Source organism: Aethalodelphis obliquidens, unplaced genomic scaffold (genome assembly GCF_003676395.1).
Source record: "Aethalodelphis obliquidens isolate GAN/ISIS:26980383/991018 unplaced genomic scaffold, ASM367639v1 scaffold11, whole genome shotgun sequence".
In the NCBI taxonomy this organism is placed as follows: domain Eukaryota; kingdom Metazoa; phylum Chordata; class Mammalia; order Artiodactyla; family Delphinidae; genus Aethalodelphis; species Aethalodelphis obliquidens.
In genome coordinates this window covers 39848362-39992540 of record NW_020837955.1, presented here as the reverse complement: position 1 = coordinate 39992540, position 144179 = coordinate 39848362, and the positions used below count along the sequence as shown (strand labels likewise).

Below are 144179 nucleotides of genomic sequence, written 5' to 3'. Positions count from 1 at the left end.
ACGAACAGCAGCTTGCTGGAAGTTTCCAAATCCACCAGAGACTCCCCATTTCTGTCAATTAGCGGAGTGGGTGGGAAGCAGAAGGAAAACAACAACAACAAAGAAACCTGGAGTTCATTCTAGAAATTTCTATATTCTTATGAGAAAAATGAAAGTCATGTGGACCCGGTGGCACTATTATCTTTTCTCCCTTTGGGAGTGAAAGAGAGCTGTAGGGAAGCTGTCTCTACGGATGTCATAAAAGAGCTGTCTGTGTCTATTGGATCTTGGTTACACCAGCAATACTCCTGTGAAATGAGGGACCGGGTATCCCGAACACAGCAGTAGCCACTGTTTGGCAGAACAGCTTCCAGCCATATCCAAAGAACTGAGAGATTTGGAAGCAAACATGCCCAGTTACAATGTTAAGAGCAGGCGTGGTGGAGAATGGCAGGTGTGATGCCAAAGAAAATGAAATGGCAGAGAAGATGCCCAGAAATTCTCAAGGGATAAACCAGAGAAGTAGTTAGGGCACAAGAGGTGGGCGTGCTGAGGCCTATATTGGAAGCACAGAATATGAAATGCCAAACAGACCGGGTTTGCACAGGCAGGTGGCCCCTGATGTCTCAGGGGTCGGGGTGGGGCCTTGGTGGGACGGGACTTGTACCCTGAATGTGAAAAGCCGAGGTCTCCTCCGGGGAGGCTGATCTGGTGAGCAAGGGGGAGTTTCCTCAGCAGGAGGGCGTAGCTGTGTCTGGAGCTCCAAGGAAGGGGAGGGGAGGGAGAGAGAGCAGGTGCGTCCTCGCGCTCACAATAGGTCACCGTATTTCCTCCTTCCTCCGCTTTATATGTACATACATTCTGGGGGCTCTGGTCCAGTCTGGCCCCAGCTCTTATGGGGATCCTGGCCTCAAGAGATGCCAGGTGAACACTGTGGTTTGGGTCGCACCCCTGGAGAAGCAGCACATGTCATTCAGCCCAGTTCAGCAAACATGTCATCAGCTCTTAAACTGACGGGCAGCTGCCACTTCTCAGCTTCTGCCGTGTGCCAGGCACTTGTGCTGAGAGTTTCCCGTGCAGGAAGCAATTCCATCAATTCTCATTTCACAGATGGAAAATGGGCTCTGAGAGGTTAAGTTTGCTAAAGTCAGAGTTGGGGTCAGGTCCTCCAATGTCAGAGTCCATTGCTCATTGCTTTATCTCCCCAAGCACACGATTTGGGGTTGGGGGGGGTACAAAGATGGAGGCTGTTGCCCCCAGGAGGTTACGGTACACTGAGGACCACAGCGCAATGTGGAAGAGTGCCCTGGAAACACAGAAGGACAACTGGTTTGTTTTTTCTGGGGGTGAAAGCTTCTAGAGGGAAATAGTTTGAGCTGAGCCTTAAATGATAAGACAGATTTCCACTGAGTTGGAAGGGACTTACTTCTATGTTTAGAGAACTTAAGAAAGATATTACCACCTTGACATGGGTATGATATGGTTGGGAAGAGATTTAAGCATAAGCATATGTGAATATTATCTGTGAAGCCGAGAGAGAATCCCGGAACGCCGCTGTCGGGAGTCCTGCTGGCTTTATGTGGGGCTTAGCGATATAGTAGCAAGATATATATATTTTTTAAGAACACTTGCTTTGTGCTCAGTCTGCATAGGAGTCCTGACTCCACTTATTGGGGTTGATCTGGGGTGACCCCGCTTTGATCAAGCCCACTAAAGACACCAGGCTCCAGCTCAGAGAGCGTGAGGGAATCGTCTTCTCTGAGTTCCTGGGGCCAAGGAAGCGCTGGGAATGAGAAAACGATGCAGTGGTGATGCCAGCCACCGGGAGGGGGCCGCAGAGCTCAGGCTCCATGGCCTCTTGGAAGGTGAAATTGGCAAGGAGGCAGCGGCTCACCCACTGAGCATCACGACCACCCAAGAGAATCATCATAAAGTTACCCATCAAAGGCAGATAGAGCCAGAGGTCAGGTTAGAGACAAGGAGGCTGGGATGGAATGACAACATACAATGTATGTGTTTTTAAATATTTTCTTGATTGATTTTGTTGGTTTTCCCTTCCCCCCAAAACCAACTTTTGATTTTGTTGTTTTTTTCTGTTACTGTGTTTTTTTCTGTTCTTTCATTGATTTCTACTCTTAATTTGCTTTTTGTCATCCATATTAATATATGTACCTGTACTTTATATATTTTCACTGACGGATAGTTAACTATTGCACAATGGATTTATAAATTCTCCTGTCAAAGAACATTTTCGTTGTTTCCAGGTTTTTTTTGCCATTAAAAACAATGATGCTGGGGCTTCCCTGGTGGCGCAGTAGTTGAGAGTCCGCCTGCCGATGCAGGGGACGCGGGTTTGTGCCCCGGTCCGGGGGGGATCCCACATGCCGCGGAGCGGCTGGGCCCGTGAGCCATGGCCGCTGAGCCTGCGCGTCTGGAGCCTGTGCTCCGCAACGGGAGAGGCCACAGCGGTGAGAGGCCCGCGTACGGCGAAAAAAAAAAAAAAAAACAATGATGCTACGGACAGTCTTATAGACCCCAGTGCAGATGAGGAAGAGTTTCTTTTACTTACATACCATCTTTCACTAATTCTAAGATGTATTTTTATATTTTAATATATCTGAAATCAGAATGTGTATTAAAATTAGTGGCATCTTAGGATATAAATTAGCAGCTTTTTTTCAGTTTCTTGGTGATGCATAAAGTAATTGTACATCTTATAGTCAATGAACTGTTAGATGTTGATGAAATACTGTAAATAAGAGCAAAATTGCTCAGCCTCACCTTTACTGGGTTATTTTTCAAGTATCAGTTTATGCTCAGCAGCCGTGCACGGGAATTGCTGTTACCTCACAGCTTTACTGATATCTAATATTGTTGATTTTTGGCCAGTCAGATAGATGTGACATGGTCTCTTGCTGTGATTTTCTTTTCCTTCCTCTATTTACTAATGAGGTTGAATATCTTTTCAGCTGCCCAGTGACCATTTCTCTTCTGAGCAGTGCCCGTTCTGTCCTGGCCTGTTTCTTCCATTGGTTACTAGTATTTCTCAAATTAATTTACAGGAGTTTTTAAAATTAGTTTTGATGCTAATAACCCTTTCATTGTCTGTTATATGGGTTCCAAATATCTTTTTCTAATTTGTAGTCTGTTTTCTCTCTTTATCACATCTATTGATGGTCAGAAATTCTTGAATGAAAAAGACTTGAATTTATTTAGTAGTGTTTGCTTTGGGAACATTTTAAAGATATCCTTTCCTACCCAGAATCATAAGGATATGAACTATTTTATCCCTTAAAGGTCTTTAAGTTTCATCATTCATATTTAGGTTTTTAGATGCTCTGGAGTTGATTTGTGGGTGTGGTAAGAAGTATGGAACTGATTTGGTTTTTGAAGTAATAACTAATTCTCCCAGCATCAGTTTTTATATTTTGTTTTTATCCAAACCACCTCATTATTTTTCACATTTTCATATATGTAAGGGTCTCCTTCTGGGTTCTTTATTATTTTCCATTAGTCTGTTTCTACTTATTCCTGTAGCAGTGCACTATCATTTTTCTACATCTTTAAAGTAACTTGATATCTGACAGGGCAAATACCTCTCCCCTGCCTATTTGTGTATCTTTCTCCAAATAGTAGCCTTATTGATTTTCCTCTCTAACTAGGTTTGACATATCGCCTCACACTCACAAAGAGACTGCCGTCATCCGGACGTCTCAGAAAACCCCACAGTAAGCTGGGAATCAACCACTGGGTCATGCTAGAGGCCTTACTTCCCAGGTGGTGGGAATGTTCTTTAGAAGGACTCGAGAGTCTAACCTGCTTGATGAGGTCAGAATTGCTGAACCTGTTTTGCAGATGAGCAAACAAAGAGAAGGTCAGTGACTCGGTAGTTGACACGGCTGGTCCATGGCGGAGCCGGCCTTGAGTGCAGGTCAGCTTCCTGTGTTTCCAACGCAGAACTGCTGACCTGCAAACACAGCAGCGTCTCCCGTGATTCCTCAACCTCATGGGCCGCAGTGGACTTTGCTCCCACTCCCCAGAAGAGTTCTCAAGGCCAGCAGTTTTACTCTTCATTCAATTTCATGTTCAGTCCCACCCAGCCCCACTGGACCGGCTTTTCTAGCTGCAAGAGCTGCTCTGCTCACTCTTTCTTCCCAAGCACACTTCTCATTTACTTCTTTATCCTATTTTTGGTTTTAATGATCTGTTCCTAGGTTTCTAACTCCCTCTCCCAGATTGGTAAGTGTGTATTATCCCTCCTTTTCCCTGGACACCTGGAAGTGCTAAATCTTGGTGTTCGCACCTTTTTTCACCTTCTTGAGCCACTGCCAGTGGCTTCTGCCCTTTCATGTCTCTGTGCAAGTATAGAAGAAAGGCCACGCTGGGGCACTGGCAGAAGAGCTGTAATTACTGAAGCTAATGCCAAGTCTCTCCAAAGTTCAAGTTCATTAGTGAAACTTCTTTTATCTTGTCATTCTAGTTTCTGATGAGCATGTACTTATTTTGCAATCAAGAGTAAAAATGTTGAATTATAATAATAACAGCATCATTAACTTTTGCCAGAATGTTAAGCTGCATATAATCTCCATGAAGGCAGAAATTTTCTCTCTATTTTGCCTGTTGCTGTGACTTTGGGGTCTAGACCAGTGCCTGGCCCATGGTGATGCTATAAAAATATTCGCTGGATACATAAAGAAATGAATTTTATTGGGTATTTTCAACGTGACAAGTCACATGCTGAGGGCTTTCAGTATGTCTCCTCTCTTAGCTCTCACACCAATCCAGTGAATTGATATCGTGATCCCTGTTTGGGAGATGGGGAAGCTGAGAAGTTAGGTGGATCGTCTAACTCACAAACTTTATAAGTGTTCAAGCTAGATTCAAGCCCATATCTGTGGAACACCAAGAACATTCTCTTAAGCCTTCATGCAGTAATGCTGCTATCATTGAAGGTACATAGAAATGAGATGCTGCCTTAGGGGGGTCTGGGAATCACTGTGGTTCCTTTCACTCATTTGAGGGGAAGGTGAATGGAGACCATGATAGTCTTCTTTTTCCTAGAGCTGCTTTTGTAAAAAGACAAATAACCCAACTTAAAATTTGAGCAAAGGACCTGAATAGACATTTCTCCAAAGAAGATTGCAAATGGGCAGTAAGCACATGAAAAGATGCATAACATTATTAGTTTTCAGGGAAATGCAAATCAAACCCACAATGAGATACTACCTCATAGCCACTAGGAGGCTGTAATTAAAAAAATGGATAATAACAAGTGTTGGCAAAGATGGGGAAAATGGAACCCTCATACTTTGTTAGTGGGGATGTAAAATGGTGCAAACAGATTGACATTTCCTCAAAAAGTTAAACATGTAGTTACCATATGACCCAGCAATTCCACCCTTAGGTATATATCCCATGAGAAAGAAAACCTGTGTCCACATAAAACCTTGTACACACATGTTCATGGTAGCATTGTGTATTATAACCAAAAAGTGGAAACAGCCCAAGTGTTCATCAGTTATTAAACAGATGCACAATATGTGCTCTATCCATACAGTATGAATCTTGAAACAAAATGACTATTATTTGGCCATAGAGAGGAGTGAAATTCTGACACATGCTACAACACGGATGAACCTTGAATCCATGTTACTCAGTGAAAGAAGCCAGACACAAAAGCCCACATACTTATGATTTTATTTATATGAAATGTCCAGAATAGGCAAATCTGGAAAACATATGTTAGTGGTTTCCAAGGATGGGGAGTAATGGGTATGGGGCTTCTTTTGTGGACGATGAAAATGTCCTGGAATTAGATCGTGGTGATAGTTGCACAACTTTGTGAATATACAGAAACCATTGAATTTTACACTTTAAAGGATAAGTTTTATGGTATGTGAATTATATTTTTTAAAGAATCAACTCCAGGGAGAGAGCAGCTCAGCCCAGCTAGACAGGGTGTGGTTAGAAGGTAACTTGACTGACAGCCAGCAATCCGGGGTCTTTATAGACTCAACTGAGCAAGCCTGACTCTGCCACTTCCCAGCTGAGAGCTTCTCTGGCAAGCCGTGCCCCTCTTTGAGCCTCTGTTTCCTTTTTTTGTAAAGCGGCAGGTGAGGACATGGCTATACATATAAGGGGACAGTTGTTCTTGCCCAAGTTTTGGATCTGTTACAGCAGGAGGGGCTAGTAGGGGACACAGAGTGCTAATAGGATCTTTTCTCCATTAAACAACAACGGCTCAAAACAAAAATCACAGCCAGAGAGAATAACAGCCTTCTTCTAACTGTTCAGCACAGCTGATGAGCTGTTGGCAAATTCAGTAGAGAGGCCACTTTGGCTTTCCAGGTAGGAATACAGGATAATGGCAGTAGGGTGTGAGCATCTCCAAGCACGGGTATTTTCCTTGAATGCTGGGCTCTTGGGTATGGTCCTGTGACAGCATCTCTCTCCCCAGACCCCCGATGTGCAGTGCGTGGCCAATGGCTCCTATAATGGGAGATTTACAACTTGGAGCTTCAGACACCGCACGGACCTCCTTTGTCCAGCTCATGGCAGAACGTGTAATCATCTCTGTGGGCTCCCACCCCAGGCTCCAGACAGGCTCTGGCCGAGGCAGCTGAAAGCACAAGAAGCAAGAAGCTCCACAGCCCCACCAACAAGAGTTACGTTGCCCTCCCGGAGGAGAGGAAATCCATTCTGACACCTTACGAAAATGTTTCAGTGGCTTGTTTATAGAATGAACCCTGAGCTGACAGCTTCTCCTGGTCTGTCTGGAGCCTGTGGCTTTGCAGCTGGGCCAGATGTGGCTCCAGGTTCTTCTGCAGGAGGTTCCAACGACGTCCCATTTTTCTTCTTCATGTGTCGCTTGTGATCCAGCGCTGGGCTAAAGGCACACAGTCCACCCCTGCTCCTCCTGCCGAAAGCTGCCTGTATAACCAGCAGGTGATCGGGACCCCACTGCAGCCTGGATCTCAACTGGGGGGACAGCGGGGGGCAGAAGCGGTCACCTCTGAAATCAACCCACTCCATGACGTTCAATACAACGTAGTGATGATGCTTGTTCAGCGAGCTCGATGTTCCTTGAAGAAGAGAGGGTGTCACGATGCCATTTTCCAGTTTATGAAAGAAGCAAGCTGAAGTGGAGATGCCGCTCCCACACCCCCTCCCTCAAATGTACCCGGCGCCACACCCCCTCCCTCAAATGTACCCGGCGCCTCACGGCCCAGCCACCATGGACAAGACCCCTGGCAGAGCCAGGTGGTGTCCTGGAAGCCACGCATGTGACATGACTCCTCGTGTCACAGATGGGGAAGCTGAGCCCAAGAGGTGCTGAGTGGCTCAAGAACAGTGTCTCAGCTGCTTGTCTGGACTTGTCCTGCTGAATCGTGCTGTGTTAGGACCAAAAGAAAGGAAAAATCCTCCTCTCTCCGCCTCTCCCACTGCTGCCACTTGCTGCCCACACACAGGCCCTCTGCTTAGGTGAGGCTGCACGTTCCCAGAACGTTCAGCAGCCCCCTCGCCCCCCCCGCGCAGGCCCTGGGCTGCTCTGACCTGGGCTGCCTCCCAGCTCACAGGGTCCTTTCTGGGGGTGGGGGGGCTCGGGGGGGGAGGAGGCACCTTCTTTCCTTTTCAGGTTGGAGCCCATGTTGAAGACGTTTGGGTTACATGTCAGAGACAACCTGTGCTTAACTGCTTCCCCCTGTCAAGGGCTTAAAACAAGACCTACTCCTTCTCCCCGTGCATGTGGGTAGGAAGGGAGGAAAGGATAGTTTTTTGAAGATGACTACTAAACTTCTCTACCCATGTGGCTATCTCTTTGCCATATGTACCCCTCAAAAAAAGACTCTAGTGATTGCTAAGAAAATGTTGGGTTATATGACCAAGGCGGGACCACAGAATGAAGGGCAGAAGACAACCTGTAGGAAGAACTGAAAGCAGGGACTTGAAGTGATATTGATACAGCCATGTTCACGGCAGCATTATTCATAATAGCCTAAAGGTGCAAGCAACCCAAGTGTCCATCGACAGATGAATGGCTAAACAAAGTATGGCCCATCCATACAATGGAATATTATTTACCTCTTTAAATTTTTATTAAAAAAAATTTTTTTTGGCTGTGCTGTGCAGCATACAGGATCTTAGTTCCCTGACCAGGGATCGAACCCGCATACCCTGCAGTGGAATCATGGAATCTGAACCACTGGGCTGCCAGGGAAGTTCCTATTCACCTTTAAAAGGAAGGAGATTCTGACACATGAAACAACATGGATGAAACTTGAAGACATTAGGCTAAGTAAATTAAGCCAGGCACAACAAGACAGACACTGTATAATTTCACTCATCTGAGGTCCCTATAGTAGTCAGATTCATAGAGACAGAAAGTGGAATGGCCGTGGTCAGGGGCTGGGGGAGGGGGAACCGGTTATGACTTAAGGTGGACAGAGTTCCAGTTTGGGAAAATGAAGAAGTTCTGTGGATGGATGGGGATGACAGTTGCCCAACACGGTGTAGATGCATGTGCTTAATGCCACAGGACTGGACACTTAAAAATAGCTAAGATGGTAAATTTTGTGTTTTGTGTATTTTACCACAAGTAAGGGGAGGGGGGAAGCCGGTAAGAGGAAATAATCAAATCCGTGTTGCATTGAAAAAGGTCTCGTGATGCGTCTCATTCCTTCATCGGACTCTGAGCTCTTTAAAGATGGGAACTCCTATGCTCTATTCATCTTTGTTAGCCCAGCACCTGACCTAGGTCCTCAAAGACGTCAGATTCCCAGTAACTGTTGGCAGAACCGAGGTTGTGGCGTGACCCCGCCAGTGCCGCCCATGTGAGCGGGGCCTCGCGGTTTAGAGGAGTGACGCATGCGCGCGAGTTGCGCCCGGTGGTCTCACTCGGTCCTCCAGGGGTGACCCTGCTCCTGCCACAGAAAGGCAGACCCCAGAGCCATGCCCGGGCACCAAGGGCAGAGGCACGGTGCCTCCAGTTCCGGATGTCTCAGAAATCAGCTAGAGCCCAAGTAGACAGAATTAGTGAGCAGGTTTTTATTCGTTATTGGGCAGGTCTTATTATACTCCATCATTTTCTGGAAGAGATGAAAATTATGTAAAACTGCAGCTAATAACACATTCCGTTCTGGGGGGTCCCGATGTTGACAGGCAGTGTGCTGGGCCCGTGAAAACTTTTCGTATTTCTCAGCCCTTCAGCTTGCCCCTTTAACTGAGGAGCAAACAGCGATAGTGAGGGAGCTCCTCTGACACCCAAACCCAGTCTGTTCCGTCCACTTTCTCAAGCTTCATAGGAGAGGTTATCAGATCCTACAGATTCTGCTCCATTTCTACCTTTTCTACCTGTGCAGTGATCATTAATATTGCAAACTCTCAGCTTGAAGCTTATTGGACAGGTGATGATTGGCAGGTTACTTCAACTAGGCCCAGCTTTCTCATCTGTAAAATGGGGATAATAATTGTGCCCTCCTCCAAAGGTCATTCTGAGTGTTAAAGGAGATAACCTTTGTATCCAATATCTGTCTTGCTGTGATCGCACAATAAATTTTAGCCATGATGGCGTAATAGTGACACTGACCCGACTCAAAGCACCTTGGGGTTGTCCAGTGAAATTTACATTGTCCTGGTGTTTATGAACCAACTTACAAAGGTGCTGTCCATTTATATAAAGACCCATGCTATCGATGCCTTGTCCCAGGGGATAACACCACTCTCCCTATGAAACGGTGTTTTTCATTTGAAAGGCAATGAGTTACGCAATTTATCACGTCCCCCCCTTTGCCCTTGGCTGCTGCAAACGCACCCTTAGTTTGTGATTCTTCTGTGCCAGGGTCATCCTTAGCCCAGGCTTTATGGTCCAATGAGTTCTCCAGCTCATTATTTGCTTCTTTTATCACAGTTTGGCTGGTTTTTATCTGTGTTATTAATTATAAGCTACCTCAAACGTGATTGGGTATACATTAGAAAACAATATTCATTCTAATTTAGTGTCAAAGGTGTTCTATTAAATTGTAGGAATTGATCATTCTTTTAATAGCTTGCACGGTAAACAGACTGCTGTGTTGCCCAATTTTCTAGATAAACCGGTTTGCAAAAATTGGTAACACATATTACAAGCAGGGTAAACAAATTAACATTGTGGTGTTATCTGAATGTATTTTAATACTAAGGGAACATTTCCACAGTAAAAATGCTGCCTGGCAAGAGAACCAGCATCATCAAAACAAGGTGAAAAATAAAAAAGTAAAAGTGAGAAGTTGAGGGGAAATGTGTATCTGACTGTAGGCAGTAGTTCTTTGTGTATCTGACTGTAGGCAGCAGTTCTTTGTCTCACATCTAACAGTGCTCTGCAGAAAACTTTAATTGTTGTGCAAACGTGTTTTACTTGCTAACAAAGCCTCAGATATAAATGTCAGAGTGATGATTGCTATTCCTGCTCAGGAGAAATAGCACAGGGTGGACTCCCCACCTCCTTCCCAGTTGCCATGGAAACATTCTGGTGACTTCATCACAGGTAGAGCGTTTGGAGGTTCTTCAGGCCAGCATGGAAGGTGGGAGCCTGACTCATTCTGAGAGGAATTACAGATGTCAACTGTGGCCGACTTTTCTTTCCTTTAGCCGAGCGCATCCTTGTCATTAGAAGACCTTTGAATCTAAGTAAAATGTCTTTGAAACGTCAGTGGAATATGATCAAACTGTCAGAGGAAGGTATGTTCTGATTTTTTCCCATAGATGAAACTCTTATCAAAATATAATTTGGGGCTTCCCTGGTGGCGCAGTGGTTGAGAGTCCGCCTGCCGATGCAGGGGACACGGGTTCGTGCCCCGGTCCGGGAAGATCTCACATGCCGCGGAGCGGCTGGGCCCGTGAGCCATGGCCGCTGAGCCTGCGCGTCCGGAGCCTGTGCTCCGCAACGGGAGAGGCCACAACAGTGAGAGGCCCGCGTACCGCCAAAAAAAAAAAAAAAAAAAAAAAAAAATATATATATATATATATATATATATATATATATATAATTTGTTCGTTCAGTCAACACTCAGCAAATGTCTTCAGCTGGCAGGCACGGTACTGAGCACAAGGCAAAGGTGATGATGAGACGTCCTCCACAGGCCTCTGTCAACTTGGGGGACAGACTCAGAGCAGACAGGACAGTGTAGCGGGGACACACAGCGATGCCAGCCTGTCAGGGAGCACTGTGCTGGGTTGAATTGTGGCCCCCCAGAGACGTGTTCAAGTCCTAACCCCCAGACCTGTGAATGGGACCTTATCTGGAAATGGGGTCTTTGCAGATGAGGTCATACTGGGTTAGGATGGGCCTTCAATCCAGTGACTGGGGTCATTATAAAGACAGAGGGACTTGGAGACACAGAGACACAGGCCGTGTGAGAATGGAGGTAGGCCAGTGAGGCGGCCACAAGCCAAGGAGTGCTAAGCGCGGCCCCAGCCACAGGAGCTAGGAAGAGGCAAGGATGGATTCTCCCCTGGATTCTTCAGAGAGAGCACGGCCCTACCAGCACCTTGGCGTCAGACGTCTCACCTCCAGAACGTGAGACCACAAGTTGCCATTGTTTTAAGCTGCCTGGTTTGTGGTGATTTGTTATGGCAGCTCTAGGAAATGAATACAGGTGGCAACACAGGTTGGAAGGCATGTGGGGTGGGGGCAGGCCTAGGATCCCTTCTGAGAGGAGGTGATCTTGAGCTGTGCAGGGGAGTTAGCCCCCTGGGAAAGTTGGGCAGGTGTCATCCAAGGCCAAAGTCACAGAGACGATGAAGCAGCCATATCCAGGAAGGAGAAGGAGGCTTATTTTAAGGATTTCTATCCTGATCTCCTTTTTTAAATTCTTTTTTGGAACTTGGGAGAGATTTTATTAGGGAATAATTAGAGAATTCTTTCATGGAAATAATTTTACTTAATAGACTTTTAAACTTCAAAGTCTTTGGATGATTTCTTTTTTTGAATTTATTTATTGAAGTATAGTTGATTTACGATATTGTGTTAATTTCTGCTGTACAGCAAAGTGACTCAGTTATACATAAACATACATTCTTTTCCATTATGGTTTTCCACAGGGTACTGAATATAGTTCCCTGTGCTCTACAGTAGGACCTTGTTGTTTATATATTTTATATACAGTAGTTTGCATCCGCCAATCCCAAACCCCCAGTCCATCCGTCCCCTACCACCCTCCCCCTTGGCAACCTTCGCTATGTCTGTGAATCTATTTCTGTTTTGTAGATGAGTTCGTCTGTGTCATATTGTAGATTCCACATATAAGTGATATCGTAAGGTATTTGTCTTTCTCTGTCTGAATTACTTGGTATGATAATCTCTAGGTCCACCCATGTTGATACAAATGGCATTATTTCATTCTTTTTTGTGGCTGAGTAATATTCCACTGTATATATATACCACATCTTCTTCATCCATTCATCTGTGGGTGAACATTTAGGTTGTTTCGATGTCCTGGCTATTGTGAATAGTGCTGCTATGAACATAGGGGTGCATGTATCTTTTTGAATTATAGTTTTGTCCAGATATATGCCTATATCCTGGTCTCCTTGAGCCCCAGCACCCCATGCACATGGGCTCAGATTGTTATGTGTATATACAACGTATACACAATGGGGTCTTCTTACTAGCTTCTCCCTCTTGGCTACTGTGTCTTCCTTTCTTTAGTGGATTCTCTCCACTAAATGTATCCCTTTCATTAGAGTTTTCAAAGGAGCATGTGACCTTCACAAGGTCACAGACTGGCAATGTCAAGGGGATTTGGGAGTACCTGACGGGAGATGAGGCTGGTGGGGTCCCCACTTGATTGTGACCTTGCTGAGACCAGGCAGTTCAGGGAAGATTAAGCTGACGAGATGTAGCACAGCCTTTTTCATGAGATAAATCAGGACTTGGGTGTTAGCTGGACATGGGCAGTGAAGGAAAGGGTGGGTGTGGAGGGGCACCTCAATTTCTATTGTACGTGATGGGAGGATGCTGGCCACTTGCCAAGAAAATGGATATGGGAGAGGAATGGGAGGGGAAGGAAGGGGAGGGGAAGGAGGAGACTGCAGTGGTAGCAGCTTGAGGGGAGTTGATTGGTTCCTTTTTTGGAAAAGCTGAGTTTGAGGGGCCTTGAAGGCAGCTGGTTCTAAGGGCTGGTGCCCACAGGTGAGGTCTGGGTCCTTCCTTGGCACTGATCTGAGATTTCGTAGGAGGACCCAGAGGGAGTCAAGGAGAGAATCCACTAAAGAAAGGAAGACACAGTAGCCAAGAGGGAGAAGCTAGTAAGAAGACCCCGTTGTTCCAAAAGTCAACCATGAAAAGATGGTCCAGAGGCACCGTGTGGTTAACAGGGTCAGATCTCACAGAGGTGATTAGCTTAATTCAAATCTGAAAAGCGATTGTCTCTGAGAAACATCTACTTAGAATATTAAGAAAGGGGTATCGTTGAGGGCAGGTGAAAATACCGAGGAAACCTTGCCTCCTATCAGACTAGAAATGAGGGAAGCGTTTACAGTCTATGAAGCGGGAATGTGACTATCCCATCTCTGTCCCTGATACACATGATAGAGATATGAAAACAAGCAAGCTCTGTGTACCAGCGAAAGGCTGGGGCGTTCGTTATTTGCACACGACTTTGATGGGTGGGTTCATTAGTCAACGCGTGATGTGGCCCGTCGGCTATTTTTGTATAGACAGCTCAAGCCATGCTAGGTGCCGCGTGGGAATTGTGTGCAATGCCTTCCCCGTATCCCAGGCTTCACGCAACATGCTGCTTGCCATTTCCCAGATTGGCTGGATTTCTCTGCTCTTACACTTTCCCTTAAGCCCTTTCCGCTTTTCTCTTTTGCCTCTGCTTGGGCTGTGCCGCCTTCTCCCACCCCACGTCCACTTTTGTCTAAATCCACCCCATCCCATACCTTTCCTGGGTCCCTTGGCTGGCAGGGCTCTCCCGGTGGCTTACTGGGGCCAGAAGTAGCCAGACTGTGACTTTCTCTTAGAGCTGTGGGAGGGGACAGCCTCTCACTGCCTTTGCCGCTATGTCCAGCCCGGGGCCTCCATCACCCTGAGTGCGGCATAAACTCCCGCTCAGGTGGGTCCCGTCCCTGAAGCACTCTTCCCTCCAGGGAGGACATTGGATGCCAGGAGAACCTGGGTCAGGACCTCATGCTCAGTTCATGTTGTTCTGCGCTTGGCCTCCGGGAAGGCCTCCAGGGCAGGAGTGGCTGTGGAGAAATGTCTCAGGCTGGTGGAGACAGAAGGAGTTCCATCTTTCCAACCATCACGGGAGAGAAACCCTCATCATATGTGCCCGTGCACTGACACTCCCCAGACACAGAGGGCCCTGAACACCGCACACCATCAATTCTTTAAACAGCCATGGGTGGGTGGCTCACCAGGCTGAGTTTTAGTTTGCTTCAAACTAACAGCCTGCTGCCATTCCTGACGGCTTCATTCTAATTGGAAGCGTTGATAAGAAGCCCCATTTTGATCCCCTGGGTGTGGTTTTCTAAAAGCCGTGGGATGATGGTGAATCAGAAGCACTGCCATCACCTTCTAGGGCCTAAAGTCACCATCCGTACAGGAGCTTGTTAGTCTAAGACCAGCAGTGTTCTTGGACTTGAGCTGCATGGTGTGTCCTAGAAGGCTTAGTAAAGCCCAGAAGGCTGAGTCCTGCGCCAGAGTTTCTGAATCAGTAGGTCTGCAGGTCAGTGGGTGGGACCTGAGAATGTGCATTTCTTTCCTTTTTTTTTTTTTTTTTTTGGCCGCCCCAGGAGGCATTTGGGATCCTAGTTCCGTGACCAGGGCTCGAACCCACGCCCCCTGCAGTGGAAGCACGGTGTCCCAACCACTGGGCTGCCAGGGAAGTCCCTGCATTTCTTTTTATAAACATTTTTATTTTTTAATGTTTTTATTGAAGTATAGTTGATTTGAATGTTTTGGGTATACATTTTACATATATATATATATTTAAATATATATATAAAATATATGTTCTTTTTTGGATTCTTTTCCATTGTAGGTTATTACAAGATATTGAATATATTCCCTGTGCTATATAGTAGGACCTTGTTGTTTATTTTATATATAGTAGTATGTATATGTTAATCCCAAATTCCTAATTTATCCCTTTCCCCCCGTTCCCCTTTGGTAACCATAAGTTTGTTTTCTAGGTCTGTGAGTCTATTTCTGTTTTGTAAATAAGTTCATTTGTGTCATTTTTTAGATTCCACATATATGTGATATCATATATTTGTCTTTCTCTGCCTGACTTATTTTACTTAATATGATAATCTCTAGGTCCATCCATGTTGCTGCAAATAGCATTATTTCAGAGAATGTGCATTTCTGACAAGTCACCCCGTGATGCTGAGGCTGCTGGCATGGGGACCCACGTTGAGAGCCCCCACTACTAGCCAGCACCGTGAGCTGGAACTATGTTGAGCTTCCAAGAAGCAGAGCCTGAGGCAGGGATTAGGGGGCATGAGGGAGGGGGTGCTCTTCAGGACAGAACCATGAGAGAGAGTGAGGGAGGCCTGATGGGGAAGGTGCTGAGGAAGGACGGGTCTCAGGTGCAGTCTGGTTTACGCTCTGGAACAAACAAGAGAGTTACCCTGGCTTTTGTACCCCTCAGAGTCACCACTGGCTGTGGCCAAGGTGCAGAAAAGTATAGCCTTTGTCGAGGACGGTTCTCAGAGACGAGCAAAGCCGTGAGCCTCTGACTGCTACTCTCCCAGCAGCCGGGGGCAGCAAGGCAACGGGGCAGGGCAGGAATAGAGTCAGCTCAGTGTCCTAGATCCATAGCAGGGAAACTGGAGGCCCTGAAGTTACATAAACTACACAGAGGCACACAACTAGTATTTGGACATGGACTGCCCGACACCTGTGACGAAGCCCTGTCTGTCCTACAGGTGCGCAGGGCCCACCCACCCTCTGCCAGTTTCCTTTTAACCGGAACCATTTCCCAATGCAGAGTGAAATTGACCTGCTGGCCCTGGGACAGGCACCTGCCCCTGAGAGCTCTGGGAAAGACCAGCTCGCACTGTGGAGAGAGGGAGCAGACTGACTTGGCCACCTCCTGCCCTCGCAGCAGGATCTCTTCCAGAAACCAAGGCCAGGTGCCATGTGTCCTGGCTTCTGCAAATTTCTGTACTGGGGACACCAATCCCAGGTGCTGGAAAATGCCCAAACTCCTGTCAGTCTTGTTCTCGGTAACCTGCCCCAAATGTCCACTGGCTTTGCCTTACTCAGAGATGCCAGGGTAGGGCCACCCAAGAGAGGGGGGCTCTATCAGTAGTGACAGTTATGTGGTCAGGTGGGAAGGGACGGGGAGGCGTTACCACGTGACAGGCGCTCTGCTAAGTTCTTGATATTTGTCATCACATGATTGCTTGTAACCCCGCTAGGAGACAGGTCTTGTGTTTCCTCTGACACATGGGAGAACGAGACTCTGACAATTTAAGGAACTTGCCCCAAATGACTTAAACTGCCCAAATGGTTAGTGTCAGAGAAGGATTTGAATCAGGGTCTTTCTTTCCCCAAAGTCTGTACTTTTAACCATTCTGGTAATCCCCCTCGTGAGGCCTTTGGGGTCATCATTCATTGATCAGGTGCCCTCATGCATGGCTGTAGTCACACCGCAGTTTTACTCAAAAACACGCTCATAACTCTAAGTTACAACTTTGCCATTTGTGTGAATTCCCACACACATTTAAAAAAATTTTGAATGTTGCAATCATGGGGTTCGTAAGCCTTTGATTCCTTTCTTTCAGTTAATGTTGCATTGGAAGTACTTTCCCATAGTGTCATCATTTTAAAGGCCCTACATTCCAACCAATACATCTACCTCAGGTTCCCCAACCAGGCTGTGATGGGCGTAATAACGGCCCCCCGAAATATGTCCACGTCCTCGTTCCCAGAACCTGTGAATATGTTACCTTGCATGGCAGAAGGGACTCTGCAGGTGGCATTAAGAACCTTGAGATGGGAAGATCATCCTGGATTATCTGGTTGGCCCAATCTAATCACAAGGGATGTGATGATGGAAACAAAGTTTGGAGTGATGAGGGGCCATGAGCCAAGGAACGTGGCAGCCTCTAGAAGGTGGGAAGGCAAGGAAGTAGGGTCTCCCCAGCCCCTCCCACAGGGGTGCAGCCCCGTCGACACCCTGATTTTAGCCCAGGGAGACCCACATTGGACTCTGACTTCCAGAACTGTAACATAATATGTTTGTGTCGTTTAAGCCACTAAGTTTGTGGCCATTTGTTACAACAGCGATCAGACACTCATACACAGCCCCTGCTTGTCTGATGGTGGCAGTCTCCCTCCTCCCTGCTAGAGATGATGACACTTCCCCACAGCTAATGCTTGTTGCGTGTTGTTATAATCTGGGCATTGTGCTACGGGCTAGCGATTTAGGTCACTTACCCTTTTTTAAGGAACTCTGTGAAGTAAGCACCACGATCTCCATTTCATAGCAAGGAACCAAGGGATGCTGAGTCACTTGCCCAGAGTCTCACAGGTAGCTAGAGACGCTGGGACTTTGTGGCCTGATTCCAGTGCGCACGGATGCCTTGGTCCTGCTCATTAACAGTCATAACCAGGGTCATTTATCGAGCATTAACCCCGCATCCCACCCCAGCCTGAGTACTTTACATACGTTACCGTTAGTGCACAGATGGCAAGGCTGGGTAGGAGGTGTTATTATCTGCACTTTATGGATAAAGAAACTCAGAGAGGGTGAGCAACTCCCCTCCTGCAGGTAAGCCGAGCTGGGATGCAGACCCAGGCCGGTCTGGCCCCAGGCCTGTGCTGACTGTGGAGCTCTTAAACGTGGTGCCACAGGACCAGAGCCAGGAGGTTTCCGTCTTCATCAGCTTTATTGTCAGTTCATCATGATGTATCGACTCTGCACAGAAATCCATGACATCTTTCAGCTCTTATATTTGCGCTTCACGGGAAGTAATCTGTGCACATCATCTTGGATGACTGTCTCTGTCACTCAATAACAGGGATAGATGGAGACAAGCCACAAGTCGAGGTCGAGCTGACGGGGGTTCTTTTGTCACCCAAGGACAAGACGAGACATAGGCTTCGGACGGGTCCGTGGTAGCCCTTGAAATTGCCATGTCCTGACCCCTTTGCAAACTTGAAAATACTATAGCGTATCATTTTTCCCATAAAATGCTTTAAATTCTATCTGAATTCTTTAATAAACCCTTCTAAATGAGTTGATAAAGACAATATGCTAATTTAGAGAGGGGCTTTCTTAAATCTCTTCTTTCTCATCACCAGCACCACCCGCTGGGAAAGCATTCTTTGTAGTCTTTTGGAAAATCACTTTCCCCGGAATATCTGCATTTGTGGAAGTGACACTGTGACCCTGGGCTGTGGGGATGCGGCCACACAGACTCTCATCATTACCCCACCTTCTTGTGTTTGACTCACATTCCTGCAATAGCAGCGAGAAGTCCTCATACCGCTGGTTTGCCTCACAGACTGCTTTGTTCCTCTACCCAGCTTTCCGCGAGGTGTGCGGGGCAGGCTGGCTGGATGAGGAAGTTCCGTAGGGCGATTCCGTAGACTCGTCCATTGTTTTCAAGCTGGTGGATGGTAGCCAGGACCAGAGCCCAGGTTCTACAGTTCTTGGCCCACTGCCTTGTGCTTTTGGATCTGATGATGTTCTCGGCTATCGCTGTGGCCGATATTTATGTGGAGGGTGGTCTGCGGGGTCTCATTTATCCTCACGGATATCATCACAAAATTATCCTCAGATATTCCAAAGCAGTTTCAATATCAGTGTCTGAGTCGCTCAAGACTCCTTCTAAAATGATTGTGTTAAGAGGTTGGATGAAAGTCGATCTTGCAAGTTCAGGCTTTCTTAACTCCAGGGCTGTTGAGAAATCCATAGAAGTGACCCTTCTGCTGGGTGTAAACTCAGGACATGGGTGCATGTGTGAGGGCTGAACTTGTTCAATTATTCCTGAGTCTGGGAACATAAACAATGGTATGGAAGAAGGAATCTTGCAGCCTGATAAACTGAGTAATAAGGAACTCAGAGCCTCCATGGAGGGGTGGAGTGAATGAGGGAAACAGACAAGGTTTTATCAAGGGTCAGAGTACGCTGGATTCACTATTGGTTCATATAATACTTGAGTAGATGACATTAAATTTTATAGTAAAGTTATATACTCCATTTTATCCTTTCGTATACTAAAAAGTAGCAATATTATCTCCCTTTGCCTAGGATTACGGGACAACCAGTACAGTCCCCTCGATCACTTTGCCCTTAAAAATCTCCAGTCTGATGTTCCAGAGAAGAAATCTGACTTCACTGAGTTAACATATGTTTCTAACTTCTAGAGTAGTCAGCAAAATGCAGCTAATTGTAAAACATGGTCACCGGACTACTTGTTATGTGTTTGCATTTTATTTTGTTTAGTCAAAAAGGGAATCAACGCAGCAGAAAATCTCACCATCAATGACTAAGACTTTACGTTAAAGTATGCAGTGTGTATTCAATCAGTCCTTTATAATCTTGACCTATAACTTGTAGATCTGCAGTATCAAAAGAGAGTATGGTGATTGAGTCTCAATTTTAAACCAAAACTAATCTGCTGGAGAGAGAGGATGATGCTATTTGGCATTGTGAAGGTGGAGAAGAGGTAATTTGAAATCTAAGTTACCACAGGCCGTTATAACTGCAAAAAGTGTCAGTAGTCTCATTGGGGGAAGAAAATTAGAGGTCATATTTACAAAATGAAATGTTTCTGATTCTAGACAATAAAAAACTCTGTACACAGTGGTAGTATTGACAATGTATCATGTGCCAGGCTCTGTCTAACTGACTCATTTCGTCCTTCCCATGATCCTGGGAGGGAGGTACCGTGGGCTCTCCATATCCACAGGTTCTTCATCTGCGGGTTCACTCAACTGCCGATTGAAATTATTTGGAAAAAAACTTCCAGAAAGTTCCGAAGAGCAAAACTTGAATTTGCCACACGCCAGCAACTATTTGCATAATATTTATATTGTATTTGGTGTTATGAGTAATTTAGAGATGATTTAAAGTATGCAAGAGGATGTGCGTAAGTTATATGCAAACACTCTGCCATTTTATGTAAAGGACTTGATCATCCCTGGATCTTGGTATCTGAGGGGGTCCCTGGAACAAATCCCCCTTGGATACCGAGGGACAACTGTACTGTTATTATACCTATTTTGCAGATGAGAAAATTAAAGCTTCAATAGCTCCAGTAGTTGACTTGACCCAAATCTCGCAGCTCACAAGCTGTCTGGCTCCAGAGCTTCTGTTCTCATCCTGCCCTAAAGGGCTGGCATAGACAAAGGCTCATTCCAGTGAACAGAACTGAAAATATGGACTTTCCTGCCTGAAAGAATTGTCTGAAGTGTTACCGTTTACGAGGCATCTCTTGTCTTTCACAAATGAAATTCTGCCTCCAACTTTTGTAATTATAAGAGAGGGTGGAATTGTAAGAATTGATCCTTCATAACATTAAAGTAGCGAGGGTATCTGTAAAAACTAATTTGCCCCCTAAATGCTTATCTTAGGTATTATCCTTTGATTTAGCTTTGCGTTTAAGAAAGTTCAACATTTCCTCAGAGACCGCAGGCCTGAAATCTCACATGATGGAGAAAAGACACTATTCTGGGACCTGAGACTTAGTCATCAATATTTAAAGCCATTTCTATGTGGAACGCGGAGCTCCCTGTCTGAAGATGCAGAGATGGATAGCACTAATTAATGTGTTTCCTAAGAACAGGAGCAGAAAGCCCAGGTTGCAGGGAGGGAATGAGTTGCAGGAGCCGTGGACCATCGAGAGCCACCCCTGGCAGGAGATGCCCCGTTAAGAAGGGGAGGATAATGTGAAGGTCAACTGCTCCTTTTTTTTTTTAAAGCAAGATACCATCTGAAGATCTTTCCCATCTGTTTTTCACATTGAGCTGGTAAAGCTCAGCATTTTCCTGTTGATGTTAAAATTAATCAGTTTGGTCATTAATGATATAGCTCTCTGGGGCCATGTGGCTGGGTCTCTGTAACGCGCACACGCACACATTCACATAGTCACACTTGGTTATTATCTATGACTGAGTTAACGCCCAGAAACCATACCTTCTAAACATCTGCTCTGTAGTGATCTGGATCGTCTACTCTGATCGAAGCAGCAGTGTGACTTTCACATTTCCCTCCTAACTTTGAGCTTCTAAAGCTTGTCCCTGTGTGTTTGTTATAAGGATGCTGTAAGATGATGAAACACTCCAGCCAGATGCCCTTCCTTTGTAACCGCCGTGAGTCTCTGCCTCTCCTCCAGAGCCTGCACAAGACTGATCGCTTTTCCTTTCAAATTCATCGAAGCCATAGAAGTGGTATTCAGCCACTTCTCCAGCCAAGTGATTGCTTAAAAGGAATGAAATATGGAACAGAGTTTTCTTTCTTAAAAAACAATGTTTAAATTTTCCCTATAACAAAAATAATGGCAACTTCATACAGACACTTAGGAAAATACAGGAATATAGAAATAAGAAAATATTTATATATTTCTTTCCCTTATTGTTCCCATGCATTTTTAGACATAAGACTGTAATGTATATCAACATTTATAGCTTTCTTTTATTACATAACATCACTGGTAACTTCCCGTATCATTTAAATTCTTTGTAATCTTTATTTCTTTTTCTTTTTCTTTTTTTTTTTTTTCTTTTTTTCGGGTACGTGGGCCTCTCACTGCTGTGGCCTCTCCCGTTGCGGAGCACAGGCTCCGGACGCGCAGGCTCAGCGGCCATGGCTCACGGCACGTGGGATCTTCCCGGACCGGGGCACGAACCCGCGTCCCCTGCGTCGGCAGGCGGACTCTCAACCACTGCGCCACAAGGGAAGCCCTGTAATCTTTATTTTTAATTTCAACAGAATATGATGCAGTCATGCATGCCATGATTTACTTGCCCAGTCCCCTTTTAAAGTTCATTTAGATTCTTGCCAGGTTTTCACTGTATTGAATTCTTTCACTGTATTGAATTCAATTGAATTCTTTCACTGTATTGAATTCAATTCACTGCATTGAATCTTTTGGATTCTAGTAAATGTGTGGAAAGATAAAAGTTGCAGGATGGAGAGGGGGAAAATCTCCAATTTTTCTTTTTTTAAAAATTTTAATTTATTTATAAATTTTTATTGGGATATAGTTGATTTACAATGTTGTATTAGTTTCAGGTGCACAGCAAAGTGAATCTGTTATACATATACATATATCCACTCTTTTTTAGATTCTATTCCTATATAGGTCATTACAGAGTATTGAGTAGACTTCCCTGTACGATACAGTAGGTCCTTATTAGTTATCTATTTTATATGTAGTAGTGTGTATGTGTTAATCCCCGTCTTCCAATTTCCAATTTTTCCATTTTGTCTTAAAACCATCTTTCCCTATTGTTACATACCAGAGTGAACCCATACATTTGAAAACACTATTAACATTCAGGATGAAATACCACTATGTTGGCAGATTACCTAGTGATGATGATACTAGATCAACCAAGTGGGGGTAAGCATGCCTGCAGCTAATGCAAAGGTAACTTCAGTTTGTATCTGTGGAGAGACAGGACCAAAGGCTCCACTGGCAAATACAGTTGTACGCTGCAGAACAGCTATGGAAAAGGAAAGAACTGTCTCGTGGAGAAAAATACAGGTTTCAAAGCTATAGATTGGATTCGGTGCTTATCCTTTAGAGACATAAATTGCTACAGGAATGGAAGCATCCTAACTCCCGTGGTTCAGGATATGATTTCCCTGATCATCTGCTGTTTATCTCTCTCTTACTGCAATTTATGAAAGGGAGTCCTTCTTAGTAATATGCCTTAAAGCATAAATATAAAGTTAAAAACAGTCAATAAAATGAATAGAGCTATGAAAGCAGTTACCAGCACTACAAAATCATGCTTGAAACATTTAAAAGAAATCAATATCTTAAAGCAACATTTATGAAAGAGAGAGTGTACAAAGGTAGTGTCGTGTGGTGTTGGTCAGGACATGGATGATTGACTACAAAAGCCAGACACAAACCCCAACTCTTTTCATCTGACCTCTCTCTGACCTTGAATGTTCTGAATACAAGATTATTTATCTAATCTTAAATACAAGAGTATTTTCTTCCTTTCAAATCGAATCTTACATCAGTTAATTTTATTTTAGATAAAAGACATCTTTTTTTCAAAGCCATGTTCAGTTATCAAAGGACAGATGGAGTGACACCTTGAAATAGCTTAATTGGGGAAGGTATTTGATATAAAAGATGTGCTTACTTTTTAAGAAAATTTGTCCTGTTTTAAAAGTAGTTGGTGGATAGGAATATCAAGTAGCCCCTCTGCCTCATCTCTTTCTTGGCTTCCCAGCTCCAGAAGAAGTGCAGGACCCAAAGTGATGTCGTGTAGTCTGTTACGGACAGAATCGTGGCCCCTCAAATTTATATGTTGGAGTCCTGACTCCAGAACTTCAGAATGCATATTTGGAGGCAGGGTCTTTAAAGAGGTGATTAAGGTTAAGTGAGGTAGTTAGGTAGGATGGGCCATAATCCAATACAACTGGCGCCCTTATAGGAAGAGATTAGGACATAGATACACGCAGAAGGAAGAAGATGTGAAGACACAGGGAGAAGGCTCAGAGGGAACCAACCCTGCTGACACTTTGACCTTGGACTTCTATCCTCCAGAACTGTGAGAAAATAAAATTTCTGTTGTGTAAGCCACCCAGACCGTGGTACTCTGTTATAGCAGCCCTGGCAAACTGATACTGATTTTTAAGAGGTTAGACCTTATCTTTAGTTATTTAATAGATCTCAATGAGAAAATAAAATTTCATAAATAGAACTTCCCATACAAGTGTATGATATAGATTGAAGGGCAAAGAGTGTAGTGTTTCCTTTTTAATTTCTCTCAGTTTATTGGTGGGGGCTTTTGTCAAAGCTGAGTCTAAACACCTGAAAAAACTCAGTAGAATTTAACCTAATAATCCCTGGCCTGGCAATCTGATGACCTGCTTGATGTTATGTCCGGTCTGTTAATTCCACGAGTCCAGGAAGTTCCCTCAGCACCCAGCACAGAGCCTGGCACATAGTAGGTGCTCAATAAATATTTGTCTGATGAGTGAATAAATAAATGGTTTGACCATGACTCTATGTTATGAATAACAGAATTTGCATCTAAAATACTTTCATTCTACATTCACATTCACAAAATTTCACTGTATTGGGTATGTAGTGGGTTATGCAGCTCAAACTCAAATGCATTCATTATAAACTCCTGTGAAATATGTATAATTTTGATATAAATACCCCCTCATTCCTCCATAGGTTTGATTATATCAAATATCCACTGATTTCTGCTAACTCACAGGACAAGTCATACCCTGGAGTTACATGACATGTTCATATCCTGAGAGGTACTTGCACACCCATCATTGGTTTTGATTTCCACAACTTCCGTATGAGGTAGAGAAGGCAAACAGATATTTCTTTGGAACTGGGCTTCCTTCAGCATTGATCCCCCAGGAACAGTGTCACCCTGACATCCTGAGCAGTGACGGAGCTTCAGCAGTAAGTTCAGCTTCACATCATTCATTATGTCTCTTCCCTTATCTGTTTGCGTTGGATGGGATCAAAGTCACAGTAGCACTTGCCAGCCCTAAGGTAATGAAATGGTGGTTGATTCTCTGCCCGTCCTTCTGGGCCTCTAGGACCTCCTACTGTAACGCCCACAGCCCCAGCACAGCCCCGAGGGCGTCTGTCCAGTGTGGGTGGCCCCAGGCTCCGGGTCGTGGCTCCCCGACTCAGCTCAGGTGTGCAGTAAGGTTGATGTAGCCAGAGTCAGCGCCCTGTCTGCCCTTGTTCCAGGCTGAGATGGCCTTAACTCGTTCCCAGACACACACCCCCTGTTTCTGACACTCATTGTTTATATCAAGGCCAAGGCCATGGGATCTTGAGCCTAAAGGGTGGGGTACCCTCTTAATGTTGGAGACCAGAGTACGAGGAAGCCTGGCGTCCCCAAAAGAACTACTGTTTGCTCCTTGCGGTATAGCTGTGGAATCCAAAGCCGCCTCCAAGGTCCTGTGGCCAGTCTGGGAGCCCCAGGCTCAGGAGGGACTCCAGGAGGTCCAGGTTCTGGCCCAGCATCCTTTCTGTCTTATCTGTGCAGAAGAATCACCTGGCAGATCCTTAAACATACAACTTCTGGGCCTTCTGCCCTGAGATCCTGATTCACCTTAGGGCTTCAGAGGGGAGGGTTTAGAAATCTGCATAAAATGCTGATTTAAATCCTAGGTGTTTTCTATGCAGGTGATCACTGGCCCAAACTTTGGGAAACAATGCTCTCTAAGACCAATGCTGCCCAGTTTCCAAGATGGGTATTTGTTTTCAAAGACCAGTGTCAAAGGAGTTCCTTCTGGGTGTGACTACGCACTTTGCAGACTGCGCGGGAACAACTATTATCAGAACGGAATTTAACTAAAACGGGAGCGGTAGTGTTCAAGTCAAACAGCCTGGGGTTGGTACCAGGTGAACTTCAGTTTTCTTGTGGGTAAACAACAGCCATGGAACGTGCTAGGTGGAGGGTGGGGAGAGAGACAGAGGGGGAGGGGAGAGGGAGGTGCCTCAGGCGTCCAGGTGGCTCTCAGCATTGCTGGCCTATGCAATCAACTGGAAGCTTTTAAAAGCCCCGATGCCTGGGGCCCCACCCCCAAGGATTCTAGTGTAATTGTTGGAGATGAGGCCTGCGCGTTGGGGTTTTTACAAGCTCGCGGGTGGCTCACGTGTGTAACCTGGGCTGAGAACCGCTGAAGAGGAGGCCCTATCTGGAAAGAGGAGATTTCAAGCAGAGCCCGGCTTACATTGGTCATCTGGAAAAAGGTAGCCATGGTGGGGTTTTTTGTTTTCTTTTCTTTTCTTTTTTTTTTTTTTTTGCGGTACGCGGGCCACTCTCCGCTGCGGCCCCTCCCGCTGCGGAGCACAGGCTCCGGACGCGCAGGCCCAGCGGCCATGGCTCACGGGCCCAGCCGCTCCGCGGCGGTATCGTCCCGTACCGGGGCTCGAATCCGCGTCCCCTGCATCGGCAGGCGGACTCCCAAACCACTGCGCCACCAGGGAAGCCCCAGCCATGGTGTTTTGACTTTTTAAAAAATGATTTTCAAAATGATGCTCCTATTCATTTCTTCTTCTTCTTCACCTATCTCTCATCATCTTTTGAATTTGCAACTTACCACGTATCTTTATTATTTATTTTTAATGTTTATTTTATATTGGAGTATAGTTGATGTACAATGTTACCATGTATCTTTCAAATATAACAACGTGTCAGGTGATGAAGAATGCCAGGAAAGCAAGAAAACAAAGGACAAAACAGGAAGGACCAGCTGCCCCTCTTCCCCTGTCTAATAGTAAGGACCACTGAGTAATAGTAAGGACGCAGTGAGTAAGGACTGGTGGGCTAACATCACATGAGTGAGGGTCTTCCCATCAGAAGCCCAGCTGGAGGAGAGCATTCCCCTAGTTGAGTAGATGAATATTCATCCTGCTCTAAAGACAAGGCCGCTGTGCTTTCTTATCCCATCTTAGGAAACGATAATAATCTGCTCTCATGAAACGCAGGCCCTCCCCCTTTTTGAAAAGACCAGCAGTCCCATGACTCTGTCAGCATTTCTCAAAGTGTGTTCCCTGGATCCCCTATATCAGGGTCCCAGGGATGTTGGTTAAAATGCAGATGCCTGGACCCTACCCACAGACCTACAGAATCAAAGTCTCTGCAGCCTGAGGCACCTGCAAGAGTAACATCTCAGGTGCTTCTCAGGTACCTTTGAGAACTGCTGCTTAAGTGCTAAGCAGTTACGCCTTCGGGCTCCTGAGGTGAAGACTCTGCAGGCAGCGTGCGGTGAGCAGTTCCCAGGGTTCTTTTGGGTGCTGCGCGGTTCACGCAAGGGTTCATTTTAAGCACGCAGATTAATGAAGGTCAACATAGAGGCTCAGGATCCTGCATTCACTAGTGCTGGAGGCACTCAGGCTCCCGGGTCGCTTTCTGCGCTGCTTCGTGCACCCACGTAATGAAAACAAAATGAGGGCAGCCTTCCCCCTGGTCTCAGCCTGGTTAGATGCCTTATTAAAAATCACAGCACATTGTTTTGGACACACTAGTGATTTACTGTCAGGGCCATAGGATCTGCTGATTAGGAAGCAGGGTCTGTTGATTAGGAGGCACGCGACACCTTGATCATTATACTGGACAAAAACTCCTGCTTATGCAGCTGAGCATTGAAATGCAGGAACATCGCATCTGTCTTGTTCCAAATCCCCACCCCCATCCCATTCTGTTATGAGATGGTCATCAGTGTGTTAGTCTGGGCAGTTGTCAAGCTTGGGCATTTGATTTCCATTGTTTTGAGTTCTGGACTTTGACCCCTGTGATGCCAAGCCTGAGTGAGTGACTGAATTCCAGTCTAGACCAGCAAAGGTGGAAGGTTGTGCTGGGGAGTTGGGGACTGAGGGTCGGGCGGGGCTCCTTGGAATCACAGTTACTGTTTGCATGGAGGAGCATGGACTCATCTCCCATGTACCTGTGCCCCCAAATCCCAGCCCTCCTCCAGAATCCTGTCTTCCCGCCTCTGTGAGGCTGTGAACCTGTATTCAGGTGCTCCTGGGCCTGGTGAAGGTGATTATCGAAATTTGGCGATCCCCATGGACACAAACACCGTTAAATAAACTAAGAACAGACGCCCAGCAGAGAAAAACGAATTCCCCAGTCAGAGGAATTTTCCCAGTATGTTTAATCATTTCACAAACAGATCTGGGTTTCCTGCCCTTCAGATGCTCAGAGGTGTTGGGTGTCAGGTGCGTGTTGAAAGGCCTGAGATGAGAAACACTTGAGTGTTAGGAACAAAGATCTCCAGCATCTTCCTGGCCCTTGAACGAGTTCCCTGCCTGCATTACAATGAACTGCTTGAATAATTGCCGTCTTTTTCCATTTGCAGGGGACTCTGGCATCTCAGAACACAAAAATGATTTCATCCATAGTCATTTCACAGCTGATTGATGAGAATAAATCAAAAGAAAATGGGGCCGAGTTGCCTGTGCCGTGTGCGTATCCCATGAAGCTATCGCTGGCTAATCGCAGCGGAGTCACTATTAACAGGGCCTTCGAGTTCCTTCCCGGTAGACTAGGAATTCAGACGCCGGCGGGGGAGCGAGGACCTGCGACAGAGCCGCCGCGCAAGGAGGAGAAGCCGTGCGGTGGCTCCCAGAAGGGATTTGCTTCCATCACCATCACGGCCAGGCGCGTGGGGCCCCCTGCCAGCACCCTGGTGTGGGAGGCTGTCGGGGACCCGCTCTGCATCAAGTGCAGGGCCCAGGATGCTCTGCTTGGGGACCCCTCTGCTCTGGCTGGTGGTGCCGATCCAAGTCGGCACCATGGACCTTTCACCTGTACAGAATTCTCCAGAAACAGCTCTGTGATGGGGCTGAAGGTCCCTGAAGCCCACGCACGGCTGTGTGAGGGACACGAGTACTGGATCACCAATGTGGACAGCAGGGAGGACCATTTTTCTCCAAGCACCCCACGGTCACAGGAGGGAAAGAGCCCGCTGGTGTTCAGCTCCTGTGTCCATCTCAGAGTGTCTCAGCCGTGTCCAAATTCCGTCTACTATCTGGACAGGTCCCTGTCTGTCCCCATTGAGCCACCTCGACTCGCTGGCCCTAAGATGCACAGATCCGTTCTGTCCCTCAACCTAAATTGCAGTTCACACAGACTGACACCAGATGGCGTAGATGGCACAGCTAACGGAGAGCCAATAAGCAGCGCCTTGAAGCTGGAGCTCACGGAGGGAAACCAAAACCTCCTAGGCCCTCGCTGGAACCTAGGTTTGCAAGAAAGTTTCTTGAAGGAAAACCCATCGTTGGGGCGGGTACATTTGGGGACCGCGGGAACCGGCATGTGTCCTTGGAGAGGCTCTCCTTCACTGGAAAATACAGCTGCGGGAAGTAACCAGGTCACTGTGAGAAAAGGGAAGGAGGACCACGCAGCTCGTTGTCACACCGGTGGTCATGGTCACGCCAAGCAACTGTCCATTCACATCCCGGGCTGGAGCTACACGGCAGGTGAGTGACACTCCCATCCTCCCCGCTGCCAAGTGCAGACCCCTCCCCACTTCAGGTAATTGGTGTGATTGCCAAGGTGCGTAGTGAGTGAGTTTCTTCTACGTGACTTATTCCAAGAAGCAGTTCTCAGTAATTGCTTCATCTACTCCACTCAGAGTTGACCGCTGATAGCTCCGTGTTGATGTCTGGTTTGGATAGATTTTCTTAGATGATGCTTTTGTAGATCATGAAAGGCCTTCCCTCAAACTTTTGTTTCCATCAGTAGCTCCAGACCATATATAATGAGTAGGGGACTCTACCCCAAGTGAAGTTCATTTAGGCCCTTGTCATTCCAAAACAGGATGAGAAGAGCCAGGGGCCGTCCACTCCCAGATGTTTTGTCCCTCTGGTATGAACGTCTGCACATCTGGAAGTCTCCAGAGTTCTGCACTTTTAACTTTTCAATCGGGTAGTTGATGCTGATGGGTTGGCCTTAGAAACCTAGACCACAAAGCTCAATAATGGAGTGTTTGTGTGTGAGAGTGTGTATAGTAATTATGGGACATCTTCAAAAAGAGGCAAACCTGGGACTCTCCACACCAAACAGCAGAAGCGGTAGTTTTCTGATTTTTGAGTTGTGTTTTCTGGGGCAACTCGGCTGGGATTTGATACCTTTCCGCCACGGCCAGGGCCAGGCAGAATTCCCAAGGTCAGCTGTCCTGGGCACCCTTTACCTTTCTTGGGAGATCGGGGGTAGAGGGGGGAACAGGCCTTAGCCAGAGGCCAGACTTCTCTCCTTCCCCGTGTACACTTCCGCAAGAGATTCTGGTTTACGAATTAGTGACTTTCCACTTGGGGGAAATATTCAAATATAATAGTGGCAAAATTGAAAATGTGGCACATGCATAATAATTTTACAGCGCAATTTTTGTCCATTAAAAGCTTTATTAATTAATAAAAATGACTGTAAAACAGTTTAAAGCTGTCATGTGCGTAGAAATGTTAAATGATGCAATTAATTTTAACAAGTGTATATATATTGAATGCTCAGAGATTTTTAAGGCAATTTGACATGGCTTTCAGACTGATTAGGCTGTTGAATGCGTCTGAGTCTGGCAGACTTATTGCAAGAGGGGAAACATAAGCAGCCGTCAGTGTTGCAAAGCTGGGCTTCTCTCTGGGTTTTAAAGACATTTCTCAAGCCAGCCATTTCTTCTTCCTCGTTGATGAAGAGTCTGGAAATATACGACCTACATTGCTGTATGCTCCCCCATTGAAGCATACCCTAGTCTTTGTGCTGTGAAATGGTAACTTGGATTTATAGCACTTACACCAAAGGAGCCTTAAAAGTCACCAGCGCCAGATCTCAAACATTCATCTCAGAGGAGGGGAGCGGACGAGCAGAGAAAATCCCTGCGTCTTATTTTTGGCTTTGGCGCAGACAGGATTTTTGATTGTGACTTTGTGAGGTGACTACTCCTATAATTGATTTCTTAGGCAAAGAGTGCAAGTCAATTTTTACTTCCCATGGGCCGACTTCCCCCAGAATAGGTCTGATCCCAAAGATTCATCTGTGGAGCATTTGAGCGGCCCTAAAGCACGTGACCTCATTCTACCATTTGAGGAAGGAGATATGTATGGCGGCCAGGTCACCTTTCTTAGAGCTGCTGATCTATTATTTTCCAGCACGTGGAACGTGGACATGCCACACTAACTCTGATTCTGTTTCCTCATCTGGGTAACTAGAGAAGGGGTTGGATTTGGTGTTCAATTTTTCAAGCTTAAGTTCCCCTTAAGCTTGAAAAAATTTCTGCTCTATTTTTCTGAGATGAAATCTATAAGGAAAAGAGGTTCCAGGTGACTCTGGGTCATGAAGTTCAAAGCTATACAACCTTGGGCTCACTGTTTAGGACACACGTGTCCATGTGTACAAATGCACACTCACACACACACACACGCACGCATGCACACACACATCCCTGTACGGTTGTGCTCTCTCATTTAGAAACTAATTTGCGATGGAATGCATTTCTTCCCGGGTGATAAGAAAGCACTTCTTGTCCATGCTGTAGAATTCTTGCCTGAAATTTATAAGCACAACTCACAGATTCTAAGTACCACAGTCTGTCCTAGTATAATCTACACAAAGCTTCAAGGGTGAGCTCTCTGACCTTCAGTCTTGACAAAGCTTTTAAACCTTAATGCGAGTGCTTTCCAACAGTGGCGATGCTCATTAAAACTCCAATGAACTGTTTGTATTTTCTCATCTGAAACTGGAATCTTGTCTGAGACATTCTTGACAGCCTCCTGTGGCTACATGTGCTGTTAGTAGTCATCACACTTTATAGTTCCTGAATCTGATTCTTTGTATCTGAAAGATTCCAAAATGCAGAATGAGCGGTATCCTTGCTAGCCAACTTACATTCAGCTGCAAGGTAGGTGCAGCCTGGGAGATTCTACAAATGGAGGCAAAGCAATTTTAGCTCTAGTCATTGGGTCCTCATGCAGACAGTCCTATAAATTGTGTTGTTGAATGAGCCTCCAGGACACGCACCCAGAAAGATTGCTAAGATTAGGGAAAACGGGATGCCATCGAATGCTTTGTGCAGCGCAGACTGGCCGTGTCTGCTGGGAAGTAACATTTTTAACAGACCCAGGGGTACCTGTTCTCTTTTCAGAGGCTGAGGGCTTGTGAATTGGTTCCCTCTTTGTTCCTTTCCTTGGTCCTTGTAAGTTTGTTACTTACATCTCCACTGTTAGAAGCATCCTGCTAGCACCTGCTAGATGGACATTGTACAAATCCCTGCATCTGTTGTGAGGAAGAATGTCACCATCACCACCATCACCACCACCACCGCCATCATCATCATCCTATCAATACCCACAACATTTACTGTGGAAATCCTAGATGCCAAGCCCTGGGCTACTTCCACTGTATTTATTACTTTGAATCACTCAAATCATTCTGTAAAGAGAACGCCATTATTCCTATTTTGCAGACAAGACAAACGGGGCTTGAAGATTAAACAACTTGCCAAGGCCGCCTGGCCAGGGAGTGCCAGAGCTGAGAACAGTCGTGTGTGTTTGGCTCTCACTGTGCCACCCTCAGTGACAGCCCAAAGTAGAGCAGGTAGGATGGTGGGGACTCTCTCAGCGGTGGGCCCCATCTCCACTATCACCGTCAAAGGTGATGTTCAGAGACTGCTCACGGGCATATAAATAATATCAGCACTTGGTGCCCAGGTACCGTGGGTAAAATCTATTAGGAGAGTAAGCTACACAGTTAATTTCTAACTAAATGTAACAAGCCATGCCATTTGAGAGTTAAAACGTATTGGCTCAGAAATCCCTCCCAGCCTGAAATCTGTTCTCCTGGTGTTCTATGGGATGTACAGTGTTGATCTGAACGTTTCTCTCCTCACTGGGTGTTCCATGCCTAAACCAGTATTTTTTTTAAAATAAATTTATTTATTTATTTTTGGCTGCGTTGGGTCTTCGTTGCTGCACAGGCCTTCTCTAGTTGCGGTGAGCGGTGGCTTCTCTTTGTTGCGGAGCACGGGCTCTGGGCATGCAGGCTTCAATAGTTGAGGCACACGGCCTCAGTAGTTGTGGATTGTGGACTCTAGAGTGCAGGCTCAGTAGTTGTGGCGCATGGCCTTAGTTGCTCCGTGGCATGTGGGATCTTCCTGGACCAGGGCTCGAATCAGTGTCCCCTGCATTGGCAGGCAGATTCTTAACCACTGCATCACCAGGGAAGTCCTGCTAAACCAGTACTGACTTTGATACGTTACTTACTGCCAGTTTCATTTCCTATTTGTGGCCAAGATCTGAAGCTTTCCCCTGTTCCTAAGACAACCAAGTAGATAGAGCAAAACCACCTGATTTTGTTAGATGCTTTTGGAGAAGACACTGGTGAATGCACTGTTTGCCCACATCTGCCCCAGACACCAGTGTTCTATGTGGACCCTCTGTCTTAGAATTGCTCTGGTGGCGTTGGTCTGGGAAGACCCCAGTGGAGTTTAGTATCACTAGTGGCCAAAGACGGGAATAACCGGAGAGGAAGAAATCTCTGCCAGTTCACGGAAGGAATGCCGTGTTTACTAGTGTTCTGACACGATAATCTACCACATTAGTAGTGAGTGAGGTTTAGTTCATGAAGAAAGCACGTACACCACTCAAGGGAAGCCTACGGGACACTGCACGTACACATGCGAAGTCTACCAGAGAAGCGTGCGCTACACTCAGTTCCCCAAGCCCATGAAGACTTCCTGCTAGAGATGCCAGAAGACATTTGGGAGGAACCCTTGTTTTACAGCTGTGCTTTTTCTTTAATGATTAAGAACTGGGGTTGGCAAACTTTTTTTTTTTTTGGAAAGGGCCAGGTAGCAATTAAGGTAGGCTTTGCAGGCCGTGTGGTCTGTCTAGCACCTACTCAGCTCTGCCATTGTAGAAGGAAAGCAGCCAAAGACAGTGCATAAATAAATGAACATGGCTCTATTCCAATAAAACTTTATTTACAAAACAGGCAGTGGGCTGTAATTTACCTGCTCCTTGTTGTCTGTCCTCCAAGGCAAAGTTTACCCTGTTTGCCTATGTTCCACGTTGGCGTCTCTGGAAATCCAGCTCTGAGATGGAGATGAATGGGCATTTATTGTGCAGATGAATGGGCATTTAATGGGCATTTATTATGCAGTGGGAATGGCACTTGTGGATGGGAAGGGAGGTAGGTATGGGCAGAGAACATGAGTGTTCTGTGATGCAGTCATAATGAAGGGCTTAGAGGGCTCTGAATTTAGGGTGGCCCTTCAGAGTTATTCTGATTGGGGGTGAGGAGGCTGGACCTTTATAACCCTAGGAAGGGGATCTAAAGGGTGAGCCTTCCGGTTGCCAGAGTTGGGCTGGACTTCTGAGGACCGTCTTCCTGCAGGACTTCAAGCAACTGGGGGCAGGGTGGGTGGGCGGCTGCATCCTTTATTCCCAAGGGGGATCTGTGTGCATCACAGCTCTTCTGCCGTTTAATCTACTCTCTCCACTCTGTGGCCTCAGAGATCTCTAAAACAAGTCAAGGATCTTGCAAGGCTGAACCTGGGGTAGTGGGGTGTGGACCTTTAGCGCCTGTGTGCAGAGAATTCTGCTCTCCCACCCCGGGGGATTTTCGGGTTGGTTTGTTTGTGTTTTAACAGGCACTCCACACATCTAAGCTCTTTGGATTCCTCTGGCTTGTGCACTCTTCGCTGCCCCACTCCCCAAAGGCACCCGTTTCTCTTTCTGCCCTCTCCGCCTTCGCGCTGCTGTTCCCTTTGCCTAGGAAAGCCCCCTTCTCTCTTCAGCAGGTGCTGATTCTTCTGAAGCCTTTGATGTTTTCTTGGCCTTCTGGGAAGGCTCTCACACTTCCTGACTGGTCCTACCCTTGATGTTTAATCATTCACTCAACAAATGTATACTGAGCAATGGCGCAGGAGCAGTGACTTGGAACAGGCTGGCAGTGGTGCTGAGAAGCGGTCAGACTGGAGGGTAAAGCCCGCCTGGTTGTCAATGATCATATGGGTTGGCAGTGCCCGTGGTGACCATAAGTGCCCGCAGGGTATATCTAACCCTCTGCAGGTTCCTGAGGCCACTCGCCTCGCAGTGATTCCCAACCAGAGGGGGACGTTTCCACCCCCTGCCAGTGCCTGGCCAGCACTCACACCAGGACTGCGTGCTCTTCTGCTGTGGGGGAGGTTTGAAGACGAGGCGAACGATCTCAGGACGGTGCCTTCTTATTGGGAGTTTGTTAACAAGAGAATTGGGCAGAATGAGTGTGTGTGTTTTGTTTTATCATTAATAGCAAGAGAGGCTAGGGAGTGTTAGAATCAGCTGACAAATGGACAGTGAAATGGGACCCCTGGCATGCAGCAACAGCTGGAGCAGGAATGAGCAAACCTCAGCCCAGGGATTTACCGCCCGTTCTTGTAAATCCAGCTTCCCTGGGACACAGCCGTGCTCGTTCATCCACACGCTGTTCTGTGGCTGCTTTTGCGCTGCGCAGCGAGTGGAGGAGTTGGGACAGAGACCGTGTGACCCACAAAGCCTGCAGTATTTACTACCTGAGCCTTTACAGGACAGGTGTGCCAGCCCTGCTCAAGGGCGAGCTCCGGGTGACTTTGGGCAGGTCTCTTCCCCCCATGGTCTCCACTTCTTCCTCTGTGGAACGAGAGATGTAAACCAGGTTCTCCCTTGAACTCTCCTCTCCTAGTCCATTAGTGTATTCACTTTTCTGGCTCTGGTTTTCTGTCACAATGGCTGTTTAGACAAGTCCAATTTTCAGGTAGGAGAGATGCTCAGAGTCTAGGGGCAAAGCTGTCTCCCCCTCGACCCCCATCACACTGTTTACTCTGGGTTCTCCTCTGCCTTTTCTCACCACTCCCTTCCTGGCTTCCTCTGATTCTTTCTTCCCCCTCCCCAGATGCAGGTGCTCACTAAGGTCCATCCTTGGCACGTGGCTCTCCTGCCTCTTTTCATGTCAGCAGAAAGATCAGGCCTTTCTGCGTCATCCACCATCCTCAATAAGTGGTTGGGGCATGTGTCCAACGCTGGCACCTCCTGCTTGTGTCAGACCAGAGTCCCATCTAGAGAGCCTTCCCTCGCTCACGTGACATTCATTGTGGCAGCCATGGTTACCAGACCCTGGGTGAGCCTTTGGTTCCACGGAGCTGAAACGAAACCCAGGTGTGGTCTCCCCACCATGCAGGTTACAGTCTGGTGGGGACACGGACATCCAACTGAGACCCCTAAAAACGTATGTCATTATAGATCGTGCTCAGTGCTCTAAGGGTAGGAGACGACCGTGAGAGAGCTTAGCAAGGGAGGCTTCATTTAGAAGAGGGAGTTTGTCAAGGAAATATTTCTGAGGCAAGAACTTTTATTTTATTTTTAAAATTTTCATTGGAGTATAGTTGATTTACAATGTTGTGTTTCAGGCGTACAGCAAAGTGATTCAGTTATATTAATACATATATTCATGCTTTTTCAGATTCTTTTCCTGTATGGGTTATTACAAAATATTGAGTAGAGTTCCCTGTGCTATACAACTGGTCCCTGTTGGTTATCTAGTTTATATGTAGTAGTGTGTGTATGTGATTCTCAAAGCATAGAAGTACGGGGACCAGCCTGTGTCAAGGTTTTGAGGCAGAGGTGAGCTTGGCATTTTGGAGGAGCTGAGAAGGCCAGTGTGGCTGCAACATAGCAAGTAGTGCCATGGGGCTGAAGCTCGAAGCTGGAGAGATGAGCTCGGGACACGGTTTGGGTTGGGGCTTTGAGACCAGAATAAGGGTTTACAGTTTTCTCCTAACAGCAGTGAGATGCTATGATATAGTGTATGCTTTAAGAAGATCACTCTTGCTCATTGGAAGGTGAGGGATGGAAAGGGGGGAGATTATTGCCATGGAGTAGATGAGAACCATATTGGAGGCTTGAGAGGAGGGAAAAAGAGCCTGATGGTGGAATTCACAAGTCTTGAGTGTCAGCGAGGTCATGGGGGAAGTGGGGGGATGGCAAGGTTGACATCTGACCTTCCGGCTTGGGCACTGGGAGATTGGGGGGCTTCTAAAAAAGACTTCATGTTTTTAGAGCAGTTTTAGGTTCGCAGCAAAGTTGAGGGGAAGGTATAGAGGTTCCCCATATACCCCACCTGCACACATTTACAGCCTCTCCTGCTGTCAGCATCCCCACCAGAGTGGTGTATTCGTTACAACTGATGAACCTACGCTGACACATCATTATCACCCAAAGTCCATAGTTTTCATTAGGGCTCACTCTTGGTGTTGTACCTTCTGTGGGTTTAGGAAAATGTATAATGACACGTATCCACAATGATAGTATCATATAGAGTCTCTCACTGCCTAAAAATCCCCTGTGCTCCCTCTGTTCGTCCCTCCCCACCCAAACTCTGGCAACCACTGATCCGTTTACTGACTCCATAATTTCACCTTTTCCAGAATGTCATATACTTGGAATCATACAATATGTAGACTTTTCAAACGCTTTTTTCACTTACTAATACGCATTTAAATTTAAATTTCACTTACTAATATGCATTTAAATTTAAATTTCTTCCATGTCTTTCCATTGTGTACCAGCTCATTTCAAGCACTGAATAATATTCCATTGTCTGGATGTACCCCATTTTATTAATCCATTGACCTAAACAAGGATGTCTGGATTGCTTCCAAGTTTTGGCAAGTATCAGTAAAGCTGCTGTAAACATGCATGTGCAGTTTTTTGTGTGGACATAAGTTTTCAGCTCCTTTGGGTAAATACCAAGGAATGTGATTGCTGGATCATAAGGTAAGAGTACGTTTGGTTTAGTAAGAACCTGACAACCTGTCTTCCAGAGTGGCTGCACCATTCTGCATTCCCACCAGCCGTGAATGAGAGTTCCTGTTGCTCCACATCCTTGTCAACATTTGGTAGTGTCCGTGTTCTGGAGTTTGGCTCTTCTAATAGTTCCATAGTGTATCTTGTTGTTTTAACTTGCATTTCCCTGATGACATATGGTGAGAAGCATCTTTTCATTTGCTTATTTGCCATCTGTGTATCTTCTTTGGTGGGATATCTGTCAAGGGCTTTGGTCTATTTTTTATTTGAGTTGTTTATTTTCTTACTGTTGAATTTTAAGAGTTCTTCATATATTGTGAATAACAGGGGGAGAAGGTTTATATCCAGGTGGGGAAGATGCGAGGAGGGGTGGAGAAGATCCCAGGTGCCATGAGGACAGGTTATGTTTGAAGCGTCAGTGGGACAGGCAGGTGCAGATGGCAAGCTGGGAGTTGGACCCATGAATCTGGAGCCCCAAACAAAGCTCTAGGATGGAGTTATGGTTTGGGGAATGTTATTCCTAGAGTTGGTGTTTTATGCCACGGAAGTATTTGAGAACACCTAGGAACTGAGAAGGACAGGAAGCGACAAGGGCCTGGGAATGCTGGCATTTAGAGGTCTGGCAGGAGCAACTGTGTTTCAACTCAATACCAGTACTACAACCACCACAGCCCCTGCTCTTGTTTCTAACGTTTCGCTGTGTGTCCTGCGCTGCCCCATGTACTCCATGGGTTTTGATTCATTTACTCCTCCCTAAAATCCATAGCAAATGTACGTTATTTACGTTCGTCTTCCAGGCATACGCAGCTAGTTGGGTGGGGGTGGGGCAGACCCCAGGCTCATGCATCTGGCTGTGTTCCACGGCCTTCCAATGGTTCCTCCCAGGCCACTGTTGTCACTTTTCTGCTCAGCTTTTCTCCTGCTCTTAGTAACGGTTCCCTTACCTCCTGGATCCCAGGCTCCCAAGTTGGAGTCATCTTTGAACGCTTCCTTCCTCTCCCTTGCTGCCACAGATCATTGGCAAGGTGGAAAGTCTCTCATGCCCATCCCTTCTTTCCCATGTCTACAGCCTCTATCCTCACTCAAGCCTTTATTATCTTCATGAAATTTCAATGCCCAAGTAGATTTATTTTCCTGCCTGTAAAATTAATACATTATAGGCAACCGAGAACGACAAAAAGCAAAATAAAAAGTTCAGTCCCTTTAAATAATCACGGTTTATATTTTGGTGTATTTTCTTCCATTCCCTTTCTATGCCTGTCTATTTTCTTACAAGTAGCTGAGATCCTGCTGCACATGTAAGTTCCCTCTGGGTCTCTGCCACTTAGTGCTATATCATAAGTTTTTCCTGATATTAACAGTACTTTACAAAGATAACTTTTGTTGACTACGAAATGGTGTGTTTTATGGATGTATCGTAGTTTAACTGTTTCTTCATTGTTGGTCCTTAAAGTAGTTATTTGTTTTTCACTTTTTGGAATCATATCAATGTGAACACTGGGCATAGGAGGCTTTTCTGTATACTGGATTATTTCCTTCTGAAAAAACAAAAACCCTTGAAATGGAATGTAGCGAAAATGGAATGTATCTAAATCAGAGAGCATCAGCCTTTTTAAAGTTCTTGACACACATGCCAAATTGGACTTCAGGAGAAATCTAGGTGAAGGGCCTTTCTGTATGTGCTTGGCCAAGATTAGGTATTAGTTTGTAAATGTTCCCAAATTTCCGGACGAAAGACACCGCTCTGTTGTAGTTGGAGCTGGCATCTCTTTGGTTGCTAGTAAAAGGGAACATTTTGCCTCATGGTTCCTGCCCCTCACCTTGACCTTGGCCCCCTCGCCCCAGTGTTGCCTTCCCTCTCTAGGTCTTGGCAGGATCGACATTTGGAGCCAGACGATTCTCTGTGTGAGGGCTCTGTGTGCACCACAGGATGTTTAACAGCATCCCTAGCCTCTGCCCATGAGATGCCAATAGCCCTCCCTCCCAGTTGTGACAAACACCGACCTCTCCAGACATTATCTGGATTGGGGGAGAGATGACAAAATCATCTTGGTTGAGAACCACTGGCCTGCACTGTGCCCTAACCTCCCTATAGCCCACTGTTACTGTGGACCACCTGCTTGGCAATTCTCATCACTCACCAGACTGTGACGTACGTAGCCTCCGTGCATCTTCCCAGTTCCATCTCTCAAGCACTTGACTCCCAAGAATATTATTGCCTTTCAATGTAACATACTTGCCATGTCATGGGGGACATTTTTCTTCTTCTAGACTGCACTGACCTGGAGGTCAGAATCCAAGTCTGAGTCAATGGCAATGAGCTCTCCATGCCCGGCAGTGAGCCATGGAGCACAGCACACTTGCTCAGGACCTGGGTGCTGGGCAGAGGACAGGTCATTCTGATGACCCAACAAAGCCTTGCTGATGTCAGGGTCACTTAAAAGGTCACTCCCTTTCCTTCTTCAAACCACCTCTCCCCATGGTCATATCCAAAACCTCTCTGGCCAGGAAAGGGTGGGGAGCCACGTCCAGAGGTAGGTTGTGAAAAGTAAAGTGAAGTCTATAGCACTTCTTTTTAAAATGGAGGGAAGAAAGTCTCAAAATATTGTTTCTCTCCAAGAACTTAGTAAGAATAATCAAGTTTTGTCAAGGAAGAACTTTATTATCCTGCAGATGGTCAAATTTATAATGTAAAAGACAGAAAATACGTGAACAATGTTACAAAAATATTTTGAAGGGTTTTTTTGGGAGGGGAGATTTTTTTCTAGTCACTAGTTTTCCACGTTAGGTTGGAGCCACATGAAGGCATTACTGTGGATGAAGTACCACAGTTCACATAAGGGGCATTCTAGCGATCCTGCACTGTTCATGGCTGTTATCAGAGAGTGCGAAAAGGTGTTCTTAACCAGGGGAGGGCGTCAGACACATTAGGGATGCTTTTTCAAACTGTCTCTGTTAGACCCTATTCTGGAATCTGAGTCAGTGCCTCCCTGCTTAAAAGCTCTGTTCTGGAGAGTGTAAGGAAGGGAAAATAATTTTCCCTCCACCCTTCCAGGTTCTCTCTGGGGCACCTATAACAAAAGACAGATTAGCAAGAGAAAAACAAAGAGAAGTTTATTAACATGTATCCCTCATATGTACATGGGAGATAATCAGAAGAAAGTGAGTAACTCAGAGCAGTGGTTTAGAGCTCTGGCTTATATAGCATCTTCAACAAAGAACAGTAGTTTTGTGGAGAAGTGAAAAGACAAAGGAGAGCAGTTTTAGGCTTCCAAGGTTGTCAAAGTGGGAGGGTAGATATATGGGAGGAAACTAATGGTAGATAAAGCCTAGTTAGTAAAGTTCGTTATGTTGATTCCTCTGGTGTCATCTTCCTCAGTTGCCTTCAGCTCAAAATAATCCTTACGCCAAGTGGCACATTTTGGGGGTGGCATGTTCTGCTACTCTTCAAGGATAGCTCTTCCCTGCAGGTCAGCATGTCCTCTTTACTGTGCATCCTAATTCTCGCTACTTAGGGGTAATGGTCAGACTGTTCAAAGTTGAAGTCACCAAGAGGTCCTGAGGGCAGGAGCACAGCACAGGTATTCTCTCTGCAGGGAACACAGCCTTTGTCACGCCACTTGTGGTTAGAACCTGCTCCCCCAATTGCCCGCTCTTTCCCACTCCGATTTTTGTGACAAGTGCCCTGAAGGAACACTCAAACACATAGTCTAGGTGAGGAGTGTATAAATTGGCCCAGTAGGTGGTGGTTGTCTGTAGAATCAGAAGTTAAAGACAAACGCTACCAAAATTCAGATTTTTAAAAATCAGTTTCTCAATTAGTGGAAGCATTTGCATACAAGGACTGCGCCATTTTGGTCTTCTGTAGAACTACCCTTGTTTTCATTGTGTTTTGGTCTTGTGTCGTAAGCCTACATTAAGGATGGGGTCATTCGTATTATACAGACCATTGACATGGGCCCCACAGGGACAAAAATCTCCACTCTCCCTCTTGGAGAGTTGTGCATGTCCTGAGCAACTCTGAGTTTTAACCTCTCAGAGCATTTAACCCTTGCAGCTCCTAATGCTTCTCCTTCTACGTTATCTGTTAGACAATTCAGAGACAACTTTGGGGCCCACCTCTTGGAAATACGCAGAATGTTATGGTGATATTTGGTGCTCTGGCCTTGTCTTGTCTTTCCCATGTATAAATTTATAAGTTGGCCGAAATGAAGGGAAAAAGTATAGAGTTTTACTTAAAATCTGCTCCCTCCTTGGGCAGGGGGCTGAAGTGAAGGGCCAGGCTTGCGGTTGAATGAGGTGATATGGAATCTCTGGTGTCTCTTCAGCAGAAAAATGGCTCTGGTGTTTTAAGAAGATAGAGGCTTATCCATTTTTGAGTATAGGTGGACAATATTTAGGTGATTTTGTTCAGATGGCCTACGTAGATAGTGAACAAATGACTTTGAGGTCCTGTGGCATCCTGTCTTGCGCCCTTACAAATACACATGTGTGTGCAAGACCAAGTGACCCACTTCAGTTCAGAAACGGTAGCAAAGGAGCTGTGAAGAATGGAGCATCAGAGCCCAGGCAGCAGACTTTGCGGGGGGGGGGGGGTCCATAAAACGCACTGAACATCACAGTGTTGTGCATTTGGGAGACAGAGCTGAGGGAGACATCGGGGAGAATTTGTGATGATGTGATTGGTTGTCGCAAAGCCTGTCGTGATTCTCTCCACCCCAAGGTCTACCTTAGCTGTTGGCACTGCCGGTTGCACTGTGGTTTCTCTCCACGTCTAAAATCATACATGAAAATGCTCCTTAGAATAGGGAGTAAATGTAATCAGTTTCTTCTTCAATTCCATTGCTTTTGTAATGTTTTTTCCCTCTCTTATTGGAAAAGTAAAACACGTGCATTGTAAAAATTAAAATGTAGATAAGCAAAAAGAGGAAAGTTAAAACCAACCATAATCCTACTGTCCACAGATAACATCACTGTTAATGTTTCAGGGGATCTTCCCAAGTAGACTCCTTGGATCCTCTCATGTATGAAACACAATTTTATTTTTTAATTTCTCTTTCCTTCTCTTAACAAACAGAGGATCATGTAAAAGCATCATTAGAGGTTGCTTTTTCTTAACAGTAGATTGTCAAGTTCCTTTCATGTCCTACATATTCGCCTATTAATCATTTAACAGCTCTATAGGCTTCTGTTATAAAGATTTACCTAAGCTATGTTTTGAAAATCTTGTTAAATAGATTGTTTCCATTTTTGCATTTTTATAACAACATGTTGATAAATGTCCTCATAGAGAAATCTCTGTGGGCATTTCATGTGATTTATTTAAGCCACATTCCTAGAATTTCTGGGTCAAAGGAGAGGCACAATTTTAAGGCTTTTTAGTATAGGTTTCCAAATGATACTCTGTAACAGTTGTATCAAACTAGACTATCAGTACCTAAATAGTGGCTGCCCTAAGCATGCATTGGGTATTGACATGACAAAAGCTTCCATGTGATTCTGATACGTGAAAACTATAATATTTATGAGATATTAATTAGTATTTTTTTGATGGAGAAGTTGAACTTTCTCATGTGTTTGTTATACATCTATACTTCTTCTTTTCTCAATTTCCTCTATTCTTTTTTTGGCCTTTTTTCTTTAGTCTTTTTCCTTTTGAATTTTTATTTATGTTAAAAATATCCCTTTGTATTTATATTTTACCGTTTATCGTACTTTTTTAAACTTTGGATTTTGAAATAATTTTAGATGAACAGAAGAGTTACAAAGGTGGTACAGAGAGTTCCTGAGTATCCTGTATATGTAGCTTCTCCGTATCGTCGCAGTACTTCTATCTAAGCCAGAGTTTCTCAACCTCGGCACTGCCGACGTCGCGGCTGGATGACCCTTGGTTGTGGAGGGCTGTGTATTGTAGGGTGCTTAGCGGCACCCTTGGCCTCTACCCATGAAATGCTAGTAGCACCTCCCCCTTTCTCCCTTTATAAACAAAAATGTCTCTAGACATTTGCCAAACGTTCCCTGGGGAGCAAGATCACTCACATTTTGAGAATCACTGGTCTGAACTAAGCAATTGATACTTTTTGCTACAGTATTATTAACTAAACTACAGACTTCATTCACATTTCAACCATTTTTCCACTAATGTCCTTTTTCTGTTCCAGAATCCCATCCAAGGATACCACGCGGCATTTAGTCATCATGTCTGTTTATGGTAATTTTTGACATTCAGATGTTTTTATTATCTTCTTTGTCCTTTTCCTTTTGTTTTCACTGACAGGTTTAGAATGGCCTTTTCTAGCCTACCTTCCTCTCTTGCTCCTTTATTTAAATCTGTAATCCCTCTGGATATATTTCCTCAGATGGTGTAAGGTTGGGATCTGTTTTACATAAATGGTTTGCCAGTTGTCTATGGACTATTGATGGGGTAATCCATTATTTCTTTACTGGTCGGAAATGCCAATCATATATAGAATTTGTGTTTATACAAGGATTTCCTGCCTTATGCAGTTGTTTTCTTCTAGAAATTTTCATGCCACTTGAATATGATATGACTTACAAAAGCTATCCTGTTACTCTCTATCGATTTAAAAGACGGGGAATCTTTCAGGTACTCCTAAGTGTAAAATGTTGGCATTTGATATATTGCATTACTGCACGATTCAGGTGGTGAGAGGCTCTGGCTACCATTACACATTTTTCAAATTTTAATTTTATATTTTAAAAAGGCCTTCTCAGTCTGATCCTACACTCTGCTTTTCGTTTTTGATTAGCCATATTGAGGTATAATTTACTTACATTAAAGTGCACACATTTAATGTATATAAGCCCATGTAACCAATACCACAATGATATAGAGTATTTCTATCGTCTCAGAGAAACATTTGACTCCTTTTCCGTCAATTTACTCCCTCCTCCAGCCTCAGGAAATCACTGATTTTTTTTCTGTTGTTATTCTAGAATTTATACATATTAAGGCAACTTGGGCTTTCTTTGTATAAGGTTTCTTTCACTCAGACAAATGCCTTTGAAATTCTTCCACGTCACTGCATCTATCTCTAATTTCCACAGTGTTTTGTAGTTTTCGTTATAAAGATCTTTCACATGTTTTGTTAAATGTATCCTTATTTATTTCATATTCTGAATGCTGCTGTAAATGCATGACACTGATTTTTACAAATTTCATTTCCAACTTTTTTTAGTTACACGTAGAAATATAGATAATTGGTATCTGTATAGTGACCTTGAATCCTACAACCTTGCTAAAAGCACTTAATTGTAGTAGTGGTTTTTTGTTTGTAGATTCCTTAGGATTTTCTATATACTCGATAATATTATGTACGAACAAAGTTTTACTTATTCTTTTTCCATCTTGATTCCTTTAATTTGATTTTTTCTTGCCTTATTGCACCAGGTAAGACACAGTAAAATGTTGAATAGAAGTGATGAAAGTGGGCATCTTTGACTTATTCCCTGGTTAGCTCTAAGGACTTAACAGAGATAGATAGACACATACATACATACATACATAGGTTTCATCTACCAGGTTCCCTCTACTCCTAATTTATTCTCTTTCTTTTTTCATTCTGATAAAACATACATAACATGGCATTTGCCACCTTAATCATCTTTCTGTGCTCAGTTCTGTGGCATTAAGTATATTCACTTTGTTTTGCAACCATCACAACCATTCATCCACAGAAATGTTTTCATCTTGCAAAAATGAAACTCCATACCCATTAACCATTAATTACATCCCCCTACTCCGCAGTCCTTGGTAACCACCATTCTACTTTGCTTCTATGAATTTGCCTATTCTAGGCACCATATATAAGAATCATACGGTATTTGTCCTTTTATGATGGATTATTTCACTTAGCATAATGTCCTCAGGGTTTATCCATGTTGTCTCATGTGTCAGAATTTCTGTCTTTGTTAAGGCTGAATAATATTCTGTTGTACGGATAATGCCACACTGTGTTTATCCCATTCATCTGTTGATGGACACTTGGATTGCTTCCACCTTTTGGCCGTTGTGAATAATGCTGCTATGAACTTAGGTGTGAAAATGTTTGTTTCTGATTTTAATTCTTTTGGGTATCTACCCAGAACTAGAATTGCTGGATAATGTATAATTCTATGCTTAATTTTCTGAGGGACCTCCATACTGTTTTCCACAACAGTTGCACCATTTCACATTCTCACAAGGCTGCCAGTTTCTCCACATCCTTGCCAACACTTGTTATTTTCTGGTTTCTTTTTTCTATAATAGCCATCCTAATGGGTGTAAAGTGGTATCTCATTGTGGTTTTGATTTGCATTTCCCTAATGATTCCCTAATGATGTTGAACATCTTTTTATGTGCATATTGACCATGTGTATATCTTCTTTGGAGAAGTGTCTATTCAAATCCTTTGCCAATTTATGTTCAGATTCTTTTGTTGTTTGTTTCTATTCCTAACGTGGTGAAAGCTTTTATCATGCACGGATGTTGAATACTGAAATACTTTTAATGCACCTATTGGGATAATAATAGAGTTTTTCTCCTTCATTATATAAGTATGGGAAATTACATGGATTTTCGTATGTTAAATTAACTATTTCTAGGTTAAAATCTATTCAGTCATGATGCATTATACTTTTAAAAAATAAACATATTGCTGGATTCTATTTGCTAATCTTTTTAGGGATTTTTTTTTCATCTATGTTCTTTAGGAATGTTGGCATGTCATTTTCCTTTTGAAATGTTTTTGGTTTTGATATCAGGAAAATACCAGCTTTATATAATAAACTGGGAAGTGTTCTCTTTCTGAAAAAGATTTTGGAAGATTAACATTATTTCTTGAGTGTTTTATAGAAATCACCAGTGAAGTCATGTTGGCTTGAAGTTTTCCTTGAGGGAAAGCTTTAATTATGAATTCAATTTTTTTAAATTGTTATATGACTAGTCAGGGTTGCTACAACTTCTTGAGTCTGGTAATTTGTAAATTTACCTTCTTTCAAGGAATTTCATCACAGTTGTTGAAATTATTGCCATAAAGTTGTTCATAATATTTTCTTATTATCCTGGGATGTGTAGTGATGTCCCCACTTTTATTCCTGATACTGGTAATTTGTGTCTTCTCTTTTTATCAGTCTAGCTAGAGCTTTATCCATTTTATTGATTTTTTTCCCCAAAGATCTAGGTTTTGTTCCACTGATTTTTCTCTATTGTTTGTTGATTTTCTATTACATTGATTCTGCTTTTAGCTTTATTATTTCCGTGTTTCTATTTACTCTCTCCTAAATTTCTTCCTCCTCTTCTTCTTTTTAATTTTTTTAGCTTAAGGGGGAAGCTTAGACCAAATGCTCATGTCAAATGCTTTTGTATAATCAGTTCAAGATATAAATTTCCTCCTAATTTTGAAATGTATTTTTTCATTTTCATTCAGTTCCAGATATTTTCTGTGTATACTACAATATCACTTTTTTTAAATTATAGCTTCATAGTAAGCTTTAATATCTGACAGGGAAAGATTAGATTACAACCATTCTTCTTTTTTGGTTTGTTTTTGCAAAATTTTATTAGCTATCTTATGTATTTATTTTAACTAGGAAATCTAAACCGTTTATACTCATTTTTATTATTGATATATATGGATTTACTTCTATCATATTATTTAGGTTCTCTTTTTGTCCTACCTTTCTATCTTTTTAATAGCCTTGTATTCAATTAATTTTTTTCTCCTTCTATTTTTTCCTCTGCTAGTTGGAAGTTATACTATTTATTTTTATCATTTCAGTCACTGCTTGACATGTGAACTTAACAAAGCCCAAAGGTGATCAGTATTTTTAGTCATGTCTCAAACAACTTATTAACTTAGAGCTCTTTAGCTGCGATCACTCAAGATACATTACTGCTATTATATGTTTTGGTTCTATCTTGTTTTGTTTTTGTGATTCCTCCAAATTGACTGTTACTTTTATAAAATCAGTGTTTAGATTTACCTTACGTTTTCCATTTTTGTGCTCTCCATTTCTTTATGGATGTTAGATCTTCACTGTTGACAGCAGTTTTCGTCTTTCTAAAGTACATGTTTTAGATGTTCCTTTTGGTGACGCGTCAAGTGAAGGGACTTTAGGTGGTGAACTCTCCCAGGTTTGTTTGGGAGTTGGGAAAGGTGGGAATTCTAAAAACACCTTCATTTCACTGTGTTCTTGAAGGAAGACTGCAAGGTATACAATTCTATGTTTACAATTATTTCCCCTCAGTCCTTTGAAAATATTATCCCAGTGCCTTAGGCATCTGCTGTTGCTGTAGAGAAGGCAACTCTAAGTCTAATCATCACACCTGCCTACCTTTTCTTTGAGCCGTTTTTAAGGTCTCCTTGTGTTTGGTGTTATGCTTCATTATGGTGTTTCTAGATATGGGTTTCTTTTTGGTTATTTTCAGAATTGTGTTTCATGAATCTGATGGTTCTTTCTCATAGTTCTGGAAATTTCCCAGCCATTTCTTTATTTCCTCCCCTTCATTTGTTCTATTATCTCCTTTCAATTCTGATCAGATGTATTTCCTACTGTCCCAGTCCATCCTCCCTTCTCCTTGCCTGTCTTTCACACTTTCTGTTTGACTCTCTGTGACACATTCAGTAAACTTTTTTAGGTTTGTATTCTACTTCACTCATTCTACTTTCAGCTATACCTACATTCATCAGAGTTTTAAGTCTCAATTGCTGTATTTTTTTAAATGTATTTTTAGGAGTGTATTTTATTCTTTTTGAAATCACTCTGGCGAGTTTTGTAGTCTCTTGTTCCTCATAATTTTGGTTAATTCTTTTATTCCTTGAAACATACCATTATTTTATGTCCTGTAGCTGGTATTTCTGATATCTAGGGTATCTGTGGGTCTGATTCTACAGTCTTGCTTATATGGTGGTTTTCCCTTGGATGAGTTGTGATTTCTGTTTCATACATATTGCTGCTGTAATTCTGAACTCATGCTCATTGGAACTCTATCTGTGGAAATTCTCTGAGTCCTAGATAGAGGACAAGTTCCTTCAGAGACTTCCATGCTCTCGGGTGGGCTCACATGACGCTACCTTTTCAGCTCGTAGTTGCTCACGTTAGGCAAGTTGTGTGAATTTGTCCCTGAGCCTGTGATTATGAATTGAGCGTCTATGCAGTGGTGTCCAGTCCCACATTCTCAGGGCCCAGGTGTTGTCTCCTTCCCTCTATTTGTCCTCAAATCCAAAGCTCCAGATGACCGTAAATCAGCAGTTGCCTTTAGGGCAACTGGATTTGTTCTCCACTTGAGTTCTTCTTAAGCTCTGAAGGGTTTCTTTACTTTTCTACAAGCTGAGCTATACAGGTAAAATATATATTTATATTTATGCCCAAGGTTTTTAGTTGTTTTGTAGCATAAGGGTTGTTGGCTATCTATCTAATGTACCATATTACACGAAATAGAAGATCTCATTCATTTATGTTTTTTCTAGTAGAATTTTGTTAAGTTGGCCATCCATAAAAAAAATAATTTTAGGATTTGGGGGGGGGGGTTTCAAAAATTAAATCTGTAGATTAATTTAATGGTCATCATTACAATACTAATTTTCCTGTATTGAATGCCTCTTCATTCATACAAGTAGACAAATGATGTCTGTTCTTTAAGTTTTATTGTTGTTGACATTATTAAGCTTTTTCTAACATCATTATAGTTTTTATCAAGGTATGAACTACTAAAATTTCTCTGCAGACGTGTGCGGTAACTGTCTAACATGTAGATAATGTGGCGATATAAATTTTAAACCATTGATGTTGGGCATTTAGCTTGTTGCCTAATTTTCACCACTATAAATAATACTTAATGTATATCTCTGTGTGTACAGTTTTGACCACACTCTGATTGTATTCTTAAGCTGTATTCCTGGAAGGAGAATTGTTGTGTAAATGATTTGAAATTTTTCAAGGCCTTTGATTCTCTATTGCCAATTGCTTTACAAAAATGCTGCAGCAGTGTGTGCCACCAGCGGCATCGTAGGAGAGTTTCTGTCTCTTTATATTCTCTCTAGAATTGAGTACATATATCTTTACCCTTTGCTAATTTGATAGATGAAAGTATCTTCTTCTTGTTTAATTTCAAATTGCAAGTAAGACAGAATTCCAGTAGACCCTTAAACAACACGGGTCTGAAGTGCGCGGGTCCACTTATACGCAGATTTTTTCCATAGTAAATACCACGGTACCACACGGCCTGCAGTTGGTTGAATCTGTGTATGTGGAACGGCGTATATGGAGAGCTGACTGTAAAGTTATTTGCAGATTTTTGAAGTCAGTGCTCCTAACCCCCGTATTACAGGGTCAACTGTATTTGTTTGTTTATTGGCCGTGTATATTTCCTGCTTTGGAAATTATCTTCTATCTTCCCTTCAGCTCTTTGAGTGTTAGGGTTTTTCCTAGGAGTCTTTAATGTACTACTTTTTGTCACTAGGGACCTCAGTGATTAGCCTGCCCCTTTTGGGCCACTTCATCCTGAGCCCTAAGTCATTTTGAGCTTCATCTGACATTCCCACTACCGAGTTCTGACTTCTTTGTCTCTAGAGAATTGGAGCTGTTGTGACAACAGAAAATAATGATGGATCTAGAGGGAATTGGCAGGTATGTGGAGAGACCTGGAATGTAACTTTAACACATTTTAAAGTTTTGTTGAAAACAGAACTACTGTGCTCTGCACTACTGGTAACACAGGGAAGAGAAAAAGAACATTCTCTGTCCCAAGTTACACACAGGCTGATGAGAAAGATAGAAATGCACAGTGAGTCAAAGTCAGGCTGATGGGATAAAATCCAAGTTCTATGCTGAGCCTGCAGAGCGAGGGGGACTGGTTTCCAATGAGCGAACGGGTGAATTCCAGGGAGAAGGTGCCATTCGTGCGATGGAGCCCATGGCAGTTACAGACATGCAGGACATCTTGGAGAATGACAAACAGAATGTATATTTGGATCCCTGGAGGCTTGAAGCACTGCAAACAGGATACGGTAATAGAGAGGTTCAGGACCCAGCATGGAGGGTGACGCACAGCAAAGATTTCAGGCCTCCTTCAGGGGCATCGTGGTGCTCTCCAGGGCTCCAAGAAACGAAGTGATTGGTATGAAAGCCATGTTCTTGGAGCTAATGTGAAAACCTCATTCTGAAGATATAGTCCTATATTCTTAGGCTTTCCTTACAGAAAGGCATCTGGTGGTCTCAAATCACAAGCTGAAAGCAGGCATGTATTTTCAGACAACTTGGACTAGACTGAAATATCAACGATCACGGCAGGCTCAGCTCTGTGCTTGCCAATGAGCTTTCTGCTTTTCTCCTGAGCATTGATCCAGTCAGCACACAGGCACCGCGCCCAGGATTAGTAGAGAAAAGATTGGAAAAGGATTTTTAACATGATGTAATTGGATGTGAATCGTTAATTACATTACAGAACTTAAAGCACAAAACCTGGTCTTTACAGCTGAGTTGAATTAGTTACTCAACCAAAAGAGATCAGACTACAAGTCAAAAGACTAGCAAAGACCAGAATGCCAAGTGTTCAAGAGCAGATTTCACTGAGGCTCCACCTGCCAAGCATGAAGTGCTCTTAATTTAACACCGTGCAACTCCCAGCTGTCCTGGCCTTGTGCAAAACCTGCCGGCCACATGCCTATCAACAGGGTGAACGGTCTTGCTTTTCAAAAGATTTACTTAATAACAGCTTCATTGGGGTATAAACCATTTAAGTGTCTCGCATTGTGTTGCTTCGGCCAGCAATGTCTTCCAGACGGTAATCTTAAGATGCATTGAATTTCCGAACGTTGCCTCTCGCCTATTATTCAGCAAGAGTGCCTAATGTCACAGGTGCAGGAAACTTAAAATTAAGGGTCGCCCAAACCAAACTTGTTCCCTAACTCCTTTTCCAGCAGAGAAACTTCCCTTTAAAATTTGTATTCGTTTTTCTTGCGAGGAAATGCACCTCCCGACCTTCTAATCTCAGACAAAGTCTGACCGTCTTTGGTCTCCCCCGTGACACATCAGGGTTTGCTGTCTGGTCTACGTGGCCTGGAAAGCTGACCTGCTGCTTCCTTCCTGAAAATTGCCCTCACATGGCTAGTCTGGTGGTCGTGTCGGAAATGAAAAATGTGTAATTTCAAATCCAGGGAAAAGTCATAGCGACAACCACTAGCTGTTTAGGAAGTAAGTGATTTCAGTCAAAGTGTAATTGAGCTCTTTGCTTCTCTATCTCCCCTCTTCTCTCCACCTGGCTTTTGTCTAATTTTCTATCCATCTGTGCTTTTGCTAAGATAGCATGCAAGGAGAGAATGTGAAGTTGGAATTGGTCAGGTTTGCCACTCAGTTATGAAAGTTTTGGAAAAGAAAAGGGCATGAACTGATGTCCAGGGTGAAATGGTTATAATGGGATCTGTACCTCTGAATTGTTGCTAATGTCCCGTCTCCATTTGGCGGGGAGGCCCACAACCCAACATTCTCCCCTCCCGCCTTGTCCTTTTTGCTAAATGGATGTGCAGCCCCTGACAATATGGTAGCCCAGTTAAGACAAGCAGGGTTTCCAAACCCTCCTGGGCAGGGTGAATGATTTAGAAAAACAAAGGGCCAGAAGAGCACAGAAATGGCTGTGCTATTCAGGAATTAGGCTTGGTCTCAATGTTTCCTTTCCTTGAGGCCATTGAAATTGAGAGAACTCAGCCTCCTCTAAAATAACGTTTTTGTTATAAGAATGAGGATGGAATTATCCCCCAATTTAAGGCATTTATCCTTCTGTCACCAATTCTCCAACTTGCCCACTCTGTGGGCCCCGTAGCCACGTCTCTTTGCTCAGATCATACCCCTAGCTCATAATAGGGTGCCTGACCATAGGAGGTACCTAAGAGAGACTTGTGAATTATCAAGTTCATATTCACCCCTAAGAAACCGTCAGAATGCCCCTGATGATACTTTTGGGTGGGGATTCTGTATCTCTTCATTATCTCCTATTACCTGCTAAAAGCTTGCGAAGACAGGAGCCATCAGTTAAATGATGATGTGTCACCTGAGAAGTGTTTACTGAGTTTGCCAGGTATCATCGGGGTACTGCAGTAAGCAAAGCAAGGTCCCTGCTCTCGTGGAGCTTACTGTTGAGTGGCTAGAGATGGGCAACAAATAGAAGCATTAACGTGAGAAGTTTCAGGTGGGGACACAGCGTTTGCAGAGCATTAGAATCAGGTGATATGATTGAGTTGGCTACTTGTTGGCCTTTTAGGGCGGTCGGGGAAGGCATCTCTTGAGTAAGTGACATTTCAGCCGAGATCTCCTTGACGAGGAGGCCACCTTGTGAAGGTAGAGAGGATGAGCATTTTAGACAAGAGGAATGACTGGTGAGAAGCCCTTGATGGGATAAAGAATGGAGATGGTACATTCAAGGGACAAGACGAAAGCCAGTGGGGCTGGGGTGGGGGGGTGGGAAGCAGAGGGCAGAGGGGCCAGGGGAGGGGCCACGTGAGCTCAGGGAGGTGAGCAGATCACTGTGGGGAAGAGTTTGTGATTTATTTTAGGTGTGATGGAAAAGCCATGGGAGGGATTTGAGCAGAGGATTGCCATGGTTTGACTTACAGTTTCTCAAGGTCTCAGGTGGAAGCAGGACAGTCAGCAGAGCAGGAAAGCCAGCCAGGTGAGTGGTGTGAGTGGAGATGGAGAGGTGTGAGTGGTCCAGGTACGTTCTAGGTGGGTAGACTTAGCAGGACTTGCTGATGGATTCCATGCAGAGAGGAAGGAGGGGGGGAATCAAGGTAATGCCTAGATTTGGGCATAAATAAGACACTGAATTAAGGGACAGGGTGCTTAGCTCAGGTCCTGCTTAGTCATTTTCAAATGTATGAGGTGGTGAGTAGACCGCCGTATGTTCACAGGTCCCTGGGAGAAACCTTCATTGCCAGACAGACTGGATGTGTCTATAGGTTCTAAGCACTGGACCAAATTCTGCACTGAGGGGTGGCCATGCTTAAAGATGCCCATAAATTCAAGTGATGGAAAAAGTAAAACAAACAGTGAAATGCTTCTAGATGGAAATTAGAAATGTTAATGCCAGTAGAAGATTGAGAAAAGTTACCCAATTTTTAGAAAATACTGTGCTTATGTGAGACAAGGCGGACCAGAAGTTCATTCTCAGTGTTGCGAAGTTTTGAGTTTGGCCCCGGGTGCTGTTGGTATTTTGAATGCTATTGACATTTTTATCACCACCTTTTCTTTAACCGTGTAACTACAAAAGGATGTTGGTGTTTTTAACTATGATTTTTTATTTCATATCCAAGAGGTAATTTTAAAATCCTTACTATACATAATTATGAGCAAATCATGAAAGTCATTAGGAAAATAAAATTCCCTTTTTAGTCATTTTCTTTACAGGAAACTTTTCTGGAATACACCTTTTATTTTGAACCATAACATATGACCATTCCACAGTCTACTAAAAAAAACCTTTTGGTATCCTGGTCATCAAAGAAAAGACGGGATGTATTTTTCACGGGATAAAAGAAAAAAAGCATTACTTAAACTGTGCTCATATAACAAATTGAGCCAGGACTTCAGATGGCCCCACACCTAAACCTACTTAATGATGAGTAACCTTATCTGCTGTGATAATCGAGAAGGATTGGGCCATGAATCTCCCTGGTTCCTTTGGTTTGTGTTTTTACAATCCCAAATAGAAACAATACATATGTTTTCCATCACCACATTTTACTTTTAGAAAATCTGGAAAATGAAATGCCTTCATTTCAGCCACATGACTCCTATTAATCTTAATGGGAGAAAGGCCTCTTCATGGAGGAAAGGAATCATCCCTGAGTGTGTAAATAACAGCAGGCTGGTGGCCACAGTGAGGACTATCTGTGCTGCCCATCGTCAGCTGTGTCCTTGGGGGAGGGTCCTCCCAAGTCAGACCCCACTGGGGATGTGTTGGAATTGAACTGTCAGGGTCTCTTGGGAGCTCAGCACCCAGAGAGTCTTCTCTGGCCCACCTGAAGCCCTCCAGCTCTGGGCAGGGTGGGATCTGCTGTGCTTATTGGGAAACCTATCCATTGCTGGTTGAACCCCCTTCTCACTACATTCTCTTCCCCAATGCTGGAGCTTACGTATGTGACCCTAGAGCTTAAGACTGGACTTGGCCCAGAAATTCTGTTTCTATGCAGGGTTGACTGTGTTCGTTGCTGTCAGGGGCCTGGGGCTGGGCAGAGGTCTGTCATGAATCTCACTGTGTGTTCCTCTCCACTTCCCCCACCCCGGTGCAGATATTTGCATCCCTTTAAATCTGACTGAAGTGGTCAGGGCATCTTCGGAGGTGAGAAGCCTTAAAGGAAAAATGCGGAAGAGGCCGGGGCTGGTGTTCCCCGCCTCAGGCTCATTTTCGCATTTGAAGTTCACCCGAGGGCCTCTGATCTCCCTGCAGGCGGCTCCACGTCCTTCCCTCTTCCTTGCTCCCCAGCAGAAAAGCCGCTGCATGACACAAGGAGGGGCCCGGGCACAGTCAAGGGACAGACCAAGGCCTCTGGGGCTGGAGAGCAGAGACCCCTCCCCAGCGCTCCTGCAGGGCCAGGAGGATGGCTCGGTTTGTCCCACTCAAAGGACAGCTGTCATCCCACTATATAAGATGGCCCCAAACCTAACCCACATTGACCTTCACTGGCCTTCATCCAGTAAGTTGGCAGAGTGGGCAGGAAGTAGACTTCCGGCATGGGGGGAGGACATGGGTCAAAGACTGAACAGACTGTCTTCCTGCCTATCTATGCCTCCTTGTGTGTATATTGTTCCTAAATTTGAAAGGAAGGATAAAGTCTATCTGTATCCCTTATGGATCATGTTTTTAAGGCTGTGCCTTAGACATGGAGCACCTTAGGGCTGCATAAACTATGATGGAGGCTCACCTTTGCCCAATGCATTATTCTTTCTGAGTTTTCACATTGTCCTGTGTTCTCACAGAGCAGGATGGTTATTATCCCATTGTATAGATGAGTAACTTGAGGCCAGATGGACGGGCTGACCTGTGCACCATCACTGATTAGGGGGAGGCAGAACCAGGAGGGAGTAGAGCTCCAGGTTTCTGGTGTGTATTCTGAATTCTTTCCATCATTTGCGTTCCAAATGTCTTCCATCTTTCTGAGATGACATCTCGGTACAAACTTGACATCCTGGGCAGATTGGTGACCCTCCCTTGCTGAGGGATCACGCAGATACCAGGTAAAGGGACCCGACCTTGGTGGGATTCCAAGCAGCTGATGACCCATCTCTGCTCACCAGCAAATTGACGGAAACTGTAAACCCTGCTGAGATGCACCAGGTTGTTTTAATAAGTATGGCGCAGGATTTTACAAACATGTCTGTGCCGTTTTTGGTGAATCAGCAAATACAGAGATAGCGAGTCATAGAACAGAGTAACTGAGAAGTGACGTTCAACTACTATCTGAAAACTGTTACTCTGTGAAGTTTTTTTTTTTTTTTTAACGTATCACAAATGACTATTTTTTAAAAGTTTAAGTTTGAGGTAATCTTCAACGTACAGTGCAAAGGTAGCACAGAGTTTCCTTGTACCCCTCACCCTGCTTCCGCTAATGCTAAGATGTACGATGTTAACAACGACCATTTTAAAAAACATTTTCTTAAATCAACAAGATGCAATGCAGCCTAAAGACCAACTGCCTGGAAAGTCACTTTTAAGGGATGCTGTGCTTAGCGCACAGCTTGACCCCAAAGAGTCCTTTGAAAAACACCAGGAGAAACAGAGTGGCTCCAAGGACAGGAGGGAACTGGACAGAACCAGAGAGTGTGAAATGCAGTGACCCACCTTCCTAAGAGAAGTTGTGGAAATCTCGTTTGGGGTGTTCAGAAGTTTTAAAGCCCGTGAAAACCAATCCACTACGCTTTTTTCTTACTGCTTTGAGATCAAGAATAAGTTAGGTATTCTGACCAAAAAAAAAATGGGAGGGAGTTTTGGTATGGGAAAAAAAGTGCACATCCTACCATCATTCTGTATAATTCACTGCCAGAGGTGCCAGTTCATATAAAACAACACTCAGCTGTATTAACTGAACATTTAAAAATGTCACAAGAAAGTGATTTCCTACTCTAGCCAATATGAGACAGCTAGAAAGAATAAAAATACATGGGGCCTCTCTCCGTTCCCCAGGCTCGTGTATTAGATACTGGTTCAGAAGGAGCTTGTAATTTTTTGTGATTTTTGCCTCCTCCACTTTGCTCCAAAATAATGATTTTTCAGTAAGGTGACAAGTTTATTTTTGCAAAGAAATCCCTCCCCTCTTTCGGATGTAAGGGAGATGCTTCTGCCAGACACACATACTCACTGTAGCAATTAGAAACAATTCAATATCTTCCCGTTTCTCCGTACCTAAGTGGCTTCTTGGGACAAGCCCATAAACTAAGTATGTTTTGTTCCTTCTGACAAGAAGTAAATAAGTGAGGAAGTCCACGTGAAACCCGAGGGATTGGAGAGTGAGCACTTGTTGGGTGCAACGCCACCTGTTTATTTCATAGGGAGATGATGGCCTTTGGGGGGAGAGGGTGGGGAATGAAAGAACATGTGCTGTACACGCCTCATAGTCTTGGGAGATGGAGACGGAGAAAACCAGCTGGCCTCAGGGTCTCATCCTCTGCGTATAGACTGCGTCCTGGCAGGCTCTGATTCAGGCTCTCTTGGCTGCTGGATTTATTCTTTGTTACTATTTTCACGTGGCCTGTGCTTCTCTGCAGAGGCCTTGGGGAGTCTCTCCAATTCTGATTTTCAAAAATAGTTCTTCAAAGGGTGCAGCATTCTTAGAAGAAGATGCACACAGGGCCACATGTTTCCAGCTGAGTTTGGGTTGACATGATTGAGGTTTGTAAAAAGCATCTGAGAAAACCAGAAGAATGCCGTCAGCCCGGCAAGGAAGTGCTTCCAGCGGGTGGCAATAGCGCTGAGAAGGAGAACCCAGAGCCTTTTCCACGGGAATCCCGCAGCCTTGGAATTCACTTCCTTTTCTGACATGGAACCCTCGGAGGTATTTATATCTTCTCCAAATGGGGTTTCCAGATCCTGGAGTGGAAATGAGGGTCTGGCTGGGGTTGGAGGGAGGAACCCGCCTGACCTGGGAAGGCGGGAAGTGGAAGTATTGTATGTCAGGCGATCGCCTCTCCTCCTGGCCCAGCACCACAAAGCAAAGAAATAGGGGATTCTTTACAGCCAGTCCTGAAACCACACGTGGAAATTGACTGCGTACAGGAAAACACTTTGAGGAAGGGAATTCTGGGATCAGAGCCCTCAAGAGTATTCTAAAATCCCTGATTTTGTAGCTCACTCTCTGGGCCCAGACTTTGATCATTTTAAGCACTTCAAATTGGCTCATTAATTTTGTTCATTTCCTTCACAACTCAGCAGGGAATCAACCAGTTTCTGGCTTACGTCCAGTGACCGCCGAGTTAAGGTTAAAGATTTGCTGCTTCTAACACCTGATGATTTCTGTCTTCATCTTAATTATATTAAATGAGTCCCAAGCAGATTCATAGGCCCATTTTCTACTCATTTTTGAAAAGAAGGGGAAATGCAGTGTATATTCAAATGATGGCCAGAGAACAGGCAGTCCAAACAAGGATGACAGCCGCGCCGATGCTGGGGGCTGCATTGTGATACGGCAACATTTAGCCTCCGAGCGTGGAAGGCGTCGTGGGCTGTTGCTCTAAAATGTGGGAATGTCAGGATGTGCCTGTGTGTGGACCACCCGGGGGCTCACGTCAGATCAGCCCAAGGGGATCACGGCTTTCATCTGGCCGTGAGCTACTGTGGATGAGCCCTCAATTGCTGATTCAGCCGGAGGCCTCCCTGAACTGCCTGGAAGTGTTAGTCTCATTACAGATACTAACACATTTTGTGTTTTGCTGCCCTTTGGCTTTCAAATCAGCCTTTTCTACATCACTTTGACATGTTCATGAACTAGAAGAGCCCTCGGGGCTCCATTAGTCAGCTCCCACGCAGCGGCTTCATTCATCGTTGGGTCATTTGGACTTCTCAGAACAGGCGACAACACCCTCAGTTCGGTGCGGGAGCCAGAATGAGCTGTTTGGCGGTTCTACGCCTGGTCTGTCCGAGTGATGTCTGTTGATTCTGTGGTAGGGCCATTATTCCCCAGGGGACTGAGCCCTCCTCCTTAGATCTGTGCCTTTTGCCCTTGGCTTGTTTGCCGACAGAGGACCAGAGCAAACTGGCCACCGATGCAGGCCAGGTCTGTGGACCATCTTGGGAGCCCACTAGAGTGGATTCCTAGTGGAGGCATTTCTGGGCTGAAAAGTAAGTTCACATGGGATTCTGCTGGGCATTGCCAAAGTTCCCTGCCCTGCAAACTGCAATGAAAGGCTTTTTCTTTTAATAAGCGAGTTAAGTCCATTTGTATTCATGGAAAGACTGATGTCTGGTGCCAACTTTGTCATAAATGCATAATTTGTTTGGTTATATTTGCTATATCTCTTCATCTCTAACATATGTGTTCATTGCTTTTTATTTATAATTTTTTCCTAGTTTTTAAGAAGGTTTGGATCTTCGTTCTAGTCATTACATTTCCACTGGTACCTTTTGAAAATTGTAGTTAGTTTACAATGTTGTGTTGGTTTCAAGTGTACAGCAAAGCAGTTCAGTTATATATGTATTCTTTTTCAGATTCTTTTCCATGACCGGTTATTACAAGATATTGAGCATAGTTCCCTGTGCTATACAGTAGGTCCCTGTTGTTTACCTATTTTGTATATTGTAGTGTGTATCTGTTCATCCCGAACTCCTAATTTCTCTCTCCCTTTGTACTTGTACTTTTTTTTCTTTTTTTTTTTTTTTTTTTTTTTGCGGTACGCGGGCCTCTCACTGTTGTGGCCTCTCCCGTTGCGGAGCACAGGCTCCGGACGCGCAGGCCCAGCGGCCATGGCTCACGGGCCCAGCCGCTCCGCGGCATGTGGGATCTTCCCAGACCGGGGCACGAACCCGTGTCCCCTGCATCGGCAGGCGGACTCTCAACCACTGCGCCACCAGGGAAGCCCTGTACTTGTACCTTTTTGAATGTCCTTCGTCCCTAGTCTGAGAGCAGCTGAAGGGATGAGAGAGGCTGGGAAGCTGGAGGGCTGGTCTGGAGTCTTTAAGACTGTTCTTCCACATTCGTGCTCTCCTTGTGGTGCGTGGCAGGACTGCACATCCCTCCACTTTGACAGTCTGCTGTGGCCGGTGAAACTGAGCTATCGGTGGACTTGGGAGTGGAAGCCCTGATGGGCCAGTGCAGACAGTCTGTGCCGTTTCTCTCAGGGGTCACAGAAGCAGAGGCCCAGGTGGGGCCTCCATGAGCCTCTGTGATGAGCAGAGCCCCTTGGGCTGGCTCTGGGGGTGTAACTTGTGCTGAGCCCACCTGGGAAGGGGCTCCAGGGAAGATTCTGATTCAGTAGGTCAGAGGTGAGGGCTGAGGCTCTGCGTCTCTAACAAGGTCCCAGGTGTGGTTGGTGGTGACGTTCATAGACCGCATTTTTAGTAGCCAGGTACTGAGCCACAATAATGTGTTTTTGTTCTTTGTTTCTTCACCGCATTGTAACCTAACTTAGCAGTTCTCACAGTGTGGCTCCTGGAATAGCAGCCTCGGGACCACCACCTGGGAACCCAGAAATGCCTATTGCTGGGCTCTACTTCATGTCTACTGAGCTGGAAGCGCTGGAGCTGGGCTGCCCTGGATAGTGGATTTCAGCAAGGCCTCCCTGTGATTCTGATGCGTGCTACCGCTAACCTGGCCGATCCAGACCCATACCTTGACAGGTGGGGTCAGATCAGTTATGACTTGCATTTAGTTTTGAGTAACAACACATCCAAAAAGCAGTGGCTTGAAAATATAAGGGTTTATTTTTGTTATAAAAGAAATCCAGGGGTGGGCAAACAAGGACCTGCTATATAGCACAGGGAACTCTACTAAATATTTTGTAATAACCTATAAGGGAAAAGACTCTGAAAAAGAGTCTTTTATACGTATGTATACATACGTATAACTGAATCACTGTGTTGTACACCTGAAACTAATACAACATTGTAAATCAACTGTACTTCAGTTTTTAAAAAAAGATATCTAGGGTTGGGCAATCTGGGGCAGGTATGGCAGGCCCACAGTGTCCTCAGGAGCTCACGCCTCTGCTTTCTGCTCCACTTTCCTTCAGGTGTGACCCTCATCATGATGCTTGTAGAATAGTTGCCAGGACTCCAGCCATCACGTCCACATCCACAGTGAATACCAGCTGAACATCCCCTCTTGAGACCCTCCCGGAAGTTCTCCCAAAGGACTTCTGCTTTTATCTCACTGGTTGGAACAGTAGCACACCACAGCAAGTGTGATTTTTGAGCTGGGCCCATTATCATCTTGAACAAAACGAGGATTCTCTAAGTTAAGAAAAAAGATAAGAATGGATATTGAGTAGGCAACCAGCCGAGTCTACCAGAGGTGGTGGGGACTTAAGGTCTTCAGTGATGATGTTAAAGGCATGGAGAGAGCATTCTGTGAGCTGAAAGAGTTGTTGGATCTCGTCAGAGAGTAGGAGGTTTTAATTTACTGGTTCAGGGGAGAAGCAACTCTGGGTATGGGTATATTTCAGGTATGGAATGTGGCTGTAGGAGTGGGGACTGGAGTGGAGGTGATGGTACTGGTTATAGGAGTGGAGGTGATGTCATTGGTTGGGAGGGGAGTAGGAGTGGAGGTGATGATCACTGGCCGTAGGAGTGGAGGTGATGTCATTGGTTGGGAGCTGGATGGAAATGATGGTCATTGGCTGTAGGAGGGGCTGGAGCAAGCAGTCCTTGACGTGAGGTCGGGAATTTTACTGTTTTTCCTGCTGCATCCCAAGCATTCTGTATCAGTACCTGGTATATAGTAGGTACTCAGTGGATAGCTGTTGAAGATAAAGAGATCAAGCAATTTCTTTGAAAGAGCAGGTAATACACACGCACACACGCGCGCACACACACACACACACACACACACACACGATTCTGGGATGAGACCTGGCTCTGAGCGGGCATTTCACTCTGCAGGAGCCTTAACTAAGATTCTTCTCTGCTGCTCCCTTTGACCCCTGGCAGGTCGGTTTGATTTTTTTTATCAGTTTTTACCGTGCAGCATAACCTGCTTGGTTATTCTCAGAGCACCCAGGAAAAGCCAGAGGAGGAGGAGAGATGAAAGCCTGACAGAATTATTAAACAGAATGGAAAGGTGGCCATCAACAGCAATAAATCTCCCAAATCACAGTGTGATAATGAACCCGTGCTTTTGTGCACCACTGGTATGGCCCAGGGTGGTCCTGTCTAGTTATAAGCTATACGCAAAATGGAAATGAAAGGGGAAAACAGCCGTGCATTACACTAGAAATGTGCTATACCTCCCAAAGAAAACCACTGTGAACATTTTTATGAGTGACAGATTGTCAATGATTTTTATGTTTTTAATATTTCAAATTTGACAGTGATAATTAATTGCTTTTATAATTTACAAAATGATTTTTTAAAGGAAATACGCCTTACTGAAAAAAATTATCACCTCAAATAGTCACTTTTGGAAACTAGCAGCAAGTTTTGAGAAAAGCTTAAAATGTGTTTTCTGTGCTTCAGGAATCTGAGTCATGCTTTGGGATAAAGGATTATGGGACAACTGATACTTTGGGACTCTGTTTCCTTGGTGTCAGGTAGAAAGGTGTGATCTAATCATTGACTGGGACTTGTGTCTCTTATCACCTGCAAGAAAGTCCAGGTAATTCATTTATTAGAAAACAGGCAGGTTTGTGTGTGTTTTCATGTGTGCATGTGTGTATGTATGTGTGGGTTTTATTTTTGCCTTCCAAATATTTGTTTGTATGTTTTGAGATTTTTGTTCTACAGTCTTAAAACTGTAAGATAATAACATAATTGGAAAAAGAGCTCCGTCCAGTTTCTCAGTGTCCATTCTAGATACTCTCAATGCATGAATGACCCTTTACTGTACATGAAAGCTGTGTGCAAACTCCTCACGTATTATCTTTTTTTTAAGTTGAAGTATAGTTGATTTACAATGCTGTGTTAGTTTCAGGTGTACAGTGCAGTGATTCAGATGTATATATATATATCTCTCAGATTCTTTTCCCTTATAGGTTATTACAAAATATCGAGTAGAGTTCCCTGTACTATACAGTAGGTCCTTGTTAGTTATCTGTTTTATGTATAGTAGTGTGTATGTGTTAATCCCAAACTCCTAATTCATACCTTTCCCCCTTTCCCTTTTGGTAACCATAAGTTTGTTTTCTATGTCTGTGGGTCTCTTTCTGTTTTGTCAGTAAGTTCATTTGTATCTTTCTTTTTAGATTCCACATATAAGCACTATTATATAATATTTTTCTTTCTCTGATTTACTTAGTATGATAATCTCCAGGTCCACCCATGTTGCTGCAAATGGCTTTTCCTTCTTTTTTCATGGCTGAGTAGTATTCCATTTTCTGTGTGTGTGTGTGTGTGTGTGTGTATTGCAGGATCATATGGTAACTATTTTTAGTTTTTTAAGGAACCTCCATACAGTTCTCCACAGTGGCTTTAACCCACATGATATCTTGAAACTTGACCCTAGAACAATAACAATGAACATACTGCATCTTCCCCCTTTTCCCTCTGAATACAGGTTCTTCCAATGCCAGGGCTTGCCTATTTTGTCCTAACACCGTACTGACATCTTAACAACAGTTGTTGGCACCCCCCACCGCCCCTATCTGCTCCAGGTTCCAAAAAGGGAAGGCTCCTTTTAGAGGTCTGGAGCTACTGCCACCACTTTTCCCAAGTCGGTTTTATTTCTTGGCCGTCGCCCCTCCCCACTTAGGTCTCCTTCTTTAGGGAGAAATATTTACCGCTTACAGCAGAAGAAACCTGTTTACTGTCTAGGAAGGGCTCATATGGACAGGAAGTCTCGTTTCCTGGAAAGGAAAGGACTCGCTCGTGTGTTTCCGCTGGCCCCGCTGCCTTTGGACGCCCCTTCATCCTTGCTGTCTGATCTTCAAGTTGCTGTCTGTTCCCCTGATTTTCTTCTCTTCCTGAAGGCGCCAGCTCCAGCTCTGCTCCGGCCGAGTGGATGGGCTTTGGGACGTGCAGGTTCCCAAACACAGCTTCTCTTCCCGATCCGATCCTCTCCTCTCTGCCAGGAGCCGTTTATCTCATTTGCTGCTGCCCCCGCTCTTTCCCCCCTTTCTGACTCCCTGCCTGGGCTGCAACATCTCTGTGTAGAAATTTAACAGAAATATGCTGAAACAATTATTGGCTGATTTTAAACAGAAGTCTAGATAGGGTGGGAGGCAGGGTACCAAATGGACACCTCTTTCCATGAGGAAATCAAGTTTTCATCTGCCGCCAGAAGATGAAGCCTTGACCAGTTAAAAAGCAGAGAAAGTACCCACCAGCCTTGTCCATTGTAAAAGCTTGTCGTTTGCTTTCTCTGTTGGTTGTTTCTCTATGGGTCATCAACAGACTCTGTTATGTCATCTTCTGTGTACTGTAATTGCAGGTAGTTTGAGGATTTCTCTCCTGTTAAAAGGGGAGAGAATTTCACCTGCTGAAGAAATTGTGTGTGTTTTGAGTACCCAGGGTTACCGCCTTTTCCTTCCTCTTTAGCGATATGTGTGTCCACGAATTAGCATGTATTGAGCAGAGACTATCTTGCCTTTCCCCTCAGCAGCAGCCTCCCGTGTCCCTGTGTCAAAATTGGGGACAGCAAAATCCTGCCTAAAGTGAGGGGGTCCGCGATTCACCCCCGGGCGCTGTTCAGAGTGGCTTTCCACTTGATGGATACACAGTCCTCTCCAGCTCACTTCTTTGATTTCCAGTGAGATGCACAGTTATGGGGTTTGCTGGAGGAAAGCCCACAGGTGAGGCAGGAAGATCAGGTAGGTAAGCTATACATAAAAGGTAGATGCAGGAGCTTTAAAAAGGTGGTGATGGGTGGCGGGAAGTCTGGGGCCACTCAGGGTAGTGGCAAGTAACATGAGATTTTTAGGAGAGCCTGAGACCCACCGTAGTTGCATTTAGAAACTGGTATTTTTATCGATGACCCAGAAATATCAACACAAGCTTCAGTTACTGTTATTTCTAAGACAGTCTGTTGTAAGATGGTCTAGCGTTTGAGGGGAGAAAATATAACTTCCCGAAACATTAAAATGTGGGAGAAAATGTGGTCTTGGATTCAAGGAAGCCCACTTGGCTTGGAAACATCTCTTTGGTTGATTGGCTGGTGTTAGAAGGTAGGAAGGTGTATGGAGATGAGACCCAAACCCTAAGAGAAGATCTTTCTAGAGAGCTGGTTTCAGTTTTGACACCAAAACACCTGTAACAACTCTAAGCTAACTTGGAGATAAATGACTCTAAGATGTGTCCCCTATGTTATCTACCTGCCTTGGGCTGTTAAGGGTCCCCACACAGCTATGCTCTCTGGGACTGTGCGTGGTTTTCATGGTTTTCTCGCTCATCCTCTGCGATTCCACTGACAGAGTCTGGCGACTGTGCTGGTCCGCTGCTTAGCAACCGCCCTCCACTTGCGCGTTTCCTATCGTGAGCCCGAATTGCCACAGTTTTAGAATTATGTGACAGGGTGGGGCTCGTCTGAGAACACGAAAGATTATGTATCACCTCAGTACTTGGAAAGAAGCAGTAAAGGGTCTTTTTCTATCAAATGGGCTCATTGTGACACTTTCTGGCCCGTGGAGGCACCTTGTCTTGAGGCTCGGGCAGCTTTTCCTCATTTTGTGCTAAGGGTCTGCGTGCGCTGGGGGTGCCCTTGCCTGGCCCAGATTCAAGTCTCTTCTTGGCTGGTCTTGATGCTGTGTCGGTGAGGTCTCCATTCTCCCCTCCCTGCCCTGCACTTGGGGCAGCTCAGGGCCCACATTTCAGCGCAGAGACGCGCCCTGCTGGAACTTCGCCCTGAGGTCTGCAGTTGGACATGGTGAGGTCAGGAACAGAAAATCCAGCACGGCCCACTGCCCTGACTGTACTGCTGCCCGCCGGCCCCGCCTGACGCCCTGACTGTGGTCAGCCCCTCGTTTTCAGGACTCATTCACGGCTCATCACTACCTTCCCCAGAATCACACCCCGTCAAGTCTCAGGGAAGCAATGGCCCTGAGATGCTGAACTCTCTTCTCCTGAAAGCTTTTTTCCTAATGGATACAGTGATGTCTTTACCTTAAAACAGCTGACTTTGTGCTCGCTATTCAGATTTTTGGTATTGAAAGTATATTGTTTATGGATACTTACATAGGTGGGAACATTATAGACAAAAGCAGTGAGTCAGGCAACACGAAATTTAGGCAAGTGGTTCTGTCTGGGTGAGTATGATCCAGAAGGGGCTCAGATAGGAAAGCTGAAGCCCAGGGAAAGTTCTGCTTCTTAATCTAGGAGGCTCACAGGTGCTCTAATATCTTTAATTACAAATATAATACATTTCACAACAAAAAATGAGCTTTGGAGGAGCACAGAGAAGCACCGTGTAATGGTCCGAGGAGCTCGTCTCTGAGTCAAAGATGAGAGTTTAATAGAGGGAATTCATGGCTGTTGGGCAGATCTTTTGGTTGGTTTTGGTTTACGTCCTAGAGCCTAGCTCAGCTCTGAGTAGGTTGACTAGCTTTGTAGGAGCTAGTTGACTAGCTTTGCTAGTGAGTATTTGAGCTATAGAATATCAACCCAGTGGGTATCGCGTTTTAGAGAAGGGAATGGAGGTTGTGGCTGTTGAAAGGAAACCTGTGGGACCCCAGCCCCTCCAAGCATCAGCCTCACCATGCTCAGCCTATCCTCACTGGCTGGGATGCCAGGACTCAGGGACAGAGAGGCTGGAAGGAATTGCAGACAACTGGCATTTTAAGAGAAGTCACCACTCTCATCAGTGCCTGGTAGTCATGGGCTCGTTTCCTTTTTGTGTACAAGACATCTCAGAAAATAGGATGAGAATCTTCCAAGAATCTCGATTATTCCAGTGGTTCCCAGGACCCTTTTTCTGCCCCCCGTATGCAGGAGGTCTGGATGTGTCCCACCCCCACTGGCAGCCGTGCCTGTCTCCCCTTAGGTGGCCTCAGCATAGGGAAGAGATGACACCTGGTCAAGAGTCACTGCCTTGTTTAAAGTGAATAACTTTTAAAACTTTATAGAGTATTCCAAAAGAAAAAGAAAGACAGCAAAAGCAAAGAGTACAACACAGGCAAAGTGTGAAAAGCAAGTCTCTCTCCCGCCCCCAGTTCCTGGTCCTGAGTCGCCCTCTCCCAAGACAATCCAGTTCCCAGGATGTTCTGAGCAGATAAGCACTGACTGGGGAAGCGGATCTGGCACACTGTCCACACTCTGTTCACTTGATAATGAATCTTAGAGATGATTCCCCCTCTACCCAGGAGAGTGTGTCTTATTCTTTTTCGCTGCTGCGAAGCAGGGAAGTGCTGTAATTTATTTAACGGTCTCCTGCTGATGAGCACAAGGTGGTTTCCAGACCTTTGATATTACAATGTGGCAACAAGCAACACGTTGTACACCTTTTAGACCCACTGCGTTATTAGAGCTGAGCACAGACAGCTGATAAATTACATCCTGCATCTGCACTTGCCATAGGACGTAACCCAGCATCATTGTTTCTGGAATAATAATGATAATGGACATTTATTAAATGTTTACTGTGTATCAGGTACTGTGCTAAACACCTTAGCTGGATCATTATTTTGTTATAGTATTACCTTGATTTTAACATTTAGTATTTATATTAATAATATGCTTACATTGTTTATCATATAAAATACGATTATATACATTCCATAAATATATTGCTTATTATTTAAATAGGTAAATTTATTATAAAAATAAATATATTAAAATTAAACATATAATATTTAACATTATTACCTTGTTATAGTATTATCTCAATTTTATAGATGAGGCCAGAGAGCATATAAGTGGTGGAGGGGGGATTTGAACCCAAGGTATCTTCCCCCGGAGTCAATGTGCTAAACCACCCTTTCAATTATCTACCGTCTGGAAGGTCTTTTGAGCTCCTAAGGGTACCAGGGAGCACGGTCTCTTCAGAGCCACGTGCATGAGAGCAGTGCATGTAGAGGGGCTCCCGAGTGAACCCCGGGCACGTCTGGCCAGAACTGGTGACCACATGTCGTTGCTGGGTGAGCACATGCACGTCGGCATCGATGACGCCTGTCCCCTCGAGGCAGCACTGCAGCCCATCTGCCTGTCTCTGGGAGAGCGTGGCGTGCAGAAGTCAGCACGTTAGACGCGGGCTCATCAGATGTTTTGAGCACAATTCTCATTTTATTTTTAGTAGAACCAAAAGTATTTTCTGGAAGCCGCGAGAAGCAACAAGAGGGAGCACACGTGACTGTGTCTGCTTCCCCAGTGGAACAGAAGCTGGTTAAAGATCCCCTTCCTGATGGGTCTAGCTCTCCAAGCAACAGCTGTCAGTCTAGTGACCTCTCTGAACCCGCAGAGAGTCAACAGCAAAGCGTCCCGAAACTCAGCTTCCCTTTACCCGGGTCCCTTTGCCCCTTCCAAGGTTTATGCACATCTCTGCAGGAAGACCGCAGTGTTCAGACAGAAAGAGAGTTCCTGGAAGGTAAGGAGCGAGGGAGGTATAGGGTTGAGATGATTCTTCCTTAATCTTCATAGGGAACATGGTGCAGGGTCTTCCCGGGCCCTGGTTCACTTGAGCTTCCCTTAGGAATCTGCCTTTTCTCCAACTGTACAAGCAGAGAAGCAGCAGGACCAGCAGGTTTAAATAGTGGGCAAGTTCTACCTCCCAAGCAGCGAGAAGACAGCACTGCATGGGTCAGGAAATCCCAGCCCTACTGTGCACGAGGCCAGCATTGCCTGAAGCTGAGAAGAAGGCCACTCCCAGGTGCCCGGCAGGTTCTCGGGCCTCGTTAGGGAAGAGTTGAGACCCGGGGTGGCTGCCCTGAAGGCAGCGGGTGCGCCAGACTGAGGGTGGTCCTCAGTAACTGACTGGCCAGGATAATGGCCGGGGCGTGGAGACCCCACATGTGCCAGGCTCTCAACAAACAGAGTGCACTGACCTCACAGTGCCTTGAAGATAGGTCCCCGTCTCAGCCTCTCACAGAAGTCAAACCAGGCCATCATTTCTCTAAAGGCCAAGTGGCTGACCCCTACGAATATTGCAGCGACCATTGATATATAAAAAAACATAGGAATAAAATAGAAAAAAGATCTGTGGTGCCCAGTTATAACAGAGGAAAATTTAGATTTCCTATCACTCTAAAGATTTTCCCAAAGAGCTGTGGATAAGGACAGAAAGGAAAAGATTATAGAGCTTTGGATTATAAAAGTTAACATATTTATGGTAATTGATAAAAACGTTTTTTCCTGAAACCCAAGTGAATCTCTAGCTCATTATTCATCAATACATTAAAGGAGTATGTATTGAATACCCACTGTATACCATCAAAGAAGCATTTATTAAACACCTACTGTGTGCCAGGCACTGTGCACAGTGCTTCCTCCCCTCCAGGTGCTCTCAGTCCGGTACCGGAGACATCGGGGTTGTAACTGTGCCTGTGATGAGCCATCAGGAAGCGGAGGACGGCCCCAGATGCTGCAAGGAGGGGCTGGACAGAGACACCTTCCTCAAGGAAATGATTTTGAGAAAGAACTTGAAAGCTGATTAGAGGTTTAAAAATCAGACCGTAAGGTGAAGAGCATTGCAGGCTGAGGGAAAAGCACACACAAAACAAAGAATGGATGGAAAGAGCATGGCTCATTAGGGGTCCAGGGGACCGGAGTGCAGGGGTGGAGGGGGGGCTAGTGTGAATCCAGGGTCCCGTGGGTCGAGTTGGAAAGTCCGTATAAATCCACTAAAAGAGTCTGGACTGAAGCCTGGGCCAAGTCCTTGAAGGGGAAGAGACCTAATTAGATTTGCTCTGAAGGTGATTGTCTCCTGGACAATGTGGAGGCCGGATGGGAGAGGGCCAGGCAGGGAGGCTGAGACTGGCCAGAGATGAGTACAGACCATGCCGCTGGGGAGGACTGGCCACAGTAGTAGAGACTTTGAAGATAATGGACAAAGCTTTGTCATGAGTAATGGAGAAGATGAGTGTGTCAGGACTGCCCTTGCGTCACTGGATCTGTGGAGGGGAAGGATGGGAGGAAACCGTGGCTTCCCCGAGTATAGGGTGAGCTGGAATAAAGGTTCACAAGAGATGGAAACAGTACCACAGAAAGTGTAATTAGCTCTAGCCGTAGGGGGTTGGGGGACAGATATCTGGGTTAGTGGTTAGGCCTGAAGCAGGGATGGGGGAGCAACAGGGAAATCTCCAGAAAAAAACTGGAGCAAATGCTTAGAAGAACAAGGAGAAGGATTTGCGAACCCCTAAGCAGCATGTTGTTGGTAGAGCATCAAAATTGGTGGCTGTAGGGCAACACCCACCATGAACGAGCCATGAGAAGTCTGCTTTCCTTGTAGGGCTTGTAGGTAGTAGGGAGCATTGATGGATTTGGGGTGGAGACAGGACAGCTGGTCCAGACCACAGAGGATCTGGGTGTGAATGGCAGAGGTTATAATGGGGGGTCAGTTAAGACATTCATGGGACCGTGGAGATGCGTCCTGTGGCCACCTCTCCACGCCCAACAGAACTAGCTGCTTCTGGGCACCTGGGCTGGCAGTGTGGAGAGAGGCGTGGTGAGCATGACACGGTCCAGCCCTCAAGGGAGTCACAGGCCTGTGGGGTTAAAGCATCCTGTGACGGGCCCACTGATGCTGCCAAGTGTGTGAAGTGTGCTCCACGGCAGGTACACAGAGGAGGCAGGAGGGGGCGTTTTCCTGAAAAACTCAGCCTAGAGGTAGGAGGTCACTGGGTGGGCACCAAAGGGGCTTCGTGGAGATGGGAAGGCATGTGTACGAGGAGTGAGGGGACCACTCGTGAGTCTCAGAACCGGAGAGGGTTGGTAAGGCTGTGGTTAGGGCTCGTGTGGTGAGGGGAGTCAGGGAGCCCAGATGGGAAGAGTGGGCTGGGACAGACCCTGTGTTCCAAGTGGAGCAGTTGGTCAGTGAGGGCTAAGTGAATACGTATGAATCGCCCACTTTCACCGCCCCAAAGGCAGCCCTGCCCGAAATGCTGTGGCATGAACTCATCCTCTGATCTCTTCCACCAAGGAGTGTCAAAATGGCTTCAGGATGGAGCCCAGTCCCGCGCTGAGACAGAGAGAGTTCCAATTATGAATGTAAAGCCAGAGCTAGTCTCTGGTAGATTAAGGGGAGGGAGAGATAATTGAACACCGTTCCTCTGTCTTACATCATTAGCGTAGCAAAGATAAGGTAAATTAATACACGGTCCCCAAACAACCCAACTGAAATAATTGTACAGGACACACGTAATAGGAAGCGCAGAATAGAAAAAGTTTCTTTGCATCGGGAGCAAAGGCATTTTGAACGTCAGAAGCCAAGGGAATACCTCCACGGCATCACTAGCCAGTCTCAAGGTCTGGCTGCCTACGAACATGCCTCCCCGTGACCAGGGCAGCTGGGCGTCTGTGATGAGGCGTGATCTCGTGGGCTTAACGAGGCCCATTAATAACCCACTGGTGTTTCTATTTTCAAAATTGTCTTCTGTGTCTCATGGCTCTGAGGAACCAGGAGAAAATCACTGGGCGCTCTCTAAATGGAATTCTAATCTTCTCTCCCAGGAGATTACACGTGCTGTGACTTGGTTGTTAAAATAAAGGAATGCAAGAAGAGTGAGCAGCCCACCACGCCCGAGCCCGAGCCAGCACCCACTGAGCCAGAAACCCCCCAGGGACCAGAGACCCACGACCTGCCGGAAGACTGTTCCAAGAGCCCGCAAATGCCCACAAGCTCCTTGACCTTGCAGGTAAGGCCTTCCGTGCATCCCGGCGTGATTCCCGCCAAGGGGAGACTTCTCCCGGGGAGCCTGTGGGCACATGACCTCACTTCTGCTTCTGAGGCTGGAGACCTGACTCAGCTTCCTGGTGGCTGTGTGACTCTGGGCAGGTCCCCTAACCTCTCTGGGCCTCTGTTCCACCATGTGAGTAAGGAGATGATGATGTCTACTCCCCCAGGCTAGGATGGGGATCGCATAACATCAGTAGTGACCGTGATTGGAGCAATGACAGCATTTGTTGAGAACTTTCTGGTACCCAGACACGGAGAGGGTCACTTCATGGGCGTCAGGGCCTTGCATCCTCATGGCACCCCCGTGAGGCAGGAGTCCCTACAGCCCTATCTTCAGATAAGAACATAAGCCTTTGAAAGATTAAGGAAGTCCCAAAGTCATGGCCTTGAGTTCAAGGGTATGGAACCTCTCATTCTGTGTCTTTCCCCAATTGTAGAAGTAATATGTACACATTTTTTAAAGTTCAAAAAATACATAGGTATAAAGATTAGAAGGACAGACCATCCGGAGCAAGCCAGCTACGCCTTCTGGGAGACACACGATGCGTGTCAGCAGCCCTGCTGGTGTGCAGCAGGCCCCACCTGCCGGCCCTGCGCCCCTGTCCCCCAGGTGGTCCCACCGTGAGAGACTCACGTGCTCCCAAAGCAGCTTGAGCCTGCATCCTCAGGGCGGGCAGCCGGGGCAGCAGCCACGCCTGGGCCCACAGGCCGTCCCCAGGGGCCATCTCTCCAGGCCCCAGTGACTCGTGTCTGGGACCTGGGGCTGGCACCTTGGAGACCAACTGGCCAAGAGACTCCTTTCCTGGCACAGCAGCTAGGGGCGCGAACACGACACGGATGGAGCCCGCGTCGCCCTCTCCCTGGAAACCCCTGAGCTCCCCGAGGGCTGGGAGAGGAATGAGGCAGAGGACGTTTACGCTGTGGCAGCACCTCCAGAGGGCCTGTGCTGAGCACCTGCTATTTGCAGAGCTGGGGCAGTGGCTGTAAGGGATGCGATGTGGAGGAGATAGGGCACCTGCCATCCGGGAGCTCACAGCCTAGCATGACAGTACATGTGCGTGAATCACTCGCGCGGGGTGGTCTGTGAAGGACCAGTAAGCTCAGGCTGAACAGGGAGACCTGGCAGTTTACTGGGAGAACCGAGACTTGAGCCGATGGGTGTAGCCGGGGGTGGTACTCCAGGCAGGGGATCAACTTGAACAGCGGTTTGTAAGGAATATCAGGTTAAGACAGTGAAAGGCAGGGTGGGAAAAGCATGGGACACCCACAGCTGAGGGTCGCCAGGCCATCTACCAAATTACGACGAGCCTCAGTTTTTGCCTCTGTCAAATGGGGATAAATGTATCTGCCTTCCAGAAGCAATGCGGGGATTCTCAGACAACAAATACACATGAAGCATTGAGCTTAGTGTCTAGCACAGAGCAGAGTGCGTCAGCGGTGGTTACTCCTTTTCAGTAAATCTGTGGTAGGGGCTTCGTCCATGCACGGAGTGGTGGATGCGGTGAGAGCTGAGGCCGAAGAGGAAATACGGGAATTCTGACCTCCCCTATGGAGCTTGCAGAACCATTCTGCAAAGGCAGAGCTCTCCTGCCGGCTCTTTCTTCCTGGGAGGAGAAGCTGTTTCCGTTAGCTATGATTACTGTTTCTCCTGAAAAGACACATGCTTCATGCTGGGAGGAGGATCTGGTTCTGTGCTTCTTAAGGCATCCAGCTCCCTGCAGAAGCAGCTGACTCGGAACGCCTCCATTCCTCTCCCACCTGTGTCGCTTTGGAATATGGAATTTAGGGCATTCAGATTTTGGAAATGGATTAATTGACAGGGAGGAGAAGGAACGGGCGGAGGTGTGCCTTTGCACTCACAGTCTGCTGCTGGTGACTGTCAGTCGTGCTGCAGTGGGGCCCCTGGTGCTGACTGAGACCTATGTTACCAACGTGTCTGTTGCCATCTTTCCATGAGGTGTTGGGAGAAAATTGGGATGTGCTCATGCATCAGCCTCTCGACCCAATCAGACAGGTGTGTTGCCTTTCTGCATCATTTCTTTTAAAAAGAAAATGCTTTCCTGGCTCCTCTTAGGAGGCCCTGGAAGTCCGCAAACCTCAGTTCATTTCTCGCTCGCAAGAACGTCTGAAGAAGCTAGAACACATGGTACAGCAGAGAAAAGCCCAGCAGAAGGAGAGCCTGGGCCAGAAGCAGAGTCTCCTTCCTGTCCGCGCCAATAAGAAGCAGTTCACCGTTCCCCACCCTCTTAGCGGTAAGCTACAGGTGGCTCGGGAGGGCTGGCGAGACTGCCGGATCCTGGGGCCACGACCTTCACCCAGGCCGGTGGTCCAAATGGTGCCCCTGCCCTGTGCAGGACTCATGTTCGCCCAAGCACCCAAACCTCAGGGTCATACAGCCTGCCCCGGAAGCCAGCCCGTCCTGAGAGATCGTGTACGGGCACTGGACTCAGCAGAGATAACTTGGGACCCAAATTTACCCTTTTAGCCGGGAAAGTAGCAGCCCAGGGCAGCCGGCTCCAATTCTTGGCTTCTTAACAGATACTTGCAAGAGGTGCCCTTTGCCCTTGATAGATTGCAGAACAGGTCTCGGGGTGAGAGGTTGACTCCAGCTTGTCTATATCAACATTCATCATCTTGAAACCCCTTTCCTGCCGTGAGCTCAGAGAAGGGATGGCCAGCTTGCCAAGCGCCAGGAGGCCGGTGTCGCGCTGACCCTGCAAGGGCAGCGCTCACTGACTCACTGGAGAAGTCGTTACCAGGCCCCTTCTCTGGGCCAGGCTCCGTGCTGGGAGCTGGGGAGAGTGCAGTAAGCAAGGCTGGCCTCCGTCCTTTCTTCGTGGAGCTTATAAACAGACTATTAAACCAGCGAGAATAAGAAGAGACAAGGGCACAGATGGGGACATGGGAGCACATTCTGATGGCCTGCCAACTCAAATCTTAAAATCTGGAGGCCTGGGGAAACCTCCGTTTTATTTCTTTGGATAGACGAACAAGATCTTTCTTCCTAGGAAAATGTTCCGGCCCCCAGGAGGTGAAATCATGGGTCTAATTCTGAATAAAAGTCCTCTGGGGAAATAACCATATTCAATAAAATGCAGCTTAGCAAATATTACCAAGATCTTACAGGGGGGATGGGGGGGACAGAGGACAGAGGGGTTGGAATAGGATTCCTGTTAACCACGGGCAGGCTAGGTCCCCCTCCGCCCCCCGCAGTTCTGCTGGGGGAGTCGTCCAAGACCCCAGAAAGGGCAAACTTGAATGCATCCTTCTCACGGTGAAGGATTTAGTAGCACACCTGCTCCTCAGCCCCAGTAACACTTCCCAGGATGCTAAGAAAAGGAAATCAACAAAATACACGTGCAAAGACTTTCCCTGCTTGAAAATGTGTCTCTCATCGGCTTTGGAAGCCGATTGGCAGATACAGACTATTTGGGTGTGTTCTCTGGCGGCTCCTTAGTTTCTGGCTCAACAGAGAGCAATCTGGGTTCGGGTACAGATTTCTCAGGTTGCCATGAGGCACCAAGTGCCAGTTACAACCGGGGTTCCCCCCAGGGCCTTCAGTGTCCAGGCTTGTTCTGGGGAGGGCTGCCGGGGTGCCCGTGGTGTGTGGGCCACTTGGCCTCCACGTTTTTGAAGATCCTGCTTGATGAAAATGGTGTCTAAGAGTCTTCCTTTTCGGTCAGCTCCCATCACTTTGTGTAGAAAAAAATGGAGACGCATGGACATTTGGGAACTTGTTATGCGTGGGGCCATTCCTGCTCGTCCCCTGGGCCAGCTGCCTTCCGGCCGTGCCACACCGCGGGCCTCAGTGTCTTGGAATATCATCATCTCAAATATCAGAGGGAAGCTGCCTTGGTCATCTGTATCCATTTCCTAGGGCTGCTGTAAGAAATGACCCTAGACTGGGTGGGTGGCCAAAGTCACAGAACTTGATTCTCTCGCAGTCTGGAGGCCAGAAATCCAAAATCCAGATGTCCACAGGACCAAGTCCTTCCTGAAGCTCAGAGGGAGAATCCATCCTATGCCCCTCTGCTCGCTCCGGTAGCTTCTGGCAGCTTCTAGCATTCCTTGGCGTTGGTTGGCTTATAGAGGCGTCATTCTCATCCCCGCCTTTGTCTCCCTTGTGTCTGTGTGTCTTTGTGTCCAAATTTCCTCTTATAAGGGCACCAGTCATTGGAGTAGGGTCCACCCTCATCCAGTATGACCTCATTTTAACTTGCATACAACTGCAAAGACCCTATTTCCAAATCAAGTCACAGATACAAGGGAGGGGTCTTGAACATATCTTTTTGGGGAGACAGTTCTATCCACTCCATCAGCCTGTGGTGATGTTTTGCCCCAAACAGATATTATCCTTACATGTTCACATTCCTTTGAATGAAAATCTTAAAATCATGTATATAATAAAAGGTGATCAGACCCAGTCTTAAATAACCGAGGCACCTTTTTATTACCCAAATTCCGAGACGGTCCTGATGACTAGAATGCTCTGGGCAGGCTTCAGCGCACGATTTTATGGCCGCTCTTCCGATCCCCGCGGTATTTATGGTTGATGAGAGGTTTACTCTCGTGTTTGTTTGTGTTAGGTCGGCTCAATCAGACAACTTCTGAAACGAGAGCCTTGTGCGAGCTCTGGACAAGCGCAGGGAGTGCTTAAGGCTCCATTAATCGAGTCTGCAGTACACATCTTGTCTTCAGCCTGTCTGCTGGCAAGATGATAAAAGCAAGATGCAGATGTTTTTCTTACACGCTAAATTAGTTAATAAATCATATTCGTGAACGAGCTCCGGCTACAGTGTCAAGACATCTGTTAGAGGGGAGACTCGGATTGCTTTCCGAGCTGAGATAGCTGCCTCTGATCAGGGCCCGCCTGGCACAGACCTGAGAGGTTCGGGTGGGACCTCCGGCAGCTGACAAACACCCACTTGTGGAGGGGCTGCCGGGAAAGCGCGCACCTGATATCCAGGACAATTACAGTGAGGGCCAGAGGGCCGGCTCGGCTTCCTGTTGGCTGATGAATCCTGAGCAGCCTCTAAGGCACAGGGGCAGTGACACACGTGTGCGGACACGCGTGTGCATGCTCACGTGTGTGAGTTTTCAGTTGGCTCCCTGTGTGGAGATGGGGGATTTTCAGGACCAGCTGGGACCAGAGCGAGTCTGGGAAGCAGCATTATAAAGGTCCTGCCTACAGCCCCAGCCTGTCCTAATACCTCATCTTCTGTAGCTTGAGTTCCCAAAGCCAACACATGCCTGGCCTCTTTCCTTGTCCAGGAGCCACCTGGGCCACCTGGGCTTGGCTCCAGCAGTGACACGAGGAACATCTTCACCCATCTCTTAGCAAACCCTTCTTGAGAACCCACTGTGTGCCAGCCACAGTCCCTGGTCTCAGGGACCTCCCCACCTCTTGGGGAAAACACACAGGTAAAGAGGCAATGACCTTGGAATTTGCTAAGTGCCATGAAAGGGGGTTGCCATGGCAAACCACGGGTGGTGGACTCGCTCCCACCTTGGGATACGGTCCTGACGGAGGAGACCTCGTACTGCATTAGGATGAGGAGAGACTATGAGGGTGCGTCGTGGGGCAGGGTGGGGAGGGCAGGATGTGCTGGGGGAGGGTGTGGAAGCACTGTAGGGAGAGGTCGCTGGGTGCTCAGATCAGCTATGGCTGGACCGTAAAATGGGGATGGGGAGCAGAGGGGGAGACAGAAGCGCCAAAGGGGAGTCCAAGGGGCTACCAGGCATTGTATATGCTGCTTCTGGGTTTCTCCTTGTTCTGCCGTCAAAGCTGAGGCTATGTAGCTCCAGGCAAGACGTGAGGAAGGCAGTCTAGGGCAAGGCAGTGGAGTGCCGAAGGGCAACAGATGCAGCGGTTCCTAGGTGATGGAGTCGGTGGGACTGGTGACTGCCGAGTCATGGGGAGAAGATGAGCCTCGAGGAGTCTGGGGGAAGGGCGGGAGGCCGGCCTTTGTTCTCAGCGTCTGAGGTACTGACTCTCTAACCTGTGGGCCTCTCTCTCCTTCCCCAATCAGGGCTCCACCTGCCCATGTCCCCTGAGTTACCTGGGACATAGGTGGGGCTTCCCCATAGTCTCTGCACAGCTCCTGGGGTCCCGGGGGGAGGGATTGGTCATGTTGAAAGGCTGACCGTAACCTGGAATTAGAGAGTTCCAGAGTCAGTCATTGCTTCTGCCCGGCAGGATGCATTTGAGGGAGGATGGGCTGAAAGCACGTGGGAAGCATCAGGTACAGCACCCCCAGGTAGTAGGCAGTTTCGCACCTGCAGTTAGTAGGTGGTACAGCACCCGTAGGTAGGGGCTCAGTCAGTATCTCCTGGTGACCAGTCTGTGGCGTGATCCTGCCCTCACTGCGACTCCCCCAGCCGGGGCCGCACCACCTTCAGCTTTTGAGCCTCCCTGGATTCCATGCTCACCCTGCAGCCCAGACCCCTCCCAGCCTAGCTTGCCCACCTGCCTACCTGTCCCAGTTGGTCTCATTGGCTGTCCTTCTTTATCTCCGGGAACATTCACCATCAGTGCCCCCAAACCACCTGACAGAAGCCCTGTCTGTCCCGCTTCCTCTCTGCCCTGCAACATGTTGCCTAACCCCCCCAGTCCATCTCAAGTCTAGCTTCTGTCTTACTATCTTACCCCCAAGGCTCTTTCCCGTGACTCCTGTAATGCATGACCTGGGCTGTGTGCTGACTTTCACTTCTCAGTTGAGCACTTTGCTCACTGGGAATCACTGCTGCTCGCTGCTCTGTACTCAATGCTGCAGCCACTAGGAAAGCTGGGCAGTGCTCAAACGCAGCTCGGGTTGGCTTGCCTCCATCTCAGTTTATGTCCCCTCTAATGTTTGGCGTGGTCCTCCTGGCTCTTCCAGATTGTCGTCTTAACCTGTGAGTGTGTAGGAAACCCATCAGGAAGATGGCTTCAGGAAAACCTTTCTTCCAGGAAGCCCTCCCTGACTGCTCCCACCCAGTCTCCACCTCCCTACCTCTTCCACGGGAGCACTCCTGTCTCTTGTATCTCTCTACACGGTCTACCTTCTTACCTTTTCACTTTGGATTATAGCCATGTGAGTGTGCCGGAAGAACCTCCGTGGATTCTAAGTGCCAGTGGGCACACACCACACCAGGTCACTCTGGGAAGCTCTGCCGCATGTAGCAAAGCAGACTAACTTAATCTGAATTGCATTATCCGTACTTCCCAAGGTGAGCCAAGCACAGCCATTTAACTCACAGACCAGCAGAGGAGCGGAATTCTCCTGAAGGCACTGCAGAATTCCTTCTCTGGCTGATCTGCTTTCGCTGATGATTTTTGGCTGGAGCAGGTATTAAAATTAATTTGCATTCTCTGAGCATGTAGCTAGAAAAGTGACCCAGCAGATATGAGATGGCTGGGGAAGTCATTGCAGTAATAAAAATGTGCTGTTCATCACGCAGCTAGCACTGGCCACACCGCCCCTGTTAGTGCTGATCTGATCTCGTGAATGTTTTTCCATCAATCTTCTGAATAAATATTTGGGCCTAGTTCTCCCAATATTACTCACAAAGGAATTTTAAATGCGCTTATCAGATAAAAGTCAATTGTTACTTCATCAGTCTGCAAAGAAAACAAGAAGCATGATTTAGCTAAAAGACTGTTTCCCTAATTCAGAGATATTTGCACGTACACTATTACTGGTGTCCTTCTCGGACCAATGATAAAGGTTTCGTGTTGTGTCTTTTTCTAAGAAACGAGGGAAAAAAAGATCACTCTATGTCTGTTGATTAGAAGTAGACCTATTTTATTCTAATTAAAATAATTAAACACAGAATTGTAGAATGTTAAGGGAAAATGTCTTTATGGGAACTCTCCCAATTGCCTGGATTTTATTTTCCAAATGATTTCCCTTTTATCCCACAGTGCAGTTCAGTAATAAACCTTGCAGTGACACTAAGGATATAAATCTACTTGGCAACCAGAATGAAAGTTTATTCATCATCTATAAATCACGGTATTTTGTGGTCTCTAAATCAGCGGTCCCCAACCTTTCTGGCACCAGGGACTGGTTTCGTGGAAGGCAATTTTTCCACAGACTGGGGGGTGGGGGGATGGTTTCGGGATGACTCAAGCACATTACATTTATTGTGCACTTTATTTCTATTATTATTACATTGTAATATATAATGAAATAATTATACAATCCACGATAATGCAGAATCAGTGGGAGCCCTGAGCTTGTTTTCCTGCAACTAGGTGGTCCCATCTAGGGGTGATGGGAGACAGTGACACCCGAAGTGTGTTGCTTGTGTCCCGTCTTAATTGTCACTTGCCAATTGTCACTTGTCACTGATGGGTTTGTTTTTTTTTTTACATCTTTATTGGAGTATAATTGCTTTACAGTGTTGTGTTAGTTTCTGCTGTATAACAAAGTGAATCAGCTATACATATACAAATGTCCCCATATCCCCTCCCTCTTGTGTCTCCCTCCCTCCCACCCTCCCTATCCCACCCCTCTAGGTGGTCACAAAGCACCGAGCTGATCTCCCTGTGCTATGCGGCTGCTTCCCACTAGCTATCTACCTTACGTTTGGTAGTGTATATATGTCCATGCCACTCTCTCACTTTGTCCCAGCTTACCCTTCCCCCTCCCCATATCCTCAAGTCCATTCTCTAGTAGGTCTGTGTCTTTATTCCTGTCTTACCCCTAGGTTCTTCATGATATTTTTTTTTCTTAAATTCCATATATATGTGTTAGCATACGATATTTGTCTTTTTCTTTCTGACTTACTTCACTCTGTATGACAGACTCTAGGTCCATCCACCTCATTACAAATAGCTCAATTTCGTTTCTTTTATGGCTGAGTAATATTCCATTGTATATATGTGCCACATCTTCCCTATCCATTCATCCGATGATGGACACTTAGGTTGTTTCCATCTCCTGGCTATTGTAAATAGCGCTACAATGAACATTTTGGTACATGACTCTTTTTGAATTATGGTTTTCTCAGGGTATATGCCCAGTAGTGGGATTGCTGGGTCAAATGGTAGTTCTATTTGTAGTTTTTTAAGGAACCTCCATACTGTTCTCCATAGTGGCTGTACCAATTCACATTCCCACCAGCAGTGCACGAGTGTTCCCTTTTCTCCACACCCTCTCCAGCATTTATTGTTGGCAGATTTTTTGATGATGGCCATTCTGACTGGTGTGAGATGATATCTCATTGTAGTTTTGATTTGCATTTCTCTAATGATTAGTGACGTTGAGCATTCTTTCATGTGTTTGCTGGCAATATGTATATCTCCTTTGGAGAAATGTCTATTTAGGTCTTCTGCCCATTTTTGGATTGGGTTGTTTGTTTTTTTGTTATTGAGCTGCATGAGCTGCTTGTAAATTTTGGAGATTAATCCTTTGTCAGTTGCTTCATTTGCAAATATTTTCTCCCATTCTGAGGGTTGTCTTTTGGTCTTGTTTATGGTTTCCTTTGCTGTGCAAAAGCTTTGAAGTTTCATTAGGTCCCATTTGTTTATTTTTATTTCCATTTCTCTGGGAGGTGGGTCAAAAAGGATCTTGCTGTGTCGGGTTTTGATATGAGTCTGCAAGCAATTGATTTATTATGGTCTCTGTGCAGTCAAACCTCTCAGCTAATGATAATCTGTGCCTGCAGCTGCTCCCCAGCGCTAGCATCACCGCCTCAGCTCTACCTCAGATCATCAGACATTAGATTCTCATAAGAAGCGCACAACCTAGATCCCTCGCACGCACAGTTCACAGCAGGGTTCGTGCTCCTATGAGAATCTAATACCGCCGCTGATCTGACAGGAGGCGGAGCTCAGGCGGTAATGTGAGCGATGGGGAGCGGCTGTAATTACAGATGAAGCTTTGCTCGCTCGCCCGCCACTCACCTCCTGCTGTGCAGCCCGGTTCCTAACAGGCCACGGACTGGTATCAGTCCGTAGCCTGGGGGTTGGGGACCCCTGCTCTAGATAATGCTGGGAAACCCTGAAATTGGAGCAGTGAATCTCACATCAACAGCTAGCCTTTCAGACATGTTCTAGATGTTGCTCTTTTATGGTGAAGTGCGATTTGAGCCATTGTCACGCTTCCTTTATATGGGTGATTTAAACTTGCTGTTCAAACACACACGTTCTTAAGAAAATGTGGCGAAAGTGCACCAGGTTTTATCTATCAATATATAAAGTCCTATTCTGTAGCCACAAATACTAACTTTGAAAACTGAGGACGAATCATAACCGTTAATATTCTGCAGTTGTCACTTCTCTCCCCAGCATCCTTAAGCCTAGACTATCCAAAATGCGTTCCCGAGGGAGACCAATGCCTTCAGATTGTTTTGTATGCTGTGTTCTCTGGGAGGTTTGCAATGCTCATGTATGTCAAGGGCACTGATAAGTTCTCTAAACTTCTTTGACCTTGGAATGCTTTTACCTGACTCTTGAGACTCCACTTTGGAAATATAGCTCTAGGAATGTCTGCTTATAAAAATATCTACCATGTTTTGCCGAAGAAACCCCAACTGGAGTTTCAATCTGCCATTTCCCACAGGAATCTGGGACTGTGAGAAGGAGGTCTTATTCTCCTTATCTGAATCCCTTTGGTCCAGCAATTCCAGAAGGTGATGACTGAGGACCCTGGGAACCTCTGGGCAGTGGGCTTGTGGTGCCGATTTCACAGTCTGTGGCCAGCTTGCCTCACTGGAAGCTTGTCCATTGACAGGCCCTGGACCTGTCTCCACGTGGGCTCCCCTGGCATCTGTAACAATGCCATCATGCTGTCACCCAGCACAGAGTCCAACAGAGAAAGAGGAACCAGTCAAAATCCCTTTGGAAAGCACTTCACAAATGTCATAATGTGGAATAACCAGGGAGGGTGGTGTTGTCCATACCAAGAGCTGAGAAGATGGCTAGAGGAAGCAATAAGCTGCCGGAGAGCTAACTGTGAAACTAGGACGGTGACACAGGCAGCTGAATCAGACTATGCCACTGGGGTCTCTGGGGCTGGTGATCTGATTGTCTGTTGCCATGGCAAAGAGAGGTTCTCCATTCCCTCAGAATAGGGTTGCCAGATGCATTAAATGAAAGTATAGGATGCTCAGTTAACCTTGCATTACAGAGCATCAGAACACCTTTCAGCCTAAGTATGTCCCAAATATTGCACGGGATACAACTTATGCTAAAAAAAATGTTTCATTGTTGATCTGAAATGCACATTTAACTGGGCATCCTTATTTGGTGATCCTTCCTCAAATCCTGGAAACCCACGTAGGGACTTGGCATTTTTCCTTATCGCTCTTACCTTCTCTCAGTGTTCTGCAAACGTGAGCAAGCATCAGAATCACTTAAAGGGCCTGTGAACTCACAGACCACTGGTCCAGCCCCAGAATTTCCGGTCCAGCTAACCTGGGGCGGGGCCAAGGACTTGCATTTGTACCAAGTTCCCGAGTGATGCTGAGGCTGCCGGTTCAGGGGAGGAGAGGGAAGCAGAAGCCACACAGATGTTATTAGCATTTATGTGAAAATATTAGCCTCACTTTGAGAACCACGACCGTCTATCTTGTGCAGAGAATAAACAGTCCATTGATTCCATCAGTGACTCACTTCACAGGCCTCTTACCTGTTTACTCTGAGACATAGGCTAAGCTACTGAACGGCAAGGCCTCAGTTTGCTCATCTATAAAGACGGAAGACCTGCTTTCGTGGAGAGTGGTGCCAGTTAGCATTGCTGCTGTCACTGGCATCTCCACGGTTAAAGTGCACTTTCATACGGACCATCCCATGAGACCTTCCAAGGACCTTTAAAGCAGATACTGTCCCCGCACCAAGCAGAGGAGGTACAGAAGGTCAGCGAGCTTGAGTGGCCTGTCCCAGGGCACAGAGCACCGAGCTGAGGCCTAGACTGACCCAGACCTGCAGACTCGGATCCCAAATGGACACCTTTTTCATGGTATGGAGGGTCGGGCGGGCCAAAGGAAGCATCAAATGTACATCATAGGGACTTCCCTGGTGGCGCAGTGGTTGAGAATCCGCCTGCCAATGCAGGGGACACAGGTTTGAACCCTGGTCCGGGAAGATCCCACATGCAACAGAGCAACTAAGCCCACGTGCCACAACTGCTGAGCCTGCGCTCTAGAGCCTGTGTGCCATGACTACTGAAGCCCCCGTGCTCTAGGGCCCGTGCTCTGCAGCAAGAGAAGCCACCACAATGAGAAGCCCGTGCACCGCAACGAAGGGTAGCCCCCGCAACTAGAGAAAGCCTGCACACAGCAACGAAGACCCAGTGCAGCCAAAAAATTAATTAATTAAAAAAAAAAAAGGTACATCATAAAAGCACGATGTTTAATGTACTAATGCTCGTATTATTTTCGTGAAGCAGAAACAGTGAATTTCCTGCCGTGTGTAGTGAGGTCACTAAGAACAGGGGTCATTACATCTTACAGTCTGGGTGGAGTTGTCCAGCTCCTTTGGTTTGCCTTTGAATTCACCAGTGTGCTCACCAGTGTGGGAAATGCTGTGCATCGCTTTGCTGGCCCCAGAGAAATGCACGTTTTAGGCAACTGATGGGAGCCCTTGATGAGGGTTCAGTTTGTGAGCGTCTGGTCTTGAGTAGGGATCTGGGTTAGTTTGTGAATCTCTGATGCTGTAGACAGTGGGGTAAGCTGAATATTCATGACATCAGCTTGTTCGGTGGCTCCTTGGGAACAGAGTTGGCCAGGCTGACAGCCAAGGAAAGTGAATCTAGAACCATAAAGGAGAAGACCCTGGGGGGCAGGGGGGAAAGCAGCTTGCGATGGAGCTCTTGGGTCCGAGAGAGAGAGTAGGATGGCACCGGGGATTGTATTAAGTCTCCTTTGAAGCAGAGATGTTGCACTTGGGGATCTGGTTCCTCTAGGTGGAGGAGCTGAAGCCACGGTCCCTGGGCCTCATCTGCCTGTGTTGCATCAAGGATTCTACTCTGACGAGGATCTGCAGGAAGGCTCGTGGGCTGCCAGTGTGCTCAGCAGACTGGCAAGCCCACGATCCTTCTCATCACCGGCCCCGTCAGCCAAGGGCAGACCCTTCCTCAAATCCGTCCTTTAGCTCCCAGCGCCCTATCTGTTCATGGAAGCCCTGAAACGGGCTTCAGTCCTGCTCTAGACTCAAGGATAAGTCTGTCTGTGCAGGAGCCAAGCTCTCTGCAGAGAGCACTATTCACTCATCTTAACCAGGAGCCTGTGGTCCATCTCATTTCTTGACCTGAGCATGAAAAGAGAAATAGATCTCCCCACAGACCTCTGGTTGATTTTTCATTTCTTAATTCTGTATGCCTTTACCTGAAGGATCTGAGAGGCTCGTTGCCTCTCTGAACTGTGACATTAGTATCTCTCTTTTGTGTCCGAATGGGAATTGAGCATTATTTTTATATAAATGAAATGTGCAGCCTCCGCCGGCCTTCCAGGCCCCTAGAATGGGTTGCTCATCCACAAACTGTCATTCGGGATCCCACAGAAGGATAGAAGGGATTTCAGAAGAATGAGGATGTTTATCCAGCACGAGATTTTATCATCACAAGAGCATTTTGAAGGCAAACAACCTATGAGTCTTCAACTCGCTTTTCTACAGTGTAATGCACACCGTTTAGTTTCTGGAGGGTTAATTGGTCCAAGGCAGGCCACTCGGCTGCTACCCACGTCAGCAAATTGGAGGTTCCAGCGAGGTGAGCTGAATGGAAATGATGTGCAAGTAACTGGATGTAACTCCTGAAGGCCATGATGTAATTATTCCAGAGGCAGGAGGGCCAGCTGCTCACTGGCTTGGAAACTGACATAATGAACAGCCTCGTGACCTTCGAATACACGTGTATTGGGGCCCCTTTTCAGGAGAAGAATCCTCTAGAGATTTTCTTCCCTAAAACATATCCCATTTCCATTCGTTTTGGGAGGCCCTGTCTTTCCTAGAAGATGCCGGCCAGTGTAGACTTGGCATCTACCCTCCAAACTGGCTTGTTGGCTCCCGGCTGGATTCTCTCCCACAGGCATCTCTTGGGTTTGGTGTTTTTAAGCTAGGGGAAGCAAATTCTAAAAGACCCTTCAAAGTGCTCAGGGTGACTGCAGAACATCAGCTTCTGCGAGGGCACTGCACTAATAAATCCAGTGTGAACCTGATTATCATTTAGATGACTTGTTCAATAGGGAAAATGAAGCTTTGCCATCAGCTGTAGATAAGGACTCTGTGTGGAGGAAAATGAGCTCTGGCCTCATAAACAACCAGTCATGTTGGTGTCTGGGGGATCCCTGCTGCCTCCTGCTGACACTGTCAGCTAGCTGCCTGGGTGTTGAGGCCACCTGTCCCCATCTGTGCATGCGTGTTTGCACGTGTGTGACGTGAGGGCTGTAATAAACAGCCGCGTGTGTTTATAGAGAGTGATGGGATGTCAGGACTTGGCTTTGACTCAGCTGCTCCCCAAGAACAGCCTCAGGAGCACCAGACTCTTGGTAGCTCGTTGTTTGCTGACCTGAATCGGGCTCAGTGTGTCTGGCCTTTGCCACGCGAAGTTAGCAACAGGCCAGTAGTTTGGATACGATGATAAGCCAGACACAAGAGATTCAGGTTTAAAAAAAAAGAAGAAGAAGAAGAAGAGTTTTCCAGGAAGACAGAAATAGGCAATTTACCTTAGTAATTTGCTTGGGGGGTGGGGAAAACCCCTGCTGTGTTTGAATGATAAAACAGGAGGTAAATACAAGGGCCGTTCTTTCCTCTGTGTAAGTGAATTAGAACACGTACAGCTTCAAGGAAAATCCAGAAAAGACCCATAAGCTAGCAGAAAATTGTTCTCACCAGTCCCTTTAATTTTATAAAGGTAGAATTTCCATTAAAAGGGAATTGATAGATGGGCTTTCACTGTATTTTTGAGCAAAGTGCGTGCAGGATGGTTTCCATCTTATGAAATGAGGTCCTGCTGTATGATTCCCTGAAGAGCTGTCTCTTGCTGCAGGCTGGTCCCCATGGTCCTGCTGTGTTTCCACCTGGGCCACCCTCCTAGCAGCCCTCCTCCCACTGTTGGGACGCCTCTTTCTTTTTCAAGGTTCAGCTCAGCTGTCTCCTGCTGTGAAGTCTCCCCAGTCCCACCCCTTCCTTGGTGGACTGCTCACCCTCCATGAGCCCTCTCCCTGTGTAGACATCAGTCCTGACACCTGAAGGCCTCGTGTATCTGGCTCTCACCCTGGGCTGTGAGCCCTTTGTCTTATTGATCTTTGAGTCTGCTGAGCCCCAAAGAGGTGAAAACTTAACAGTCAAATGAAGGGTTGCTTCAACACAAAGCCTGGTTTTCTTTCTTCCTCCCTCCCTCCCTCCCTCTCTTCCTTCCTCCCTCTCTCTCTCTCTCTCTCTTTCTTTCTCTTTTTAAAATTTATTTTATTCAAGTATAGTTAATTTACAATGTTGTGTTAATTTCTGCTGTACAGCAAAGTGAGATATATATATGTGTGTGTGTGTGTGTATATATATATATATATATACACACACACACACACATACATACACATTCTTTTTCATATTCTTTTCCATTAAGGATTATCATAGGGTATTGAATATAGTTCCCTGTGCTATACAGTAGGACCTTGTTGTTTATTCATTCTATATATAATAGTCTGCATCTGCTAAACCCAAACTCCCAATCCATCCCTCCCGCGTAAAGCCTGGTTTTCTCTTCCACCTTCATAACTCTCATGGCTCATGTTCGGTGAGTGTAGGTGAGTCCTGAGTCCTCCCACTTCCCAGCTGTGCTGAGCGCTGCTGTCGTCTTTTGCTTACCTGGCTGCAATGGTCTGACCTATCTCCCTGCTGCCACGTTTGAATTTTCTCCACCCAGTTGGCGCGTGTTCTGAACAGCTGCTGGAGTCGGCCTTTAAGAATTCAAATCAGATCCCCTGCTTAAAACCCCACGTGGTGACTCCCTCTTGTGAGAGCACTGGAATCACAACTAACTGCGGAACAATTATTGACAGGAAGACGCTGGAACTCACCAAAAAAGATACCCCACATGCAAAGACAAAGGAGAAGCCACAGTGAGATGGTAGGAGGGACGCAATCCCAATAAAATCAAATCCCATAACCGCTGGGTGGGTGACTCACAAACTGGAGAACACTTATACCACAGAAGTCCACCTACTAGAGTGAAGGTTCTGAGCCCCACGTCAGGCTTCCCAACCTGGGGGTCTGACAACGGGAGGAGGAATTCCCAGAGAATCAGACTTTGAAGCCTAGAGGGATTTGATTGCAGGACTTCAACAGGACTGGGGGAAACAGAGACTCCACTCTTGGAGGGCACACACAAAGTAGTGTGCGCATCGGGACCCAGGGGAAGGAGCAGTGACCCCATGGGAGACTGAACCAGACCTACCTGTAGTGTTGGAGGGTCTCCTGCAGTGGCGGGGGGTGGCTCACCGTGAGGACAGGAAACTGGCAGCAGAAGTTCTGGGAAGTACTCCTTGGCATGAGACCTACAAGAGTCCGCCATTAGCCCCACCAAAGAGCCTGATAGGCTCCAGTGTTGGGTCACCTCAGGCCAAACAACCAACAGGGAGGGAACCCAGCCCCTCCCATGAGCAGACAAGTAGATTAAAGTTTTACTGACCTCTGCCCACCACCAGTCCCTCCCATCAGGAAACTTGCACAAGCCTCTTAGATAGCCTTACCCACCAGAGGGCAGACAGCAGAAGCAAGAAGAACTACAATTCTGCAGCCTGTGGAAGGAAAACCACATTCACAGAAACATAGGCAAAATGAAAAGGCAGAGGGCTATGTACCAGATGAAGGAACAAGTTAAACCCCAGACAAACAACTAAATGAAGTGGAGATAGGAAACCTTCCAGAAAAAGATTTCAGAATAATGATAGTGAAGATGATCCAGGACCTCAGAAAAAGAATGGAGGCAAAGATTGAGAAGATGCAAGAAATGTTTAACAAAGACCTAGAAGAATTAAAGAACAAACACCTAGAAGAATTAAACAAACAAACAGAGATGAACAATACAATAACTGAAATGAAAAATACACTAGAAGGAATCAATAGTAGTATAACTGAGGCAGAAGAACGGATAACTGACCTGAAAGACAGAATGGTGGAATTCACTGCTATGGAACAGAATAAAGAAAAAAGAATGAAAAGAAATGAAGACAGCCTAAGAGACCTCTGGGGCAATATTAAACGCAACAACATTCACATTGTAGGGGTCCCAGAAGGAGAAGAGAGAAAGAAAGGACCCGAGAAAATATTTGAAGAGATTATAGTCGAAAACTTCCCTAACATGGGAAAGGAAATAGCCACCCAAGTCCAGGAAGCACAGAGAGTCCCAGGCAGGATAAACCCAAGGAGAAACACACCGAGACACATAGTAATCAAATTGGCAAAAATTAAAGGCAAAGAAAAATTATTGAAAGCAACAAGGGGAAAACGACAAATAACGTAGAAGAGAACTCCCATAAGGTTAACAGCTGAATTCTCAGCAGAAACTCTACAAGCCAGGAGGGAGTGGCATGATATATTTAAAGTGATGAAAGGGCAGAACGTACAACCAAGATTACCCAGCAGGGATCTCATTCAGATTTGATGGAGAGATCAAAAGCTTTACAGACAAGCAAAAGCTAAGAGAATTCAGCACCACCAAACCAGCTTTACAACAAATGCTAAAGGAACTTCTCTAAGTGGGAAACACAAGAGAAGAAAAGGACCTACAAAAACAAACCCAAAACAATTAAGAAAATGGTAATAGGAACATACATATCGATAATAACCTTAAACATGAACGCATTAAATGCTCCAACCAAAAGACACAAGCTTGCTGAATGGATACAAAAACAAGACCCATATATATGCCATCTACAAGAGACCCACTTCAGACCTAGGGACACATACAGACTGAAAGTTAGGGGATGGAAAAAGATATTCCATGAAAATGGAAATCAAAAGAAAGCTGGAGAAGATAAACAAAATTGATTAACCATTAGCCAGACTCATCAAGAAAAAGAGGGAGAGGATTCAAATGAATAAAATTAGAAATGAAAAAGGAGAAGTTACCACAGACACCACAGAAATACAAAGCATCCTAAGCGACTACTACAAGCAACTCTATGCCAAAAAAATGGACAATGTGGAAGAAATGGACAAATCCTTAGAAAGGTATAAACTTCCAAGACTGAACCAGGGAGAAATAGAAAATATGAACAGACCAATCACAAGGAATGAACTTGAAACGGTGGTAAAAAATCTTCCAACAAACAAAAGTTCAGGACCAGATGACTTCACAGGAGAATGCTATCAAACATTAGAGAAGAGCTCACACGCATTCTTCTCAAACTCTTCCCAAAAATTGCAGAGGAAGGAAAACTCCCAGACTCATTCTATGAGGCCGCCATCACCCTGATACCAAAACCAGGCAAACATAGTACAAAAAAAGAAAATTATAGACCAATATTACTGATGAGTATAGATGCAAAAATCCTCAACAAAATACTAGCAAACAGAATCCAACAACACGTTAAAAGGATCATACACCATGATCAAGTGGGATTTATCCCAGGGATGCAAGGATTCTTCAATATATGCAAATCAATCAATGTGATACACCATATTAACAAATTTTAGAATAAAAACCATATGATCATCTCAATAGATGCAGAAAAAGCTTATGACAAAATTCCACACCCATTTATGATAAAAAACTCTCTGGAAAGTGGGCATAGAGGGGACCTACCTCAACATAATGAAGGCCATATACAACAACCCACAGCAAACATCGTTCTCAATGGTGAAAACCTGAAACCATTTCCTCTAAGATCAGGAACAAGAAAAGGATGTCCACTCTTGCCACTATTATTCAACACAGTTTTGGTAGTCCTAGCCACGGCAATCAGAGAAGAAAAAGAAATAAAAGGAATACAAATTGGAAAAGAAGAAGTAAAACTGTCCCTGTTTGCAGATGACATGATACTATACATACAGAATCCTAAAGATGCCACCAGAAAGCTACTAGAGCTAATCAATGAATTTGGTAAAGTTGCAGGATACAAAATTAATGCACAGAAATCTCTTGCATTCCTACACACTAATGATGAAAAAAAAGAGAAATTAAGGAAACACTCCCATTTACCATTGCAAAAAAGAGAATAAAATACCTAGGAATAAACCTACCTAAGGAGAAAAAAGACCTGTATGCAGAAAACTGTAAGACACTGATGAAAGAAATTAAAGATGATACAAACAGATGGAGAAATATACCATGTTCTTCGATTGCAAGAATCCACATTGTAAAAATGACTCCCCAAAGCAATCTACAGATTCAGTGCAATCCCTATCAAACTACCACTGGCATTTTTCACAGAACTAGAACAAAAAATTTCACAATTTGCATGGAAACACAAAAGACCCCGAATAGCCAAAGCAGTCTTGAAAAAGAAAAATGGAGTTGTAGGAATCAGGCTCCCTGACTTCAGACTATACTACAAAGATACAGTAATCAAAACAGTATGGTACTGGCACCAAAAAAAAGAAATACGGATCAGTGGAACAGCCTAGAAATCCCAGAGCTAAACCCATGCACATATGGTCACCTTACTTTTGATAAAGGAACAAGAATGTACAATGGAGAAAAGACAGCCTCTTAAATAAGTGGTGCTGGGAAAACTGGACAACTACATGTAAAAGAATGAAATTAGAACACTCCCTAACACCATACACAAAAATAAACTCAAAATGGATTAAAGACCTAAAGGTAAGGCCAGACACTATAAAACTCTTAGATGAAAACATAGGTAGAACACTCTATCACATAAATCACAGCAAAATCCTTTCTGACCCACCTCCTAGAGAAATGGAAATAAAAATAAACAAATGGGACCTAATGAAACTTAAAAGCTTTTGCACAGCAAAGGAAACCATAAACAAGATGAAAAGACAATCCTAAGAATGGGAGAAATATTTGCAAATGAAGCAACTGACAAAGGATTAATCTCCAAAATATACAAGCAGCTCATGCAGCTCAATATCAAAAAAACAAACAACCCAATCCAAAAATGGGCAGAAGACCTAAATAGACATTTCTCCAAAGAAGACATACAGATGGCCAACAAACACATGAAAGAGTGCCCAACATCACTAATCATTAGAGAAATGGAAATCAGTACTACAATGAGGTATCACCTCACACCAGTTAGAATGGTCATCATCAGAAAATTTTCAAACACCTAATGCTGGAAAGGGTGTGGACACAAGGGAGCCCTCTTGCACTGTTGGTGGGAATGTAAATTGATACAGCCACTATGGAGAACAGTATGGAGGTTCCTTAAAAAACTACAAATAGAACTACCATACGACCCAGCAATCCCACTACTGGGCATATACCCAGAGAAAACCATAATTCAAAGAGACACATGCACCCCAATGTTCATTGCAGCACTATTTACAATAGCCAGGTCATGGAATCAACCTAAATGCCCATCGACAGACAAATGGATAAAGAAGAAGTGGTACGTATATACAATGGAATATTACTCAGCCATAAAAAGGAACGAAATTGGGTCACTTGTAGAGACGTGGATGGATCTAGAGACTGTCATACAGAGTGAAGTCAGAAAGAGAAAAATATCGTATACTAACACATATATGTGGAACCTAGAAAAATGGTACAGATGAACTGGTTTGCAGGGCAGAATTAGAGACACAGATGTAGAGAACAAACGTTTGGACACCAAGGGGGGAAAGTGGCAGTGGGGGGTGGTGGTGGGATGAATTGGGAGATTGGGATTGACATGTATACACTAATATTTATAAAATAGATAACTAATAAGAACGTGCTTATAAAAATAAATAAAATAAAATTCAAAAAAAAAAAAAAAAACCCACCTGGCTCTCCATCTCTTACTCTGGAGGAAAACTCAACAGACTTGCAAATCTCCTTAGTAGGCTTGCAAAACCCAACACTGATGCTTCCTGTCGCCTGCTGTTACAGAATGCAAGTTCGTGTGCCTGGCCCACAGGCCAAACAATACCGAAACATAGAGATTTAGTGCAGAGAAAGGTTTATTGCAGGGTTATGCAAGGAGACGGCGGCTCATGCCCCCAAAAAGCCCAGACTCCCCAAAGGGTTTCAGCAAAGCCTTTTTAAAGGCAACCTGAGGGAGGGGTGTGGTTGGTTGTTGCAGATTTCCTGGTGTTGGAATCCTTTGTTCTTGCAGCTGTCGGTGTAGGTCAGGTCACGATGTTCCTGTAAACCTCCAACAAGACAAATGTTAGTCTCTGTTCTGCAACTTTTCATCTCTATATGAACAGAAAAGTATTATACCCTTAAAGGTCAGAGCCTTGAGAATGGGTTTTCCTGTCTATTTCAGGCTATAGGCAACATTCTTAACTCAGAGCAAAAGCAATGGAATACAAAGGTTAAAGTAAAAGAAACATTGCTGATATGGAGTCAGATTCGTTCTTCCCTATCACACGGCGCCCCCTAGAATCATCGGAGATTCTGGTTCAGGTTCCAGTGCCCACGTGTGGGAATCGTGGTTAGACTCTGCAGGCGGTGGTAAAGTGTATAACCTGGGTGGAGAACCACAGTGTCTTTTGCTTTTACCTCTACTCCCGGCCTGCCTTCTCATGCCCTCATGCCCCCTCCCTCACACTGTATGCACTGTGTCCCGGATCCTTCCTCACTCTTCCCTCTACTGGCCCCCATGGCTGGCTCCTGTGGTCATTTGGGTCATGGTTTAAATAACTGCTCCCTGAGGAGCCTTCCTGACCACCCCGGTCCTCCTTGACCATGTGGCCATGATTCTTTTTCATCACAGCACCTACCTGATACTTTGTAGCTGGTTTGTTAATTATCTGACTCCTCCTTCAATAATGAAGTCTCATGGTGGCAGGATCTTACCATTTTTATTTTCTTCTGAGCATTCCCTGGAGGCATAGTAGTGGCTCATTAAATATAGGAGGCAGGAAGAAGAAAGAAGAGAAAGGGATTTTGGATTGGTCTCCTGGGAAATGGACCAACACGTGTCAGGGCGACCAAAAGATGAAATCTGCAACCACGGGTTGGTGGCCGTGTTCTGAGGTTGAGGGCATGTGTGGACAGGGCTGGACTGATCTGGACGGAAATCCAGCTCTGCCACTCACTCATTCACTGCATAAACCTGAGCAGGAAACCCTTGGCCCTTTGAACTTTGATTTTCCAACCCTGAAATACAAAAGAAATATGAGTATGTCACAGGGTAGGTGTGAAGATCTATGGCGATCCAATAAACACTAGCTGTTTATTATAAGTAGTAATGTTGACCCTCAGGTGTCACCCTGCCCCCTCCCCTCTTCCTGCCGCTTTCCCTCTCAAAGTGCCAAATAGGGTTCTTTTTACTCTAGCGAGGCTGGGAGCCATTAGCGACACACTTGATTATTTCAAACAACTTCCTCCAGGAAGGTAGAGCCTCGCTTTCTTGCTCTCTTCCATCCCATCCAGAAAGCATCCCCACTATCTGTCACATGGGCCTGGTGCTGTTATGAAAACTCAGAATCAACAGCAACCAGCGAGGTGTGGGGTGGAGCCCGCCAGCTGGGGTGGGCCCTCTTGGATACAGACATGCTTGTTTTGCACCTAACGTGGGCTGCTGGGCCCAGAATTGAAACTTGTGCTGAGACACAGCGGGCGGAGAAGAGTTCAGAAAACAAAACAGTGGAGGTGCCAGATAGCTCACGTTTGCTTTTGTTTCCTCTTGGAAGTAAGACCAGAGCTTCATTGTGGTATCAGGTGCTCAAAAGAAACAAACCGAACCAAAACAAAAACAGAACTAACTTCTGAGGGGAGACCACATACGATTGAACTGAGATTACAGAAATATTGTAAATGCACTTTGTAACGTTTCTGTTCCCTTGGGGTACCGTGCATCTGTTCACGTCACCCTTTCCCTAATCCTGAGTGGCTCCTGAGGAATGCTGGTGCATACCCAGGGGGGAGTCTCTGTCGGAGGCTCCTTCTCCCTGCCTCAGTGGGGGTCTTCAGGCGGACACGTATTTGCTTGTCCAAGACGCTGACTGCCTTAAGGTGACAGCCCATTTCTTTGGAATGCTGCTGGGATTTTCCTGAGGTCCTGGGCTCTGGCCGGGCCCTGTCTGGAGGGTGAGCAGAGGGCGGGCGCTGGGAGGCGTCTCTGCAGATCAGTCTTCATGGCGACATTGACTCTCCTGGTTCACACGGCCCAGTGCCTTTCCAAACACTGGGGACGTTTTCCCTTCCCTGGGAAAACTCTTCTGATTTCTTTCTCTTTTCTTCCATTTTTCCTTTGACTCTTGTCTCTGAAGTTGAATAATGGCGCCACCTTTTTCTTTGATGTTTATAACCAGACAGAATTCAAGTTTAGCCACTGTGTTGTTTCCATCTTGTAAATCGGTAGCTGTGTTACAGTTCCCCAGAGGGGAAGAGATGTCTTCGCATCCACGCCTCTATCCCACCTTCTTGTATATTCCTGGAAAAGTCGGTATATTCTCAAGCCTGAGAAATCTTCGGTGGCTCCACTGGAGTATTGAGCGAGGGGGGACAGGCCCAGGTGGGGGAGACTCATAGAAACATGGTGGAGTCTTGGCTGGGGGCCACAGGGAGCCCACTCTGCAACTCCATGATTGAAGGACATCGAGTCACCTGTCTGCTTGTGCTGAATGAAGGCAGGGGAGCTGGTTACCATCCAGGGGTTCCAGACAGTATGTGTGGCAGCTGCTCAGATGCATCCCCATGCAACAAGCACCCCTATGCAACATTTCTGCGTGCCAGCCTCTTGGCTAACCCGTAGGGCTGAGTCTCATGGGGTTTTCAGAGTTATCGCAGAAAGGTATACACAGTTTTTGAAAAAACACAGACCATTTTCAAGTGTGCCATCTGTAAACATCTTGTGATGAGCAGTGTGTACTTTCATTAAAAAAATTCCAGACTCACAGTCATCTTTAGCCACCGTGTACTTTCTTAAAGGGCACTAGACAGACATTACTCTTATGTTGTCCGTTACATTTTCTGACCTTGGAAAGGGCTAATCCCTCCATTAGAAAGGATGCAGAGGCCGAGCCTCCCTGATGGAGACTACAATTGTGAGTGAAAGTTCCTGCTCTGAAAGTGTTCTAGCAATTGTGGGAGATTTCCTTGTCCTCAGAGGCACCAAAAACCTAGTGTGGAGATATTTTGTGGATGGGATGACCTCACACCCAGGGCCCTGCACCCAGAGTGACACTGAAACACATTTCCGTGCCACAGTGGCACTACCCCAGTAAACTCTGACTCTTCATTGCTAAATGCGGCATGCAAAGGAATCACTGACCATAAAGTCGAGTAGATGTTAACCTTGAACTTCATGCCCGTGTTTAACTGTTCGTTGATTTCAATACAACTGTGCCTGGTGTGTGTGTCTACTGAGTCCTGCTGTGTTTGTAACAGACTGGGCTTAGATTAGGGATGGATAACAGAGAGTTAACTAAGCCCACCACGATGTTTCTCTAGAAATGTGCAACACCTGTACCTTCCGAAATTAATCCCCTGTCCACTTTTTTTTTTTTTCCAGATAACTTGTTCAAACCGAAAGAAAGGTACATTTCAGAGAAGGAGATGCATATGCGATCTAAAAGGTACTCGATTATATTGTGTGCGGTCAAAAAAAGTGGGGGAGGAGGGAGGAGGGATGGCTTGATGGATCCAGGCACTGTCCAGCTGGGCCACTATTTCTAGGTCCACGTTTAAGCTCTGAGGTCTTCTTGGCCGTGGATTTGAAAAGCTGTGTCTGAAAGAAGTGGAGTTGTTGAATCGCGCCTCTGAATGCTAATGTCGTTCTTGGAAAAACCTTAGGAACGTGGTGGGTCTTGGATTCTGAGCCAGTCCTGTAATTGGCCTCTAAGAGATCCCCAGACTCATAACAGGAATGTTTCTGCACTTTCCCATCGTTGCTCTGGGCAGGTGCTGTTTGTCACTGTGCACCTTTGCAGGTAATTTTATGAGGAGGAGAGAAGCTAGGTCTCCTGAGGGCCTTGACAGTGGCAGAGCCTGGAGAAAAGCATCCAGGCTTGGAGGCCGATGGTGCGTGGGGCCAGCGAAGCCACAGAGGGCCACGAGCCGGCCTTTTTGGCACCGCATCGCCGGCGGGCTTGGCGGCCCTGCTGCCCACAAACTCTCCCTGTCCTGCTTGGCTGGTTGCTATTCTAGACGCCCACTCGTTCTCACCAACACACAAAGGCTGCCATTCTTTCTGAGACCTGGCCTCCCAACCCAAATGTAATAACTTGACAGAGTTTGCCAAGTTCATCCAAGTAAAATGCCATTAGCTTATAATAAAGTATCTAGCACTGGGAGGACCTATAACAATTTAACCAAATTGATAGCACAGCTTAGAGAAGCCGTTAAAATAGGAAGAATACATTTCTCCCCACTCCAGGCGCAAAATCTCTGCTTTCCCATGATTGTATTGTTTCCATGACGATTAGCCAACTTTGATTAGCTGTAGGGAACCTCTTTGTAAATAAAAAAGTAAAAGTGAGGAGAAAGGGGACCATCCCATTAATGACCCACTGCACAGCTTTCTAACTGGGTTTTTAAAGGGCCACTGGGTTTCAAGACCTGCCGTTGCGGAAGTGCAAAGTTGTGTATACCTCATGCCAAAAGTATTCCTTTTTCAATTTGGTGGAAAATGCAGCCACATCTTCCCCTCCTGGTCCCTACGTCCAGAGCTGCTATCATGGAGACTTGAAATTAAAATGTAGATCTCAAAGCAGCCTTCGTGGACAGAACATCACCATATCATTCTACTGAGAGGAGACTGAGGCTCTGAGAGGACCGATGGGCAGAGTGAAGCTGTTCCCCACATCATGGCTTCCCTGGCTGGAAGCCAGGTCTCCTCAGATGCGGTCAGTAACAGGACTTCCACTCTGCTCTGTGGGCTGTGCCCTGGGTGGGCTCAGACCCCGGTTCTCAGACCTCACGCACCCACAGAATCACACTGGAGCTTCCTTTTCTTTTGTATTCTTTGTTATCGGTTATATTATTAAATTACATTTTCATTAAAAAGAATTCAAACAGAGGAGAGAGAGCTGAAGTCCCTCGTGACTGACTGGCCCCCCTCCTGCCCCACCTCCCAGCCTTGTACTTTCTCCAGAGACACCACAGTTATCAGCATCCTATATATCATTCCAGGCCTTTCTCTCTGCCTGAAAATAGACGTTTATTTGTACGTCTATTTAGACGTACAAATTAGAGAACTATTTAGTATCTAATTAGGTAACTATTATTAGTTATCTAATTCTTAACCATAAATGGGATCATGCTATATGCAATATTATCTTTCTGTAGCTTCTTTTACTTCGTGTCTGTGAGGTCTTTTTCTGTGTCAGAAGACATGGGTGATTCTCCTCATTGATGCAGAGTGGTCCATTGTACAAACGTGCCATAATTTATTGAGGATGTTAAGAAAATACTGCAGCAGAAGCTCCAGGGCTGAGGCCTGGGAATTTTTATCCTAAACTCCCCACAAGATCAGATGGTCAAGATCGGGAAGGTGCGTGTCTGTGGATCCAGAAGGAGTTCCACTGTGGAGCTTTGGGACATGTCAGATTTCCTACTGACCCTGACAGACTTCTCCTGGTCCCCTCTAGCATTGCTCTTCGATGTGGCAATCGTGTGTTCATTTAGATCATGTCGATGCCCTCAGTGTGCCAGGCACTGTGCCATGTGCCAGCAATTCCCAGGTCACTCTACACTACATGATTGGGGAACAGTGTTGCATGAAGTCAGACAGACCGAGGCCGGACTCCCAGCCCCTCATTCACCAGCCGAGGGACGCCACTGGCCTCCTGACCTCGCTGGGGATGGGTTCCTCACTCCCATAACAGCAGGACACTGGACGGTGTCTCTTCCAACTGTCGTGAGGGCTACCCGGGAAAATTCATGTCAGATGATTAGCTAGTAAGGAACCCTCTTGCACTGTTGGTGGGAATGTAAATTGGTGCAGCCACTATGGAGAACAGTATGGAGGTTCCTTTAAAAACTAAAAACAGAACTACCATATGATCCAACAATCCCACTTCTGAGCATATATTGAGAGAAAACCATAATTCGAAAAGACACATGTACCCCAGTGTTCACAGCAGCACTATTCACAGTAGCCAGGATATGGAAGCAACCTCAGTGTCCATTGACAGATGAATGGATAAAGAAGACGTGGTCTACATATGCAATGGAATATTACTCGGCCATAAAAAAGAATGGAATAATGCCATTTGCAGCAACATGGATGGACCTAGAGATGATCATACTAAGTGAAGTAGGTCAGACAGAGAAAGACAGATATCATATGATATCAATTATATGTGGAAGCTAAAAAATAATGATAGAAATGAACTTATTTGCAAAACAGAAAGACCCACAGACATAGAAATCAAACTTACGGTTACCAAAGGGGGAAGGGCGGGAAGGGTAAATTAGGAGTTTGGGATTAACACATACACACTACTATACATAAAATAGATAACCAACAAGGACCTACTGTATAGCACAGGGAACTAGAATCAATACTTTGTAATAATCTATAAAGGAAAAGAATCTGAAAAATAATATATATGTGTATGTATAACTGAATCACTGCTGTACACCTGAAACTAACATAACATTGTAAATCAGCTATATTTCAATAAAAAATAAATAGATAAAAATTTTTTAAAGGTAAATTCATAAAAAGATTATTAGCCCAGTGCCCTATAGCCAAGACAGTGTCACCTGCTAATATTGTCATCATCAATACTTGTATAGTTTGTAATTATTATTTTAAGAGAGCAACATGTTAAACAAATTTTGTCTGGCTTTCAAACATGAGAGAAAATAAAACAAGAGATGTTAATGCAAGTGCCACGTGTACAGCACCCCAAAAGCTCAGGCTACAGCGTCTCCTCTGTGTCTGTGGATTCCAGCAGAAATCTTGTTTGGCATCAGTACGTAAACAATTTCTGTAGGGAAGTCAGAAGAAAGGGCCCAGAAGAAGGATCCCTCAGGCCCTGCTTATGTCTTGGAAGCTGCTAATTTTACACCAGGACAAGAACATAATATCAATACATATGCCTGAGAGGTATTTGGAAACAGCTTAATTAGGAATGCAGTAGGTAAAGAGGCAGACACACACGTATTTTATGTGTGTGTCATTCCAGTACAATTCCTGCTACTTCCATTGATTCGCTGCTCTTTTTCTAAGTCATAGGAAGACAAAAATTGAGTGGCAAAAAGGTATTTGGTAAAAGGTAAGTTTACGCTCAGAGTGGCAAAGCGTAGGTCTAGAATCTCTCATTTTACAAGCAAGTGGTTAATTATCGTAGAAGATGGAGAGACAAGAAAAGTGACTTCTGATTAAACACCCGGCCTCTCCAGCTTTGCCCTGGGTGGGGCTCCATCTGCTGCGTGGCCCCTGCCTGGGCAGTCCCATCTGGAGATGGTCAGGGGAGCCCCGGGTCTTGGGGTCTCACAGATGCGAGGTGGCCCATATGCAGCTGATCGTCCCTTTGAAATGGAAGAGCCTGCTGACAAGAGAGGACACAGATCCACAGCAGACACACGCTATCTCGCTACCATTCAGAATGTTTTCTGAATCTGTTTCAGAATCTATAATAACTTGCCGGAAGTTAGAAAGAAAAAAGAAGAACAAAAGAAAAGGGTGATCTTACAGAGTAACAGACTCCGGGCCGAAGTCTTCAAAAAGGTAATGGCCCGGCCGCCAGCAGGTGTGACGTGTGTGTGGTGCCCAGATGCTGACTCTGAACTTGACTTCTTTGTCTCTAATTCCCTAGCAATTACTGGACCAGCTCCTTCAAAGGAACGCAGTCTAACCACAGGCTGCCCTGCTGACCCTCTACCTGGACCTGGGACGACTTCAAACGCTGGATAAGCCATTAAACTTAGCATTATCTTCATGACGTGAAATACTTATTTTACTTTTGATTTTTTTTTTTCCATAAAGGAAAGCATAGCTTCCCGAATTGCTGACCCAAACCAAGCAGAAACAAAACTCCTTGAGGAAATGGATCATCAGACCGCAGTGGGGTAATCAACTCAACTGAACCCACTCGATACGGTCCCTTCATTTTTTTTACTTCTGAATTTTATCTTTTGCTTCTGGTTTTTCCCCCTACCATTTCCACTCAGGCAGAAAGGTCTTCTATGCTCAAGCGGGCTTAGATCCCTGGGAGCTGGGGGTTTTTTTTTCATTGAATTTCTAGGACCTAAAATACATCACTTTCAAAATACCAATCTCAACTTCTGCCAGTTCTGCAAACTCCAAATTTGGGGATATCACACAGTGTGTTTGCAACCTCTCTGGGTGTGTGTGCCATGTAATACTGAAGGCAAACTTTGGAACTAGGCGGGCGCTCTGCCAGGGGCTGGGGACAAATGACCTGTTTCTTGGTGACCTGGGGTGATCAGAGCAGCCCTCACTACTCCCACCCTACTCCCAGGACCTGCCTTTGTTTAGCAGAAGAGCCTATTTCCATGGAAGCCATGAGGGCAGAATTGGCTGAAAAAAGTTGTAGGTAACTTCAGTGTTTTCTGTAAACCGTCCAGCCCCCAGAAAGAGCTGTGTTGCTGAAAATGGCCTGATGGCTCCAACTCTAACGTTTGTTCCTCCAAACAATTACAATGTCCATTATTTATAAATGTGCATTTGGGGAGTGAAGAGCAATAGCTTTATCAAAAATGGAAATAAATGCAATTATTACAAAAATTAAAGTATTGCTCTTTTCCGTGTTCTGTGTTATGAACCAAGCAGCCAGTACAGATGGTGCTCAGAGAGAAATGTCACCAAGGTCCAGTGGGGACCTCTGACCTGCGCCTGTGCCACCACCTTCTGACCATCACAGCCCCCAGGTCAGGGCCCTTGTTCTTCCCGAGGCCTGGGGAGAAGGTTTTCCCCAGAGAGCTGGCATGAGAGGTGTCAGGATGTTGCTGAGAGCAAGGTTAGGATCCTGAGGTCCCCACATCTCACCAGGAATCTCCCCGGGAATGAGAAGGCGGTTTAGGGGATTAGGCAGGAGCACTGGTGACACTTCTGCCCCTTTCCCTCCTCCCACGGCTGCATACACCATCCCCTGTTCCTGGAATGCCTTTCCTCTGCGTATCTGCTGGAAAACTATTTGAAAGCTTAGCCTGAGTTCTCTCCTGTCGCGTCTCCTCTGCCCTGCCCTCGGTATGGATGGGCACTTCACTCTGGGTGCACGTGGCATCAGAAGCTGTGCCGTGTTGCCCAGCAAGGTGATCTGACCACATGCCAACTGTGAGTGGAGACTCTGGATTCATGTCCTGGCTGCACTGCGCCCTGCTCTGTGGCTGTAGGCAAGGGTATCAGTCTGGACCCCCTCAGGAGAGAGGAACCTCACAGCGACGTGAACAGGGAAATTTAATGTACGTGGTTATAAACCATAAGAGAGGATTGGAGTGATGCGGGATTGGCTACTGAGCAGTAAAGAGAACTTAGAAGAATACAGGTGGGAATAGCAGTTAAAGGAGCAGTGCTGCCCTGAGGACAGGTGCTCCCCGGGCTCCTGGGCGAAGATCTAGATATTGTTGGAAACTGTCTCCTTGGAGGCACTCTGCTACAGCACCACCTGAGGGAGGTGCTGGCGTAGGCAGCTGGCCACCGAGTGCCGCCGGTAGCTTGACCTGCAGGAACCGGGTGGGTGGATGGGGGGGTGCACGTTTGCAGGGACCTTGAGCCACTGTCCCTGGTGTGGGAACCATGCCCTTCTCCTCCTGCAGTGTCTCCCCCGCTCCCTCTACTGGCAAAGCATGGCAGTGTGCCAGCAGGTAGAGGGGAAACATTGCAAGGGCCTGGATCCATTTTAACAGAGAAGGCAAAAAGGCTGCCTTTGGAGGTGTGGGATGATAAACTGACTGGTGTGGCCAGTTATTTAACCTTGCCTCAGTTTGCTTATCTATCAAATGGAGATAGGTTTGTTATAGGAATGGAATAAGTGTGAGTTGAGTGCTTAGAAGGGTACCTGGCCCAAAGCAAATAGCCTGAGTGTGTCCTGTGATAGGTACATAGACGTGGAAGTAGAGTGTCCTGATAAACCCTGAGCACAGAGCCAGCAGTTGTTCATTCTCATAACCCCTCAGCTTGGCACTGAGAAGGTGCACCAAAAAGACTGTTGAATTTGTAGACGTTGCTACAGCAAAAATCAGTCGTACAAACCGGACGCTTTGCAAAGTGTTGTCTCTCAAGCTCTTCTCACTCTTAGAGACAATTTCAACAGCATGGTTAGGCTTGCCCTTAAGCTTAATTCGGCTTTTGTGAAGTTACTAGGCCTCTTCCGGATTTTTTTTTTTCACCGAATCTGATATTAGTTTAGGGCAGTCTTTCTTGGGTAGCTGTCCTGCCACACCTTTTTCTTATTTTTCTTTAATATCTTCAGAGAGTTTCCAAAGCTTTCCCTAACCAATGATTTAAATTCAGGGCCCACCACTTCTAGACAGTTCTGTGACACTTTCTAAAAAGTGGATTTATGTGAGCTAACATCTGAATATCTCAGAATGCCTCAACGGAGCCAGCTTTCAACAGTGTCCACGAAGGGCTTCCCCCTCTTTGCAGACCTGATGCCAAGTGTTTAAATCAAAAAGCCCACCTGAGATTAAATGCCACTGAATAATGTATTTCTTAGGCCGGTCTTAGCTAAGGTGCCTGAAGTAAGTAGTGGGTAGGAATATACGCTGTCTGGCTTGAGCCGGGCTTCCCTCTGGACAGCCAGCTCAGGACAAGGCTGAACATTAAAGTTTTGGTTTCCGCTCGACTGATTTCTTCTCTATTATTGTAGTTGTTGTTTTTTTTGTTTTTGAATGCTGATGAGTGAATTTCAGGTATCCAGCATTTCTCTTCTGTTATAATGAGGTTGTAACAGAAATATAATAATGTTATAATAAATATGGAAGTAAAGGTTTGAATCATAATAGCTGTCCCTCTAGTTCTGTCAGGAATTGGTCACCCACGTGCTGGATTCTCGTATTAAAATCAGGCTTCGGGAAAGACTAGGGTTTTGAAATTCTAAGTAGAATTTATCATTGTAACTTCAATAATCAAATTCTGTCCTAGAGCTGATTTCTTTTCTTTTTTTTTTTTTTTGCGGTACGCGGGCCTCTCACTGTTGTGGCCTCTCCCGTTGCGGAGCAACAGGCTCCGGACGCACAGGCTCAGCAGCCATGGCTCACGGGCCCAGCCGCTCCGCGGCATGTGGGATCTTCCCGGACCGGGGCACGAACCCGCGTCCCCTGCATCGGCAGGCGGACTCTCAACCGCTGCGCCACCAGGGAAGCCCATAGGGCTGATTTCTTTACCACTAAGTTTGTTTGGGTTCTGGCATGGAGCAATCCTTCAATGATAATGCAAGTAGCAGGAGTTAAAGTTTTGTAGCTGGTATTTGTGAGCTCGGACCAGGCAACATTTGAGATGGACAGACCAGACGGTCCCAGCACCAGCCTGCCTTCCTGTGGTCTCCATGACTTCACGTCGAAGGAGAAATGCCTCTTTTGGTGATTTGTCCTCTCTGCCAGCTGGTAATGGAATAATGGAAAAACAATTGCCTGGGTTTTTTTTAGCCAGCGTCTATTGCCAATCCAACTTCCTGGAAGCTGTGTGCTCCCTGGGTGAGTCAGCAAATGCTTGCTCAGATGAAACAAGGCTCATTGAAAGAACTATTTGCGAAACAACCAACTGTTGAAGAGCGTTTGAAAATCCTATTCCCTCAGAAGTCCTCCCACGTCAGCACTTGTCGGTATAAAAGTTGCAGGCCATGGACCTGGTCTCCAACCACATCAAGTGGCCGACGGTCTGAGCATGAGGCAGAACAAGAGGAAGGGGATGTGCGGCCACCTCGCCCCACTGGAGGGACTCTGACAGCAGGGACAGGCCGGTTCTGGGTTAAGGAAGTAAGAACGTGATGGCAAAAACAAAAAGGATTCACTGTGGGTTTGTGTGAGAGTGTGGGCATGTGCATTAAAAGCAAAGGAGATGACCTGTGAAGTGATTAAAATGAGTCTATCAGCAGATGGTTCTCCGTTACAGAGTTCACTGTATTTGTCCTTTCATCAGTACTTGGTAATGACCCACGAATGTCTAGCTAAATAGAAACCTTTTGGAATCGGCTGTCCCTGAGCTGCACGAGCCACCCCAAGGGCTGAAACACTTTGGAAGTCGCTCCAGCCTCCTCTGTCCCCCGTGGACACGATGTCCCCCACTTCTCTGGAGAGCAGGCTGTCAGAAACTTCCCTGAGAATCCACGGCCCGTCTCCCCACCGTCGGGCTGCTGGTCTGGGAGAGGAGGGCTCCTCCACGCAGATGTTTTCTCCACATGGAACATAGCGACGATATTGGCACTTTGCCCCCCCAAATGGAGGGTTTCTTTCAAGTCCGTCGGCTGCCTCAGGCAGAGTTCTGATGCTGGGACCCCAAGAGACTGTCTGAGGTAGTTGTCTGGGGTGTGCGTAGCGGGGCAGGCGTTGAAATCCTTCCCATTTCTCTTGCTTCTCTAAGAAGGTTTTCACATCCGCTTCAGGGCGGCTGCTGTCACCTGCCAGACTGCAGCTGGAAACGTGACTTCAAGCAGTGGTCTTTCTCTCAGATCTTCACACATCAGGACCTTGACAAAGGGGTCGGGGGTGGGGAGACTTGCCTTGCCTCTAGGACCTTCAAAAAGGCTGGCTTGTTCTTATCAAAGCTTAAAAGGGAAGAGAAAGAAGTTTTGGGGTCTGACTTGCAGCTGGGGAAAAACAATTAAGGATTTCTTTAAATCTTTTGGATGAGACAACGCCAAGCGTGAAAGACATAGGAAAAATGTCCTGTGGATGACTTTCAGAACATCCTCCCTTTGTGCAAATAGCTGAACTTTGCTGACATGCCTGAAATGGGGCAACAGCTGTAACTGACATCAGAGGAAAGATATTACAACCGTTACCCATGTTAACTGGATACGACGTGTGATATCTTTTCATCAGAGCCGACGGGGCCGCCTGCCTTACTTGCCCACTGATGTCAGCAAGAGGGAAATTATAAATCTTTTCACTGCTGCCTATTTATAAAGAAATAAACCCACACTGTGTGTTAAATCCACTGTGGTTCCTCGTGACTGTTGTTATTACACGGATACTGAAGGAATTAGCAATGATCCACTTAACGGTTATGTGTTGCCAAATGTGTGCTTACCATTAAAAGCTATTGAGCTCACGTACAGAATTTTTGTGTTTGTTTTTGTTTAAAAATATACCTGGAGGCTGCTTAGGCCAGATTTAATTATTATATGCTGACATAATTGTAATTCCAAGTCTTTCTCTCTCAGCTGAAACGTTTATTAAATCAAAATGACAAAATAATCCAGGATATTTTTCTGGGTTTTTGGTAGCCCGTGACATTTCATTAGCAAGGCTAAGCCTGCGTCTCTACGATGGATAAGAAAGATTTGTGCATGGATTAAACTGGGGTGTGTAGACATCAGTATTTCTAGATGGTGAAATTGATTCTAATTGGTGATATATGCTTTTGCGGAATTTGTTTCAGATTGGGGTGTTTCAACCCTAATTCTCAATTAGCAGTCAAGCAAGATTCCTCTACCTCCCAGCCCCCACCCCCCACGAAGTGATCTTGGATTGGTCGACAGTGAGCATCCTCCGAACAGAAAAGAGGAGCTTGAACAGAAAACTGCTGAACCCAGGATCCCATCCAAGTGTTTCTAAAAATGATAGCTTAGAATTTTTTTTTTTTTTTGAGTGTTAACCACGTGTCACACAGGGAGACATTTTCCCTCTATCCCTCTTAGGTTCTCAGGGCTCTGTAACAAAAAAACAGACTAAGAAGACCAAGACAAACAAGTTTATTAACATGTAGTCTCATATACACACGGGAAGAACTCAGGGATGAGTAAAACAGAGTCTCAGATGTGCTTTCAGGTCCTCAGATAGCAATGGACCCGTTACTGACTGAATGTTTGTAACTCCACAAACTCACTTTGTGAAGCCTTCACTCCCTGTGGCTGTATTTGGAGATGGAACATCTATAGAAATAATTAAGGCTAAGTGAGGTCACACGAGGGTGGGGCCCTGATCCGGCAGGACTAGTGTCCTTATAAGAAGAGATGGCAGAGGGCTGGCACTCTGTGTCTCCGAGGGCACAAGGAAGAGGTCGTGTGAGCACACAACAAGAGAGCGGCCGCCTGCAAGCCAAGGGAAGAGACCTTGAAGTGAAACATACCTTGCCGGCACCTTGATCTTGGACTTCTCAGCCTCCAGAAATGTGACAGATTTACGTTAGAAAAGCCCCTCGGTATGTGGTATCTCATATGGCAGCCCGAGTAGACTAAGACAGGACCCTTGCTGTCCTCTGCATCCACGCTGTTCCTTGCCTGTTCTACCGGCATCTGCTATCCAAGTCCATAGCAGGCGAGCTCTCTGAGCTTGAGCTGCGGGTTTGCCTCTTGGTGGGTGTCAAGCCAATGGGCACAACCGAGCCAAAGACTGGGAGAAGGAAGGATTTATTATTACTTGCGGCAAGTAAGGAGAACACTGGGGATCCTTCCTAAAGCAGAGTCTCCCAGAACAGCAAAATTGGGGAAGTTTTGAGCTAAAAGTATGTGCATGAGGGGGCTTGCGCAGAGGAGAATTCAGCCTAGAATTAGGGCAAAGGTCCACAGGGTCCAAGCTTTAGTTGACTGAAGTCAGGAGGGTCAACGTCATCATTCTGTCCTGGGGGCCTTTGTTCCCGCAGAACTCAAAGATATATTGTCAGGTATATCCCTTGAGGAGGCCCAAGGACTCTGTTATCACTGCAATCTTACTTGACTGACTTTTCTCCTGTTCAAGGGCAAGCCTTGCGGCCAGGCTGAGATCACAAAATGGCTTAGGCCAAAATGAGTTCTTTTATGTCAAGAAAGCCATTCCTGCTTCTCTTTCTCCGGGGACCCCCAACCTATCTGCTTACACGGAGACTCCCCTAGACCCCCAGTCCCGGTGCTTGCATCCCTTGTCTACAAGGGCACTTTGCTCTCACTGGCATAACTCCCTTGCTAGTTTGCCAATCAGTACCATTAGCTTCCCTGTCTACCCATGGAGCATACAGGAACTTCCCAACACCTTCCTGCATGCCCCATGGAAAGGTCTGGAAACACGCTGGAGAAACAAAGCCCTTCTTCTGTCCAAACTAGAGGAAGTGGATTTCTCCTCTATGTCGTATTCTAGATTTCCTCTGCCTCTGACATATAGATAGATAATCTCCAAGATCGAGTCTCTTAGGTGGAGCCCTTGCCATGCTAATGAAACCCAAGGAATTCTGAAAATTACCTTCTCCTCCCCCACAGAGCTTGGCTTTCAAGACTGTTGTCTCATGAAATATATTGAGAGAGTGGGTTTCAGGGCTCAAGTTGCTCCAGGGTCTCTTTTTGTTTTCTGAGATGTCGCCATTCCTTTCTTTCCTGGGGGAAGAAAAGTCTCAAGGCTAATGAACAGACACATTGACAAATCATTAACATTTCACATGGGCGGGTAGGTGGGTAGGCTTCTGACTGGACTGGCTTCCTTTTAATAGGAGGTGGAGTGGTGGTCTGTGTGTGCATGAGTGTGGGCTAGGGGGCGGAGACAGTTTCTAAGTCAGATAAGAATGGACTGTTATGGTGTTAAAATCACCCTTAAAAATCCCTAAGTGCTATCTGGAAGGCAGACTAACTTCTCTCCATGCTCTGAAACAGATCGATTGAGCAACTAAAGAAACCGGCATGTTTAGGGGATGTGATACACACAAAAAGTTTCTTTTAAAATTACTAGAATCCCACTCAGCACAGTGAGGCAAGACCAGAGATTCCCACCTCCCATCTGGTCCCCCAGCAGGGCAGAGGCCTGGGGCATCACCCCTTGCTGTTTAAATTGTTCCCCTCCCTCCTCTGAGCTGGTCTCTGAATTAAGAAAAGCCCACGAGTGTGGTGTGACCCCCGGAATAATCTCCATTTTACATGAGGAAGTGGAGTAAGCGGGGGAGGACGGTGTAAGTGGCCCAGGTAATTTCATGTGGGTGGGTTGGGCTGAGTCCTGAACCATGCCAACTTCCCTCCAGAATGTTCGAGCTCTTCATGCTGACACCATGCTGCACGTGTGCACATGTGTCTAAGAATGAAAGGTGCAGACGTACTTTGGCATTTCACTAACATTTTAAGTAACATTACTGACAATGAAGAGACCAGGAGGAATAGATTATCCTTGACGATTTTAGGGTCCCTGGCTGGGCCAGAAAATTAAACTGACAAAGACAGATTAATAGGAGAAAGCAAATTTATTTCAGTTTTCCATGCCATGGGAGCCTTCATTAGGAAATGAACAATTGGGAGTACCTTCAAGATGACAGAGGGGTAAGACATGGAGATCACCTTCCTCCCCATAGATACATCAGAAATACATCTACATGTGGAACAACTCCTACAGAACTCCTACTGAACACTGGCAGAAGACCTCAGAGGTCCCATAAGGCAAGAAACTCCACATGTACCTGGGTAGGGCAAAAGAAAAAAGAAAACACAGAGACAAAAGAATAGGGACGGGACCTGCACCAGTGGGAGGGAGCTGTGAAGGAGGAAAAGTTTCCACACACTAGGAAGCCCCTTTGTGGGCGGAGACGGGGTGGGACGGGGGGAAACTTTGGAGCCATGGAGGAGAGCGCAGCCACAGGGGTGCAGAGGGCAAAGTGGAGAGATTCCCGCACAGAGGATCAGTGCCAACCAGCACTCACCAGCCCCAGAGGCTTGTCTGCTCACCCGCCAGGGCGGGCGGTGGCTGGGAGCTGAGGCTCGGGCTTCAGAGGTCGGACCCCAGGGAGAGGACTGGGGTTGGCTGCGTGAACACAGCCTGAAGGGACTAGTGTGCCACGGCTAGCCGGGAGGGAGTCTGAGCAAAAGTCTGGACCCGCCTAAGAGGCAAGAGACCATTGTTTCGGGGTGTGCGAGGAGAGGGGATTCAGAGCACCGCCTAAATGAACTCCGGAGACAGGTGCGAGCCGCGGCTATCAGCGCGGACCCCAGAGACGGGCATGAGACGCTAAGGCTGCTGCTGCCGACACCAAGAAGCCTGTGTGCGAGCACAGGTCACCGTCCACACCCCCCCTCTGGGGAGACTGTGCAGCCCGCCACTGCCAGGGTCCCGTGATCCAGGGACAACTTCCCCGGGAGAACGCACGGTGCGCCTCAGGCTGGTGCAACGTCACGCCGGCCTCTGCCGCCACAGGCCCGCCCCGCACTCCGTGCCCCTCCCTCCCCCCGGCCTGAGTGAGCCAGAGCCCCCGAATCAGCAGCTCCTTTAACCCCGTCCTGTCCCAGTGAAGAACAGACGCCCTCAGGCAACCTACGTGCAGAGGCGGGTCCAAACCCAAAGCTGAACCCCAGAAGCTGTGCGAACAAAGAAGAGAAAGGGAAATCTCTCCCAGCAGCCTCAGGAGCAGCGGATTAAACCTCCACAATCAACTTGATGCACCTGCATCTGTGGAATACCTGAATAGATAACAAATCATCCCAAAACTGAGGCGGTGGACTTTGGGAGCAACTGTAGACTTGGGGTTTAGTTTCTGCATCTAATTTATTTCTGTTTTATGTTTATCTTCGTTTAGTGTTTAGAGTTTATTATCACTGGTAGAGTTGTTTATGGATTTGGTTGCTCTCTTCCTTTTTTTATATATATAGATATATATATTTTTTTCCTTTTTCTCTTTTTGTGAATGTGTATGTGTATCCTTTGTGTGATTTTGTCTGTATAGCTTTGCTTTTACCATTTGTCCTATGGTTCTGTCTGTCTGGATTTTTTTTTTTTTAGTATAGTTTTTAGCACTTAATATCGTTGGTGGATTTGTTTTTTGGCTTGCTTCCTTCTTTCATTGTTTTTCAAAATTTTTAATATTTTTTAATTTTGTATTTTAATAACATTATTTTATTTTTTTCTTTCTTTCTTTCATTTTTCTCCCTTTTCTTCTAAGCCGGGTGGCTGACAGGGTCTTGGTGCTCCGGCCAGGTGTCAGGCCTGTGCCTCTGAGGTGGGAGAGCCAAGTTCAGGATATTGGTCCACCAGAAACCTCCCAACTCCACGTAATATCAAAGCTCTCCCAGAGATCTCCACCTCAATGTTAAGACCCAGCTCCACTCAACAATCAGCAAGCTACAGTGCTGCACACCCTATGCCAAACAACTAGCAAGACAGGAACACAACCATACCCATTAGCAGAGAGGCTGCCTAAAATCATAATAAGATCGCAGACACGCCAAAACACACCACCATATGCGTTCCTGCCCACCAGACAGACAAGATCCAACCTCATCCACCAGAACACAGGCAACAGTCCCCTCCATGAGGAAGCCTACACAACCCACTAAACCAAACCTAGCCACTGGGGGCAGACACCAAAAACAATGGGAACTACGAACCTACAGCCAGTGAAAAGGAGACCCCAAACACAGTAAGTTAAGACAAATGAAGAGACAGAGAAACACACAGCAGATGAAAGAGCAAGGTAAAAACCCACCAGACCAAACAAATGATGAGGAAATAGGCAGTCTACCTGAAAAAGAATTCAGAGTAATGATAGTAAAGATGATCCAAAATCTTGGAAATAGAATGGAGAAAATACAAGAAACATTTAACAAGGAACCAAAAGAACTAAAGAGCAAACAAACAATGATGAACAACACAGTAAATGAAATGAAAACTTCTCTAGAAGGAATCAATAGCAGAATAACTGAGAGAGAGGAATGGATAAGTGGCCTGGAAGATAAAATAGTGGAAATAACTACCACAGAGCAGAATAAAGAAAAAAGAATGAAAAGAATTGAGGACAGTTTCAAAGACCTCTGGGACAACATTAAATGCACCAACATTCAAATTATAGGTGTCCCAGAAGAAGAAGAGAAAAAGAAAGGGACTGAGAAAATATTTGAAGAGATTATAGTTGAAAACTTCCCTAATACGGGAAAGGAAATAGTTAATCAAGTCCAGGAAGGACAGAGAGTCCCATACAGGATAAATCCAAGGAAAACAGGCCAAGACACATATTAATCAAACTAACAAATATTAAATGCAAAGAAAAATATTAAAAGCAGCAAGGGAAAAACAACAAATAACATACAAGGGAATCCCCATAAGGTTAACAGCTGATCTTTCAGCAGAAACTCTGCAAGTCAGAAGGGAGTGGCAGGACATATTTAAAGTGATGAAAGGGAAAAACCTACAACCAAGATTACTCTACCCAGGAAAGATCTCATTCAGATTCAATGGAGAAATTAAAATCTTTACAGACAAGCAAAAGCTAAGAGAATTCAGCACCACCAAACCAGCTTTACAACAAAGGCTAAAGGAACTTCTCTAGGCAGGAAACACAAGAGAAGGAAAAGACGTACAATAACAAACTCAAAACAATTAAGAAAATGGTAATAGGAACATACATATCGATAACTACCTTAAATGTAAATGGATTAAATGCTCCAACCAAAAGACGTAGACCAGCCGAATGGATACAAAAAAAAAGATGCGTATATATGCTGTCTACAAGAGACCCACTTCAGGCCTAGGGACACAAACAGACTGAAAGTGAGGGGATGGGAAAGGATATTCCATGCAAATTGGAAATCAAAAGAAAGCTGGAGTAGCAATTCTCATATCAGACAAAATAGTCTTTAAAATAAAGACTATTACAAGAGACAAAGAAGGACACTACATAATGATCAAGGCAGCAATCCAAGAAGAAGATATAACAGTTGTAAATATTTATGCACCCAACATAGGAGCACCTCAATACATAAGGCAAATACTAACAGCCATAAAAGGAGAAATCGACAGTAACACAATCATGGTAGGGGACTTTAACACTCCACTCTCACCAATGGACAGATCATCCAAAATGAAAATAAATAAGGAAACACAAGCTTTAAATGATACATTAAACAAGATGGACTGAATTGATATTTATAGGACATTCCATCCAAAAACAACAGAATACACTTTCTTCTCAAGTGCTCATGGAACATTCTCCAGGATAGATTATATCTTGGGTCACAAAACAAGCCTTGGTAAATTTAAGAAATTTGAAATCATATCAAATGTCTTTTCCAACCACAATGCTCTGAAACTATATATCAATTACAGGAAGAAATCTGTAAAATATACAAACACATGGAGGGAAACAGTACACTACTAAATAACCAGGAGATCACTGAAGAAATCAAAGAGGAAATAAAAAATACCTAGAAACAAATGACAATGAAAACACGATGTTCCGAAACCTATGGGATGCAGCAAAAGCAGTTCTAAGGGAGAAGTTTATAATCCCTCTTACAAGATGTATAAGAAGTTGTATAATCCTACCTCAAGAAACAAGAAACATCTCAAATAAACAACCTAAACTTACACCTAAAGCAATTAGCGAAAGAAGAACAAAAGAACCCCAAAGTTAGCAGAAGGAAAGAAATCATAAAGATCAGAACAGAAATAAATGAAAGAAACAAAACAATAGCAAAGATCAATAAAACTGAAATCTGGTTCTTTGAGAAGGTAAACAAAATTGATAAACCATTAGCCATCAAGGATAAAAGGGAGAAGACTCCAATAAATAGAATTAGAAATGAAAAAAGGAGAAGTAACGGGCTTCCCTGGTGGCGCAGTGGTTGAGAGTCCACCTGCTGATGCAGGGAGCACGGGTTCGTGCCCCGGTCCGGGAAGATCCCACATGCCGCAGAGCGGCTGGGCCCGTGAGCCATGGCCGCTGAGCCTGCGGGTCTGGAGCCTGTGCTCCACAACTGGAGAGACCACAGCAGTGAGAGGCCCGCGTACTGCAAAAAAAAAAAAAAAAAGAATCACCTGCCAATGCAGGCAGGGGACATGGGTTCGAGCCCTGGTCCAGGAAGATCCCACATGCCGTGGAGCAGCTAAGCCCGTGCACCACAACTACCGAGCCTGCGCTCTAGAGCCCACATGCCACAACTATTGAGCGCATTTGCCACAACTACTGAAGCCTGTGTGCCTAGAGTCCGTGCTCCACAAGAGACACCACCGCAATGAGAAGTCTGTGCACTGCAATGAAGAGTAGCCCCCGTTCACCGCAACTAGAGAAAGCCTGTGCACAACAACAAAGACCTGATGCAGCCAAAAGTAATAAATTAATAAAATAAATAATTTTTTTTAAAAAAGAAAGAAAAACGAAGTAACAACTGACACTACAGAAATAAAAAGGATCATGAGAGATTACTGCAAGCAACTATATGCCAATAAAATGGACAACCTGGAAGAAATGGACAAATTCTTAGAAAAGCACAAAGTTCTCAGACTGAACTGGGAAGAAATACGAAGTATAAACAGAGCAATCACAAGCACTGAAATTGAGACTGTGATTAAAAATCTTCCAACAAACAAAAGTCCACAACCAGATGACCTCACAGGTGAATTCTATCAAACATTTAGAGAAGAGCTTTCCTTCTCAAACTCTTCCAAAATACAGCAGAGGGAGGAACACTCCCAAACTCATTCTATGAGGCCACCATCACCTTGATACCAAAACCAGACAAGTATGTCACAAAGAAAGAAAACTACAGGCCAGTATCACTGATGAACATAGATGCAAAAATCCTCTACAAAATACTAGCAAACAGAATCCAACAGTACATTAAAAGGATCATACACCATGATCAACTGGGGTTTAACCCAGGAATGCAAGGATTCTTCAATATATGCAAATCAAACAATGTGATACACCGTATCAACAAATTGAAGGAGAAAAACCATTTGATCATCTCAATAGATACAGACAAAGCTTTTGACAAAATTCAATGCCCATTTATGATAAAAACCCTCCAGAGGATAGGCATAGAGGGAACTTACCTCCACATAATAAAGGCCATATATGACAAACCCCCAGCCAACATCATTCTCAATGGTGAAAAACTGAAACCATTTCCTCTAAGATCAGGAAGAAGACACGGTTGTCCACTCCCACCACTATTATTCAACATAGTTATGGAAGTTTTAGCCACAGCAATCAGAGAGAAAAAAGAAATAAATGGAATCCAAATAGGAACAGAAGAAGTAAAGCTGTCACTGTTTGCAGATGACATGATACTATACATAGAGAATCCTAAAGACTCTTCCAGAAAACTACTAGAGCTAATCAATGAATTTGGTAAAGTAGCAGGATACAAAATTAATGCACAGATATCTCTTGCATTCCTATATGGAAATGATGAAAAATCTGAAAGAGAAATTAAGGAAACACTCCCATTTACCACAGCAACAAAAAGAATAAAATTCCTCAGAATAAACCTATCTGAGGAGACAAAAGGCCTGTATGCAGAAAACTATAAGACGCTGATGAAAGAAATTAGAGATGATGCAAACAGATGGAGAGATATACCATGTTCTTGGGTTGGAAGAATCAATATTGTGAAAATGACTATACTACCCAAAGCAATCTACAGATTCAGTGCAATCCCTATCAAACTACCAATGGCATTTTTCACAGAACTAGAACAAAAAAATTCACAATTTATATGGAAACACAAAAGATCCCAAATAGCCAAAGCAATCTTGAGAAGGAAAAATGGAGCTGGAGGAATCAGGCTCCCAGACTTCAGACTGTACTACAAAGCTACAGTAATCAAGACAGTATGGTACTGGCACAAAAACAGAAATATAGATCAATGGAACAGGATAGAAAGCCCAGAGATAAACCCACGCATATATGGTCACCTTACTTTTGATAAAGGAGACAAAAATATACAATGGAGAAAAGACAGCCTCTTAAATAACTGGTGCTGGGAAAACTGGACAGCTACATGTAAAAGAATGAAATTAGAACACTCCCTAACAGCATACACAAAAATAAACTCAAAATGGATTAAAGACCTAAATGTAAGGCCAGACTATTTACAATAGCCAGGACATGGAAGCAACCTAAGTGTCCATCGACAGATGAATGGATAAAGAAGATGTGGCACATATATACAGTGGAATATTACTCGCCATAAGAAGAAACGAAAATGAGTTATTTGTAGTGAGGTGGTTGGACCTAGAGTCTCTGATACAGAGTGAAGTAAGTCAGAAAGAGAAAAACAAGTACCGTATGCTAATGCATATATATGGAATGTAAAAAAGCAAACAAACAAAATGGTTCTGAAGAACCAAGGGGCTGAAGAAGAAAAAAGACACAGACGTAGAGAATGGACTTGAGGACACAGGGAGGGGGAAGGGTAAGCTGGAATGAAGTGTGAGAGTGGCATGTACATATATACACTACCAAATGTAAAATAGATAGCTAGTGGGAAGCAGCTGCATAGCACAGGGAGATCAGCTCGGTGCTTTGTGACCACCTGGAGGGGTGGGATAGGGAGGGTGAGAGGGAGACGCAAGAGGGAGGAGATGTGGGGGTATATGTATGTGTATAGCTGATTCACTTTATTATAAAGCAGAAACTAACACACCATTGTAAAGCAATTACACTCCAATAAAGATGTTTAAAAAAAAAAAGGGGAACAGTTAATGAAATAGTTAACCCTGAGCCTTTTATTAGTTTTGATGAAGAGTGAAAGTCATGGGAAAATGTAGTAGGACAGAGGGTCTGAGCTAAGGGTGGGAAGCTTTGGGGAACTTAGTGAGGCCTGTTCATTCGGATTCCCCTTGGTGTCCATCTCTGAGATAAGGATGCTCCTTTCCTCTGGGTACAGAGAGGGCATCTCTCCCATGAGGTTCTTATGACTGCTTCAGGGAGGAAGCACCTGCACCAGCCATTTCTCAAATTCTTTCCACTTAAAATATTCAGTTTGCCATATTTTGGGATAGCACATTCTGAACTCCAGCAGACTTTAATTATGGTATAAGATTCCTCACAGCTTCAGGGAAATAAAATTAGAAAATATTTGCCTTGGAAATTTGCATCCTTAGCAGTGAGATGTTAGGTGTGGCAGAGTAAGGAAGAATTAAGTAGTTTTCTCATGACCTGGGAAAAAATGTGATGTTTCAGACAGACTGAAAGCACCCCAGGGGCGGGGGTATGTCTTGCTTCTCCTCCCCAGTACCTGGCTGAGAGCTGGGCACCCATGGGTGTCAGGATGTTCTCATTTCAAAGTTATCAGCCATCTGGGCTTACTTTTTTCCATTACATCTGGACCTCACCAGCTGTTCCTCACTTTTCTTCCTTCTGTGTCTTCCTCCATCTGGGAAAGTGAACACTGCACGAAGTCTCTCTTCAAAGTCGAAGGTAATAGGACAGACAGACCCTTTTCAAGTTCTAAACAGAAATTGCCAAGTTTAAATCACATTCTGAGAAGTGAGAGAGACTTCCTCTATATACACGTAGAAAAGTGACATTCACATGCCCTGGCTTGATTCTTCAAAGCCGACGTTTTGGCATTGACGGTGCTCAGAGCCGTGAGTGACGTGCACGATGGGTAAGGAAGTGAGGAGGTACCATCAGCACAGTCTTGACCAGAAGTGGAAACAAACTTCTGGATTCTGAAACCTCCAGCTTACATCAGTGAAGGAACTTAATTCTCAATAAAAAGTAACAGCAACCTTTCATCAAATATAGGTCACAACTGCACTGTTACAAAGATGTGAGATTCAAGGTTTATAACTTTCCCTTCTTTCTGTAGAAATATATATTTTCCTAAATCCATATATTATTAATAACCCATAAAATGTTAACTTCACCGAAAAATGCATTATTAACAACATAATCTGTGCAATACACACATTGGTTTTCTCCAGACACTTTATTTAGAAAACCCAAGCTCCCTTTTTCCTGATGTTGGTGAAAGAGACCATTCTACAGTTGTTGATTTGTAATGATTCATGAACTTTGTAGTCAAGGAGTCAAGACAGAATCAATAATTCTGTCAAAAAAGCAAGATTTCAAACCAAAGATTGCTCCCCAAAGTTGAGACAGCAGAGGACACTGTAGGAGTAGTATGTCTTTAGAAATGTACTACATGGTTTCTGGTTTTGTTTTTGTTTTCTGTGGGCACTTTTAAAAATAGGATCTAAGGTCCTGGAACCACTGTAAGGCCCACCACGGGGATGCTATTGTGGTCTCCCATGTATGCGCTCAAAGACATCGTGAAAAGATCAGTAGTAACAGTCGACCCGTTGCCTTGAGCGTGTGGACCATTTTCCACTTTAAAACAATGAGCTGGCTTTGCTCTTTGCTGACAGCGCCGCGTGTTATCAACTCTATGAATTTTCAGAAATGGTTGCTGTTAGAAGATGCACAACGTAATCCAAATCTCTGAAGGGAAAGAAGGAAGCTGTTGCCTTCCAGATTCACTTGCTCCTCTTGTGGGGCTCCCAGGATCTGGAAAAATCTCATTCCCACTGCCTCTGAGCACGTCGCCCTGGGAAGGGCAGCTCCCACATATGGTTTGAATTCAATTAGCCAGATCCTCTGAGAGGCACTAGGGTATCGCTGAGGACATGACTTCTTGAATTCTCATTTGCAGCCTCGCAAATAATGTTCAAAAGTCATTAGACCAGAGAGAGTTTTCATTACCCTTCATTCGAGTCAACAGCCATCACTCATGGATCGAGTGCCTCCTTGGGGTACCATGGGGGTAAGCCAGAGGGGATGCAGGGCGGAAAACCAAAGTGGCTGGAAGAAAACATATAGATACATAATGTATAAGCATGTGGAAGGCAAAACCTCTCAGATGAAGGCAAAGGAAGAAGCATTTCTATAAATGTTGAGCTGTAGTAAAAAAAAAAAAAAAAAAAAAAAGACAGATTTGATGGTACAAAATGAGAAACTGTTGAATGTCAAAAGACACTGTAAGCAAAATATAAACGGTGAATAGCAAAGTGGGACAAATGTTTGAGCTACATGACAAAGGGTAATAGCCTTTACGAAGGCTTCATGCAGGTCAATGAAGGAAAAAACACTCTAATAGGAATATGATGAAAGGACACCGACGGGCCCTTTACAGAAGAAAGGGAAACGGTCACGAAACTCGCACAAATGCTAAACATCGAGTATTCGAAGAAATGCCATTAAAACTGTTAGCTGAAAACCGGGTTTACCTCTTGTTGGGTGTCGAGCTAAAAGACACAACCACAATTAGGAGAAGGAAGGATTTCTTATTTGCAGCCAGTAAGGAGAACACCGGGGGTCTTTCCCAAAGCAGTGTCTCCCCCAAACAGCAAACTGGGGAACTTTTAAGCTAAGGGTACGTGCATGTTCGTGAAGGGGCTTGAGCAGGGGAGAACTCAGCCTAGAATTGGGGCGGAGGTCAACAGAGTCCAGTCTTTGGTTGAGTGAAGTCTGGAGGGTCAGCACCATAGTTCCGTCCTCCCCCTGAGTGGGGGCCTGAGTTCCTGCAGAACTCAGAGACTGGGTCAGATGTCACGTACGTCCCTTGAGGAGGAGCTAGGACTGTTTTATCTCTGACCTCTTGTTTCTTGACTACTTTTCCTTTGTTCCTGCTTTCCCTGACTTCCCTTGAGATCGTTGATTACCGCGAGCTGTTCAAGGGCAAGCACTGTGGCCAGACTTAGCTCACAAAGCGGCTTAGGCCAAAAACAGCTTCTCGTATGTCAAGAAATCCATGCCTGCTTCTCTTTCTCGGGGGACCCCTACCCTATCTGCTTATAAAACGATGAAACAGCTAAACCTGTCAACATTTCCTTTTTTTTTTTCAAGATTGAACAAAAACTGTAGTGAACTCACAGGGAACAATGTGACTCCAAGGTGTGGGTTGCCACCTCCCTGCTCCTGCCCAGATCGAAGACATCTGTCGCCTGCCCAGCCCCTGGCCCACCTGCCCTCACATGAGGAGCAGCTAAACTACAAGGCCCGGAGTGCGGGCCAAAGACTCCCGGAGCGGCAGTGGAGGGAATCAAAACTCAGAGCTTTGCAACGGAGCTGCCAGGCTGCCGAGAGGCAGGCGGGGGGAGACGGCTGCAGAAGGTCACACTCAGATGGCAACTCCGGGCCCTCCGGGTCGGAAATGCCAGGCTGCACTCCCTGCAGTTGGAGCCCCTGAGGGTCCCCCCTCCCCCAGAGCACCAGCGGAGACCCTGCTTCCGTCTTGGGCTGCTTTAAGCAGCTTCTGTTTCTGGCAATTGATGAAGCGATTCTTCTGCATTTCGAGTGGTGAAGTTAATTAGCAGAAACCTGTCCGGGGCATTTGCCAATTTGTGTTAGCAACCTTTCTCAGTAAGGGAATTTACCAAAGATGTGACTATAGATTTCTTCCAGGGACACTTAATGAAATATTTTTAATCGTGAAAAATTGGAGACAACTTGAAAGTTCCACAGGAAAGAAATTGCTTACATTCATAAGATGATCTATAAAGGTCATGGCAACATATTGATGGTAGATGGGATGTTATGCAGCCTGCCGCTAAAAACACTAAATCATGTGAATTCCAAATTGGCAGAAAATGGAGTTTTTATGCAAAGAAAAAAAAACCTCTGAAAGTATATTACCCAAAATCTATTAATGTTTTATTTTGAAATAATATCACATTTATAGGTAAATTGCAAGAATAGTATAAAGAATTCTCACATCACGTCACCCAGGCTCACCAGCTGTTCCCATTTTGCCAATGGTTGCTTTATTGTGCTCTTTCTCTCTCTCTCTCTCTCTCTCTCTCACACACACACACACACACACACATTATAACTCTCTATAAAATAATATATCTTTATATTGTATAAAATTTCATGTGTGTATAATAGGTACATTGTATAATTTGTATATAATTTTAAATGAATGTATGTTTCAGATGTACACAATTTATATTTTATATGAATGACGTGTGTATAATGTATGTTATTATATACATACTATTACACGTTATTTAAAACTGTATACTTTTTTCTGAACTGTTTGATAGGAGGTTAAAGAAATCATACCCTTCTCCCCCTAGTGACCTTCATATGTTGTTCTTATTTTTTATGATTATTTTTTACTTTTTAAAATATTTATTTAATTAATTTGGTTGCGTGAGGTCTTAGTTGCGGCTTGCAGGCTACTTGGTTGTGGCTCGCTGGATCCTTAGTTGTGCCTCGTGGGCTCCTTAGTTGTGGCTTGCCAGCTCCTTAGTTGTGGCATGCGAACTCTTTTTTAAAAAATTTTTTTAACATCTTTATTGGAGTCTAATTGCTTTACAATGGTGTGTTAGTTTCTGTTTTATAAAAAAGTGAACCAGCTATACATATACATATATCCCCATATCTCCTCCCTCTTGCATCTCCCTCCCACCCTCCCTATCCCACCCCTCTAGATGGTCACAAAGCACAGAGCTGACCTCCCTGTGCTATGTGACTGCTTCCCACTAGCTGTCTATTTACATTTGGTAGTGTATATATATCAATGCTACTCTCTCACTTCATCCCAGCTTACCCTCCCCCCTTCCCCTCTCCTCAAGTCCATATTCTACATCTGTGTCTTTATTCCTGTCCTTCCCCTAGGTTCTTCAGAACCTTTTTTTTTTTTTTAGATTCCATATATATGTGTTAGCATACACTATTTATTTTTCTTTTTCTGACTTACTTCACTCTGTATGACAGACTCTAGGTCCATCCACCTCACTACAAATAACTCAATTTCGTTTCTTTTTATGGCTGAGTAATATTCCATTGTATATATGTGCCACGTCTTCTTTACCCATTCATCTGTCGATGGACACTTAAATTGCTCCCATGTCCTGGCTATTGTAAGTAGAGCTGCAAAGAACATTGTGGTAAATGACTCTTTTCGAATTATGGTTTTCTCCAGGTATAGGCCCAGTAGTGGGATTGCTGGGTCGTATGGTAGTTCTATTTGTAGTTTTTTAAGAAACCTCCATACTGTTCTCCATAGTGTCTGTATCAATTTACATTGCCACCAACAGTGCAAGAGGGTCCCCTTTTCTCCACACCCTCTCCAGCACTTACTGTTTGTAGATTTTTTGATGATGGCCATTCTGACCAGTGTGAGGTGATACCTCATTGTAGTTTTGATTTGCATTTCTCTAATGATTAGTGATGTTGAGCATTCTTTCATGTGTTTGTTGGCAATCTGTATGTCTTCTTTGGAGAAATGTCTATTTAGGTCTTCTGCCCATTTTTGGATTGGGTGTTTGTTTTTTTGATATTGAGCTGCATGAGCTGCTTGTATATTTTGGAGATTAATCCTTTGTCAGTTGCTTCATTTGCAAATATTTTCTCCCATTCTGAGGGCTGTCTTTTCATCTTGTTTATGGTTTCCTTTGCTGTGCAAAAGCTTTGAAGTTTCATTAGGTCCCATTTGTTTATTTTTGTTTTTATTTCCATTTCTCTAGGAGGTGGGTCGAAAAGGATCTTGATGTGATTTATGTCATGGAGTGTTCTGCCTATGTTGTCCTCTAAGAGTTTGATAGTGTCTGGCCTTATCCTTAGGTCTTTAATCCATTTTGAGTTTATTTTGGTGTATGGTGTTAGGGAGTGATCTAATCTCATACTTTTACATGTACCTGTCCAACTTCCCCATCACCACTTATTGAAGAGGCTGTCCTTTCTCCACTGTATATTCCTGCCTCCTCTATCAAAGATAAGGTGACCATATGTGCGTCGGTTTATCTCTGGGCTTTCTATCCTGTTCCATTGATCTATATTTCTGTTTTTGTGCCAGGACCATACCGTCTTGATTACTGTAGCTTTGTAGTACAGTCTGAAGTCAGGGAGCCTGATTCCTCCAGCTCCATTTTTCCTTCTCAAGATTGCTTTGGCTATTTGGGATCTTTTGTGTTTCCATATAAATTGTGAATTTTTTTGTTCTAGTTCTGTGAAAAATGCCATTGGTAGTTTGATAGGGATTGCATTGAATCATTAGATTGCTTTGGGTAGTATAGTCATTTTCACAATATTGATTCTTGCAATCTAAGAACATGGTATATCTCTCCATCTGTTCGTATCATCTTTCATTTCTTTCATCAGTGTCTTATAGTTCTCTGCATACAGGTCTTTTGTCTCCTCAGATAGGTTTATTCCTAGGTATTTTATTTTTTCTGTTGCAATGGTAAATGGGAGTGTTTCCTTAATTTCTCTTTCAGATTTTTCATCATTTCCGTATAGGAATGCAAGAGATTTCTGTGCATTAATTTTGTATCCTGCTACTTTACCAAATTCGTTGATTAGCTCTAGTAGTTTTCTGGAAGAGTCTTTAGGATTCTCTATGTATAGTATCATGTCATCTGCAAACAGTGACAGCTTTACTTCTTCCTTTCCGTTTTGGAATCCTCTTATCTCTTTTTCTTCTCTGATTGCTGTGGCTAAAACTTCCAAACTATGTTGAATAATAGTGGTGAGAGTGGGCAACCTTGTCTTCTTCATGATCTTAGTGGAAATGGTTTCAGTTTTTCACCATTGAGAATGATGTTGGCTGTGGGTTTGTCATATAACACCTTTATTATGTTGAGGTAAGTTCCCTCTATGAGTACTTTCTGGAGGGTTTTATCATAAATCAGTGTTGAATTTTGTTGAAAGCTTTGTCTGCATCTTTTGAAATGGTCAAATGGTTTTTCTCCTTCAGTTTGTTAATATGGTGTATCACATTGATTGATTTAAGTATATTGAAGAATCCTTGCATTCCTGGGATAAACCCCAGTTGATCATGGTTTATGATCCTTTTAATGTGCTGTTGGATTCTGTTTGCCAGTATTTTGTTGAGGATTTTTGCATCTGTGTTCATCAGTGATATTAGCCTGTAGTTTTCTTTCTTGTGACATCTTTGTCTGGTTTTGGTATCAGGTTGTTGGTGGCCTCATAGAATGAGTTTGGGAGTGTTCCTTCCTCTGCTCTATTTTGGAAGAGTTTGAGAAGGATAGGTGTTAGCTCTTGTCTAAATGTTTGAATTCACCTGTGAAGCCATCTGGTCCTGGGCTTATGTTTGTTGGAAGATTTTTTTTTTTTTTTGCAGTACACGGGCCTCTCTGTGTTGTGGCCTCTCCCGTTGCAGAGCACAGGCTCCGGACGCGCAGGCTCAGGGGCCATGGCCCATGGGCCCAGCCACTCCGGGTCATGTGGATCTTCCCAGACCGGGGCACGAACCCGTGTCCCCTGCATCGGCAGGCAGACTCTCAACCACTGCGCCACCAGGGAAGCCGGTTGGAAGATTTTTAATCACAGTCTCAATTTCAGTGCTTGTGATTCGTCTGTTTATACTTTCTGTTTCTTCCTGGTTCAGTCTGGGAAGGTTGTGCGTTTCTAAGAATTTGTCCATTTCTCCCAGGTTGTCCATTTTATTGGCATAGAGTTGCTTGTAGTAATCTCTCATGATCCTTTGTACTTCTGCAGTATCAGTTGTTACTTCTCCCTTTTCACTTCTAATTCTGTTGATTTGAATCTTCTCTCTTTTTTTCTTGATGAGTCTGGCTAATGGTTTATCAATTTTGTTTATCTTCTCAAGAATCCAGCTTTTAGTTTTATCGATCTTTGCTATTGTTTCCTTCATTTCTTTTTCATTTATTTCTTATTGATCTTTATGGTTTCTTTCCTTCTGCTAACTTTGGGGTTTTTTTGTTCTTCTTTCTCTAATTGCTTTAGGTGTAAGGTTAGTTTGTTTATTTGAGATGTTTCTTGTTTCTTGAGGTAGGACTCTATTGCTATAAACTTCCCTCTTAGCACTGCTTTTGTTGCATCCCATAGGTTTTGGGTCGTCGTGTTTTCATTGTCATTTGTTTCTAGGTAGTTTTTGATTTTCTCTTTGATTTCTTCAGTGTTCTCTTGGTTATATGGTAGTGTATTGTTTAGCCTCCAAGTATTTGTAGTTTTTACAGGTTTTTTTCCTGTAATTAATATCTAGTCTCATGATGTTGTGGTTGGAAAAGGTACTTGATACGATTTCAGTATTCTTAAATTTACCAAGGCTTGATTTGTGACCCAAGATATGATCTATCCTGCAGAATGTTCCATGAGCACTTGGGAAGAAAGTGTATTCTGTTGTTTTGGATGCAATGTCCTATAAATATCAATTCAGTCCATCTTGTTTAATGTATCATTTAAAGCTTGTGTTTCCTTATTTATTTTCATTTTGGATGATCTGTCCATTGGTGAGAGTGGAGTGTTAAAGTCCCCTACCATGATTGTGTTACTGTCGATTTCCCCTTTTATGGCTGTTAGTATTTGCCTTATGTATTGAGGTGCTCCTATGTTGGGTGCACAAATAGTTACAATTGTTATATCTTCTTCTTGGATCGATCCCTTGATCATTATGTAGTGTCCTTAGTCTCTTGTAATAGTCTTTATTTTAAACACTAGTTTGTCTGATAAGAGAATTGCTACTCCAGCTTTCTTTGGATTTCCATTTGCATGGAATATCTTTTTCCATCCCCTCACTTTCAGGCTGTATGTGTCCCTAGGTCTGAAGGAGGGACAGCATATATATGGTCTTGTTTTGTATCCTTTCAGCCAGTCTACGTCTTTTGGTGGGAGCATTTAAACCATTTACATTTAAGGTAGTTATTGATATGTATATTCCTATTACCATTTTCATAATTGTTTTGGGTGTGTTATTGTAGGTCTTTTCTTTCTCTTGTGTTTCCTGCCCAGAGAAGTTCCTTTAGCCTTTGTTGTAAAGCTAGTTTGGTGGTGCTGAATTCTCTTAGCTTTTGCTTGTCTGTAAAGATTTTAATTTCTCTGTCGAATGTGAATGAGATCCTTGCTGGGTAGAGTATTCTTGGTTGTAGATTTTTCCCTTTCATCACTTTAAATATGTCCTGCCACTCCCTTCTGGCTTGCACAGTTTCTGCTGAAAGATCAGCTGTTAACCTTATGGGGATTCCCTTGTGTGTTATTTGTTGTTTCTCCCTTGCTGCTTTTAATATTTTTTCTTTGTATTTAATTTTTGATACTTTGATTATTGTGTATCTTGGCATGTTTCTCCTTGGATTTATCCTGTATGGGACTTGGCGCTTCCTGGAATTGATTGACTATTTCCTTTCCCATATTAGGGAATTTTTCAACATAATCTCTTCAAATATTTTCTCAGTCCCTTTCTTTTTCTCTTCTTCTTCTGGGACCCCTATAATTCGAATGTTGGTGCATTTAATGTTGTCCTAGAGGTCACTAAGACTGTCCTCAATTGTTTTCATTCTTTTTTCTTTATTCTGCTCTGCAGTAGTTATTCCACTATTTTATCTTCCAGGTCACTTATCCGTTCTTCTGCCTCAGTTATTCTGCTCTTGATTCCTTCTAGAGAATTTTTAATTTCATTTATTGTGTTGTTCATCATTGTTTGTTTCGTCTTTAGTTCTTCTAGGTCCTTGTTAAACATTTCTTGTTTTTTCTCCATTCTATTTCCATGATTTTGGATCATCTTTGCTATGATTATTCTGAATTCTTTTTCAGGTAGACTGCCTATTTTCTCTTCATTTGTTTGGTCTGGTGGGTTTTTACCTTGCTCTTTCATCTGCTGTGTGTTTCTCTGTCTTCTCGTTTTGCTGCCCTAACTGTGTTTGGGGTCTCCTTTTCGCAGGCTGTAAGTTCGTAGGTCCCCTTGTTTTTGGTGTCTGCCCCCAGTGGCTTTGGTTGGTTTAGTGGGCTGTGTAGGCTTTCTGGTGGAGGGGACTAGTACCTGTGTTCCGGTGGATGAGGGTGGATCTTGGCTTTCTGGTGGGCAGGACCACGTCCGGTGGTGTGTTTTGGGGTGTCTGTGGACTTATTATAATTTTAGGCAGCCTCTCTGCTAATGGGTGTGGTTGTGTTCCTGTCTTGCTTGTTTCTTGGCATAGGTTTTCTAGCACTGTAGCTTGCTGGTCGTTGAGTGGAGCTGGGTCTTAGCATTGAGATGGAGATCTCTGGGAGACCTTTCACCATTTGATATTACATGGAGCTGGGAGGTCTCTGGTGGACCAATGTCCTGAACTTGGCTCTCCCACCTCAGAGGCACAGGCCTGACACCCGGCCGGAGCACCAAGACCCTGTCAGCCACGTGGCTCAGAAGAAAAGGGAAAAAAGGGAAAGAAAGAAGTATAAAATAAAGTTATTAAAAAAAATAAAGAATAATTAAAAAGTAATAAAAAAACAGAAAAAAAGAAAGAAAGAAGAGAGCAACCAAACCAAAAAACAAATCCACCAATGATAACAAGTGCTAACAACAAAAAAACTGGACAGACAGAACCCTAGGACAAATGGTAAAAGCAAAGCTATACAGAAAAAATCACACACAGAATCATACACATACAGACTCCTAAAGAGAGAAAAAGTTAAAATATATATATATATCCTTGCTCCCAAAGTCCACCTCCTCAATTTGGGATGACTTGTTGTCTATTCAGGTATTCCACAGATGCAGGGTACATCAGGTTGATTGTGGAGATTTAATCGCTGCTTGTGAGGCTGCTGGGAGAGATTTCCCTTTCTCTTCTTTGTTCTCACAGCTCCTGGGGCTCAGCTTTGGATTTGGCCCTGCCTCTGCGTGTAGGTCGCCAGAGGGCGTCTGTTCTTCGCTCAGACAGGACGGGGTTAAAGGCGCCGCTGATTCGGGGGCTCTGGCTCACTCAGGCCGGGGGGAGGGAGGGGTACGGAGTGCGGGGCGAGCCTGCGGCGGCAGAGGCCGGCATGACATTGCACCAGCCTGAGGCGCACCGTGCGTTCTCCCGGGAGGTTGTCCCTGGATCCCGGGACCCTGGCAGTGGTGGGCTGCACAGGCTCCCCGGAATAGGGGTGTGGATGGTGACCTGTGCTCGCACACAGGCTTCTTGGTGGCGGCAGCAGCAGCCTTAGCGTCTCATGCCCGTCTCTGGGATCCGCGCTGTTAACCGCGGCTCGCGCCCGTCTCTGGAGCTCCTTTAAGCTGCGCTCTGAATCCTCTCTCCTCGCGCACCAGGAAACAATAGTCTTTTGCCTCTTTGACAGGTCCAGACTTTTCCCCGGACTCCCTCCCGGCCAGCCGTGGCGCACTAACCCCCTGCAGACTGTGTTCATGCCGGAACCCCAGTCCTCTCCCTGCGCTCTGACCGAAGCCCAAGCCTCAGCTCCCAGCCCCGCCCGACCCGGCGGGTGAGCAAAGCCTCTCGGGCTGGTGAGTGCCGGTCACCACCGATCCTCTGTGCGGGAATATCTCCGCTTTGCCCTCCACACCCTTGTGGCTGTGCTCTCCTCCACGGCCCCGAAGCTTCCCCCCTCCGCCACCCGCAGTCTCCGCCCGCGAAGGGGCTTCTAGTGTGTGGAAACCTTTCCTCCTTCACGGCTCCCTCCCACTGGTGCAGGTCCCGTCCCTATCCTTTTGTCTCTGTTTATTCTTTTTTTTTCCCTACCCAGGTACGTGGGGACTTTCTTGCCTTTTGGGAGGTCTGAGGTCTTCTGCCAGCGTTCAGTAGGTGTTCTGTAGGAGCTGATCCACGTGTAGCTGTATTTCTGATGTATCTGTGGGGACGAAGGTGTTCTCCGCGTCTCATTCCTCCGCCACGTTGAAGGTCTTGGCATCTGTTGTTTTTATTTTCTCCCTCTTTTTTGTTCTATATTTTCCAAACTTTCTACCATTGTAATTAGATAAAAATAACTTATTGTTGGGGCTTCCCTGGTGGCGCAGTGGTTGAGAGTCCGCCTGCCGATGCAAGGGACACGGGTTCGCGCCCCGGTCCGGGAAGATCCCACATGCCGCGGAGCGGCTGGACCCGTGAGCCATCGCTGCTGAGCCTGTGTGTCCGGAGCCTGTGCTCTGCAACGGGAGAGGCCACACAGTGAGAGGCCCGCATAGAGCAAAAAAAAAAAAAAAAAAAAAAAAGATAAAAAATAACTTATTGTTGTATCCTAAGACATAACTCACAACTGTTTACCTCTCAAATTTTTAAAATAATTTAATAACTACTGACTAGACAATAAGTTGTTAAGTTGATTCTTTTGAAATCAGCTTAGAAATGCATATCTAAACTTTAAAATATACATTTAGTTTGAACTAATAATCCTACTTCTGGGATTCTATTCTAAGAAACTCCTTTAAATTTCAAAAGGGCGTTATTTTAAAAATTTAATTACAGTATTCTTTTTTAAGAGAAAAAAATCTGAATAAGCCAAATGTTCAACAAGAGAGAAGTGAAAACTAGTCTATCCATGTGAAGAAACCTTATATATGTGTCAAAGTCACACGTGTGAAGAACTTATTACCACGGGGAAATAAGTGGCAACACGTGACTGATGGTTTGGCTGGGTGGGGTGTGTGTAGGGGTGATCATCCTGAAAAGGCTCGGGGGGCCCCCAGAAACACCCCCCCCTAAATGGGGAGGCCACCTGGTCTGCAGGCCAGGCTCAGTGGTCCTGTTGGGAAGGAGAGGCCAGAGAGAACCGTTGAGTCCCAAGCCACGCTTGCCGGGAGACCCATCTGCCAGGGCCAGCGAGCAGGGAGGGGCTCCCACCCCCCAGGAGCACAGCAGAGAGGACTTGCCTTTCTCCTCATTCCCTGCCCAAGGCCCTTCCATAACCAACGGCTGCCTCCTCTCCCACTAAATCCACCTGCAGCCTCAGAAGCATTCTCCATACAGCATTCTGGAAGGTACTGCGCCCCCTGGAAGTGACCCTATGAAATAAACCTGCGAGCCAAGCCTTGGAGGTAAAAGTGCACGTGGAGACTCATGGGCCATTAATCCTGGCGGAGCGTGTTGGTGGCGGGGCAAGTTCACCATAACCAGGGCCATCAGTACCCTGATAGGAAAGGCCCACCTACAAAAAGGTCAGTTTTCAGAAACAGCGGTCACTGACCTGGGGAAAATGTTTCTTTAAGAATCACGTGCATGGTCATGATTTCATTTTCATTTCACTCTAGGCTACGTAGGCCTCTTTGGTTGCGCCCACCCTTCTTCTCAAGGGTACTTTAATGACCTGATTTAGTGTCCTTAGGAGGGGCCGCTGTCTCCCAAGGTCCTGAGCCTAGCCCTTTGGTTTGCTCAGTGGATGTTCAGCTGTATGTGAACATGGCCTGATGCAGCCGTGACTTTGAAATCGGAATGCTATTCTTTGCCATCCTTCTGGCCGGGGTCCAGGATAAACACGGAGATGCAGGCTCTCACTCCTGAGCAGACCACAGGTAGCCAATGGCCCCGCACAGAACAGAAAGACCTGCTGACACAAATTTGGTGGATGCCAGGCCAGGATGTGAAGAAATTGGTCATTCTCTAATATGATTCGTCCAGTCTTACAAAAAACAATCATTTCTAAAATGAACAGAACCATAACTGTTGCTTGAAAAGAAAATCATGAAACATAGAGATATTCTCAATGCCAAACACATGATCCCAGCAGTTGAATGTCCTCAGGGATGCCTCTTTAAGTTCAGATTGGAAAGATTTAGAGACTGCAGGAGTCTCAAGGATTTGCAAGCAAGCCCTCTACATCTGTGTCAGGATGTTGGATCCAAGGGGTGAGCCCTCTGAAAGGCAAAAAAAGACGCAATCCCCAGGAACAAATTTCCAAGTGCAAGTTTAAACTTTAAAATCAGTTTCATTTATACCGAATGAGATCTGCAAGGAAGTGACATTTTAAAGTTTCGAGCCATTCAAGAGTAGCAAAAACAACCGTCATGTGGGCCAGAGCCGCTGTTCTTTGATGTTTGAAAGGGCAGCAGACAGAGTGCCCAGGTGGAATTACAGCTGGATCTGGAGAGTTGAGGAAAGAGGATGAGAGGAAGCATTTGACACTTGCAGACTTTGTCTGCAAACAGTGTGACACGCCCCAGAGAAAGCAAGGGCCACGGGCAGCTGTCTGCTATCTCCCCTGCCTGGGAAGATGGGAAACGTCCCAGAAGGACAGTGATGTCCAGCACGACCCCCCCCCCCCCCCCCCCCCGCCCCCCGAGTCTGGAGACCAGAGTAGGAATTGGTTCATTACTCCAGGATAGAAAGTCTTCCAACTACGATGAACAGAGACGCTGAAGTTCCCATCCTCTCCTGGAGAGAGAGCGAGGAAAAGTGGCCTCTAGGGCTGAAGCTCTTGGCAAAGATATGCAAACCTGGCCTGGAAGGGAGCCCTGGCAGAGAGTTCCCCGACTCTCTTCCGGTGGCTCAGAGGAGGAAAACAAACTCCCCACCCAACCGTCTGCTGCCCGTTTAAGCAGCTGTTTGGAAGTCAAGTTTTTATAAGAAAATGCAGACCAGAAAACGCTCTGTGGCTCATGGCTCGAGAACCTGTAAGACTGGTACATCGTACCTGATGACGGCTGTCTTTCTGCCGAGACGTGCGTGTGAGCTGGTAGTAATTAAACGTGCGTATTTCTGTGTCAGCGAATTTCACTTCCGCAGCGGGTTGTTGTCACAAGATTAGAATGATCTCCATCTTTCAAAAAAGCCTTCAAGGTCGTGACTGTATGGATGCCGCTGTCATTGGACTGTGGTTTTCTGGTGTCGGGGTGTTGTTCTAGGAAAATCTGGTTGGCGCAGTTCTTTTCCGGAATAGCGACGGGGGCTCTTTTTCAGAGGGAAGTCATGAGTCAGTTTTCAAAAAGGCATCTCCTGAAGGAGAGTGATCAGACCCAGATAAGAGGACGGCCTTTCAGAGGTGCTTTCCCAGCGCTTCAGTGCAGCCCTGTCTACTTAGCTAAACGTATAAAAATATCTCTGGACTAAAATGTGATTATCTAGAGATAATAGAAGTCGAGGTGGTTTTTGCTTTTTTTTCTTTGTACTTTCATCTAGTTTAAGAATTTTTGTCGTGAACGTTGTGTTCGCTTTCTGTTGCCACTGTAACTAATAACCAAAAACTTAAAACAACATAAATATTTGACTTTACAGTTCTGTAGGTCAGACGTCTGGTAGGGGTCTCTCCCGGGCAAAGTCAAGGTGTTACAGGACTGCATTCCTTTCTGGGGGCTCTGGGGATGAATCTGCTCGTGATCTCGTTCAGGTGGATGGCAGAATCCAGTGTCTTGTGGTGTGGGTCCCTTGGGGTCCCTGTTTCCTTGCTGGCCGTCAGCTGAGGGCCATTCTCAGCTTCTAGAAGCCGGTCACGCTCCTCGGCTCCCAGCCCCTTTCTCATCTTCAAAGCCACTTCGAATCTCTCCTGCCTCTTTGTCCCTCTCATCTCTCAGAACAAATCCACTGCCTTTACAGACACTGAGCCCACCAACAAATCCAAGACAATCTCCCTGTTTTAAAGTCTGTTGATTAGCAAACTTAATCCGTCTGCAAGCTTAATCCTCCTCTGCCTTGTAACCTCTTTGCAGGCAATGAAGATCATGGGACTGAGTCCTGCCTCCCACAAACGTTTATCTTTAATTAATGAAAATAAGTCCTTGAAAAGGGAGCCAAGTTCAATGAGGTGAAGGAGTGGCCACCATCTCTTAGACTTCGTAAAATCAGTAATAGTCTAGTTTGGCTACAGAGGGCCCATCACTTCTGTGAATATCTAATTTTCTTAGAAACCTCTGGCTTCTTGAACTCTCAAGCAAAATTCCAAATCTCTTGGCCAAACTTTCTTCCGCTTTTTCCTTTAAGAAGGAACGTCTTTGATCTCAGTGACAGGCATGTTTTCCCACATGGCCACCCCCAACTCCCAGCCCACGTGCCAGTCCTTCAGAAGTCTCACCTGCCCTGCTGGTTTGGTGTGTGACTTTCTTTGGCCAATGGACAGGAGCAAAGGTGATGCAGGCAGAGGTCTGAGAAGAGTCTGCACAGTAGGACCTTTCTTCCTACTCTTTGGACCCCCAAGACCCCCATGTGATGAGCCTGGGCCCACAGGAGAATGAAAGATGACGCTATGTAGAGACGCCCAGCCCAGCTCAAGCCCTGAGACCAAGCAATCTTCTAGCTGCCAGAAATTCAAATGTGGCCATGCTAGGCTATCCCGACCCACCCTACCTATCAGCCACCCACAGAGACCCAGCAAGCCAGCCTGCACCCAACAAACACCCTACTGACCCAGAGAGTCATGAGAAATAATACTCACTATTTCTTATTTCAAGCAACTAAATTTTGGAGTCGTTTGTTACATAGCTAAGTCTAACTGAATATAATTTAAGAAAAATTTGAAATTGTAAAAAAGTTTAATAAGGGAACAAAAGTCACCCACATGGGCTTCCCTGGTGGCGCAGTGGTTGAGGGTCCGCCTGCCGATGCAGGGGACGCGGGTTCGTGCCCCGGTCCGGGAAGATCCCACATGCCGCGGAGCGGCTGGGCCCGTGAGCCATGGCCGCTGAGCCTGCGCGTCCGGAACCTGTGCTCCGCAACGGGAGAGGCCACAACAGTGAGAGGCCCGCGAACCGCAAAAAAAAAAAAAAAAATAGTCACCCACAATTCCATCAACCAGATATAACCAGCGTGACTATTTAGTGTATTTTCTATCAATGTTTTTCTTTAAAAATTTTTATACAATTTTAAGGTGATTTTCCATTTATAGTTATTCCAAAATATTGGCTATATTCCCCTTGTACAATACATCCATCAATTTTTATATTTAGTTACATAGCTAGAGAGTGAGAGAAGAGTGATAGATAGAAAGGTGATAGAAACACAGAATTTATGTGTTATATCATTTAAATCTTACTTTTTCCCCCCTATAACTACTAATTAGCATTATTTCATGTCATTAACCTTTTCTGGAAAGTAGGGTATTCATTAACTTGGAAACATCTTTCAAACAACCATGGTTTCCCTTGTAATCAGTCATGTGTACAAGTTCCTTTACCAGGTTGTGTACCTGTGCATCCAAACAGCATACACACTCAGTCTAATTGGCTTAAAATGGAACAGACCTTTACCGGCCATCTGATGCTGTCCAGATGTATCTGAATAATTGACTGGGACTGGAGCTTTGATTGGGCAAAGCTGTCCTTGGAGGCAGGAGACAGTTCTTGCAACCTTGGCCTTCCTGTGATGTGTGCACCGCCCTGGCTGCAGGACCCGGCCTGAGTGGGCAGGAAGAGCTGCGGGGATGAAGTCCTTCTTGGATGTTTTCTCCTGAGCGGCCTGCCCCCCAGCCTCACGCATTGCTGGGACACTGACCTCCTGCCCGGAGCTCACCCTGGGGGAGGAGCCAGCCCCCCCAGTCACAGGTCTCCTAGGGAGGCCTGGCTTCTCTAAGAGCATGGGCCTTGTGATGAGATTTGTTCCCATCCAAGACCTAGGAGAAGAGACACGTTGAATGTGACCTACGGCTGGGGTCGCTTTCAAAAACGGGGTTCAAGAGCCACAAACAAACTCATAGGCAGGTGGGGATGGCGGGGTGTCCCAAATCATATTGACAAGTTTCAGGGGGAAGCCTTTTCCTCTTTTTTTTTTTTTTTTTTTTTTTTTGCCGTCTGTGGGCCTCTCACTGTTGTGGCCTCTCCTGTTGCGGAGCACAGGCTCCGGATGCGCAGGCTCAGCAGCCAGGGCTCACGGGCCCAGCCACTCCGTGGCATGTGGGATCTTCCCGGACCGGGGCACGAACCCGCGTCCCCTGCATCGCCAGGTGGACTCTCAACCACTGCGCCACCAGGGAGGCCCAGCCTTTTCCTCTTTTGCTGGCCTCTCTCCTGCTCCACCTCTCCTCCTGCAACAAAAAACCCAGGAATCTGCCCGGCAGAAATCAACTACCCTCAGCAGGCTGGAGGAGTGAGGGCCATCCACACAGGGTTTTCTTTTCCTGCGGGAGCGGGGAAGGGAAGTATGAGAACATTTCCACAACCATAGATTGTTTTCAGCCTGAACTGGCAAGTGTTAGCTTCTCTAAAATTCCCAGGAGAGACTGGTGTCATGTGTCACAGCAGTGGTCACACAGCCCTTCTGGCGTCTGCTTGTGCACAGCTCCAGGGAGACGGGGCTGAAGGCAGTGCTGGGGTGGGGGAAGTGGAGGCCAAGGGCATTTGCTCAAAAGCACGCGTGTGACAGTCCTAGGGGCCCCCTGGAAGTGAAGGGCTGAGTCTTGTGCCCTTGTGTGGGCGTGAGAGCCAGCCTAGGAAATGCAGTAAAGACACACATAAGTGCAGTGCAATGCGGTGTAGAATGCAGCCTCGTTCTCACCTCCAGGCTGGTGTGACTTAAAGAAACACTGATGAGACTGGAATTACATTCATCTCCATTTCCTCAATCTCTCTCCTAGCTGTCCTCTTCTCAGCACTCAAGCTCTCTGTGTTTTCATTCTGTAGTCGTCCCTACATGCAGAAATGCTCACAGCCAAAGTCACAGATGGCAGCCCACTGGTGTAGTCATTTTGCTGAAGTTCAATGAAAGCAAATATTTGCCTGAAAGATGGGCTTTTCAGTTTAATTGGCGGTGGTTACAATTATCTATGTAGGCACCCAGGTGATTTTAACACAGCAGTGGATTCTCAATCCCCCATTATGCAAATGGCAAGCTTCAGGTGGACGTGTCTATTACAGACCAAAAGCACATCTCCACGATCATCCTCCTCTTGGCGTGTGCATTTGGACCATGAAGTCACTGCTGGGAATTCTGAACTCAGACACAGAACCAGGGCAGGCATGGTATTTGCCTCTCATCAAGCCTCCATACAGAGAAGATTGCTGGTCTTGGCAAGTATTGATAACGTAAGAGTGCGTAAATGCTGTTTTCTGTGATCATGGCAACATGGTGGCTGAAGGGGAAGAGGTGGACTTTTCAAAACAGATCCACATTATTGAAGCTCTGTGCCAACCAGGGCAGCTTCCTCCTGGGACCTGAGTTCTGCTCCTTTGTGACTCCAGGCCTGGTGCAAATGTGGCCTTGGGGATGGAAAATGTTTCCCAATCCCTGAGAGCTCTGAGACTTTTGGGCCAAACTCTCCCTGTGTGTTACAGCTATGGAAATATGTTCCCATGGTCCAAAGAATTTAGTTGTTTATATAAAATGTGTGCCAAGTCCTCCCAGGTAAGTAGGTTTTAGGCTCTTAAGAATATTGACTGATCAATTGATTGAGTCATTCATTCATTCACTCCTTCACTGGATCAAACATTGATTGAGCAATGACTGTGTCCCAGGCCCTGTGTTAAATCCTGGAATTCCCAAAAGAATAAGACACTGCCCTGTCCTCGAGGGATCTGGAGACACACAGGAAACAAAGGATTCTGCCAGAGGTGCTACGAGTTGTGACAGAGATGGCAAAAATGCTGTGGGGCCAGAGGAGGTAGCGCTAATTCTGCAGGAGAACACAGGTCCATTCAGAGGAGGTTTCCAAAACAGGGTGATATCACAAAGTTGGAAATAATGACAGTCGTATCACTGTGAATATGAAGCAACTGGGACTTTCATATTTTGCTGGTGAGGGTAACAGTTGGTACAACTTTGTTGGAAATGCCTTGGCATTTACCTACTAAAGGTAAATATATGGTCATATTCCTATGACCCGGCAATTCCGCTCCTGTGCTTACACCCACAATAAGTGTGTGCGTATACCTACCAGGTGACATTTACGAGAATGCTCATTGCTGGTTTATTCACAATAGTTAAAACTGGAAGCAACACAAATTTTCATCAAATAGGGTGGATGAAGAAATTGAGGCCTATTCATACAGTGGACTACTATGCAGCAATACAAAAGAAATAATGTGCCTACTGCCACAGGCAACATGTGTGACTCTCACAGACATAATGATGAGTGAAAGAAGTCAGACACAAAAGACCACCCGCTAGGATACTATTTATATCTATGGTGGTAGAAGTCAGCATAGTCATTATATGGGGCAGAAGTGCTGGAAATATTCTACACCTTTATCTAGGTGGCAGTACATGGGTTTCATACATAAATGAAACTCATGAATCTGTATACTTAATATTTAGACACTTTACTGCATTTAAGTTATAACTCAATAAAATTTTTTAAAGACAAACATCAAGTAACAAATACAAAAAACAGAATGTGATCACTTAATGTCAAAGAACACACAAAGGATCCCCAAGTTTGTAGGAATTAGGAACAATATGTTGGGGGAGAAAAGCTTTTATTTTTAAATGTAAATGTTATAGTTCTAGGAAGAGCACACACGGGATAGAGAGCACCTTGGGACTGACCTCATCCACATGACAGTGGCCCTGGACAATGCCTTCCTGGACCTCACTTCCTGCAGTTTTAAATTGGCGTTAATAACATTTAAGCTAATAACATCTGACATTTTCTAATATAGTATCTGCACATAAAAACGTCAATAATGGCTGAAGCAAATATGTCAGTGTTTTCCATGGTGACTCCCACATTCTTTAAGTGTGAAAACCTATTTCAGTTTTTTCCAATGAATTTTTTTATTTTTAATTATAAACATTTTCAAGCATAGAGAAAAGTAGAAAGAAAAGTATAATAACCACACTAGTACATCCATCAAGCCATTTAACAATGTTGACATTTTGTTATATTTGCTATATTGTTTTCCTGAATTAATCTTTTTAAAAAATCCATCTTATTATGGAAAGTTTAAAATATTAAAAATATAAAAGGGAGAATAGTGTAACAAACTACCATGTACCCAACACCCAGTCCCAATAATTATGAAGTCATGGCTAATCTCGTTTCTGTTATAACCCCATCTACTTTTCCACCTCCCGTCCCCAAATTATTTAGAAACAAATCTCAAATATGACATCATCTCATGTACAAATGTTTAGGTTCATATTGCTAAAAGAAAGAACTCTCTTAAAATATAACCACAAGACCACTATCATACCTTTAAAAGTTAGTAATAGCTTCCTCATATCGAGTATGAATTCAATATTCAAATTTCTACATTTCTGTCATAAAAGATTTTTACAGATTGTTCAAGTCAGGAGCCAAAGTTCACATACTGCATATTGTTGCTATTTTTAAAAATTCTTTTTGAATCCATATGTTTCCCTTATTTTTCTTGCAGTTCTTTGTTGAAGTAGCCTTGTCCTGCATATCAGTGTTTCTCACACTTTAGCATGCAAAAGAATCACCTAGAAAGCTTCTTAAAATACAGATCCCTGGGCCCCAGCCCAGGATAAGTGGCTCTGGGGTAGAGCCTGAGAATTTGCATTTAACAAGCTCCCAAGTGATGCTGATGCCAGTCTGTGAACCCATATTGACTAGCATTGCTCTAGTTTCCCACAGTTCGGATTTAACTAGCTGCATCTCCAGGGTATCTTTGAATATGTTTCTCTGCTCTTTATACTTTAAAAAAATTTACTTGGCTACGTTTAAACATAGTATTTGTAAGCTTTCATCAAGACACACAATGTCTGGTCATCTCTCCTTGAGACATTCATTAGTAGCTTCCAACGATTATTCCTAGATCTGTAATTTCCTTAGGGGTTGCAAGATGGTGACACACTAATACTGTTGTTTCTTCTTCATTTATTACTTGGTGTCTACTTCTATAAAGAGGGCCATTTCCTTATCAAGCATATGACTATCCCAAGATAGAGTTTATACAGAAAGCAGGATAAATGCTTTAATCTTTCTCTTCATTAACCCATTTTCAAAATAGTGCATTGGTTCCCTAGCATCCTGAGACACTAAAGAGATGTTTTTTGTTTGCTTGTTTTTATCTGTCCTAGTGAATTCATAAATACACACACATTGGTTTCAACTCACTCAGTTATTGTTTCTGATGCTCGAACTGCCCCATCTCTGACTGATGGGAGCCTTGTCAGGTTAGCTCCTGGGTCCTTGTGACATGACTCTAGTGACTCACTAGCTTCCTTTCTTTCCATATGACAAGACTTTCCAGGCTTGCCTTACACATTTCTTGGCCCACAGCTGGAATTGGCCATTTCTCCAAGGAGCCCTGGTTGCATTTAATATGAGATGGTACATAGAGACCACAGTCTAGATACTAGAAGCATTCATCAGTGATGGGTTGGTCATTGTTCCCAGACCTTTTCAGGGAATAAAACTAGAAAAAATTTTTTAAATAAAACATGTAATGAGTTTAAAGATTACTTCAGTTAGAATTTAGAGGATATTTTATTTGATGCCATCAATCTTAAATCTCAGAATCACCACCCTAACCCTACAGTCAATAATAATATTGTTAAAAACCCTTTCAGTTGTTTTATCTTTTGTGTGTCCTTTTTATTCTTAGGGTGTGTCTTAAGGATGTATGGTCAAATTTTAAAGTCACATGGCCTAGTTTTTACCTTAGCGGTCATGCCACAAGTCAATACGTAGCTAGGTTTATTTGTTCATTTTGCTTTTGACTTTTAGGGACTCCTTTTTTGAACATTTCAATTTGTTTTATAATTATGTAAGAATATTTTTTACAGTTTCAAAATAAAATCTACAAATCAAAGTATATTCAAAGAAGTCTCACCTATTCCTTCCCCTCTGTCATGATCCTTTCTTGCCCTTATATGGAATAAGTTTAAAATACTTATGGTTTTTTGTTCTTTTAAAAGACAACATAATAATAGTATAACGTTATACACATACACATACATTCATATCACATCTTCATGGATACATGGTAGTATACTATACACGCTTTTCTCCACTTAGCTCTTTTTTTCTTTTAATATATCCAATTTTTTAAAATTAGTGAATTTATTTTTAGCTGCGTTGGGTCTTTGTTGCTGCGCTTGGGCTTTCTCTAGTTGCTGTGAGCAGGGGCTACTCTTCATTGTGGTACGTGGGGTTTTCATTGTGGTGACTTCCCTTTGTTGCAGAGCAGGGACTCTAGGCATGCGGGCTTCAGTAGTTGTGACACGCAGGCTCACTAGTTGTGGCTCACAGGCTCTAGAGCACAGGCTCAGTAGTTGTGGAGCACGGGCTTAGTTGCTCCACGGCATGTGGAATCTTCCCCGACCAGGGGGATTGAACCCGTGTCTCCTGCATTGGCAGGTGGATTCTTAACCACTGCGCCACCGGGGAAGCCCTCCACTTAGCTCTTGACACCACTTTATAATGTTAAAAATGTTAACATTGGTTAGTAGTTCCACTTTGGGCATTCATTGATTAAGAAAATAAACAAGGAAAAAAACTTCATTGCATTCAGTATCACTTTTAAATAGATTTATTTAAATGAATTTATTAATCCTGATGCATTGATATATAATTGGAGAATGTTAGTCCACATGTCTGTTCAGCCTACAATAAATAATACTTGGTGCAAATCTCAACAATCAGAAACCACAAAAGAAGAAAAACTGATTTTTAATTGTTTTATTTGTTTACATGTCCTCCTTTAAAAAAATTTTTAAATTTTGGAATAATTTTAGATTTACGGAAAAGTTGCAAAGATAGTACAGAGAGTTCTCGTATACCCTTTACCAGTTTCCCCTATTGTCAACATCTAAAATAACATGGTACATTTGGCGGAGCCAGGGAACCAACATTGGTACGTTACTGTTAACTCCAGACTTTATTCAAATTTCATTAATTTTTCCGCTAATGTCCTTTTTCTGTTCCAGGATCAGACCCAGGATACCACATTGCATTTAATATCTTTCCATTTTTAATTGACCTAAAAATCAATCAAAGTTAAAGAGCGTTCCCATTTTATAGGTGATAAGGGACAGAAACCAAAAGGCTTACTGGCAGTGGGATGATCACAGGATTTAAGTCCAAATCTTGGTGGAATCTGCTTTTATAAGAGACAATCTGGTTTAGATAAAGAAAATGCAGATTCTGGAATTAGGCAGACCTGGTTTTGGGGCCTCGTTTGGCTTTACTCCTTAGGAGTTGTGAGGTCTTGAATATTTACGGAGCCTTAGTTTTTCATCTGTAAAATGGGAAACTAAAATATACCTCACAGGGTAATATGAAAGTTGATAAAATGATATGTGTGAGGTGTTTGGTTATAAGAAGAGCTCAATAAATGATAATAGCCGTTCTCATATCATCATTGTTGGTAGACCTATAACTAGCACTTGGGGACTGACTGGATGTCTGGTCATCTGCTATCCAGAATATAATTCTCTCTTATAAAAAAGATAGGCAATTTTTATCCCAGCAGCTAACCATGGGGTTACAACTCAGATATGCAACCTCTGCTTAAGTGGCCTTAAGCAGGGGCGATTTTAGGGGGCCATTTATCGCCCAGTCTCCTGGACTAACACATCAGTTCCTGGCATCTTTAAACTTTTTTTTTTTTTTTTTTTTTTTGTGGTACGCGGGCCTCTCACTGTTGTGGCCTCTCCCGTTGCAGAGCACAGGCTCCGGACGCGCAGGCTCAGCGGCCATGGCTCACGGGCCCAGCCGCTCCGCGGCATGTGGGATCTTCCCGGACCGGGGCACGAACCCGCGTCCCCTGCATCGGCAGGCGGACTCTCAACCACTGCGCCACCAGAGAAGCCCCAGTTCCTGGCATCTTTAAGATGAGGCTTTCCATCAGCAGCCACTGAGGTTACCCTATAGGTATTTTACCAGAAAATAAGCATCTAATACATTAACTTATATATTGTTTTACTTCTGAAAGAACTGTTGACACTTTTCAAGTGCTTTCTGACAAGTTTAAAAAAGAAAACACCAAAACGCTCTTTTGAGGAAAATTACTGCAGCCTTGATTTCTGGGGTGTGTGTACATGTGCGCCTATGCATGTTTCTTCCTCTTCTTCTTTACCAGGGATCTGAGAAATTTTGTGCCACTTTCCAAAACAGGACTCAGAAGTAGGTCAGTAAAAGAGCTGTAAAATAGGTCAATTGCCATAAATCGAAGCAGAAGAAGGAAGTGGGGTTTAGCTCCAGAAAGACTGCATGTTTAGATCTCTGGTACCTGCTCTGATAATGCCTAAAGGACCATCTGTGGGGAGGGGGACATCAGATACTCTATTGTACCTTGGCTGACCTCATGCATGTGCTTTTCCGGGTTGGCCACCTCTAGGATGGAGATCATGGGTGCGGTCATCGGGACCAAGCTGGTAGATTTAAGCCCGATGGTCATTAGAAAGCCCACTGTAGGCTTGGGGACAACATGCTGCCTGAGGATGAATAAGCAGGGGACTTTTTTTCCCCCTCTGTGGATAGGTAGGGAAGTAGCTGGCTTTGAATAGCAAAACCATACTTCTGGGTAATGCTTCTGGTATTCCGAGGCACTGCAGCTGGACACAGGATCCAATCCCACATCACCCCCGCCCAGAGCGATGCTGCAGTTCCCTCTGTGCTGCTGGAAAGGAGCCTAAAGGATTAGGCTGCAGGGATGGCTTTTACCTTACTTCAATGGTCTCCTCTTTAATGACACGTTGCTTCCTTACCACGGTGGCTCATTTTTCCATACAGCACATGAGACTGTCTACATCCTGTCTCAAGAGAGACAGCATTTTCCTGATGGTGCAGGATTTTGCTTTCCCAAGACTAGGTTTTGTAAGGCTTCTTGGCACTCTCCCAGGTGCAAGGGGCTCTCTAATATATGAGATTATGATTTTTAAAAAACCATCACATTTGATTTTGTGACCCAGGCTCTTCCATGTGACTTTCTGAATTATTACCAACACACATTTCTGGTTTTAAATTATTCTGACTCATGCTTTTGTTTTTTCCATTGTTGGCAATATCTCCAAGTAACCACAATCCTTATCCATTGTCTGATTACCAGAACAAAACACAGTTTGAAGTTGTTGGGAGTTTGAAGAGAATTTTATTTTGTTTCTATTAAATTGAAAATAGTACCAGAAGTAAAAGACTTAGTTAAAAATCGAAGATTTTAGGAAACAAAGCATGTCCTGGTGCAGATTGCTAAGTTCTGTGGAAATCAGATCTAACTTGATTTGCAATGGTAATGGGTCTTAACTGGAATAATTATAGAGGTTATTGGGAGATGCTGGTTATTGGCTGGGAAAGAAATGAAATATTGCCTACTCACCTTCTTAGACCTCAACAATAAATACACTTGCAGGGAATCACCGTTCTTGAGCCTGGAGTGGAAAGCCGTATAGAGAGGAAAAGTAGTAAAGACCCAAGTGGGAACGTGGTCACACACTGGTTCATTTATCTGCTCAACCAGAAATTGCCGTCCCATCTCTTCGCCAGGCTCGGGGCTGGGCTTGGGCATATCAGGTATAACAGTGAGCCAGTGAAGGAGCCAGCCGCCAAGGGGCTCCCTGTCTAGTAAGGCGAGCAAGCTTAGACAACAATAAGGCCAGCAGTGGATCCCCAGAACCGTGCAGGCAAAAAGAGGAAGGCCCCCCTTTGTCTGGAGTCATAGAAAAGACAACACAGAGGAAATGGTACCTCTCTGGACCTTGAACAATGAATCAGTTCGTAGAAAGGGGGAGAAGAACATTCTAACATTGAGAGAAGCATATGGAAAACCGTGCAGGGTCAAACACTTTTCAAATGTTGAGCGGTCCCATGTGGCTGAAGGATGGGGCTGTGTATCAGGGTTGGGAGAAAGATGACGCTAGGAACACTGTGGTCAAATCCCAGATAGTCTTGGATATCCCATGAAGGAGACTCAATATATTACTGAAGGCAATGAGGATCCAGTGAAGGTTGTCAGATGTTCATTTTTCATTTTATTTTTAACTTTTATTTTATATTGGAGTACAGTGGATTAACAATGTTGTGTTACTTTCAGGTGTACAGCAAAGTGATTCAGCCATACATATACATATACCCGTTCTTTATCAAATTATTTTCCCATTTAGCTTATTATAGAATATTGAGTAGAGTTCCCTGTGCTATACAGCAGGTCCTTGTTGGTTATCTATTTTGTATATAGTAGTGCGTATATGTTAATCCCAAACTCCTAATTTATCCCTCCCCCCAACTTTTCTCCTTTGGTAATCATAAGATTGTTTTCTATGTCTGTGAGTCTGTTTCTGTTTTGTAAATAAGTTCATTTGTAACATTTTTTTTAGATTCCGCATATAAATGATATCATATGATACTTTCATTTAAAAATAGAATGACAGCAGCCCAGCTCCAGGAGCCTGTGACTCTCACTGAGGGAGGTACCATGATTCCCCCACCCTGGGGCCCAGGGGCAGGGGTTGGAGGGGTCAGACTCAGAACGGATTTCTGAGGTTGAACGAACAGGAGGTGATAACTTATTAGAAGGATGTGGTTGAGGGAGAGAGAAAGGAAGGGGTCAGATATGACTTGTGTTTTGGGCCAGAATCAGCAGGGAGGAAAGGAGACAGGATCCTTGGAGTCAGAAGGACCCAGTGTGCAATCCCAGCTGTACCACTTTCAGGTTTTGCATTTATGGACAAGTCACTTTCCAGAGCCTCTGTTTCCTCTTTTAAAAGAAGAGTAATTAGCAAGATTTGCTGAGGGTTGATGAGATCCTGGAGGCCTGGGGCAAGTAGATGCAGGACAGATGCTGTCTGTTGTGATCATTTTAGGTCTTCTCTGCATCACCGGCTAGGGGCTCATGAGAATGGGGGCCGTTGTCTATCTCTCTAACCTGCACAGGATACAGAAGGAGCTCTGGGGATGTTTGCTCAACTTCTTTTCTTTAGTTTTCAGCCCAGCCGAGGACAAAGAAAGCTGAAAAGTTGCTTGTGAGTATTGCTTCAGAATAGTGGAGGGAAAGGAATGCCAGCAATGCACATACCCAGGCAAGCAGTGGTGTACTTTCCCCACTGCTAGGTGTCGGTAGGCTGATGGTAATGGGGGACTTGCTGAGTCAGGATGTGATGGTAATGAAAAATGTCAAATGCCTGGTAACTGCTGAAAAATGAAGTGACAATCAGACCCTAGACTGGAGCTTCCTGCAGGAGGAGCAATGGACCCCAGGCTCTAGAAACTGGAGTTGGCTTTTCTGCCTGAGTCCATCAAGAAGTTAATGGCAGACAAGAGCCCTGCCTGAAAGTGTCCATCAAAGAAGCGTGGGAAATTGAGGTCCAGGAATTGGACTGAAATAGCTACGGTGAAGAAGCGGGGCCATGCAGGGGATGGATGGATGGACGGAGGGACGGAGGGATGGAGGGCCAAACACGCTGGTATCAG

General features: G+C 45.0%; 1 protein-coding gene and 1 long non-coding RNA gene across 2 annotated transcripts; both read left to right on the top strand.

Moving 5' to 3' along the window:
* The first annotated feature begins 28011 nt into the window (after positions 1-28011).
* Positions 28012-101519, top strand: CUNH10orf90 (chromosome unknown C10orf90 homolog). The gene is made up of 6 exons (XM_027112935.1): positions 28012-29130; positions 71192-71376; positions 73492-73669; positions 95976-96039; positions 100043-100142; positions 100231-101519. Exons 1-6 carry the CDS (start codon positions 28035-28037, stop codon positions 100267-100269), a joined length of 1662 nt encoding a protein of 553 aa, XP_026968736.1. The 5' UTR covers positions 28012-28034; the 3' UTR covers positions 100270-101519.
* Positions 101520-107060: 5541 nt separating this feature from the next.
* On the top strand, positions 107061-118793 carry LOC113623678 (uncharacterized). Its single transcript, XR_003434008.1, has 3 exons — positions 107061-107147; positions 117547-117550; positions 118754-118793. It is a non-coding gene; the product is annotated as an uncharacterized LOC113623678 (long non-coding RNA).
* The last annotated feature ends 25386 nt before the right edge of the window (positions 118794-144179 follow it).

Coding starts and splice junctions, on each gene's coding strand:
- CUNH10orf90 (XM_027112935.1), top strand. CDS start 28,035: ATGATTTCATCCATAGTCATTTCACAGCTGATTGATGAGAATAAATCA. Junction 73,670..95,975: donor CGTTCCCCACCCTCTTAGCG/GTAAGCTACAGG, acceptor TTTTTTTTCCAG/ATAACTTGTTCAAACCGAAA. Junction 96,040..100,042: donor ATGCATATGCGATCTAAAAG/GTACTCGATTAT, acceptor AATCTGTTTCAG/AATCTATAATAACTTGCCGG.